At 43.2% G+C, this 144,179-nt stretch overlaps 6 protein-coding genes across 8 annotated transcripts in view; 5 read left to right on the top strand and 1 right to left on the bottom strand.

Moving 5' to 3' along the window:
* The window catches only part of nup58 (nucleoporin 58), an 11,315-nt gene extending 1,064 nt beyond the window's left edge, over positions 1-10,251 (top strand). Inside the window, exons 3-14 of one of the 3 annotated variants that reach the window (XM_080854950.1) lie at positions 231-263; positions 354-608; positions 705-879; positions 956-1,021; positions 1,199-1,373; positions 1,472-1,551; positions 2,122-2,240; positions 2,602-2,684; positions 3,563-3,764; positions 8,274-8,357; positions 8,835-8,930; positions 9,461-10,251. In XM_080854950.1, the coding sequence (XP_080711076.1) occupies positions 231-263; positions 354-608; positions 705-879; positions 956-1,021; positions 1,199-1,373; positions 1,472-1,551; positions 2,122-2,240; positions 2,602-2,684; positions 3,563-3,764; positions 8,274-8,357; positions 8,835-8,930; positions 9,461-9,633 (1,541 nt within the window). In that variant the 3' untranslated portion in view covers positions 9,634-10,251. Of the gene's footprint in view, positions 1-230; positions 264-353; positions 609-704; positions 880-955; positions 1,022-1,198; positions 1,374-1,471; positions 1,552-2,121; positions 2,241-2,601; positions 2,685-3,562; positions 3,765-8,273; positions 8,358-8,831; positions 8,931-9,460 lie in introns of all 3 variants that reach the window. The other 2 variants (XM_080854952.1, XM_080854951.1) reach the window with 2 other exon arrangements.
* Positions 10,252-10,667: 416 nt separating this feature from the next.
* zdhhc20b (zDHHC palmitoyltransferase 20b) lies at positions 10,668-20,307 on the top strand (the record flags this gene model as incomplete). The annotated part of the gene is made up of 13 exons (XM_080854668.1): positions 10,668-10,785; positions 11,399-11,425; positions 11,910-12,004; positions 12,329-12,449; positions 13,358-13,427; positions 14,368-14,400; positions 14,743-14,863; positions 15,668-15,800; positions 16,087-16,213; positions 16,358-16,447; positions 16,810-16,922; positions 17,270-17,317; positions 17,626-20,307. 12 exons carry the CDS (start codon positions 10,668-10,670, stop codon positions 17,311-17,313), a joined length of 1,092 nt encoding a protein of 363 aa, XP_080710794.1. The 3' UTR covers positions 17,314-17,317; positions 17,626-20,307.
* A 3,022-nt stretch (positions 20,308-23,329) lies between these two features.
* slc51a (solute carrier family 51 member A) lies at positions 23,330-43,972 on the top strand (the record flags this gene model as incomplete). Its single annotated transcript, XM_080855433.1, has 8 exons — positions 23,330-23,402; positions 36,014-36,165; positions 36,319-36,392; positions 40,424-40,582; positions 41,204-41,315; positions 41,822-41,968; positions 43,259-43,364; positions 43,812-43,972. The coding sequence occupies 8 exons, from the start codon at positions 23,330-23,332 to the stop codon at positions 43,970-43,972; spliced, it is 984 nt and encodes a 327-aa protein (XP_080711559.1).
* A 1,372-nt stretch (positions 43,973-45,344) lies between these two features.
* pdk3a (pyruvate dehydrogenase kinase, isozyme 3a) lies at positions 45,345-53,620 on the top strand. Its single transcript, XM_080855608.1, has 11 exons — positions 45,345-45,658; positions 46,980-47,121; positions 47,373-47,444; positions 48,228-48,412; positions 48,617-48,706; positions 48,847-48,924; positions 49,117-49,193; positions 49,428-49,529; positions 50,410-50,523; positions 50,684-50,797; positions 51,269-53,620. The coding sequence occupies exons 1-11, from the start codon at positions 45,556-45,558 to the stop codon at positions 51,410-51,412; spliced, it is 1,221 nt and encodes a 406-aa protein (XP_080711734.1). The 5' UTR covers positions 45,345-45,555; the 3' UTR covers positions 51,413-53,620.
* Positions 53,621-55,629: 2,009 nt separating this feature from the next.
* Positions 55,630-60,873, bottom strand: pcyt1ba (phosphate cytidylyltransferase 1B, choline a; the record flags this gene model as incomplete). Its single annotated transcript, XM_080855618.1, has 8 exons — positions 60,814-60,873; positions 59,053-59,152; positions 58,220-58,336; positions 57,681-57,832; positions 57,305-57,383; positions 56,568-56,710; positions 56,002-56,190; positions 55,630-55,872 (listed from the first exon to the last, which is right to left on the bottom strand). The coding sequence occupies exons 1-8, from the start codon at positions 60,850-60,852 to the stop codon at positions 55,630-55,632; spliced, it is 1,062 nt and encodes a 353-aa protein (XP_080711744.1). The 5' UTR covers positions 60,853-60,873.
* Positions 60,874-62,975: 2,102 nt separating this feature from the next.
* On the top strand, positions 62,976-140,348 carry pola1 (polymerase (DNA directed), alpha 1; the record flags this gene model as incomplete). Its single annotated transcript, XM_080855488.1, has 37 exons — positions 62,976-63,024; positions 63,596-63,723; positions 64,058-64,154; positions 64,264-64,344; positions 65,359-65,480; positions 65,593-65,655; positions 66,428-66,529; positions 66,724-66,829; positions 68,716-68,875; positions 69,694-69,866; positions 70,108-70,220; positions 70,564-70,677; positions 70,795-70,869; positions 71,125-71,263; positions 71,471-71,625; positions 72,194-72,278; positions 72,422-72,483; positions 72,606-72,695; positions 72,968-73,084; positions 73,185-73,360; positions 73,904-74,033; positions 74,277-74,396; positions 74,638-74,737; positions 74,971-75,092; positions 75,467-75,616; positions 75,934-76,056; positions 102,661-102,693; positions 103,094-103,186; positions 104,046-104,251; positions 106,535-106,667; positions 106,852-106,983; positions 110,053-110,227; positions 111,680-111,861; positions 115,382-115,513; positions 125,818-125,934; positions 133,420-133,516; positions 140,209-140,348. 37 exons carry the CDS (start codon positions 62,976-62,978, stop codon positions 140,346-140,348), a joined length of 4,392 nt encoding a protein of 1,463 aa, XP_080711614.1.
* Positions 140,349-144,179: the final 3,831 nt, after the last annotated feature.

Raw genomic sequence — 144,179 nt, 5'->3', positions numbered from 1 at the left:
GGTTGATGTGCTTTGATACTCGTGTACTAATACATTAAGATGATGTGACCTCTTGTTTGCAATCCTTCACCTATGTATTCTTTGTTTGTTGAGGTTAAATTAGCACTCTGCTAATTTAGTTTGTATTGGGTGTTCGTTCAGTAAACATTTTCAGTTAGTCATATTTTGTGTTTAGTCAAATTACTTGTTTGGTGACGAGGTAAATACATGTCTTCTCTCTCTCTCTCTAGGGGCTGCTGCACCAACTACTGGACTCACACTTGGTAGGGCTTCATTAAGCTTGTGGTGTGTTTCCACTTGATGAATAAAAACACTGAGCGGGTTCATGACCATTTCTGTGCTTACTTTCACAGGAGCTCCAGCAGCATCCACTGCTCCTGCCACAGGTTTCGGCGGCTTCGGGAAACCAGCTGCCTCAGCCACACCTTTTTCCCTGACCACCACCCCTGCCCCAGCTCCAGCCACTGGTCTTAACTTTGGCTCAACCCTCACATCCACAGCCCCACAGACTAGCCTGCCAGGGTTCTCCCTCACAGCCACCAGCTCTGCAGCCCCCACCGCTGGACTCTCGCTCGGCTCCAGCCTCTTCTCCAGCATAGCCCCCCTTGGTCAGCCTCACTCACTTACCCATGTGTTAATGTGTTTGCATTTCTATATATTGACACAGCCAACATTGATCTGAATGTTGCACCAATGTGTTCCAGGTTTGGGGCAGCCTACCCTGGGTCTAGGTCTGTCTCTGGGAGGCTTGGGGGGTTTGGCATCTTCCGCTGCCACCACCATTACTGCTGCGCCTGCAGCCACCGTCGGACTGGGTGGGGTGGACTTCAGCACGTCCTCAGAGAAGAAGAGTGATAAATCATCTGGTGTCAGTCCACAGTGAGTAGTTCAGTCTTTAACTGGGGTTGTCATATTTAAACGACAGCGGTTGATTTTTTTAAATCTGTTTCTACAGGGACAGCAAGGCTCTTAAGGATGAGAATCTACCTCCAATCATCTGCCAGGATGTGGAGAACTTTCAGTAAGTGTTTTTTTTTTTTTTTTTTTTTTTTACAAATGTCTCACTTTTATCATCTCATTATTCTTCTCTGGCATGACAACAGACTTTATGCACTATACACTGTTGGTAAAAGCCTGTTAAAGTAAAGAAAGCAGATCCGGTTACGTTTAATTGTTTTAATTTTACTCTGTCAATCAGGAAATTTGTGAAGGAACAGAAGCAGGTGCAGGAGGATATCAGTAGGATGTCCTCCAAAGCCATGCTGAAGGTGCAGGACGACATCAAGAACCTGAAGCAGCTGCTGTCAGTCAGTGCCAGTGGGCTGCAGAGAAATGCCCTGGCTATCGACAAACTCAAGATGGAGACGGCGCAGGTATGGCCTTTCAGTTTGGCTATTAGGGAAGAGTCAGGATTTTTAATTGATTAAAACTATAAAATTTGTTTCATGATATCCTTTTACATTTTTCATAGGAGTTAAAGAATGCTGACATTGCCTTGAGAACTCAGAAAACCCCGCCTGGTCTCCAACACGAGAACACCGCCCCATCTGAGTGAGTTAGACCCCTCCTCAGAGGCACCCTCTCTGGGTGTAATTAAAAACTTTAATGGTGTCAACATGAATCGTTTTTTACAAGAAAGCTTAATTCATCACCACATTAGGAAACTTAACAAGCTGTCATATTAAACCACACAGAGAAATGTACAGCTCAGTTACAGCTGTTGCCGTAATTGCTTTTGAGAGTTGTTGTCTTTAAAGCCTTTCTTCATATGTCTTGTATTCCAGTATGCTATAAAAGGATTAGTGATATGTAGCCCTTGGGTGGCTCTTGGCAAATTTGACCCGGTTTGATGTTGTAGAAATGTAATGCTGCCTACGTGCATTAAAATCTCTGGTATATTGTTCCCCCCAATCTTCCATTTCTATCACACCTACGGCCTTTTTTCCCCTTGAAGCCAGCACTGCTGTTGAGCATTGTAATGTCCACTGCTCCTAAGACAACAGTGTGAATGCACACTATGCCATGTGCCTGGCTTGTGGATATCCATGACAATTATGGGGGACCACATAGCATGTTAATCAGCGTAGTATGCTTTTAATTAGCAACTCCTTCTGTTTTCAGTTATTTCCGAGGCCTGGTGGAGCAGTTTGAGGTGCAGCTACAGCAGTACCGCCAGCAGATTGAGGAGCTGGAGAACCATCTCACCACACAGGGCAGCGGTTCTCACATCACACCTCAAGGTACCGAGCTCCCTCCTCTCAGAGCCATAAAAACAGATGCGTATCCATCATCAATCTATTATATATTATCAATCTGTTACTATGAAAAACATAAATTCATGGCTCAACTGCTAAATAAAAACCAAGGTCATATGTTCAAACATCTTTCCCATACTGAAAATACATGTACCTTGTACGCCTGAGAGACTGCATAATAACTTGTAAAATTAAGGGAAGTAAATCTTGTACGCGTTGACAATTTCTTGGATGACACATCCTAGCATGTTTTTGGTCTTGTGGATATAAAATCCAAATTCCAAGCATTGTTCTCATTTTAGTTTGGTTTAGTTTTCTGCTTTCTTACTTTGTGTTTTGTGCTCAGATCTTTCCTTAGCCATGCAGAAACTCTACCAGACGTTTGTGGCCCTAGCTGCTCAACTACAGACGGTGCATGAGAATGTGAAGGTGAGTTGGATGTTCTGCTTGTGGTGTGTGTGTCCAAACTAAGTGAAAGATTATACGCCTGTAGTAGTAAGTAAGTTCATGAATAGGGTCTGGCCACGTGGCAGATGGTTTCCAGACGTTGCATGCTAATGGGTATACACTTCAGGTTAATTCAGAAACTATTTGGCCGACCTTTAACCAACATTTACATTTACAACTTTTGGATCACTAAACTTCCTATTTTGCCAACAACAGTGCAAGCTAAGATATAAGGCTTTTCCCAAACCCCACTGGCAGTAAAGCAAGTCTTTGCCGTCATTGAATCATTTTACACATTCCTCTTGCTCCAGCTTCAATTTTTCAACGTTTGTTAGCGTTGCTACTGCTGTTTGTATCACTTTGTCTGGCTCCAGTATTGCAGCCATTGTAAGAACATTTCAAACTATTGCTTTATTTCAGTCATTGCACTTAGCTACTTCAGCTAGTCACTGATTGGAGGGCCCTCTCAGAATGGTCCGGAATTGTGATCTTGTGAAAAGCAGTTCCAGACTATAATCCCAGCAAAAATTAAGCTGGGAGCAATTGGTGGGGCGAGCGATAGGCAGGGGAGACAGGCTAATGATGTCCTGCTCTGTGGGAGAAAGACACGTGTTAAGTGTTTGTCAGCTCCATTTATTAACGGAATTTGGCAACACATTTCAAGAGCTGGCAGTAAGAACAAAACCATTAAAAATGTATAGTTCCTGTCCGTTGAGGTGTATGTATTAAGCATTAATTAGAAACCTTGCTAATTCCACAAATGGGGTAGACACGTCATCTTCAGTACTTTCTGTTGCACAATCCATATCACTATTTTATATTTTAGCTGATGTTGTCCTCTCATCTCACCTCATCTCCAGATCTTGAAGCATCAGTACCTGAACTACAGGAGGGCCTTTCTGGAGGACTCCACTGACGTGTTTGAGTCCAAGCGTGCCGCCACCAAGAAGTATCTGAGCGCCCCGCGCGTCACCACCGGCCCTGCCCCCTTCAGCAGCGTCCCCAATGCCACAGCCGTTGCCATGGCTGCCACACTGACGCAGCAACAGCAGCCTGCTCCAGGTCTGACCGCCTTCAAGTTCTAGAACCCTTCTTGTTCTGAAACCTGACAGACAGAGAGTGCAAGTGATTGAACGAGAGTGAAAGAGAGAGAAAAAGCAGGCAGGGGGATGAAGGAGAGACAGAGAAATAAATAAAAGTGGTAGATATATAAAGGGTAACCCAGTTAGTCTTTGTTCTTGTTTTCTCATCCTTCGTTGTCTTGGTGACACTGGCTCTCCGGAGCAGTAGAGTGGGGTTTTTTGGGGGGTGTTTTTTTTTTCTTTTCTTTTTCTCTAACATGTCCCATCACTGTCAGCCATTCTGCATCCCTGAATTGAAATGCCCTGCTTTTCGATTGATGGACAGCGAGTGTGCTGACAGATCCTCTGCTCAGCCTTTCTTTTCTGAGGTAAAAAAAAAGAAAAAGCTCTTAAGATGATCAATCCAATGATTCAGGAGTTTTCAGTTAGCCACACCAAGCTCTGTAGAAATGGCCATGCAATTTCTGAAAGGGCTTGAGTGGTTGGTCGGATTAAAGAGACGCTAGTTTGTTGAGCCATTTTTTTTTTTTTTTGCAAACACTGAATGGACTATGGCGTCCTTAAGAATTTAGGGTCTCATCAAAATGTTGTGCTCTTTGCGTAGTGTTGTGTTAGGGGTGCTGTGTGTGATTGCTGAGCCTAAGTATCTTAAAGAGGTAGTGAAATGAAGTTGTGGGAACTCCACTTGGGGGGACTTGTATGCAGAGTTGGAAGTTTTTGTTTCATTATCAGTGCACTGTGTGGTCTTTTGGAGTGGGTGTTGAGCCTGGATATCTTAATTGCAAATTGTGTAGAGGGTGAAAATCTTGTTGTTTTTATTTTTAATAGTCTTTTTTTGCACGTTCTTTCAGAACAGCACTAATGTAGCAGTTTGTCAATGAACCCTCATACTGCCTCGTGGCCGTACACACACTTAAAAATACAATTAAAGAATATCTACGCTGCACGCACCTTTGACCACCAGTCCTGCCTTGAAACATCCTCTCTGCTCCCTTACGCCTTTGCCTTGTGTATCTATTCCCCTATTGCTATTAGAGTAGACCAAATATGTGCTTGATCCTGTGTCTCTGTAGGTGTGTGTGTGTGTGTGTGTGTGTGTATATGTATAAATCATTACATTTGGAGATTGAGAAGATGCTGGGAATCATCCTTAGCAATAAGCTTTGCAAGCACAACCCGGAGATTTTTTAGTAAACATAGCCAAGTGCAGTTTTATTCATTTAATTATTAACAGATCAGACAGACAGTTAACTATATCCCATAATGTCTACAATGCACTAGAAAGCCCCCCCTTCTATTCCCACCCCAGTTGTATTAGACTATAATGTAGCACATCATAGAGATGAAGAGATCAATCAACATTTGAACCAAATTTGAGATTCCAATGATTTAAGCGCTTTCGCCATAACCATGTATTTGGCATATTAACACTTGAGTGGAAGTGCCATGGTATTGTGGTTCCTGTTTGCCAATGGAAATTCAAGTATATGGGGAAAAGTTAGACCTTTGCAAAAAAAACAAAAAAAAAGCCAAATTTTTCTGGCTTTTGAAAAATCTCAGCCATTAGGCCTATGTGTGCACGTGTGCTTATGTATTGGCTGAGATATTCTATTGAAACATTTATTTTGTTTGTTTAAATCTAAGAATGCATATCACATTGTCTTTGACTGTTTTGCATTGGTTTGCCTCTTGAGAAAACAGTCAAATGCAAGGACATAACTGTTACAGGTCTGGAGATCCAGGGTGTGCAGTTAAAGTGCCAGACTCTTAAAGCCGTAGTGTTTATATCTGAGCTTGGTTGCGAGCCAGTTTCATCATTTTCATCAAAGGCTTGACTCCGTTATGAATCATCCTTCAGTCTTTGTAATTCAGTTTGAGGGCTGAAGATAAGTGTGAGGTTTGTGCATTTCTATTTTTGATTATGGGTGCCAATTTAAAATATATATTTATTTATTTTGTTTTGTTGAGATAGCATGTTTGCAACAGTGGATGGTGATTTGATTGTGTTATACACACATTTGTAAGGACCTTTTGTGTGAAGCAATTAGTATTTCATGCTATCTTTTAATAATTTGAATAAACCATTCCTTATTCAGTAACCGTGGCAGCCCTTCAGGTTTCCATGGAGACCAAATGAAAGTAATTACATATCACAATTGATCTTGTAGATGGGTTTGCACAGCCCATAGCAAGAATAGGCACAGTACTGGCAGCCACTGGTTCACATGCTGGCATGGTACCATTTTTGAAGTTGATATGAAAAATTTAAATTAAACACAGGTAGATAGTTTCTCCATAGAGGAAAACTACTTGAAAGCAACATAATTATCATATAGGGTTAACATCTTTATGTGCCTCAGATCCAACCGAAAAACCTTGAAAAGCTGCTTAATGTTCAGTGCCATAATACTAACATTTTACCCCTAACATACGTAGGAGAACCCACCATTTATACTAACCTACATCCCATCACATGTGGGCTTTCTTGTGTAGTTTATCTTGACCTTCTTAAATAACTTTAGGATTACACAGTTTTCACAGTAAAGGATCCTGAGGTAATTAGGAAGAGACTTGAGTTGGCTATTCAAGAAAACTCGAGACATTAGTCTGTAACTATACAGCGGAGAAATGTGAAATGAAGTTGTGTCTATTTTGGATTCCACTTTATAAAAGGGCTACAGTGATCTATCACTTGTCTATTTGCAGTAGGTGTGGACAGACTGTTTGTAGGGTTTTCAAAAGTTAGTTCAATGCCAAAAGCAGTATTCAACACCATTTGGCCATGTTTGGCCATCAACATAGCAAAAATAAGCTGCTACTCTGGACGTCTGTCCAGATTCATGCTAAACTGGAGTTACTGGCCTCTGACTTACTCTTTTTGGTGCTTTGTTGGGTGGGTGGATTGAGGATGACACTAGAATGTTGGTGACTGCCAGTAAAATGAAGATGACGTAGATCAGATGATTTGCAGTGGTTTCTCTTCGGTTTTGGTGAAAGCACGGTAGCTTCAGTCTGCCAACTTATTTATGCACTTGCACAGTTGTATGCGAGTCAAACAGTATGGTAATTTATTTGAAGGGGGTTCTCCTTTAGGGATTCTGAAGACTGGGATTGTGTGTCTTGTGTTGTCGTAGATGTGGTGCTTTTGTTTAAAAGTCAGGGTGCTGAGTCCTGAGGCTTCTGCTGGTGGTTGCCCTCATTAGTAGAGTGTGGCAAGTCAAAGGGTTCTGCCTTGTGCTTTTGCAGTTCGAGTAAGAGACAGGGTTAGTTCACGTCATGGAATGTCGTTTTAACATCTCTCAGTACTTTACAAAATTATGTTCCCAGGCATTTTTGTTTGTCTGTGTTGTTTGTTTGGTTGTTTTTTTTATTTAAAGATTTGATACGTCACGATCTGTATCATGTCATATTTGGAGGTACAGGCAGTCAGCTTTTATCCCAGGTGTGTTATCAGTGATTATTATTATTATTATTTTTTTCCCCTTTCTGGTCAGGTTCCATGGTTATGTTTGGATGAAACTAATGGGGCTTTGGATCAGGGAGTTTACAGAGAGACAGATGTCAGGTCTTTAAATTCATTTTATTTGAGGGCTTTTTGTTTTAGGTGAGTGCGGTGTACGTTTGCTTGTTGATTGCATATTATATGGTGTGCCTTTTTAAAACCTAGATACAATATATATATATATATATACATAACACTTTTGAAATGCATTTTTGGCACATATTAGCCTTTGATCTTTGAGACAATTTTGACACTTGTAAATGCAATATAGCAAGAAATTAACAATCAGTTTTGTCTTCAACTGTTTGTCATGTTTTATGTAAGTGAATTGTTTACTGGACAATAAATGCGTTTCTAAAGGAAAAAAGCCCTTGTCTTTGTTTCTTTTTGACTGATAAGTAACTCCTCAACAATAAATTGGATTGCTAACGGGATGCATACGTTCATTTCTCTTCTGCATCTCTAAATTATATAAGCCTATCAAATCAACCTTGACAGTTACACCAGCTAAAAGGAAACGAGACAGGAGCACGAGTATACACACTGAAAAAAAGGTGTAAAGGGAGCTGAACTTTGATAGCCCTATTTCATCCGTACTCTAGTAATCCAAAGCAGACTTTGTCTCAGGTAAGTAGGGTATAGTATGGTTTCAGAGGTGAGTGGATGTTGGGTGGTGAGGAGATGTAGGGTAGAGACAGGCTGGTACTCGGTACCCTGGTAAGATTCCATCAGAAGTGTCTGCACTGGCCATTTGGACCTCTTGTCATTTACACTGGCTGATTTTTTTTTTTTTGTTTTTGTTTTTGTTTTTACAACAGGTACTAGGCTTGGGAACTTTCATTTTATTTTTTGCTGTAGCAACAATTCTGATCCCTTTTTTGAACCTCTTTGATTATGTCTTTGTGAGTGTTGCACAGTGGTAGATAAAGGGTCAGCGATGACTTAATTTGGGAGTAAGTTCCTGTGCTTTCTCTCTCTCTGTCCCAGGGACACAGCCAGCCCTGGGGGCAGGTTTTGGGATTCCCTTCGCTTCAGGCATGGGCGCTAGCTTGGGCTCTTCCGGCCTCGGAGGTACCTCCTCTCCTGTATCGTCATCTCAGCTTTGCCACTTGCATAGCTTCTTGCCTCTGCCTATTTTCCCCTCAAACCTAAACATGTGGACAAAAGCTCATTGAGTATGACTAGAGGGAACCAGTATTGTATCTTTAGGTGTATCCTTCCCTCACCCTCTGTGTTTTGGTAGACTATAGTATGATAGATTATCTCAGATTATATAGGTTTTCCCTTCTGTGGCAGACCACACAGACTGGCTGCATTCCATTTCTCCTCTTGTCTGATCCTCTGTGGCTGTGACTTTCATTTCCATTGTGTTTCCTCATGAGGGAAGTGAAAGTGAGGTAGTGAGTGAGTTCTCGATTGGCTGCTAGTCAGTAAGTGTTTGTATTTGTGTGTGTGTGTGTGTGTGTGTCTGCAATTGGATGTGTGAAGAAATGAGCAGTGTAACTGGATGCGCTGATCAGAAGTGTCCTGCACTCTTGTGTTCAGCAGCGTTTGGAAGCGGGCCTGGATTCGGGAGTGTAGCCACAGGAGGCTCTTCATTTGGGTTCTCCTCCAGCAAGCCTTCAGGAGGAAGCCTGAGCGCAGGTGCGTTACATCCCCTGCTCTCTGATATCACATCCATTAATGGAGTTCCCTTGCGATGTCGTGTTGAAATGACAAGCCTCTGATGTATGCCTGAACTATGTTTATTAAAGCTCTCAGGATGCAAAAAACAAGCTGAGGCCTTGCTTTTCTCACAAAAGATCCCTTAAAGATCGTCCCTTAAAGATACAGTCCAGGATTGTAATCCTTTACACATTTTGTCATTCAGAGAATTGCTCATCTTGGACCTCTAGCTGTGTGTGTGTGTGTGTGTGTGTGTGTGTGTGTGTGTGTGTGTGTGTGCTCAAAAGTCCAGTGTCCATACAGTCCTGGCTGTATACATTGGAAACAAACATAGTAGCTTGGACTGAGCCATTAACCGTTGCAACCAATAACATGTTTATTGGCCTTTAAGCTCAAATATCAACAACCTTTCGCCAGAATCCTGGGCCGTACCTCTAGGAGTTTTTGGTGTGTTGTGTTGCCTTGACTGTACTTGCCATTCCCAACTTCTTCCTTTTTTTTCTTCTCAGGCTTTGGCAGCTCCAGCACTTCAGGATTTAACTTCAGCAGCAACCCTGGTATCAACGCATCTGCGGGACTGACATTCGGTGTGTCAAACGCCCCCGCAGCAGGATTCGGTGTGGCTGCTCCCCTCTTGCAGCTGAAGAAGCCCCCTGCAGGAAACAAGCGGGGCAAAAGATAAACCCACTGGTGGAGTGGGGGTCTTAAAGGCTAGCGTCTGTGCAGCAGAGGGGGTAGTATGAAATGTATCTGTGTAAAATGTCTATTTTTATATCAGGCAGGGGTGTAAGGGATGATAAGTCATTAGCACATTTAAAAAAAATGAGTTCTTTCTGTATTTGTCTTTGTTTTTTATCTGTTTCATTTTTTCCTGCCCTCTTGATTATGATGCACTTCTTCGTCCTGTGCCTGATGGACAGATGGACAGAGAAAGAGTGTGCTGATGTTGGCATATGTAGATGTTGTGGATGAACTTTGTGTTTGCGAAGAACCTCTAAAGTGACTGATGAAAGTTTTGCGCACACTTGCAAACCTGTTGCTTTGTGTTGTTGATGCATTCAAATGCATGTGCACTGTGTGTGTGTGTGAGGGAGTGTGTGAAGTGAACCTCTTATGGCGTCTTGGTTCTCAGTGTCTTAGTCCTTTGCTGTATTTGTTTAAATCTGTAAGCCTGGTTTGCCTGTGTGAAGAGCCAGTCAATGCTCTATGTTTCTTTGGACTTCCTTTGTTTCCTTTACCAAATAGTGCAAAAGGTGTTTTGTACAAGTACGCAGAATTTATGTGTATATGTGTATTTTCCAATTTTGAAAGAGCGGTTTAATAATAAAAAATAATGAACAACATTATTTTTGAGCATTGTCATTTGCATGCTATATATATATATATATATATACATATTTCCAATGGTGGTGTGATGATGGGGGGGGGGGGGGGGGGAGGAGGAGAGACAGACATATCTGGGGGACAAATAAAAACCTCTGACTGCAAAATTATTTTAATATAAGTACTAAGAAAACCGCAAACAGAATTTACATCATGTTATTTTAACAGAACATAATTGTGAAGTCAAAGAGAGCAAATGTGCTATGCTCGATTTCATTTAGGGGTATTTCTCCTTCGATGTGTAGTTGCCACCCATTATCGTAAGTGACGGTCCCAAGGAGCCGACAAAGTGACGATAGATATACCATTGCCTTTTGTCGGAAGGAAGTAAAGATGGCGCCCACGCATGTATTAAGATGCTGCCAACGGGGATTAGCTTGGATTCCAGTTATTTTTATTGCCTTAGTGGTGTGTTGGTCGTATTACGCGTATGTTGTGGAACTGTGCATAAGTAAGTGTCATGCTTTCATTCATTTTACATTGGTTGATATTAATGTAATTATTTGATTTGGCAGTTTCCAAGAGGCCAGCTAGCGAATGTATTAGCTAATATTCCGCTAACCAGTTGGAAGCCGAGTGACTTCTCAACTAGTCGTGAGAAGCAGGAAGTGATTGGAAAGGGTGCGAACATATATGATACTGTGGCTTATGTCACGATATATGTTAAAATTGGGAAATGTTGCTGTATGGTATTGGCAAAGCTAGTGTCAAGGTTAGGTTTAGCCAAAGGGCTCCGCAACACCACCATCAGACAGTGAAAGCTATGGGTTGTGACTGAACAGTGCAACTTCAAAAGATTGAATTTCTGTAAATTAGCCATTGTATGAATATATAGCTAATTAATGCTGAATACATCTTGGCGCTCACCTGTTCCCTTAAGTAGCATGCATACATTAAATGTAAAACGTTAACGTTGAATTAAATGGATAAAATCAGACTCCTGTGAGGGGCTTTCGATATCTTTAGCGTCTATTGTTCTTCGCATAACAACTTAAGTTATACCTGTGCCGCTGACAAAACACCTGATTGTTATTCTGTTGTCTCTTTTGTGCTTGTCTTTACAGTCACCATTCCGAGCACAGGGGAAAAGAGTAAGTCCAGTTGCCTCTCCCTAGTTTTCAATTATGAAATTGAGTTAGGAGTTTTTTACGATGGAGGAAAAACTGGAAGATATTGACTCAAGGACTACTTAACTATCATTCCATCATAAAAATAGTCCAACTGTGGTCTGCTGGTGTCTGACTCTCATGAAATGTGGCTATTTAAACTGGCCTCTTGTCAGATTGGCACCAGCCTCCACGCCGCAGGTTTCAGGCGAAACTCAAGGCTTCATTTGCTCTGTTTGTGCTGAGTGCAGCTGGCCAGACAGCCCAGGAATACTGCATCAGTTATCAAAAAATAACACATGTGAATGAACAGTTTAGTCAGCTATACACCAGTGGATCATGCAGTGTGACTTACTTGTGGAATGTAAAGAGGCCCTTCTCTTTAGCTCTTAGCAATAGGGGCATTCACACTGTAATTGCCTGTCTTGTTGTTTATTGTCAGTGTTTCCTAACGGGTTGTTTCTTGCAGTTGTCTACCTGGTGCTCTTTCATCTCTCATTCATCATGTTTGTTTGGTCCTATTGGATGACCATTTTCACTCGACCAGCAAACCCCTCTAAAGAGGTAAATGGCTCACAATCTTCTGCTCTGCATGGATACTGTCTTTGTGAAACTGTCAGATGAGTCATGCTGAAAAGTGTGGTGTTTGATCATGTTCTGGATTAGGAATTGAGTTCCTTGCACTATTATTGACCAGCCTGAGGTATTAGGGCCCTCGATAGAGCTACTGCCTGTCTGGGAACTGTGTAGCCCTCTTGTTTATATTTTTCGGAATGTGTCTGTTGTCTGTTTCTATAATGTGGCTCATGTTTGGTTTTAAGTTTTAGTCTATGAGAGTATGGTGATCCTGAGAGTTCCGTGTGTTGGCCTTGTGTGTGTTTCCCTCAGTTCTGTTTGCCAAAAGTGGAGAAGGAGCAGTATGAGAAGGAGGAGCGACCGGAGAACCAGCAAGAGATCCTGAAGAGGGTGGCCAGTAGTCTGCCTCTTTATACCCGCACTGGGGCAGGCGGTGAGTGCTTAGTGAATTTTAACTCAAACCCACAGCAAAAAATGATGTTCCTCAAAGCTTTATGTGCCCCATTGTCAAAATGTTCAGTTTTCATGATACATGGTACATGGTACATTTTCACTGTTACTTGAACTGGTCACCAGCTTACCCCCATCTTGATCCTTAACTTATAGTCAGAGACACCCATTCCCCAGTCCTGTGTGTTAGCACAGGAGTTTCTAAAGTTATGAAAATTAACCATTTACTGTAATATAAACTCGGGGGGAAAAAGTTTGGTGTTTGGTTGATTGTTTCTCTGTTGTTACAATGCTGATTGGCTTTTTATTTTGTATAGTTGGAAAGCCTGTGTATTTACAAAGATGTCCAACTTTTAAGGATCATACATTTGTGGGATGAGCAGCACAGCTGATTATGTGGGTGGCGCCAAAGGAAAATTAGCCATAATTCTTTGCCAATGCTAAACAGTGCATCCTCCTGTTGGTATTGCCTCTTATTTTGAGTTGTTTTATGGATCGGATGATTGTTTCATTTTATAATAAAATTAATAATTATATTAATAATATAATTGCTCTTTTGGAAATATACATCAGATTTGCATTATTGGTTGTGTTTTTACAACGAAGACCAAAACATGGAAAGAGTTTTAAGGTTTTGGGTGGATCTCACTTTGATCTCCTGAACTGACGACCAAGCAGCAAATCTCATTATAACCTACGCCTCTAATGGGACAAATTGTTAATTGAAGAGGTGAGGTTTGAGCATCTTGGTGGCCTATAGAACCAGTACTTCTCCTCACCACACTGACAGTAATAAGATCATCACATGTCATCACACACTCCCCCTCTGGTGAGGAGCTTCCCCTGTTCTCCAACCTCTCTGTGTCTGATTGCTTTGTTTTCCCCCCTCAGCCATCCGGTACTGTGACCGCTGTCAGGTGATCAAACCTGACCGATGTCATCACTGTTCCGCCTGTGACATGTGAGTGTTCCCTCTCCTCTCCTGTCCCAAGTGCTCTCCCACATTCACTCTCCATTCTCTGCCTGTTCTACAGGAATGCACTTTGCCAAAAGACACAATACAATGGTTTTGAGTCTAAGGTACACCGGCCCTGAAGGGTTCAGTTAGATAGTTGTTATTAATAACACTCCTGATTCAGCTATGTCCTCCAGGTGCACTGAGGTATTTCTGTCAGGTTCGTTCAAGTTCCTTTAACTAGAGAGTACTTTCGCCCCATGCTCAATCAGCAAAAAAAAATGCAGACAGGGATCCTACTACTGCACACACCGCAAAAACTGATGATCAACGAAGGCCAACCTGGTGTGTCATGGGTTTAAAGTTGTGCACTAGAAACCTTTGGGGTACTCAGACATAGTATTCGATCCATGTTATATCCTACAGTGCAAATTGGAAAGTTTGAGTGCCATTATCAACAGAGCTTTGAGTAAAATTTGATTACATGTTTTTCTGAAACCGGCCCAAGTTATCTGCTTCTAAAGGCATAAGGTGCAATGCATGGTCTTGGTTGTGAGGTCAATCACCATGAGGATGTTTGTCATTTCCTGCTATGGATGTGGTGTTCTATTTATTTCAGTGGCTATACATTCCCTGTGGCCCATTTTGTACACACAAACACACAAACATATTATATTGTACATACAGTAACAAGAATATAGTTAAAGCATACATGGAGAGATAAGTAAACAGGAAGAAATAAAGAAAAAAATATGGGGGGGGTGGGGGGGGGGGCTATAACAGGAGGATACTTTACAGGGGCCATATTATGATTATATGGGCCCTTTAATGTAGAATATCATTTTTATTTTATTATACAGTCATACAATCCAATCTAAATATGTTTAATTTTGAAGCCATTTTCCCCAGTTCCTAGCAAATAACTCCTGTGTCCCATTTTTTACAGGTGTGTCCTGAAGATGGACCATCACTGTCCTTGGTATGTAAAATGTTCATTTCTCATGTATTTTCACAGTGGTTACATGGAGGTTTTTTTGTCAGTTTTTACAGCTAGCACTATAGTTGCAAGCTAATTTCAATTAGTCCTATACAACTCTTTTCATACTTTTAAGTCCAAAGGTATTGCAGCAGTTGAGGAACACATCAGCTGCTTGTCAGCTTGATACATTTCAGAGATGGTTCAAAATGTCTCCCCAAGTGTGCTGGCATGGCAGTGGCATTGTTTTACCAACAGGTCTGGCGCGCTGCCCTGCCTCTAGGCAGTATTAAATCTGCCATTGTTGAATTGTGCGTCTGAACAAATGATGAAATGTGTTAACAGGGTGAACAATTGCGTGGGGTTCTCCAACTACAAATACTTCATCCTGTTCCTGGCCTACTCGCTGGTCTACTGTCTTTTCATCGCAGCCACAGTCCTCCAGTACTTCATTAAGTTTTGGACAGTGAGTGAATTTCAAAGAATCTCTGCCTTGGTTTTTTTTTCTCTTTTGCATCATATCTTTTTCTTTTGCATCACATCTTGCACTTATTATTGTTCACCGATTTTGTTTTTGTTATTGTTATTTAACTTTTATTTAAGTTATTGTTTTAAGGAAGTGTTGATCTTTAATTGATATTATAATTGTAGCTCATCCCGCAGCTTTTGGTTGTAGGGCCCGTTTGTCTGTCAAGCTGTCCTCGTCTCATCCTCCAGCTGTTCTGTTTTGTTTCCCCTTCCTGTCCCCATAAGCTCCTCGGTTCCCCCACGCCGCCTCCCTCTCGCAGCCCTCTTCCTTGTCCACCTGTTCTCTATACCTTGTCCACTCTGTTGATACTAAGAGCCCTCTCAGGCTAGCTAATGCTCCGTGTGTTAACCCACTTAACTATCCCGTTTGCTTGAGTTCCTGCTGTCCTCTCCTCATGTCTAACAGTCTGTCTCTGTCTCTGCGCTAAGCTATGCCGGAGGAAATCGGCTGAGAATTGTCCACAGGTAATCAGTGTGTGAGTGTGGCTGTGTGTGGAACCTGTGTGTGTGTGTGTGTGTGTGTGTGTGTGTGTGTGTGTGTGTGTGTGTGTGTGTGTGTGTGTGTGTGTGTGTGTTTGGTCGTGTGTGCATATGTGTGTTTTAACGTGTTTGTTTGGACGTCTGTGTCTTTAGTGTAATGTGTACTCCCTTTGTTTGTCTCTCCTCTCCTTCATTCCTCTTTCTCTGACACTCCCTTGCTTTCCCTTCTATCTCTCTCTCTCCCTCTCTATCCCTTTCTCAGAATGAGCTGCCAGATACTCACGCCAAATTCCATGTTTTATTTTTATTTTTTGTGGCGGCCATGTTCTGCATCAGCATCTTGTCACTCTTCAGTTATCACCTGTGGCTAGTGGGAAAGAACAGATCCACCATAGGTAATGCACTCCTACCTACATCTGACCAGGGAGCCCATGACATGTAAGGGTTAGGTTCACGTGGTTTTGTCCCACTAAGCACTATGCACTAAGCTGGTGCTGCTTTACCTACCAAAGAAAATTAGCTTTGGCAGTTTTGCTGCGAAATAACAATAAGGAATTTAGTTTACTGACCCCAGTAGGTCCACATGTCAACGGAGCCCCCATGACTATACGTATGGCTAAGAAATATGAAGCGAAGTGTTGGTGTTGGGCTGGCTTTGTAGTCCCTCCTCTCTTTCCACAGAGGCTTTCAGGGCCCCCGTCTTCAGAAACGGCCCTGACAAGAACGGCTTCTCTCTGGGCTTCACCAAGAACGTTGCTCAGGTGTTTGGTGACGAGAAGAAGTACTGGCTGTGTCCTATCTTCACAAGGTATTTCTCGGATTCTTTGTTTTGTTCTTCACAGTGCGTCATAGTGTCATTTGATTGTGGAGAATGTGATATCTGGTTGCCACCTTTTTGTGGAGGCGTTGTGTGCATGTAGTTGATGCAAAAAAAATGTGTTCACTGTGGTAGTCAAGGAGATGGGCTCACGTTCCCAACACGTCTGGTGAACATTGACCCGGAGCAGCCAACAGTAATTATACAACCGGACAGCAGTAAAAGGTAAACGGGGTTTTAAAAGGTCTTTAGAAAATGTTGTTGACAGGAAGGTTTTTCTCCTCTACTAATTTGAATGGGTTTCAACTTATATGTTTTAAAAAATGAAATAAATTCATGTTTTAAAAACACTTATAAGTGTATGTGATCTCCCCAGTCATCAAACTTACAAACCACTAAGTCGTTTTGGATTTTCAAAGAACAACCACAATTCCATTAATTTCCAATGCTGTGAAGGTCCTTATTCAAAGTGTCCAGCTCGTTCTCTCGATCCCATCGATGATGAAGTACAATCTCTATTAGACACTGGCCTGGTATATAGAGGAAGCTGGTGATTAATGGCGTGGTGACTCATCCCTTGCCCACAGTGTTGAAGATGGGTCTGTCCCCCAGAGTCCAATGAGTGATTCTCAGAACCGCCTCCTAGGCAGCGACCATCACATCAGCAATGATCACTTGAGCATCGACCCACTCAAGTCAGGTCAGTCCACAGCAGATTAATGGCACGTCTAATTGAGATTGTTCGGTTGGTTTGTAAGAGGGACTGCATGAATCACTGAAATGAGGTATAGATGGTCTATACTTCAAGACCATCTGTAAGGTTCTGTTCTCACCAATGTCCAAGTGCGTGTGGTGCTGTGAATGATTGTTTTAAATATATTTTGATTGCCATATTATTAATTTTTATAATAAATATTATTTTCTTATTTTCAGGCTGGCTCTGTTGGAAATGTAAAATGTTTAAACAGCTCAAAGGTGCGGGCGACAGTAAAGATTGCTGCGGTCATTTCTGTGTTATTGAAATTTTAACTTGAGTGTTCATTTCAGATGGAACCGATGTCATCACAGTTTACTTGGAGAGTGAATCATAGCCAGGTAAGCTGGCTCAGAATGCTCTGCATGTGAAGTACTAAGACTATAGGTTATAATAGGTAAGGGCATTTAAAACCACTAATTACACAGTAAATCACTTAAGCCATTAGTGTTCATAATCTCCGTTATGATGTGACATGGGGTGTGTGAGTCTGTGTGTGTCTGTCTCTCTGTGCATGCGCGTGTGGAGGGGAGTGGGTAGGTGTTAGTGTGACTGTTTGCTTAAACTTCCTGGCTGACTCGATGTTGAAGAAATGTTATTCTCCGGACCTGAGTCATTTGTTCATTTTGTCTGTGCTCTTGTCTGGCAGGGCGGGTTTGACAGGGGGCTGCAATGTTCCTCTGCTCTTCGGACTCCCAGGTTTGGAGACTCCCAAGGGAAAAAACAGCCATCAAATCGGATGCCTTAAACAGACTCCATCCTATTGCTTCATCCATACGGGGAAGACACATCAGCACACATTGAGTTTGGCACATGGACGCTGTCGTCTCAGCTGTCATGTTAACGTCCTCATTTCACTCAGTGCTCTTTTTCTCTCTTGGTTTTTTTTTTTTTGCTCTTCACCCTCTCTCCCTTTCTTGCTACAGCTTAGTTTGTGTAAGTACATTCACACACCTAACACGCATGCCATCACATCTAACCACACACCACATCAAAGCCCTTTATACAGGTACCTAAAACTACTCCATCCAGGGTGTTCACTTTAGAAAAGAATGCACACTGAGAGTTCATTTGAACAATAATGTATGGTTTTTGGCACTCAGAATCAGATACTTGTGCAATTCTAAGTGTTGAAATTTCTGTTGGTTAAGGCATCACAGGATGAAGGGCATTATGAGATCCATGTGGCTGTGTGAAGCAATCCCACAATGCATTGTTCACGGTTTTAAAAGACCGTGTTTGTTTACTGTACTGTTTAGATGTCTGTAGGTTGTGGCAAAGCTGCTGTCAAACAACATTCATCATTTGGCTAGAATTTTAATGGTATTAACTTCTCATAAGGCTGTCCCAACGTTCCAATTCTTTTGTTGTTGTTTAAAGAACACCTGGTAGATATCAGCATAAGAAATACCCACATTTGGCTTAAATTTAACTCAAAACGTCAAAGCAGTTTGAGTCACCTGCTAGTAGTTAAGTGTTTTTTTGTTCTCTCCTCTAATGAAGAAATGCTGCTTTCTGATTTAGCCCAACTGCTTTTGTCTCATAAAACCATCTGCAGTGGATGGAACTTGAGACCCAGACCTAAACTGTTCCACCGCCTTTGTTCAAAGGAGTGCTTTAAGGGACAAAGCAACTGGGATAATGTGTGCCTTATTTCAATTGATTTATTTTACTTGAACGGCATTTCAGCCTATTTGTCACAACCCTCTGCAGGTAGGATCAGGCTTGCTACACTACACAGAATATGCAGCTTATGTATCAGTGGCAATCTCTAACCTGTTGGTTCAGACATTGAAAACGTCTCCCTAAGAGTAATGTTGACATCCTATTAGTTATTTGAGACTGAAAAAGGTTCTGGTTATTTTTACCATGAAGGGGACCAATAGCCATGGCCTTTTAAGTGTGCTGTGTTAAGCTATGTTGGGAAAAGGCCTTTATCCAAAACTGCTTCTGAAAGGAGGGACAGTTGGATCCTCACACAGACAACAGGGGAACCAGGAGCTTGGACAGGCTTGTGTTGTGTGTTTGTTCTTTTTATTTGTTTATTTTGTATTGTTTGTTCCATTGTTTTCCATACTGATGTTTACACTACATAAAAAAATAAACAAAAAAGGGGGGGCTGTGACAACAAACCTCTATATCAGATTAGATAGCCATTGCTGGCCTTCAGATATGGCCTGGAGACTTCTAAGGGACTGCTCTCTGTGGCTCTGAATAGAACCTCAGCCAAAGCCTTACAAACAGAATCATGAAAGGGACGTGTGCTTTGGTTAAGGATAAGTACGGAAAAGAGCACAAGATGGAGCATTTGCACTTTTTTAGACTTAAGATGTACATACAGATTTTGTTTATTTAGTTTTTGTTTCTGTGCACACTATGTCATTATTTCCAAAGTACTCCCAGATTGCACACTGGGCTTGGCATTTGGTAGTTTTGAGTTTGATTCATTTTAGAAAAACAAAATTGCCAGACCAAATTCAGTCCCTTTAAGGGATGGAGAGGGAAGAGTTGTTGTAAAAGTGAGTCAGTCAGTGACTTGATTAGGATGTACAAATCACATGCTGCTTGGCTTCCTGTGTAAGATCTTTCTGTCAGTGTAACAGGATGCGTATGTCTGTGTGTATGTCAGCGACTTCTCCGCAAGCCTCAGCCAATGCGCACTTGGCTCAAACTGTTGTCATGAGGATTTTCTCTGAAATACAGTTTGTGGTCGAGTTGTTGTAGAGTTTTACCTCTGCCAACCTCATGATTCTTAGGTGTGAGGTCACCCACGTTTTTTAGCCAATCAAATCAATGGGCAACCAAAGCTCTGAACATCTGTGGATTGTTTACAGTTTTGTGTGTGTGATACCTCTCTGTGTCCATAGCATGGCCAGTGCTGTCAAGCTAACCAAATGAAACCATGTGTAACCATGTGTTTGTGCTGGTGATTTCAACGGTTTACCTGCCCTTTCACAAGGGACTGCTTAAGTACCAGTGCAGACCAGCAGGTGGCAGCATTCGTTCAGCATGCATATCTGGCCCCACGCTTGGGTCAATTCACTTTTAATGTCTGAGAAATGTATTCTTCAGGTGATGCAGTAAAATGACTAATTGCCTCCAATATTTTGTTGTTTGCATATTTTTAGATTTCATTTTTAAGAAAATGTCGTTTGGTATATTCCCTGTGAAATCCAAAGGTGACTCACGGCTTCTTTGCTGTTATCGTGACTAGTGTGTTGGTGGTTCAGCCCCTGTAATTGACTCTGTGAATGATGAATACGTTTACATATCCGCTGTGAGTGTGTTGACTCTTGTGGCTGTTGTTGAATGTACATGAGGTGTGGTGGTGGTGGTTGCAGTTGTGGTGGTGGTAGGGAAACATCAGAGTGTGCTATTCTGGTAGTATACCTACTTTGCCATGTGGTAATTTCTCGTGCCATGCATTTGAAGGCCAGTCCAGGACGCTACAGCAGTACCCACTGGATTCTTCCGAACTTGGTATCTAATGCAGCTGGAGTGATGCCTGGATGTGTCTGCTTATCCCTGACTTGTAGTGGCCTAAAACCCCCAAGAGCTGCTGTCATCGATAAAAGTCCTTAAAACACAAATGGCAGTGGTCTCTGGCATGCGCCAATCCATGTTGTGTTTACATAAACTAAAGATTTGCCCCTCATTTCTCATTCAACAGCAAGAAAATGAAATGTAAAAGTCAATGGTTTTATAAGGTGTAAGACATCCTGAACATGTCAGTTGTAGATGCAACTGGCATAAGAGCATGCAGAAATACATATAATTTTTAGTTTTTAACCATTTCGTATTGTCTTTTTTTAAACAAAAGCATTTTATATTTGTCTTTTTGTTACTTGTCATTCAACGTTTAAAAAGTAGTTTGGAAGCCATAATCACTTCTGATAGGAAGGAATATCTTGGACCATTTTAAAGTCTTATTTTGGTGGTTATCAGAGAACTGTTTTACTGCATGAAAAGTACAAATATATTTGTACTCTGCTTATAGTGCAAGCTTGGGTTCCTTTATTTTTTATGTCATATTTTAAAATATATATATATATATATATATCCATATATGTATTTATATATAAAATGTAAAAACAACCTTGTATTTTATTTTTCTCACCTGATTTACTTTATCGTTGAATATTATGTAAAGTACTTGCATATAAATATAATGCAATTATTTGAAGAAACAATAAATGTACTTTTTGTAAACCTCCAGGATGGTTTCTGGCTTTGGTATGCCCTCTGTGTTCTCTGTTTGCCTGGAAGTTTAAAGCATGAGGTCAGTGCCCTGCTCCTTTGGTTAAGTTTTCAGGTTTTTTTTTGTTACTCTCACTCTGAACTTTGATCTCCATTTGCCAGTGTTTTCCAGGCAGCTCTCTGATCCTTCAGCCTTTCCCAAGATGTCATGTTTCATTTTTAAGCAGGAGGCCTACACTTCTAAAGTGTGACGTCCACGTTTTAAACAAGAACATTTGTTGTTGTACATTTATTGTGTGAGTGAGTGGTGTCTGCGTGTGTGCATTTGTGTGGTGGTGTTCGTTTGAACGTTAGGGTTAATGACCGGGGTGTTTTGGACCCATACCGATTTGGACAAAAATCCCTACCCTCCCCCAGTTGGTAAAGGCAAGCAAATATACACAGGCCTTCTAAAGGCACATTAGGAAAGTGAAACTTCTATTGGGTAAATGGTCCGTGGCATGTCTTCATTTGCCTCAACATGAGCATTAACGATTGAGCATTGAATCTTCCTTATATGGGGAAGAGCAGGGTACTCATTCTTTGTGTTGCACTGAGATGTGTTACTACATGAAACATTTATCTCTAATACAGGGTGTGTCACATTCTACTCCTTTTTGATGCATCATAAATGTAACACGAAGTCCTACCCACTCAATGGACAACTGAGACCCATTTAAACAATAGAAATGATTATAAGTGAAGTTGGAAAAACTAATGTCAATGTATTATTTCATTCTGGCTTGTGTCTGTGATAGTTGAAGCAGCATGAGTCAGCCTCGCCATCTTGGGCAAAGAGCAGCAGTGTAGGCTTAGATGCCCCCTTGGGAGGGACACTTAGAATGTGAAGTTAGAAATAAATAAATAAAAGTGCCCCACTTTGCGGCGAGTTAGTAGGATAAAAGGATGGTTCCATAAAAGTTAAAACTGACAAAAATGTTGAGACATGATACATAATATATATGTGTCGTTTATGTTATCTGTTAGGGAGACCAGGTAGCTTTTACCTTCTTTTTTGTATTTTTTTTGTCTTGTAACAATAATTCGGCATAGATGACTCATTTTATAGCCTATGCAACATACGTCTTTCGTCTCTGTGCTTACCTAATTCATTTACGTAAATGTGCTTTTTACTTCTCTTATTTTCTTATCACACTTCACTTGTTAGCTTGCTGGTCGAAGCCGATTGTAATGCGTGTTACAATTGTCCCCATCTGACCTACTAATATTTGATAAGACAATTTGAATATAACACATTGTTTGTAGGCCTAGCTGATAATTAGCTATACTTGCATCCAGTTCGGAAATCACTGATCACAACCACCTGTTCGCCTACTTTGTGTTCCAGTCAAAACGCATCAATTAGCCTATGCAGTGAACATATTGCGCCAAACCTAAAGTTAAACATTTGTCCCACAAAAACGACGTGGCATGCTGATGCCATCACACATGTTGTCTTTGAGTATTATCCAATTAAGTTCGACACGGGCTGAGACGTTCAGCAAATTGCAGTTGTCCCTGTGTAACAGCATCTTGTTTCCCCTCAAGGGACTAAACAATTCTTAGGGAAAGATTTCATCACATGACATGGTTTCTGCGCGTTTCCATGGGAGCGTGAGGGCATGTGATGTGGAGCTCTTGAATGCCCTCCTCGAGGGCTAGTCTCAAAGTGTAGGGTCCCAAGATCTTCAGTCGCACCCCACGTATATCCACATTTGCAAAGGCTCCGTTAGTAGCCTAGTTGTGATGTAGCTTTTTCGATGTAAACCTTAATTGGCACAGGCGTGTTTAAATCCGTGTCATGACGCCATCACTGATAATTGCGCAATTGACATAATCGCTTGTTTGAATGAAAATCATCCGATTTATGTAGCTCGCAGCGTTGTTTGGGGCAGGGGCGGGTTTACTTCTACAAGTAGCTGAAGCTCTGTCTGCTTTCTCATAACGGAGACAGCTTCGGAAGAAGTTGTACTTTAGCGCCTTTTTGCATAGTCGTGAAGAGAAAAACAATAACAGTTGATACTAGATACACTATTTAATTAAAGTAATATTACACTCGTAAAGTATTTAAGGTTACCTATTAGTCATCCTAAGGATACCCAAATAGCCAACACAGAATGGATGTAACAAACCAAACATTTGACCCACGGTGCAGGCAGCAGCCACCCGTTGCAATCGACATCATTTTACGTGAGTACAAATACGTGAAAGGAAAAGGATCTATAACTAGGCGTACATTAATACGTGTGTTGAGTTGGACCTGTCAGACTCGCGACTTCTCATAGCACAGGGTTTTGTACATTGGCAGGTGCTGTGGATGCCTGCAATGTTGAATGTTGGTTGAGGCATTGGCCGAACTAGATAGGCAGAGATGCATGATATGTTAGGGTTTGTTAGCTGGACTAAAAACATTTTCTTGGCTACAAGAAAACAACCGTCCACCAATCTGAACAGTGCCTCTTATTTCCATCATTTAGATTCATATGTACCGATTCGGTTTCTTGGTTGTTAATACCAAGCAAATTACAACTTTTCGTTCCGTGCTGATTGGCCGGGATGGTTTGTGGCTCGATCCGAGCCGCTGTTTGTTTCCCATTTACAGAGCTAGGGTTGTTTACGAACACCAGAGGTTTTGTGGTGCTCAAACACTGAACGGACAGCTAGGGGACAATTCGCTGAATTCAACAAAAAGTGTATGGATTAAAACCTTTAAGTTAGAATGCCTTCCTGTCATTGAACTTCAAAGTTCTTGACAGTTATTTGTCTGAGGGCAATATATAGTATAACATCACCTGTTCATTTTTGTATTAGGGGGGTGGAGTAGTTCCTTTGGGGCATATTTTGAGGCAAGCGTCTATTTGTTAATGCACTCATCAAATCAGTCTTTGTGATAAGTCGATGAACTTTTGCCTTTTACGGTTAAGGATTAGCATACCAGTGGTATTGAGATATAGGAGGTTAAAAAACAACAAAAGCCTACTTCAACTTCAAGACAGAATCATCTGTAGGCAGCCTACAGACAATTAGCTTGTTTTACATTTTTGTGCATTGATTGGCCATTGATTGCCTTCTTGTGGTATCATCCCATATGCAGTCATCTGTTGGTAGAATATCAGAATTTTGAGCAGGGCAGCATAAAATTAAAGTGTAACTGCACTCCTAGCTCTGAATATCATGATGTAGATAGGTACCAACAAGTTGAATCTATGTCAGCATTGGTCTTGAATGATTTTTAACAGTGGATTGTATGTAAGGCCATTTTCAAACCATACAATTTCGATTTTTATAAAAATGCCAATTTTGTTGATATTAGCACCAGCATTGATGTGTTTCATCACACTACATCCACATTGATGTAGTTAACAGCTCAAAAAACATTAAAGTCCTTCTCCTTACATTAAACCAATAACAGCTCATCTCTTCCTCAGAATTACATATCTATATGTTTGTTTGATGATAAAAATCACTTCATTGCCTTACAATAGGTTGGATGTAGCTTTGCACCTTTGCCTCATTAAGTACGTGCGTATCTATGGATATGCAAATTAGCTCTGCCTTTGGGGTGGCCATGTTATCAAACAGCTTATAATGTGTTGCTACTGTTAGATCAATTTTGATTCCAACCACCAGCTCTGACTTTGCCAGATTGAAATGATAAAAATCCAAGTAATATCGCACTATATTTAAACTGACGTTACCCCACCCTCCTGACAGGCAAGTTGGCAGGACAGGTTCCTTAGGTTTGTGCCATATGAAACCCAGGCTGTCTGATTCCGTGTTTATGAGATTGTCCCTGCACTGCAGTTCCGAGGTGGAAACACTTAGGCTGCTTATTTCCCTAATGATATGTTGTGTATTAAAAACACCATATGGACATGTTAACAAGGTTTAAAACGCGATTTTTCACCCGAGGGAGTCTTTAAGGGTGCCGTTGCTTTTTAAAAGGCTGAAACATTTATGAAGTGATGAGCTGATTCCATGTGGATAAAAAAAGCTAAGATTGCAGAGAAATCCTAGGTCTGTAGTCCCAGATTAATGACTGCCAGTATCTGCCTATTATTAGATTTATGAGTAGACTTCTCATCATTTGTCATAATATTTTAGATGTTTGAGGCTGCCACCGCACATCGGTTGGTGCAACAGCGTGGTGATTCAGCAACAGAAATGGGTGTTCTTTTGGCTCATCTGGATTCACTTTGGGAGATGACTATTGGGACAGTCATGATAGTTCAGGGAATCGAATGCATTGCAGTAAGTACTTTTCCTCTCGGAAATGTGTCTCCGGTTATGTTCCTCTCGTAAAACCACTTCTGTGGAAGTCAGAGAAGGTTGAATGTAGTCATTAATTAAAAATCCTTCACAATGCCAGGGAATGCAGACCGATGCAGAAATCTGTTTTTAATGCAGCTACCCCTTTGCCCCATACACTGCATGACCCGGAGAGTGTCAATTACTGGCCGAAGGACACTTGCAGAACCTGGAAACGGGAGGCAGTGCTTTATGACATAACACAGACACTGATGGTGGACCGATACATCAACATAAAACAGGGCTGAGCTAAGGCATCTAACAACACTGAAACAGAGACAAAATGATAAGTTACTCAAACCAACACCAGATAAAAGGGAATCATAATCACTTTATTCTAAGATCTGTAAGGAACCACTTTTCCAAACCAATGTCGGAATTTGGGAGTGGCCAAAGGTTTCTGCGTGTTCGTTTTTCTGCACTTTTCTTAAATATAATATTTATTAAAGTCTTGGTAAAACTTAATTAATCAGACTCCACTCAATTATGAACTCAGTCTTAGTTCCTGGTTTTTCAATGTTGTAATGCTACCCGTTAGGTAGGCTGACCTAGGGTTATTTCTTTGGATGCCTACAATCTGTTTTGACGAATACCCCTCTTACTTTTCAATAACTGGTTTCTTCTTGGAATAGTGTTGCACAGGTTTGCTTACCTTTGGGCGATTTCTATCCTTTGACATATTCCACGGTCACAACCTGTTTCTAGTTCTGGAGACTAAAGCCTCATTCATGGTCATCCGTTTAGGCAGACACGCAGACCCCTCTCCGTCGCTGCAAACCCTCTCCAAGCACTTCGTAGCCAGAGGCCCACTCAGACTGAGACCATTCAAATGAACCCAAATATGACTAAAAAATAATCTTCTAACAGCGACCCGACGGAAGCGAAATTCCTGTTACTTTCTGTTGTGACGTAGTCAAGTGACTTTGGTGAAGCGAGCGAAAAAAGTTGGGGAAAGTTTAATCCTATGCAAATGGGGAGCGAATTTCGCTGGCAGCGGCCAATCAGATTGTTTGGTGTTGTTTCTGACGGTTGGAAAATTCCAGGACTATGGCGTTTTTCGGACGTTTAATTTGCTAAAAAGAAAGGCTTGGATGGCCTTGTAAGGGGTTGTTGTTGTTCCTGGTATGTTAGATATTTAGTCCTGGGCTTACTTTAACAGAATGACAGTTTTGATGTAAAGAGTGACTAGATAGCCTACTAGCTGGCTAGCCTGGTAACTAACTCGCAAGTCCATTCTGTTTTGCTATTTCTACACGCTACGCCATGCCCCCTGAAAGCGATGGAAGCACTTTGCGTCACTTGCGTGTGTGCGTACCGTTAGTTTAACCCTTGCCTGGAAAAGCACAGGGGGTTAACCAGAGAGAGGTGGTACAGATAAGAACACCAGCAGGTGTGGGAAAGTCAACCAAATGGATTTGCAGTTCTCAAATATTGTTAGAGGCATAATCTAACAACCACTGACCCACGCCTAATAAGTAATTGCAACTAGTGTTTTTAAAATCCAAGGACTCCCGTCCTGCCCTACAGATAGAACCCTGAATCACAGAGCATTCTGTTATTCATTTGTAGGGCCTGCTGGGAGCTGTCTCACCCACACCCCAAAACAAAACCTGTCTGGACATAATACTTTACTTGCTGGTTGTTCTAGTCATCAATAAGAAAAAGGTGGTTTATTTTGTGGTTGATGCAGCAATCTGTCTTTATTCCAGTAAAGTGCAGTATCGGAGCACTTGGAAAATATCCAGATGCAGATCTGAACCACAAGCATTTCCAACACTAGCCATATGTACCACAAGCATCTCCAACACTAGCCATATATACTGTTTTCGCGTGTCCAGCTTAGGCTCCCAGAGGTCGCCCCCGCAGGCACTCTCCTCCCACCCTGATCACTCACTGCTTGTTCCAGTCACTCCTGAAATCCATCCTCATTAAATCAAGATTTCCGGCACATTGCTACTCAGCCCATTCTTTTAGAATAAGAGCTGCAACTACAGCAAGAAACAACAGCCTATCAGAGCAGCAAATCAAAATGCTTGGCCCTTTGTCCTCAGATGCCTACCAATCATACATCCGTTCCAATCTGACAGATCTGAGACATGCCCATTTCATTAGCATTCCAAGCTCTGATTCCTTTAACGGCCTCAGACACAAGCTCTCTTGGGGTGTCAGTGGACATGTTCTCAGCTATAGGCACTCCACAAAGCCACAGCAAGCTATCAAGCCAAACATGCTTCTTATCAAGTGCTTTAAATCAAGCACTCAGGTGGGCAAACTAGTGAATTTCACAATAGCGACTACTTTAGCGACTACTTTAGTTCTGGAGACTAAAGCCTCATTCATGGTCGTCCGTTAAGGCAGACACGCAGACCCCTCTCCGTCGCTGCAAACCCTCTCCAAGCACTTCGTAGCCAGAGGCCCACTCAGACTGAGACCATTCAAATGAACCCAAATATGAATAAAAAATTATCTTCTAACAGCGACACGACGGAAGCGAAATTCCTGTTAATTTCTGTTGTGACGTAGTCAAGTGACTTGGGTGAAGCGAGCGAAAAAAGTTGGGGAAAGTTTAATCCTATGCAAATAGGGAGCGAATTTCGCTGGCAGCGGCCAATCAGATTGTTTGGTGTTGTCTCTGACGGTTGGAAAATTCCAGGACTATGGCGTTTTTCGGACGTTTAATTTGCTAAAAAGAAAGGCTTGGATGGCCTTGTAAGGGGTTGTTGTTGTTGTTCCTGGTATGTTAGATATTTAGTCCTGGGCTTACTTTAACAGAATGACAGTTTTGATGTAAAGAGTGACTTGATAGCCTACTAGCTGGCTAGCCTGGTAACTAACTCGCAAGTCCATTCTGTTTTGCTATTTCCACACGCTACGCCATGCCCCCTGAAAGCGATGGAAGCGATTTGCGTCACTTGTGTGTGTGCGTACCTTTAGTTTAACCCTTACCTGGAAAAGCACAGGGGGTTAACCAGAGAGAGGTGGTACAGATAAGACCACCAGCAGGTGTGGGAAAGTCAACCAAATGGATTTGCAGTTCTCAAATATTGTTAGAGGCATAATCTAACAACCACTGACCCATGCCTAATAAGTAATTGCAACTAGTGTTTTTAAAATCCAAGGACTCCCGTCCTGCCCTACAGATAGAACCCTGAATCACAGAGCATTCTGTTACTCATTTGTAGGGCCTGCTGGGAGCTGTCTCACCCACACCCCAAAACAAATCCTTCAGTGAACTCATTCAGGTACAGGAAACTACCTGTCTGGACATAATACTTTACTTGCTGGTTGTTCTAGTCATCAATAAGAAAAAGGTGGTTTATTTTGTGGTTGATGCAGCAATCTGTCTTTATTCCAGTAAAGTGTAGTATCGGAGCACTTGGAAAATATCCAGATGCAGATCTGAACCACAAGCATTTCCAACACTAGCCATATATACCACAAGCATCTCCAACACTCAGGTAGGCAAACTAGTGAATTTGACAATAGCGACTACAGCGTCGGTAGCCAGATGAAGCTTACTGAAACTAAGGCATTAAGCCAGACAATAATAGACAAACAGTTCAATATTTCACGCAGTATCATTGGGCACAAAAGAGGGGCATAAAACACAAGATTCTAATTCAGAACACATAAACAGCTCTACATTCACTTTTCCACTGCATAGCATGATTGGAATAACTCAAAGTTTATTTTTTACATAAAACGGAAGCTTTGCTACCTCTTGCATGTTACAGTGATTTGCTGTTTGACTAGGGGATTTTAAATAACCTCACTGTTTGACAGTGTAAAATGATACAACACAGTTTATAGCATGTGGCTGCTGCTAGGATTACCTAGGCCTACTTCGTTTCAAACTTACTTCTTTTGACACGGGAGGACAGCAAAAAGAAAACAATTATTGGATAGGACTGGACAACTTCTGAAATTTCAATTTGGCCAGATTTCAACAAAGCATCTCTGTGGTCTAGTTCCTACATAAGAAAATGTCCCCTTCACATCACTTAAATTTTAAGAACCCTGATACGTTACATTCCCTGGCTGACTCGGATGACCACAAATTTACATTAATGTTAATATAATATTGATTTCAAAAGTGACCTATAACACAGCACATTTAGCACGGCACACACAGCAGTATTTAATCAGCATCTGTATTCCCTGACCTTTAAACCTATGACCTTGCTGTTGTTGTTTCAAGAACACCTATTTCCAGTATCTGGAAAGGTAGACATTTTATTATTTTATTTTGTAAAGATTATCTATATACAATTTATGAGGGAGATATGAAATCACGTCTCATCATTTGTTAATAAAATGGAGAGCAGCACATTGCAAACAAACTTTTTTTTTTTGTGATCAAATGTTTTTTATTTTTTATAACAATGAATTCATACAGGAAGAGCAAAAAAGCAAAACATACATATTAAATGTAAATAAGTCCATATAAGTGGCCAGAAAATCAAGGAGACAAGAAAATAAAAACAACATAATAAAAATACACATACACCAATATATGGAGGACAGAAAAGAGACAAGAGACAGACATACATGACATACAGACATAGGGACATAGACAAATGGATGGGACTTAACTAAAATATCTTTGGATTAAGGCTTAGGTTTACACCCTTTCTTTCAAAGAAACAGCAATACTGTGCCAAGTAGCTAAAGTTTTCTCTGAAGCACCATTAATTCGAGCTGTTGACAGCTCCAGGTATATAACGTCCAAAAAGTAAAGGGACCAGGCTTTGATTGACATAGAGTGAGGCGGTTTCCAACGTGTTGCAATCATTTTCTTGGCAGCAGTCAGTCCAGCAAAAATTACACGCTTTTGGGTTTTAGACAGTTTTAAGCTAGACAAGTCATTCAAAATCAACATCTTCACAGTAGGAGGCACAGTAACATTAGTCAAGGTAGATAATTTGGATGCAACTTGGTTCCAAAATAACCTGGCCGGAGGGCAGTCCCATATCATATGAAGATATGTGCCCTGCACCTTCAGTGGACATAAGGTACACAGGGGGTCATTGACAAACTTCATGTGGTGCAATCTGACAGGGGTGAGATACGTCCTATGTATAAAGTTGTAATGAATTTGCTGGTGATCTGGATTGCGTGACACTTGAGAGATGTCAGACCACACATCGTGCCAATCAAATTCTTCATCTAATTCTGGGCAGTCTCTTTCCCAGACCCGTTCCACAGGAAGTGTAAAGCGGTCAGGTATCACCAAAAACTGATAGAGTTTGGAGACCATACCTTTGGTTTTAGTCTGTAATGTAAAAAGTTGCCGAACAGGGTGAGTGGGTAAACGGTCCTGCCAAGGGACACCGTACGCTTTGAGCGCTGATCTTAACTGTAGGTAAAAGAAAAAAGAAGAACCTGGCAGATTGAATGCATTTTTTATATCAGAGAAAGAGAGTAGTCCATAATTATTAAAAATATCTTTTAGATAGCGAACACCCCCTTGTTCCCACTGTGGAGAAGACATAGGTCTCCCACCAATAAGAAGTGCTTTATTTTTGAATATCGGAGAAAGGGTATGCCAAATGTTTGAAATATGACAGTGTTTCTCAACCATTCTCCAGGTTCCAATTAGATGAGAAATTACGGGGCCAAAGCGCAGTTGGCATTGTTTATTAGAAATATTGACAAAAAGCACATCATGGAGATTCCATGGCTCTATCATGCTGCTCTCTAAAGAGCGCCAGGAAACTGAGATGGATGGGTTAAACCAGGTGAGCAGAGGCCTTAGGACGAATGACCAGAAATACAATTTGAAATCGGGAACAGAGAGACCACCGTCCTCCCTCCTCCTCTGCAGAATGGACATCTTCAAGCGTGGCCGCTTTCTTTTCCATATAAATTTAGAGACGGCAGATTGAAGCTTACTCCAATAATCAGATGGAGGGGGAAGAGGGACCATGGAACTGACAAAATTTATCCTAGGCAAAACATTCATTTTTATGATAGAAATACGGGCTTGAATAGACATGGGAAGACTAATCCATCTGTCCATATCCTTCAAAACATTAGTAAATGCCAATGAATAATTGTGCTTGACAATCTGGTTTAAGGATGGAAAGACCTCAATTCCTAAATATTTTAACTGCCCTACTAGTGGTATATTAACAGGGGTGACTGATTTCCTGGCACTATCGTTTAAGTGCATAAGCGCAGACTTTGACCAGTTAATTTTGAACCCTGATAACTTCCCAAACTCCTCACAGATGGATAAAAGGTGGGGTAGAGACTGGTTGGGATGTTCAAGAAACACCATCACATCATCTGCAAATAATGAAAGCTTGTGCTGTGTATCACGAATACATATAGGTGAGACCATGTTGGACAGACGAACAGCCTGGGCCAGAGGCTCAAGAGAGAGGACAAACAGTGCAGGGCTCAATGGACATCCCTGGCGGGAGGACCTACTGACTGGAAACAAAGAGGAGAAAGTTTGACCTGTTAACACTTGTGCTGAGGGGTTTGAGTATAGAACTTTCACCATTCCAATGAAAGTGGAGCCAAAGCCCATTGCCTCGAGGACAGACCATAAAAATGACCATTCTAATCTGTCAAAAGCTTTCATTGCGTCAAGTGATAGAAGTGACATTGGTGTCTCACAGCCTGGTGCAGCATCAATGATATGCAAGAGACGCCTGATATTATCTGATGCCATCCTTGATTTTATAAAGCCTGTTTGATCAGAACTGACTAATTCCGGCATGTGGGGCTCAAGACGAAGAGCAAGGAGCTTTGCAAAAATCTTTACGTCAGAGTTTAAAAGACTAAGAGGACGGTAGCTAGAACATTCAGTGGGGTTCTTGTCTTTTTTCATAAGTAAAGAAATCAAGGCAGTGTTAACATCCCTTGAGAATCCACCCTTTTCAATAGAAAAATTGATCATATGAAGAAAGAAAGGACTCAATTGTTCCCAAAAAAACACATAAAACTCCGGCGGGACCCCGTCCAAGCCTGGAGAACGGTTTCTGTTCATGCTTTGCACCGCCCCTCTCAACTCCTCTACGGAGATTGATTTATCAAGGCTAGTTGAGTCCCATTCAGAAAGCTGGGGCAGGTCTAGTTGGTTCAACCATGCATCAGATACATTTTTGCCTTGAGTGACTTCAGATTGATACAGGTCAGAATAAAAGGTTTGAAATGTTTTGTTTATTTCAATAGGCTCAGTAGTGATATCACCGTCCTCAGTTTTAATGGCAGGTATATCTGAGAAAAACTCACTTGTTCTAATTTTCATGGCAAGCAGATGACTAGGTCTAGCGCCATGGAAATAATATCGCTGTCTTGTCCTGTGGATTTGAAATTCAGATTTTTGCTTTAAAATATTATTAATTTCTTTTCGGACCAATGAACGCTCTAAAGCCACTTGATCTGAGAATTTGAGCTGCAGAATAGAATCGAGCCTGGTGAATTCTGCTTCCAGGTTCTCTAGCTGTAGAGACCTGGCTTTCCGCATATTAGAGGAGAAAAACACTGTATTACTCCTAATGAAACCCTTTATCGCGTCCCATAAAACTCTGGGGTCATCTACTGAACCAGCATTTAGGTCTGTAAAAAACTTTAATTCTGAAATGAACTGAGCTGTAAAGGATTCATTTTTTAATAAAGATGTATTAAAGCGCCATCTAGCTGCACGCTTGGATAGACTGCCCAGTGTGGTGGAGCAAAAGATGCCTTTGTGGTCAGATAAAGCAATTGGGAGTAACACTGCCTTATCGATACTATGAAAAAGTTGAGGGGATGCAAAAAGAAAGTCAATTCTGGAAAATGATTTGTGTCTTCCTGAGAAAAAGGTATAGTCTTTAGAGGATGGATTAACTGTCCGCCAGATGTCTTTAAGGCCCAAACTATCAGCCCATGATTTAAGAGCGTTAGTGGCGTGGCCCTGCTCCCTTGAGGCTGTTGCGTTAGATCTATCAACAACTGGGTCCCACACGGCATTGAAATCTGCGCCAACAACGAAAGGATAATCAGTCAATTCTAACATTTCAGTTGTGAGGGTATTGTAGAAAGCACTGTCAAAAATATTTGGAGCATACGCGGAGATAAGTGCAATTTTTCTAGCATGGAATTCTACTTTAGTGATTACAATCCTGCCTGCATCGTCTGCCCAAGATGATAGCACCTTAAGGGGGAGATTCCGTTTAGCTACTATGGCCACACCCTTCGTCTTAGAGGTTGAAGCAGAAAATGCTATGGTACGATAAAATCTATTTGCCAGACGCCCGGCATCTGCGCGTAGTAGGTGTGTTTCCTGTAGCAAGGCTATGTCAACTTTCTTATTCTTCAGTACCCTCAAAGTGCTGGCACGTTTATGTGGAGCATTCAATCCGCCACAGTTCCAAACCAAAAACGTTAGTTCACCCATTATCAAAAATGGATAGCTCAGAGTGTTGATACGTTACTGAACACATATCACGATCGCCTTCAATTTCCTTAAAAAACAATAACATTGCATCCAAAGTTAAGTCCCTAGTTACACAAAACATATACGACGTAGACAAACAGTAACACATATTAAAATAAATGAGGGGGGGCGCGAGGGGAAATAACATTAATCTTAGCATAGGTCTGTGATCAAGGTTGGATATGGGGCAGCTAAAGGGCTAAAGGCACCAGCCCAAAATAGCACTACTAGCAAACACAGTAACTAGTTTCGATTCACAACGGATCAGATAACAAAAGTATTGAGAGCAGAACACAATGACTATAACACATAGTCCTAAATATTAAGCAAACCACAAACAAACATACCATGAACATTCAATAGCTGAACAGCACCGTAAATGTTGAAACAAGCTTACCGCCTTATTTTGATCAAACGGATTAGCCGTCTAGTTTAGCAGGTCCAAGCAAGAAGAAAATGATTCCGATAGAAAGCAGGTAAATACAGAAGAAGAAAAACACAGTGTGGAAGTTCATTGCAGAGTAAACCATTGGGTCACATTTGCAGAGGATCCAAGCTCCACAGGTAGTTATTGCGGGAAAGCGATGTCATCATGCTCCCAACGGTCTCCGACTTTGATCCACTTAATGGCCACTGTAGGGGTTATCCGTCGTGTTGGCGGGGTCTGGCTGTGGTCGCAGCATTGATGGAAGCAGCAGAATTCACGTAGTCTTCAGCCTCCCTTGGTGAGGTGAATGATCTGTACTGTGCACCCTCCTTGATTTTCAGCGTTGCTGGATAAAGTAGGAAAAAGTCCAGACACTTGTTCCGAGCTGTATCCATAGCTTGATGGAATGCTTGACGGCGCTTGACAGTGAAGTTGCTGTAGTCCGGAGAGAAACGGACTTTCCGGCCATCAACCATAAGCGGGTCTTTTTTAGCAGCACGCAAAATGGCCTGTCTTGTAGTATAGCGGAGAACATTGAAAATCAGAGTACGACTGTCACCCCGTTTAGCGTCACCGTAGATTCGATGAGCGCTCATTACTTCAACAGGCACGTCTGCAAGAGCAGGGAACCATTTATGGAGGGAGTGTGTGAGGTAGTGGATAGCATTAGAGCCCTCCAGTCTCTCTTTCAGCCCAATGACCCGAATGTTGCATCTTCGACTTCTATCCTCCATATCTGCCATCTTCAGCTCTAGTTCCCCAAAAGCTTGGTCATGGCCATCAAGAGCGCTGCAGTTGTTCTCCACCTTACATTTGAGTTTATCCACATCTGATTTCACGTTGCTTATGCTAGCAGTTAGCGATGCTAGTTCAGTATGGATAGCACTTAGCTTCTGGACATTCTCCATTCCCACCTGTTGGATCTGGGCAAGGCGAGGCTCGAAGTAGCTTTTTTGCTTCTCCATTAAAGATTCGACGATGGAATCAATGTCCTGTTTAGAAACTTTGTTCTTCGAAGCCATAGTGGATAAATTAACTTTGGTAAGCACGAATGAGTGCAATTCTGATACTAGTTACTATAATAAATTCAACAATTCGGCAAGGCTGGGCTAGGAGCTAAGGACTTAGGCTGCCATCTTGTCCAGCTGATCACGTGACACCCCTGCAAACAAACTTGAATAACCTCTTGTGCCTCCCCTTAAGAACCTTTATCAAATGACCAACCATGCCGTGGTGTGTTTTTTAAATAAAGTCACTAGTGTGTGTGTGTGTGTGTGTGTGTGTGTGTGTGTGTGTGTGTGTGTGTGTGTGTGTGTGTGTGTGTGTGTGTGTGTGTTTAAATAGTCACTATTACACTTAAGTCTGTGTTGGTTTGTGTGCGTGTGCGTTTTAAAATAAAGTCGCTTTCAACTTAAGTGTGTGTGTTTAAATAAAGTCACTATTATACTTAAGTCTGTGTTTGTTTGTGTGCGTGTGTGTTTTAAAATAAAGTCGCTTTCAACTTAAGTGTGTGTGTGGGTGTGTTTTTAAAAAACTCACTATTATACTTAAGTCTGTGTTTGTTTGTGTGTGTGTGTATTTTAAAATAAATTTGCTTCAATCTGTTGTTTAAGTTTGTTCTACTACTTCCTCCCACAGAATTAGACATTTTTGGAATCATCCTGTACTCAGTTCTCACATTCATGGCGGCCGTGTCCATGTTGGTTTACATCGAGGAGTGCATTTACATCTACAAAAAAGTCCCCGCCAAGAAGAAGAGCATCATCATCTGGGTGAACGGAGCGGCTCCGGTCAGTTTCCCCACATCATCCCTCCCTTTGTCCCTCAGAGATATGGAAATATTTTATGCAGCCTGTGCCAAGACAATTAGTCAAGTCAAGACATGTCATCATTGATAACTAAACTCCATTCCACTCCATTAACATGAAACTGTTATTCTCCAGATAATTGGCACCATGTCTTGTTTGGGCATGTGGATCCCAAGGGCCACGATGTTTACTGACATGACATCCGCAACGTGAGTTACACCACAGATAATGATCTGCCCACAAGTGTTTTTGTGTTGATGCCTATGAAAAACATCAGACTTCATCAGTGTAATTGCTCTGAACTCTCTGTAGAAAGAGGGCTCAGACAGCTGGAATCGCTGAAGCATTTTATTACTGTGCATGAAATGCCCTGTATTGTTATTCCTAGGCATTTTCTTCTTCTTATTACAGTGCATGAAATGCCCTGTATTGTTATTCCTAGGCTTCTTCTTCTTCTTCTTCTTCTTCTCACCTTTTTCTGCGATTAATTCAGCCCGAACCGCTTAACGTAGAAACTTCATTCAAACTTTGTCGCGTAGGTCTTGTAAAGGACACTTATGCTATGTATTTTTCACTTTTCTAAACTTTATACTTTTTAAGATATTAAATAAAAACGAATCTAAATTTTCCCATTGACTTACATTGGGCCATTATGACATCATAATAGGGTCTTTAAACTGGCTTGCACCTGTGCTTCACTGACACCTGCGCAAAATCAAAGGAACCTCTTCTCTGTCCCTCTCAATTTAACTGTAACTAGGAACATTAAGACACCTTCCATTCTCTACTTTTTTTTCTCTCCATCTCTATCCCTCTCAGTCTACTTTCTCTCACACTCAATCTCTCTTCTTCACTCCATTTTTATCTCCTTTTTTCAATATTTTCACTCTCTTTTTCTCTTTCACTCTTGTTCACTCTTCTTTCCTTCTTCCACTCTTCTTTCCTTCTTCCACTCTTCTTTCCTTCTTTCACTTTTCTTTCCTTTCTTCACTCTCCTTTCTTATTTCCTTCTTTCACTCTTCTTTCCTTTCTTCTTTCCTTCTTCAACTATTATTTCCTTCTTTCACTTTTCTTTCCTTTCTTCACTCTTCTTTCTTATCTTCTTCCACTCTTCTTTCCTTTCTTCACTCTTCTTTCTTTTCTTCTTTCCTTCTTTCACTCTTCTTTCCTTCATCCTCTCTTCTCTCCTTTCTTCACTCTTCTTTCATTTCTTCTTTCCTTCTTCCACTCTTCTTTCCTTTCTTCTTTCCTTCTTTCACTCTTCTTTCTTTTCTTCTTCCTTTCCTAACTTTTGCATTTCATGCACTGGTATTTCCTTCAGGAAATGCATTTTCTAGTTACAGTGCATGAAATGCCCTGTATTGTTATTCCTAGGCATTTTCTTCTTATTATTCTTCTTACCTTTTTCTGCGATTAATTCAGCTCGAACCGCTTAACGTAGAAACTTCATTCAAACTTTGTCGCGTAGGTCTTGCTATGTATTTTTCACTTTTCTAAACTTTATACTTTTTAAGTTATTAAAGAAAAACGAATCTAAATGTTCCCATTGACTTACATTGGGCCATTATGACATCATAATAGGGTAATTAAACTGGCTTGCACCTGTGCTTCACTGACACCTGCGGCAAGCCTCCAAGGGTCCTCTTCTCTCTGTACCTCTCCATTCAACTGTATAACTAGGAATATTAAGAGACACCTTACATACTCTACTTTTTTCTCTCTCTCCTTCTTTCTCTCTATCACTCTCACTCTACTTTCTCTCACACTCCATCTCTCTCACTCTTTTTTTTCTCCTTCTTTCAACATTTTCACTCTCTCTTTACTGTTTTTATCCAGAGCCACTCTTGTTCACTCTTCTTTCCTTACTTTGTTTCTTCCTCTCTTCTTTCCTTTCTTCTTTCCTTCTTTCTACTCTTCTTTACTTTCTTCTTTCCTTCTTCCACTCTTCTTTCCTTTCTTCTTCCCTTCTTCCACTCTTCTTACTTTTTTCCTTCCTTCTTTCACTCTTCTTTCTTTTCTTATCTTCTTCGGCTCTTCTTCCCTTCTTCCACTCTTCTTCTCTTTCTTCACTCTTCTTTCCTTCTTCCACTCTAAATTTCTTTCTTCACTCTTCTTTCCTTTCTTCTTCCTTTCTTCCACTCTTCTTTCTTTCTTCCACTCTTCTTTCCTTTCTTCACTCTTCTTTCCTTTCTTCTTTCCTTCTTCCACTCTTCTTTCCTTCTTTTACAGTTCTTTCCTTTCTTCCTTCCTTCTTTCACTTTTCTTTTCTTTTATTCGTTCTTTCTTAACTTCTGCATTTCATGCACTGGTATTTCCTTCAGGAAATGCATTTTCTAGTTACAGTGCATGAAATGCCCTGTATTGTTATTCCTAGGCTTCTTCTTCTTATTCTTGTTACCTTTTTCTGCGATTAATTCAGCCCGAACCGCTTAACGTAGAAACTTCATTCAAACTTTGTCGCGTAGGTCTTGTAAAGGACACTTATGCTATGTATTTTTCACTTTTCTAAACTTTATACTTTTTAAGATATTAAATAAAAACTAATCTAAATTTTCCCATTGACTTACATTGGGCCATTATGACATCATAATAGGGTCTTTAAACTGGCTTGCACCTGTGCTTCACTGACAGCTGCACCAAATCAAAGGAACCTCTTCTCTGTCCCTCTCAATTTAACTGTAACTAGGAACATTAAGACACCTTCCATTCTCTACTTTTTTTTATCTCCATCTCTCCATCTTTCTCTCTATCCCTCTAAGTCTACTTTCTCTCACACTCAATCTCTCTTCTTCACTCCATTTTTATCTCCTTTTTTCAATATTTTCACTCTCTTTCTCTCTTCCACTCTTCTTTCCTTCTTTCACTCTTCTTTCCTTTCTTCACTCTTCTTTCTTTTCTTCTTCCACTCTTCTTTCCTTTCTTCACTCTTCTTTCTTTTCTTCTTTCATTCTTTCACTCTTCTTTCCTTCATCCTCTCTTCTCTCCTTTCTTCACTCTTCTTTCCTTTCTTCTTTCCTTCTCCCACTCTTCTTTCCTTTCTTATTTCCTTCTTTCACTCTTCTTTCTTTTCTTCTTCCTTTCCTAACTTTTGCATTTCATGCACTGGTATTTCCTTCAGGAAATGCATTTTCTAGTTATTCTTCTTACCTTTTTCTGCGATTAATTCAGCTCGAACCGCTTAACTTACAAACTTCGTTCAAACTTTGTCGCGTAGGTCTTGTAAAGGACACTTATGCTATGTATTTTTCACTTTACATAGCATAAGATATTAAATAAAAACTAATACAAAATTTCCCATTGACTTACATTGGGCCATTATGACATCATAATTAAACTGGCTTGCACCTGTGCTTCACTGACACCTGCGCCAAATCAAAGGAACCTCTTCTCTCTGTCCCTCTCAATTTAACTGTAACTAGGAACATTCATTCTCTACTTTTTTTTCTCTCCATCTCTCCATCTTTCTCTCTATCCCTCTCAGTCTACTTTCTCTCACACTCAATCTCTCTTCTTCACTCCATTTTTATCATCTTTTTTCAATATTTTCACTCTCTCTTTATATCCAGAGCCACTCTTGTTCACTCTTCTTTCCTTCTTCCACTCTTCTTTCCTTTCTTCTTTCCTTCTTCCATTTTTCTTTCCTTCTTCCACTCTTCTTGCCTTTCTTTTTTCCTTCTTCCACTCTACTTTCCTTCTTCCACTTTTCTTTCCTTTCTTCACTCTTCTTTCCTTTCTTCTTTCCTTCTTTCACTCTCCTTTCTTTTCTTCTTTCCTTCTTCAACTCTTCTTTCCTTCTTTCACTCTTCTTTCCTTTCTTCTTTCATTATTCACTCTTATTTCTTTTCTTCTTTCCTTCTTCCACTCTTCTTTCTTTTCTTCTTTCCTTCTTTCACTCTTCTTTCCTTTCTTCTTTCCTTCTTCCTCTCTTCTCTCCTTTCTTCACTCTTCTTTACTTTCTTATTTCCTTCTTTCACTTTTCTTTCTTTTATTCTTCCAATCTTAACTTTTGCATTTCATGCACTGGTATTTCCTTCAGGAAATGCATTTTCTAGTTTAGTTTGTTTCTGTGGAATTTGTCACAGTTTTGGATCTGGATGGTTGACAGTATCAGGGGAATCTTCCTGTTTTTCTCTCTATCCTTTCTACATTGTCTTCTGTAATCTCAGTCATCAGTCTCACAAGTAATCTGATGTGGGTTGGTAGGTGGGTATGTGAATGAAACCTCTCGTCCTCTCTGCAGATACTTCGCTATTGTTGTCTTCAAGTTCTTGGTTCTGATGATAGAGGAGTGTGGGGGGGATGAGGCCTTTGTGAAGCAGTCAGCGAAGAAGACCTTCAGGATAAGCACAGGACCATGCTGCTGCTGCTGTCCATGCCTTCCAAGGGTCCCTATCACCAGGTACACACAGACTTGTGCTTCTGAACCACAACATCTGAAGAAAATCAATGCTCCAAATTTGAGTTAATTCCAATGAATTTTTATTAACAGTGTGTTCCTATGTTGGATCCCCCCATCACACGCACCCGCCACACTCACGCTCTCACCCACACAACGAGAAATGTTTGGCAAATCCTTGGTAATTTTCTGAGAAACTGGGGAAAGAGGGTTGTGCAAAAAATCTGCAGAAAATCTATAATTTTACTCTTTAGGCATATTGTGTGCATGTTAGCCAGCTTGTTAGCCAGGATTAATGAACCTCTGGTCACTCAACTTTTCTTAAACATGGCCTGTCTATGCTCTTGTTTTGCAAGTTTGTTCAGTAGCACTGTCACCAAAATCAGCAACTTAAGGTCATTGCCCCCTCTAAGGGCAGAGGGGTCACAGAGTTCCCAGATCGATGTACCTTTCAATTTAATTTTGTTCCAACTGGACATTTACAGCTAAACATTTACATTGTTTATACAGATTTATAAAGTTTTTTTTATTTCTAAACAATGATGCATTTACTGACTTTACTGCAGTGAAAACTCTGACATGGTAGTCTGTGAGAGCTGTGATTTTCTTTCCTCGTGAAATCAGGCGGAGTCTTTTCCTCCTTAAGTTGGGCTCCTTCCAGTTTGCTTTGATGAAGATGGTCTTCACTATTCTCTCCATTATCCTGTGGACCAATGGGAACTTTGATCTCACTGACGTGAGTCCTGCCAAAAAGACTACCTTCATGGCACCAGCTCACAGAATGAAAAAAAGTAGACAAGCACACTTATGTGGCCTTGTTCATTTTAAATGTGCAGTTTGTTGTTTCTGATTTTTTAATTAAAATCTGTCCTGAAGTATCAAAATAATGCAACTCTCAAAGAATAGCGAGAAGATGATTCTTTGATGTTATGTGTTTGGATACCTTTTTAGTGGTCCTAGTTTTGACACTAACTCTAAAGGAACTTCACAGATGTAGTTATACAAATGTTACATTGAGATCCCTCAAAACAAAGTGTGCAACATACAAAGCTTAAGAACAAGATCTGGGAAAAGGTTACATTGGGGAACAGACATTTAAAAAAAATTCTAAAAAGGAACCAAGAAAGGGCCTTATGGGATTTAGTAAATGCTTTGTTCAATTTGGAGATTCATTGGACTATTCGGTTTATTGTATGAGCTAACGCAGAAAAGATGATGAGCGCATTATTTTTTTGTTTGTAGCTGAATATCACTGGGGCTGCTATTTGGATTAATCCTTTTGTGGGTATCCTGACCATCATCGCTCTCTGGCCTGTTGCCATCATGTTTATGCACGTACGCATCACCCTGCGGAGCCTCAAGATCATCCCCAAATACGCCATGTACCAGGTATTCGATGAGGGCAAACTGCACTATCGTTGTATCAGTCAGTAATGTTTTCACTGTAAATTTCATACACTTTATCCTTTGAGTTTGTTTGATAGGTATGTATGATTGTTTGTATAATGTTTGAATTGCCCTAACAATTTGTTTCCAAAACAAAACTTTGACCATGTTCCTGCTTGCCTCTACAAGGCCTTAAAGGTACAGCGTATAGAATTTAGGGGCACTAAGAGCAGAAATGGAATGTAGTGTATGTTTTCATGTATTATCACCTGTAATTACAAATCATTGTGTTTTTGTTAGCTTCATAATTACATAGGGGGCAGGTCCTCCACAGAGTCCACCATGTTGCACTGCCATGTTTCTACAGTAGCCTAGAAAGGACAAACTAGAACACTGGCTCTAGAGAGGGCCTTTCACATTGTTATGGCAACTATTGGCTCAGGCTATCCTACACGCTTGGAAAGGGAGGGGTGAGGGAGGTGTATTCAGTTGGTTGCAATCTGCAACCTTGTTGCTAGATGTCACTAAATCCTACACAATGCACCTTTTTAAGTTACAATAAAACCTAAGACGATTCATTGTCAATTAAGCTTTTTACCTGTTGTCCTGAAATTGGTCTGGACACAGACCCATCATTTGTGTTAACGTATCTGATGCACAGCTGAAATGAAGCACTTGTAATAGGATTTGGAATGTTACACTTACACTCATTGCAGTATTTGTAAAACCAAAGTGTTTGTTAAAAAGAGTGATGGCATAACTACCGTGGTAGTGGAAATCGTATTTGAAATGTATTTGAAGACATAGTTAATGCGTTCATTCAGAAAATGACCTTTACAGAAAACCATCAACCGGTAATAAGTAAGTAAGGGTCACATTCCAGTTCACCCGAATTAGGATAGTTTTAGAAATGTATGTTTAAAATCCTAAGCCTTAGTGTGAAATTTGTCTAGGAGTGCCAATCCTGGAGATGTACTGTATGGCTAGTATTTGTACTTAGTATATGTGCCGTTCTCCAGAATTCAATACAATTTCAGCTTTGAGTTGGAACAGGAAACTGATTCAACCCGAAACAGGTGGAACAGCTTTCAGCCAGCTAGTAGTGGCTTACTCCAGTTTCCACATGAGGAAAAAGCAGTAGGTTGCCAGATGTAGGATGCTTTTTAAAACCTCTTCTTTTAAAACCTCCTCTACCATTCTTTCGCTTCTGTTTTACTGTCACTACTCCTCATTCCTGGAAGACTCAAAATGTGATTTTCTCTTTAACTCACAACGTCACGTGTGTCCCTGCAGCTGGTGCTGGTGCTGAGTCAGCTGCAGTCAGCCATCATTAACATCCTGGCCATGAACGGCACTATCGCCTGCGCACCTCCCTATTCCTCTCAGGCCCGTGGATACCGTAAGTATCTTTCTGGTGAACTGGAAACAACAGACAAGTATACTGTAACTATACCGATTTTACCAATTGTTAATTTCCCTGTCGGTCATTACTAATTGATGCACTTTCACATCACTTTGATGTAATTGAAGGTTTTTTCTTCCTGACTCTTTCACTTCCCCCTTTTCCCCAATGTCCAGTGAAAACTATAAAACAGACACTCCTCATTTTGAAAGGTTATTGAAGAGAATCTTTAGAAGATTTGTGCATGGGTACAGAGATCATTCAGGGATTGGCCTCTTGACCCCTGACCTGGTGATTTATTTATGTTTTGAAATGTCGGTGCCCTTACAACACATGAAGAAAGGCTGAGTGGTTTCAGGGAGATTTAAGATGAATAGACCTATATTGGGAGGTTTTTGTTTCCCACTTGTAACACCTGTCTCAACCCTCCTCATATCTCCACAGTGATGAGTCAACAGCTGCTGATTCTGGAGATGTTCATAATCACACTGGTGACACGGCTGCTCTATCGACGTCAGTATGACCCTTTACCCATCACTGTGGACAGTGACGAGGAGAAGGAGAAGATGGTCTTGCCCTCGGAGACCACTGAAAATGTGGCGTGATACTGGGGGACTTTTGCTTGTGTGAGCTTTCCAACTTAACTGGTGAAACACCAACTGGCATCACAGGAAGGTGACCAGCTCTGCTTGAAGCAGATAGAGAGAGAGGGAAGGACTCCTATAATCGCTGACGACATCCTTCTGTCTTTCTACTTTCAGAAGCGTGCTGTCCTTGTGCTTTTCTAGGGTTTTGATGCTTTCAGTTTCACCAAGGCAAGTCATCAAATCAACTTTGATGACTCCAGACATTAAGACTGCAAACATATTTTCATGTGGATAAATATAGTACAATAACTTTACATTGAACTGCACAGTATTTGCACTTTTTTGTGCAAAATCACAGCGGATCCTATGCATCAGATTCAAATGAATAGACGTATACATGTAATTCTGGTGAAGACTTTAAAAAGGAAGTAATACAATTAATTATAATGTTATTTTGATTCTATACCCAAGTATAAAACCGTGGTATCCCCATGTCACATACATGATAATGTACTGTATTGAATCTGCTGCCTCTACAACTACCATTGTACAGATGCTTTTAGTACTGATCGTACCTGGACTGGGAGGCAATGTTGTGCATAATAAAAACTGTGTTTTTAATCTCACTTCAAATTATGACTACCACTAAACCAAACAAACAGTCTGCTGTTTTTTTATCTACATCATACCATTTCTTTACTTAAATATATTGTCCACTTTTGCTGTGACAACAGCAAGGTTCTTTACCATGCTGTTAAGGAGTACACTGTCACATGAACACTTTGTTACTAAGGGCTGATCTGTAATTGTGAGCATCGCAACATAAATACATAGAGAAATGTCATAATCTGAAATCTGCAACATATTTATAGTAGTATACCATAATTCCCATAATAAAATATCCACCTTTTCTTAATGGGCTGAAAATGCAAATGATTAATAGGACTATTGGACTTTTTCTAAAGACTGAGAATCTTTATATGTGCAGAGAGCTTTCTTGCATAATCCATCTATCTAAAAGCTATAAAAAAAGAGTCTGTACTAAGTAGGTTTTGAAAGAAAAGCGGTTTTTAAAGAAGAGCATGTGATCAATCACATGAAGAGTGGTCCTTCTTGAAACCACACTTTAAAACCTGGCCATTTTGTGAGAATACAATCCAATGTAGACTGTAATTCCAGAACCTTGTGAATCAACCTAAACCGTAAGTCAAAAGAGGCTTTTTTATTTTGACAGACAATCCTGCTGGCCAATGAAAATGCTGCCTATTCCAGTTCCGCATTGAAACCAGGGTGACTGTGAACCAATCGCTTTCGAGAGCGGCTTGGTAATCAAGGGTGGTTGGTGAGACTCTTGTGTACGTGCTGTACAGTGCAACAATGTTGCACTAGAGCTATTATGGAAACAAGTTGTATTTAACGTGTTAATATTTCATTATTCACTCATATCTGGATTCTAACACGTGCATGTTATTGGATGAAAAGAAAATGCTTCTCACCGATGCATCCAGTCCGTAAATTGCTTTCACAAACTGGTTTGTTTTTCGTCTGGTTGTAAATCTATCATCGATTGACCATTCTTAGACACTTTTCAGCATTTTACAATGAGGTTATTCACGTTTCTTTTGAAAAACACAACGACAAAAATTGAGTTTTATTCAAGATTTTCACCGTCCCCCCTTTCGATCAAACAGTTTCTGGAATTTGGTGAGTAAAAACAGATGTCTTCCAACCTAAGTGCTGTTGCTCTACCGTTGATAGCCTATGTTTGGGACAGGATGGCTAGTTCTCTAGGCTGTTTTTGACAGTCCAGGGACTATTGCATCATCAACAATTGTAACTGATCAATGTAATTTACAATGTATTGTTTGGTCAGTATGTTTTAAAACACAAGTAAATGAATAAACTATTTGAGGAAGATAAAGTCGCTTTTTTGATAAGCCGTGTTAAACCTTTTCGTTAGCTAAAATGTTTGTTGTGTTTTAACGTTTAATATCTTAAGGCAAAGAAACAAAGTATCTTGTGTATATACCGTTATACTTCACCATTTATTCATCTTCTAAAATGACATAGTTAACAAATCTATAAAATACATAATTACTTTCCAAAACCTATCCAATATCCTATCTATGAGCCTGGAAATGTCGATGTCATTTACCAGCACACAGTGAGATTAGGGAGAGTGTGACCGTGACTTGGTACAGTTTTGTGTCTTTTATATGTTCTACAAGACAGTTGTCATTGGTTGTTGGATCAGTCAATGTCACTTGTGAAGGAGAGGCACATTTTTTATGGGTAATCATTGATTCAGTCTTTGATAAGCCACTTGAAGAGAATGTGGAAGGATTGACCATAGACAACAAAGAAACCCACTCAGACACAGAATCATTTTGTTAAAATGGAACGAGACTCCTATCTTCTTAAGTGCCTCATGTATTTCAGATATCCGCCATTAGTCAAACATCCATTCAACCTATTTTAACACTAAGGACATCAATTCATACTTTCCTTGTGCACTGCTCAAACTTTGTAGAATTTCCCTGTGCATTCTCTTCATGTTTTTAGTGAAGCGACTTTGATGGTTGTTTTAATCAGCCTTCCTTGCATGACTTTCTTTCGTATTGCTTGATAAATAAATAGAACGAGAAGCTGTCAGGAAAGGCAGTGTGTGAAAAGGATCAATGAATTTGTTGGTCTTGGTCGTGCTCCAAGTTAATCCAACACCGGCCTAATCCCCTTATTCCCACCTAGGTTTGTAAACGGACGTGCCAGTTGTCACACGCATCTCACACTGATTGATCAATGAGTACATGTATCACATTCTCCACCCAACCACACCCCTTCCACAGAGCTGGGTTGTACACATTGTGCCCATCTAGGCCTGTGTCGGTTGGTCACTGAGTGAGTGAGGAGTGAGTCACTGAGTAAGTGGGGAAAGGAACTGTTCGGTGTGGCTGTTATCTGCTGTCAAAGCGTCTCTCACCCGCTTTTGTATTTGTTTGTTTGTTTGTTTTTTATTGCCTCGCAGGGAGGGATAATGCCTGTGAGAAAACCTCGTATATGTTCCTGCGGAAGGAGCTGCCAGTCCGACTGGCCAACACCATGAGAGAGGTCAACCTGCTGCCTGACAAGTTGCTCAGCCAGCCGTCAGTCAAACTGGTGCAGAAGTGGTGAGTGTGGTCAGCCGGCCAGCCGGGCAACGCCACGCTATGCAGGACATTTTTCTTTACCCTTTTACCTAAAGCAATTTGTATCGATGTGAAACCAGCTAGCGCCTGCTAATGCTTTTCATCACTGGGCTTTAAACCAATGACTGCTCCACCTGAGGTAGAGGAGGAAACGCTATTGCTTCAGACAGAGATTCTGTTCTGACCTCTATGTCTTTGACATGGAGATGGTTGTGGTGTGACTGTCCCTGCAGGTACATGCAAAGCTTTTTCGATCTGCTGGAGTATGAGAACAGGAAGCCAGAGGATCCACAAGCCCTGCATGAGTGAGTGAACTTAGCTAAAGTCAGTGACATGTGTAATGAGTACTAAAGAGCAACTATTTCACCGAAGACTATGTACATATCTAGCTCTAAACAGTTCAGACTGGTGGAGACTCAACGTGGTCCAAATAAGAGCAAGCATGCCAACTCCAGTATTTTGACAAGGTACAAGTGTGACAAATGCTCATACACTTTCTTCTGTTCAGAAGTTAGCTGTTACCCTGGCACATGGTGCCTTGTGATTCCATAACAGGAGGCTTGTGGCGGCTAATGATGGAATGACCCACAGTTTATGTGATAACTACCAATCACTTAATATTTTTTCCGTATTCATTAAATAACATACCTATAATGTAATATTAATGGCTGAACCAATAGCGTAATAACTTTTTGTGCATAAAGTAATAAGTTATTAGATTGTTGACTGGTTATTAGCTGGGTTTTAAAAAAAGAAAGATGATATAGTTTGAGCTGGTAATGTAATAATATACTTATATCACTGTTTTTGAGTTTGATTTCTTATCAGGTGTCAGACTGTTTCTTTCATGTAGCTTCTGAAATATCTGACCAATCTGACCCCTGACACACACACACACACACACACACACACACACACACACACACATACACACACACACACACACACACACACACACACACAAGGGAATAGTATAAAACAGATTTTGTCATGGATCACCACTGTGTGGAAAATTCCTCACACATTGACAGTTGTTTTGTTATTGTTGAGTTCTGAACTGTTATTTCAGCTTGTTTTGTTTATTCTAGCTTCTTGGAGATTCTCATCGAGATCCGGAACCGACACAATGACGTGGTTCCCACCATGGCCCAGGGGGTGATTGAGTACAAGGAGAAGTTTGGGTTTGATCCTTTTGTCAGCAGCAACATTCAGTACTTCCTGGATCGGTTCTATACTAACCGAATCTCCTTTCGCATGCTCATCAACCAACACAGTAAGTCAATGAAAATGTTAAACACTGTCATAAAACAGTAAATGTACAATATTACGGCAAATTGGCTAATGTCTAAGAATGCAAATGACTCATTCCGCAGGGGAAGTAAACCTCTGCTGTTCCATTTATCATAAAAGGAATGCTGTAGTCATGTGTCTAAAATCAGTCACTTGAGAGAACTTGCTCTGTGTGACATTTTCACAGCTCTCCTGTTTGGGAACGACACCAACCCTGCTCACCCCAAACACATTGGCAGCATCGACCCTACTTGCAATGTAGCTGATGTAGTAAAAGGTAAAGCAGGTCAAACCTGTTTTCCTTTATATGGAAAGAGTGCATTCAGCGTAGTGAAATGTCAAAACAAGTTGTGCAATATGCAATGTTGTTAGCATACCATAAATAATATAAGTTATGTCATGTTTTATTTATATCAGATGCCTATGAAACTGCCAAGATGCTATGCGAAAAATACTATCTAGCGGCCCCTGGACTTAAAATAGAAGAATTTAATGGTAAGTTGTAGTTTTCCCTCACTGCCTTGCCAACATTTTCTTTTAAACTATCCTTGAAAGTCCATGCTCAGCAACAGGACTGTGTGGTGTACTTAATTTGAGGTTCGGGATAGGCTCGTTCTTCACTGAGTTGTAGTTGCAAATCCAGGGAATCTTTGCCCAGCAAACACTGTGCCCTGTTCGTCTCTGCAGCCAAGGCCCCAGGGACGTCCATTCACGCGGTGTACGTGCCATCTCATCTGTTCCACATGCTCTTCGAACTGTTTAAGGTAGGTGACTCAGAGCAGGCAGATTACCCAACCTGCAGTCACGAAAACACTCTGTATCGATCAACACAAAACAGCACATGAGTGTCCCTTGGTCACCCCAGGAAATGTAAAAACACAAGGGGTGTAACCAGCAGAATCACAGTTAGCAGAACTTAAGCTCTCCTTTATATGCTTGAGTGAGAATCCACATTACCATCAACTGTTTCCTTTGGGACCTGACACTTATTTTCCCAGAACTCCATGAGGGCCACAGTGGAGACGCACGAGGACAGTAAGGAAGGACTCCCTCCTGTGAAGGCCAAAGTTACACTGGGGAATGAGGACCTCTCCATCAAGGTGAGGATGCTGTTCAAGTGCTAAAGGAACAGAGATTCATTGGTAATGCCCTACTTTTATGTGGATACCTTGATGCTTGGCATGTGTTTGTACCAAAAGTATACATTTACATTTAATCATTTAGCAAACGCTTGTCCAAAGCGACATACAAGGGACGTACAACAGTCAAGCTAAGAGCGATACAAAAAACCTTTTGTAACAATGACTTAAGTAATAGAAAAAACGACATAGAAAAGAAAAAGAAGTGCTATAAGTGCAAGTTAAGCACGAGTCAAGGTGCCAGTTAGGAAGGGAGGTGCTCTCTGTAGAGTTGGACCTTCAAAAGCTTCTTGAAGGTAGAGAGGGACGCCCCTGCTCTGGTAGTACTAGGCAGTTTGTTCCACCAAAGTGGAACTACAAATGAGAATAGTCTGGATTGCCGTGCCTGCACAGACGGCAGTGCCAAACGCCGCTCACTAGACGAGCCCGTATAGGAAAGACGTCCAGGTTTTGTTTTGTTTTTGTTGTTGAGGGTTTATGCATTTTAATTACCAGTACAGCATAATTGCAGACATTTAAGGTTTCAGTATTGTAGGACAACACTATACTGTTACACTTTACTCACAATCACAGAGGATTTATGATAGTTGTTGGTCCCTGGCTATCAGGCTCCTAGTGATGTTTCTTGATATATTCTTAAAATGTTATCATCAGGTGTGGAATCATAGGAATGATGCCGTTCCAAGGACATAACTTGATTGATTTAAACGTCCTTGTTCATATTAGTCCTATATCCAGGCCAAGGTCATTGAGGTACAGGATCACCACTCATAACTTCTGTATTTTCACCACCTGTACCAAGACTTTAAAACCTGAATAAATATCCAACTGAACTCCATAGATCAGTGACCGCGGTGGAGGCGTCCCACTGAGGAAGATCGACCGCCTTTTCAACTACATGTACTCCACAGCGCCTACCCCCAGCCTGGACCCCGGAGCCCGTGTTGTGCCACTGGTAACAGCCAACTTCCAAAACATTTAGCTAATGCTAACAATACCTTATCGAATACTAACAAAAGCCCTGCCTAATATGGAGTCCTTATCTAAAGGCATTTCTAAAGCTGTTGTCGTAGCTAGAGAGAGATCTGTGTTGACACTGGACTGTTTCTTCTTAGGCTGGCTTTGGCTACGGCTTACCTATATCCAGACTGTATGCACGCTATTTTCAAGGGGACCTGAAGCTGTACTCCATGGAGGGAGTGGGAACAGATGCTGTCATTTACCTGAAGGTAGGAATCGTCTCTCATGGAACACCTGTAGATCTCACTGGTAGTGGATGGCATTTTCACCTGGGATCCATGGCATGGTGGATCAAAGGCATATCTAGATCTCAAGACTATATCAGACAAGGGTTTTGTTATAAACACAAATTCAGTATCTGAAGACACAAGGGGCAAGTATTGGAAGAAAATGGAATGGAGTGGTTCAACATGCTGTATTTTGGGCATTTATTTTTGACATATTTAGATGACACCTTAGTCTAAAGTAGAACCCAGTAAGAACATTTATTTGGTCACAGGATACCATAGTCTTTGATGGTTCTAGGGTATATGTGAAGACTACAAGACGCATATGTGTAGGTTGGTCACATGATGTAACATGGGCCAATTAGAATAGCAGCTAGTATTGCTATTAGTATTAGTATTATTTATTCAGGTTCTCATTCCTAATAGACTGTCCTGATTGGTCCCTCTTTCCAGGCCCTGTCCAGTGAGTCATTCGAGCGCCTGCCTGTCTTCAACAAATCCGCCTGGCGACACTACCAAACTGGCCCCGGGGCGGACGACTGGAGCAACCCCAGCAGAGAACCACGTGATACCTCCAAGTTCAAGGCCAAAAGATAACTTCAAACTTATCACAAACACTCCCATCACCTTCTCACTTCCTGTTAGATTAACTTTAGCTGCTATAGCAACTCCACATCAACCAACGAAACAAGCAAACCGTCAGTCCTGATGTAAATGCGAGTTGTATCGGTTGCCAGATCTCACATACCCACTTCAGTTGTATCCTGATGATGTAGACATTACATCAGTTTCCTTAGACCTCATTGTCCAGCATGAGACAATGGCTACGTCTCCCCCTAGTGGTGTCCTCCCGTTAAAGCAAAAGGGAAAGCTGCCATTGTGCGCCAGAGATGTGAGTGGTGCCACATAATGGGGCCCCTGTTTGACTACCCCCCCTCTGAGAAAGAAGTAGGTTGGTGTTTCAGCTGAATACAACAAAAGGGCATTTCACTGGCAGTTGAAATATCCAGTCACCCGTTACCTTGACGACCAAACCTTGGCCCAGCGACTGTAGCTCACAGTTGGGGGAACCCAAATGAATGCAAGACAGAAAACATACCTTAAAGTGTACTTATGTACCATGGGAACAAAAATTCTGAAACAAAACTACATAACTTTAATAATATATATATATAGAAATGCACTTTTTATATTTAAAAAGAGGTCTGGTTTGTTAGAGAATATGTATATATTTATTTTAAAGTGATTTCAATTTGAAATTTGAAAGGTCATCAAATGTCTAAACCTTAAATGTGGTCATAGAGGATTGCACTGGATGGAGTTAGAGGTCATTTTAAAAATGAGGGAGCAGATTTTTTTTTAAAGTGCAGGAAAGAAAAGGAGTTTCTTTGAATGCAGAAAATCAGGACAGGTACGCACCCTCATCAGCAATACTGACCCTGCTACGCTGGTAAAGGTGGGGATGCAACAAGAGCGAAAACAAAGGACCTAGGGAACAATGCAAGTCATGCTTTCTACATATTCCACTCCACTCACCCCATTGCCCATGGGCTGGGTCTCTTAGCACTGGACAGACCTGTAAAGGTCCTCTGTATTCAAGGACCGATTCATCAATTCATCTCAATCGCTCAATGCGGTTTTCAGTCGTTAAGGTTTTTTTCAGTGGTCAGATTTGATAGGAATCTCCTTTTCATTATTTTTATATACTGCAGATTGGTTTGGCTCTTTTTTTTCCTTTTTTGCGTTTGTAACTGGATCAATTCCTGTTTTTACTCACCTCAAGGTGTTCTCTTTTTCCCTGTCATATACGTTTTGCCCCTTCGTCTTACGCACAGTCTCTGTTTTCTTTTCTGTAAAATATTTTTTTTATAGAGGGGATAGATTTATTCAATTGTGTCTTATTTTGTCATGTGCAGGCCACTGTTTGCTTAATTGGAAAACTACAGAGTGGACCTGTAAAAATAAGTCAGAATTCGTATGGCAAAGTTACTTTTGTACCCACGAAGCACCACTGCCAAGGGTTGTGCGTGCCTGATGCATGCAATACTTTGAAACGGATCTCTGACGTAGTCCGAGAAATAGACTCCATTCGCTAGTCATTCCAGTCATTTCCCCATCTTAAGTGTTCTGTGTATTTCAACAGGCGGTGCCTTCCCCTTCAAAGCCCAACTCTGGAACGGCTCTGGCCCCGAGTTGGCATTGGACCGGCCCAGAATTAACTGCCGTCTGGGTTACTGCCCTCCCGTATGCAGCCTCCTTAGCAAGAAGGCTTTAACTTTGCAGTCTGAAGACCACAGAGCTCCTGCCTGTATATTCCAAGATCATGTTGTCCAGAGAGAACAATAGGTGGAGGTTAGTATATCTGAAAAATATTTGAAGAAGGAAATATATATAGCAGATTTGTTTATTGTAAATTGTCATCTCTGACTAGTAGAGATGGCAATCAAGCACTTTGTTTGCTTTAGATCTTGTTATGTGTAGAGAGACTGTTAAGGGAGAATTTTTCACACACACACACACACACACACACACACACAAAGGGTACAATATGAATCTATGAAAGAGTGTGTTCCCACTAAGGCTTCTGTTTTCATTGTTATTGTAGGCTTGGCTGCAGGCATGGCCAAAATTTCAGTTATACCTTATCTATGTGTGTGTGTGCCGTAGACCTGGACATACCTGTACCTCTATATAACCTTGTGGTTTAGACATGGCATAACGTCTGGCCAATATTCCATATAAACACACACAGTTCAAAACCTTTGTTGTATTGAATGGTTTAGTGACAAGACCATTGTAGTGAATTTAGCAGTCATTAAATCAACCTCTGTAATAAATAAATATTCCACTATTGAAACCATAATCTCTGTGTGTGGGTTTGTTATTTGACAAATAATTGATTCATTCATTCAATACTCTGACCATTAAGGCCGGCCTTTGTTATTCAACATTACTACCTCTATGATTCATTCATTCAATACTCTGACCATTAAGGCCGGCCTTTGTTATTCAACATTACTACCTCTCTGAACAGTTCCAAAAAGATTCAAACAGGCTGCATCCATTGAATATTGTTTGTCTTTGAACTATTTATTTACATTTAAGCCATATCAAATCATACATAAAAATAAGATAATAAAACAAAAACTGAATTAAACACATTTGTACAGAGTGCAAGGTTACATACATTGCATACACAACATCTCTAGGTGGAAATGGCTTTGTGTATGTTTGTGTTTGTGTGTACAGTATGTGTGGTGTGTGTGTACATTTGATCTGATTGACATCATATTTTTTTTTAATGTGTGTTAAGAAGTATTGAAATAGTACAGCAGGTGGCCTATTCTGTAGTCAGACCTAAAGAGGATAGGATGAGCCACTATCCTGAGATCTCACCCCAGTGTGATCACACAGTCTGAAATCATTCAAACACAATCAGTCCCTCATTCAGAGTGTGCCTGATTGGATGGATATATACAACAGCATGGACACACTGCATGGTTATAATGCTTTCAAATGAAGGATACTACTTGATACGAAACTGATAACAACACACAAAAAAACAAGTTGGAATAAAGAACCTAAAATGGACTTGACGCAAATAATGTTTCAACCAACTCAATGACACCCCTAAAAAGGTTCTAAGTAAGCTCTTTAAAAAGATAAAGACTGTACATAGAACCTTGGCCACAAAGAACCTGTTTCTAAAACAGGCTCAGTTTCCCTCTTAGCTAATGGTTACTCACTGCTGTAATAGTAAGTTGTTACACAAATAGCCCTCAAAGAGTTCCACAAAGAACCTTTCTTAAGAGGGTTCTAATTAAAACAATTCAAGATTGCACCCTTATTGTGGAGTGTGTGTGACAAATAATTAATGGCTGAAGAGTGCTGCACCAAACTGCTCCATTTCAAGTGAACTGGGATCTCCTTGTTATAATGAGCCAGACTGCATCTTTGATGCATTGCCCATAATAGGAGGTCTCTCACAGTATTTTTCTATGCAAAATTCAAAAATGAAGGCAAGCAGCAGGGGTCATCTTACAGCTGCATACAAATCTATCTAGATCTCAACCCCTCATTCTCCCCCTTTCCTTCCCCTAACTCGTTCGTAGTCACTCTCCCTCCCTGCATCCATCTCAACTAGAGGCAGAAAGAGTTGTAATGGCTTTCAGTGTGATAACAGTACTGCATGTTCAGTTATTCCATTTCAGTCCACATGATCCGCCTTACGTTTTACTGTAGTCCTTTGATGTTTTATGGTTTAGCATTAGATGTAGCATTCAGTCATTGCTGCCGGTATATGTGTGTGTGTGTGTGTAAATGTGTGAAAGCGTGTTTGTGCTGACATTTGTGGAGGAGAGTTGATGGGCGCCACAGGCATGTCAGATGAAACAGGTGTGTGTGTTTGTGTGTGTGTGTGTGTGTGTGTGTGTGTGTGTGTGTGTGTGTGTGTGTGTGTGTGTGTGTGTGTGTTGGTGTGTGCATGTGAGGTGAGGTGTTCAGGCAAGTGTTTGTGTGTGTTGGTGTGGAGAGGAAGAGTTGATGGGCTCAACAGGCATGTGTGGTTTGTGTGTGTGTGCATGAGATGAGATGTCTGGGTTTTGGTTAGCATTTCTGTATATTTCTGTGTGTGGGGAGGGGATTTTGATAAGCTCTACAGGTAAGTCTGACTGAGTTTATATATAAATGTGTGTGTGTGTGTGTGTGTGTGTGTATGCCTGTGTGTGTGTGTGTGTGTGTGTGTGTGTACGTGTGTGTGTGTGTGCGTGTATGTGTGTGTGTGTGTGTGTGTGTGTGTGTGTGTGTGTGATCGCTCACTTCTCGTCCTCGTCGCCCTCACTCATGCTGCTGATGGAGGCAGAGGCTGCTTTAGGGGAGGGGGGCGAGGAGGCCCGGGCGTGAGAGTGGGCCCAGTGGGACGGGGGAGAGGGGGAGCGGAGCGGGGACAGCTCCCGGGGCGGGCTGCTGCTGGGGGAACCACTTGGGGAACCATTTGGGGAACCGCCTGGGGACAGCGCCTGGATCATCCGGCCACTCCGCTCCGCGAACATCTGCTTCTGTGAGGAGGAAAGAGAGATAAAAAGAAAAGAAGGAGGAAAAGGTGACGTGAAGCAATGCTGTTTCCACACAGGCCTGCCTATCCGTCATCATGGAAAAAACCTGAAACATTTTTCTTTTTGTCTTACCCATGTTCCATCTGGGCCGAACAGCTCCAGGAAGTTGCCAATGAATTCCCGCGACTTTTCCTCCCACTTCTGGATGAGGTCGGCACTCTTCTCCTCCACCTTGTAGACGAAGTGCTTGGACTTCTCCTCCACTGTGCGAACCTTCTCCTTCATACGGTCTACCTGGTTCTGCAGGCGGTACTTCTTCTCCTGAAAAAGACATCATGTTCTAACAGAAGGGAACTGCACTGTTTTTGATTGCGGGTAACAAAAAAACACTCTGCTAATGCAAATATAATTAGTCAAAATAAACATCCCGTAACATTTCACTACATTGAATTGAATCAGTAAACAAGCTATAAAAGAACTAGTTTAGACCAAAACAGTTTACATATATATTCTGTAGTCTAACCTCTCCAAATGGCACAACCGTAATTGGATTTTGGCTTATTTTATTAATCTGGGGGATTCATGAGTAATCCAAAGATCAAGGCTGGGATGTGGACGTGAGTTGGTTAAATAAACAGACACAATAAATAAACCACCAGTCTCAGGTCACAACATAGAGTACACAGAGTAGCTCTCACGTTGATATAGCTGACGTTCAGCTCCTTGGCTGTGTAGCCCCTTTGCAGGTTTCTCCTGGCATAGACATCATAGTCCCGCACAATACGCGTGATCAAGTCGGAGGTGGAAATGCCTTCTGTCCTCTGGGTGGGCACAAACATACCTGCAAACAGGCAGTTAGCGGATAATTATGTTCAGTTAGCAAACATCTACTTGCTTTTGGGAGGCCAATGACCAGCATTAATAAATTCTGTTTGCCATGTTGTCATAGCATGTGGTATTGCTGATAACTGATTACCGTCTCAGTTGTCTGATTAGTGAATGATAGTCTCATTCAAGAATCTACAGTATGGTGAATATTCAGCTAAACGTAATTACAATTACATGTATGTACACATGCGTATGTGTGTTATATGAATACATCATAGTCTAGTTCAAAAGTGCATCTTTCTCTACAATATCACAGCATTAATAGCATATGAGCACATCCCAAATCAATGTTACTCAGGCATTTAAAAGGTCTAGCCTTCAGCTTCGTTAATATTTCATGAGGTAAACCAAACCACCGACAACCAGAGGATATGGAGGCTGCACATGCCTCTTCTGACTATGCCGAACGGTGGTACTTGTGGCACAAGGCCATTTTTGAGTAATCCACCTGCAAATATGCTTTTCTGTCATTATGCCATAAGGTAGTTGAAATGCAATGAAATATTTATTTATGTACTGATGTGGGATTTCTAACTGCCCTTCTTACCGGCCTCTTTGATGTGCTTGTACACATCCTCACTTCCTGCTGAAGAGTATGGGATGTCATCATGAGCCACAAAGTCAATCTGAGACCACAAAATAACAGTTAAATTAAGTATCAAACACACACACACACACACAAACATACACACAGACACACATACACACACACACACACACACACACAGCTGTACGACTATAGTTATGCTCTCTAGGACTTGAAGACCAAGGTGTGTCACACAGACTATACCAAATCTAGGGTGTTTCATAGAGACTATTCACCCACAGAGACTATTCACTCAAAGAGACTATTCACTCATAGAGACTATTCACTCATAGGGACTATTCACACACGACTATTCATACACAGCTGGCATCCTTACCTTGTGTTTCTCCAGGAACTCTGGGCTGAGGCTCCACGGAGCGTCTCGCACCACCTCGTCCACATAGCGGCAGTGCCTCAGCGCCTCGTAGCGTTCGTCCTCCGTCATCACCGTGAAGCCCTTATACTTATGAGTGAGCTCATCACTGCACACTGAAACACGCAGACACATCTCCGTTTAAACAATCAGAGGAACAGATTTACAGAACAGAACAGTTTCCAGTTTAAAATGGAGTAATGCTAATGATAGACAAGACAATATAAAACACTACAACACCATCAGTCCCCCCACTCCAAACTGCTTTGTTTTGAAACAGTTAATCTTCAGAACGAACTGCAGAAAACATAATCAAAAACACAGAGACTATGAAGTCGTTTTTGGCAGTAATTAAATTATGTTCTTCAAAATTAAACTGATGTAAAATGTACGGTAGCCATTATGGGACACGTGATGTACACAGATCCAGTGAAATAATATATTAAATAAAATAAATAAAAAATGGGTTCCCATGTATGTGATTGCATGTAGCTATATCCTACCTCCTACTATTAGGTATGAGTTAGGGAAGAGGTTCTTGGCCTGCATAAGAGCACGAGCGTGACCGGAGTGGAACAGGTCAAAGATGCCATCTGCATAGACCCGCACCGGACGGTCCACTAAAATGGTAAGGGACAACAATGTGGAAAATGAATCAGTCATTCTGTATAAATAAAACTCAATTGAGATGCATAATAAGTATTTTCTCTTTATATTTTCATGCTTTATTTAATTTGTAGAGATCGTTTGTCTTACTAAAATGGCTGCTCCATACTTTAGCAAGAGACTCCTGTTTTAAGAGAATTAAACCCCTAATGTCTTCAAACCTCTGCTTTTCAAATACTCCAGAAAACGGCAGTTCTGTAGCTTTGCCACATCCCCTAGCTGCAGAGTTGATCCATCTTGTCTAATTGTCTCCATTGTGGGTCAACTCTGTTGAAATCCAAGCTGAATTGGGGAATCTGGGTCACTGGCTGAAAAAGAGGGAACCCCGAAACTGCCATCTCAAACCTAAAATGCTGGGAAGGCCTCAAGTACCGAGCCATTCCTCCTCTAACCAGCCAATTGGTACAGAAGAGATTTCGGCCGAACACAGGCACAATAACAACTAGCACAAAATGCATTATGCTACTAGTTAAGGGGCTTCACTCAGTGGGCATCTCCCTCTACCTCGTATGTTTAAACCTGGGCTTGAGAAGGGGATGACATAGATGTGGGTTTTGAGAAAGGCAATGAAAGCAGAGAAGAGGGGAGGAAAAGAAAACAAAGATAAGGAGAGGAGAGGAGAAGAATGGAGAGGAAAAAAGTGAAGAGAGACCAGAAGAGCTTTACTGACCAGGTGTGGCATGCCTGGCCTGCTTGGTGGTCAGTCTCTCGTGAGGAGCACGACACTCACAGCTCGTCTCCTTTGCGAATATAGCTGGCTCTGTGAGAGTCTGACAGGGAGAGAAGAGCAAAGGAGAAAGACAGAATGTGTGAGAGCAAATAGTCAGTAAGAAAAGAAAGGAAGTAAGATGATCTGAAGCACTGCATTATAACACTAATTTTCATTTTCCAGATTTTCATTTTTCATTAAATGTGTTCTATATAATTTAGTATGCAGGTGATGTTATTCAGCAGAGTGGATGAATTAACAGCAAGCCAAAAATGACTCACGATATGCAATTGCTCAGACTGTAAATTATATACCGAGAAAATCTACTGTGATATATATGTAGCCTCTGAGGCAGCTGGGTTCAGCCATGTCATCCTTATTCCGAATGTACAGTATATGTATCTGTTCTCAATCTTTAGAAAACGAATGTTCAATCCACATTTCCACTATTGATTCCTCTAACAGGACATGTGACAGGAGATCTCTACACAGGCTATCGATCTGCTGTCAAATTGCTTTCTGGAGGTCCTCGTGCTTCATGAGAGACTGTCTGACCCCTCTGGAGCAGAACTAAGGTACCAGAGAACTACCTTGCATAAAACGGACTACCTAGCACGTCCTAACATGCTAACATACTTATGCCAAAGCCTTAGACAGAGCAGAAACATCCGGAGATGCTAAATTTTGCATCACATGGGTAACTGATGGAGCATCTGACTGCATCGTCAGAGCAAGGCAAAAAATAGAAACATAAATATTTCATACTAAGAAAATGTCACTGCTTCCAAGCAATACGACTGTGCCAAATACAGTATATTTCCACCACAAAACAAGAGCTATATTGTGTCAAGAGAGCACAGCTTGACACCCGCACTGACACCAGACTGCTCACTTGTGTGGCCATCTGTCTGCACAGGATATGCCACACCAGATACCCTTCCTATTCTGCCGGGGAGCCTTTGTCCTTCATTGCTGCATATGAATGAATCACCACAATAGCATACAAATACCATAATATTGATGCCAACACATGAACACACATGCCCTGGTTTTTTAAAATGGAATTAAAAAACCTGCTCTGAAAACAGCTTGCCATGACAGCGCTGGAAGTAAAACAAAAAACAAACATACAAACAAACAAATACGCACACTCTCACTCTCATGGCAACAGAGACAGAAGCACCAGGAGGATGAGGTAGGAGACCTTTCCCAGAATTCAACACAAGGTGAAGAGGAGGAGCTTCAAATGGCACAAGGGCAGAAGATGAATAACCAGATGTCTGCATGCTTTCTGGGCGTACTCAACAGAAGCTGCAACCTCTGGGACATGCAGAGGGATTAAAAAGCCACCAGCAACTACACTAAAAGCACGACAACAACAACCACAGACAAACATGCCTAGACACGGAAGCATCACCATTCACTAGTCGCATCCCTGCACTGGCAGTCTCTTTGTCCGGATATCCGACACAAGGAGACTGTGCTAAGCTGTTTTGCAATCAGTATCGACACCTCTCTCTGGTCATGCTAACGTTATGTAGAGAACACACAGACAACACTAGGGACGCACAAATACAGAGCGCTGTTTCATAATAGGCACCTCATCCGGCATCCTTCTCTCTCTCTCTCTCTCTCTCTCCCATGGATCTAAACAAAAACACTCTCCCTGCCTGTTTCCCTGTCTCCCTCACACACAGACAGAGAAAAAGCAGCCCGGCTCACCGTGCGTGGCTGGGGGCAGGTGTGTTCCAGTTCCTCCATGTTTTTCCCGGGAGGCTCATGGGAGAGGGCCGCTCAGTCAGTCCGTTAGTCAGTCCACCTATCTGTGACTCAGCATCAGTATGTCTGTGTGTGTGTATGTGTGTGGAGCAGCTGCTTCGCTTATCCCTGGGTGCTTTGTGGAGCTGCCGTCAGCCTCCCGCACTCTGCCCAGCCCAGACGTGCCCCCTCCCACAGCCCCCTCATCTCATCCCCCTCCCACCCCAACCAGCAACCCCCCTCCTCCCCATTGCCTACCCGCCCCATGTCCCTCCCCACATACCCCTCTCTCCCAATCCCTGCATCACAACGACAGAGGGGCTGACTTCCGTACACATGCCTCGGACGCTCCTCATGATGACAACAATGGTACACAGCGTTCCGATACGATGAGAGATAGGCTGCTGGCATCCAATAAGAGCCCTGAGCCCTCAACTCTGATTTGCATGATGTGTGGTGATTGGCTGATGCAACTGTAGCACCATCACACAACAGTCTTCACTGAGCATCCCTAAGTGCATCTCATCACCCACAATAGAAGGGAAAGGGTTTACTGTACTTTCTTTTTGTACAGTTAAGTGTTATCAAGGAGGCAAATACAAACTCTATGTGTGGATATATGTTTACAGATAAGTAGCAGAACAGATACGTTGATTAAAGGTCAATGTCAGGGGAACATCATTGTTGGCTTATCAGAATAATGCATGATGTTACTTTCAATTGGCAACTGCAGAAGTGTCCATGTCAGCTACAGAAAAAAGACAAAAATTAAACACTTCAAGTTGTAAGTCCATTTATGTCTATTTTGTTCCTCAAATAGGCTCTGTTACTGTACTTTTTTAGTGCCACACAAAAGAGACCGTAAACCACTGCTGGAGAGATTATAATATGAACCAGCAACAGCCTATTTCATTTGACATTTTAAAACGTCTATAACCTATTGAGTTAAAACGTGCACCTGCATTTATGTCATATCAAAATGATTTAATTATATGCAAAAGTAGCCAAATAAACTGCTCTACCTTGCTCGATGTTTTTTGGCGTCTTCTTCCCACCATGATGTGAGCTGTAGCTGGACTCTCCTCAACTTTGTGCGAGTCTAAGGCTGCTTGCCCCTCTTAAACTGTTGGACACGACTGACGGCATGCCAACTGTTCCGTGTCTCCAAATGCCCATTGTTCTTCACTGACTGAAAATCATTGTGTATGCCACAGGCTAGTAATGGCTAGACTACTCCTGGAGAGGGCACCGTTGTCATTCATACCTCGACAGCAGATTAGCAATGGTTGGATCTGTTTTTATATCGTGCACAGAATATTTAAAAGTGAGCTATCTGCATTCTGTTTATTATCAAGAGCATAGTGAAAGTGGATATCGATTTAATCGATCCACCAGCTGTTCGATATTACCTACGTTCTTTAACTCGTGTGGCGTTGAAACTGTTAATAGAACTCACCTTTAACTGTCCATAGACCCTTCAGGCTAAAAGCTTTATCAGATCCAGGTCATACTGTGGTCCATTTCAACGACCCTACCTTAATTTCTCACCTGATACTGTTAGAAGGTAAGCCCAGGCTTATTATAAAAAAAATATCTTTGTTTCTCATTCTTTCTGTCTATATATGCCTGTGACACCTTAAAGCAGCATTGTGAGGGTTTATTCTAACTTGCTGCCACTGATAAAAGCTGGCTTATGATAGCCGGTGCCTTTTAACCATATGGTTAGGGATGTCATGATTTATCTATATTAATTGCATCCACCATAGAAATTCATTTCTTCAAGCCAGCTCCACAAAATTCAACTACTTCATGAATTTGGCTGTAAATTGTGCATTTATCATGACTAATGAATACGATTTGTGCGTATGGATACATTAGATTAAAGTATCTTATATTTTAGTTCACGGAAGGAACACATGGCTAAATCTCAATATATTGCGTATATATTTTTGTTCAGACACTTCACAGAGGAGAACAGCGCACTCTGTGGAAAGTGTTCCTATTGGCTTTCGCTTGGTGACGCCATTTCCGCCATACGACTTTCCCCGGGAAGACGCTTTGGCGCGGAATCTGTTATTGTGACCGAAGAATTCGTGCAAATATCGAGAGTCTGAACAGGTGGACCAATGGCCCCGGTTTCAAATCCTGATAAAGACATGGACAACCCAGACACTGGTGAGTCGTATTAATGAGATCAAACACAGGGAATACACATTTATTTTATCATGCAGAAAGGCCAAGTAACTATGTGGTGGCAGTGTCCCCCTCTGCCATTGTCGATAAGCTGGCAGGCGTATAGCGTTACACCTCACCGAGGTAAAGTAGCTGTGCTATGTAACTGTTGCTTGTTTATTAGACGAACTCCGCAATAGCATAGTTGTAGGGATATTCATGCTCTCTTTTTAATTCGGCAAAGAAAACGTTTGGTAAAAAGTGTTTCAGGTAAAGGGAACTATGTTAGCTAGTTAGCTAACACGAGATGTTCAGAGACTCTAGTTAACGTCAATTACTTCGCCAAAGTTGGCTACCTAGCTGATATGTCAGGTAATTAAACGTTCTACTCTATGTTCGGAAAAAGTCCACCAGTCTAAAGTATGTTGTCATAGGAACGCAAGTGGTAACTACCGGTAATCCGTTCAGTTGCTCACGTCACCTGTCTTCTGTCACCTGACAGCTGTCCGCCGTGCGCTTCAGGCCGTCCTGGCAGTGATAAGCGCCCACTGATTAAAATGTGTTGTGTCATTAGATGCTGCTGGGGATGCATGTGGCCTCGCTGCTACCCGCTCCAGGAGGGAGAAGAAGGAGAAGGTTGGACGCAAATCAGCCCTGGAGCAACTGAAAAGGGCCAAGAAGGGAGAAAAAGTGAAATATGAGGTGATTGATGTAGCACCCCGCCTTGTTTGCACTATTCCATGTTTGATGTGAACTTGCACCTGCCCAAGACTTTTACCAAATGTCTTCATGGACCAAGATGACAACTGTGAAATCTTTGTGTAAATGTATGACTAAATTGATACCTAAATGTGATGTTGAGAACAGTTCTGAGGTTATGCATTTTATCAATTTGGACTTAATCTAAAGCATCACTTACTGAGCAGACAAAGTTATTTACATTAACTCCTTCTGGATGTAACACTTTTATTTTGGTTCAGGACTTTGTTTTTCTAGTATAAAAACATCTGTGTGCTAATGGAGATTGTTTCATCAGGTGGAGGAGTTTGAGAATGTGTATGAAGAGGTGGACGAGGACCAGTATTCACGCATGGTCAGAGACCGACAAGACGACGACTGGATCATTGATGATGGTGAGCCATAACTAAAGCTGTTAATCAGTCACATTTGTGCCAACTATTGCCCTCCTCTTATATCTCCATAGTTACATGTTTTTACTAATGGTGTTATGTCTTTGAACAGATGGGATGGGTTACGTAGAAGACGGGAGAGAGATATTTGATGAAGAGCTGGATGATGATGCACTGAATAAAGGTGCTAAAGGTAGGGAGACCATGTGTTACCCTTAGGTGATAGATTTCATATTCAAGCCATGTCATTGCTTTATGCTCTCAATCAGTTGTGTCTGGCTGGGGTCTCTTCTTCAGATTCAGTCTTCCTTTGAGAGTGTGCCTAACAGGGATGTGAAATTGTGCACCTGCTACCCACCAAATGCGGGTGAATTTGTGAAGTGGCGAGTGAATTTGAACAATCCACCTGCCATGCTGGCGGGTAGACAAAGGGGGCATTTAACAAACATAATTCACGTGATTCAATTTTTCCGTGAAAAAAGTCCACTTAATTGTCAGGCAGTTTACCTAAATAGTTTTATTACTTACTAGCTGTCAGGTAAAAGTTAGTTATGTTTCCTTCTGTATGTCGCCCAATCAGAGTAAGGTTTGGGCCAATGAACAGCAACTTGGCTGGACGTGAAACTCAAAGCAGGAGAGCATTTTCTTCTTACTCTATCGTTGATTTATTTACAAAGTTGAGCAGGCTAATCTAGACAGCTGCTGCTGATGTTAGTACACCTACACAAGAGGAGACCACTCAAGTTCGTTAATCAAAAGTTGGTAAAAAGGTGTTTTTTTTTTTGTTTTTTTAATGAGAAGTGGAGAAAGTCCAACAGTGGGGAATGGCTAGTTTTCCATGAGTAGGCAAGTCAGTCATTGTTTTGCTACCACTGTCGGCAAATGCTTTGGCCAGTAGCAAGGCAGACAATTTATTGTGGGCACCAAAAGTGTTAATTTCTATTTATGTGCATTTTAAGTGTGTGTGTGTCTGGTGTGAGGGAGATAAATATTAAATGAATAATGTTTATGGGAAAGTGTGTACCAGGATTTTTTTTTTTTTTCCATCAAGACAAACTTTATAGACAAATTAGTAACCCAGGAACGTGTGCACACTCAAAAGTGTGATTTACAAAATGGTGGCTGGTAAAGAATACGTGGCTGGTGTATTTGAAAATGAATTTCCATCCCTGGTGCCCAAGCTCATGTGGTGTCTTGATTTGACCAGGCAAAGCGGGGAGAAAAGCTGGAGATGCCAGGGACAAAAAGAACATGAAGAAAGTGTCCCTGGCCAAACCCAACAGTATCAAAAGTCTGTTCATGAACAGCAATGTGAAGAAGCCAGCCGAGGTCAGTAAGACCAGCCTTCATATTGGGTCTAAAGTTACCCTGTGCCTGTGAGTTAAGTGTAGAATTCTTGAGCTGCATTTTATAAGACGTTTGTTTTCCCCGTGCCCTGTAGAAAGATGTTGATCTCTCCAAAGATGACTTATTGGGTGACATTTTGCAAGACCTGCATTCAGAGGTGAGTTTTAAGTCCACAGTCGCCATTTGACCAAAAATGTAATTTGCCCTGTGCATTATCCTCTGCGTATAGTTCAACGACTAATGCAATTATGGCAATGATAAAGTTTAAGTTTTTTCTTTTGTGTAAGGACAAGGGGGACCCCTAGCCTGATGATGTCATTCTCATAATTCTAGTCAGAATATGAGTCTGATACTGCTCCATTGGGCTGGGATTAGGGGCGTGTTTCAACCGAACCAGGGAAAAAATGCCTCTTCGCTCAATTGGATAGACCTCAAACCAATCAGAGCAATGTAGTATGTTACCAGGGCCAGCTGATGAATTAAACTTTTACCGAATCCCGTAGGAAGGACGGCAAAAACATATTTTTGATCAACAAATGCATTGATCACGTTTCTCTGTTCCTCTTTCGGAATTAATGCGCTGTCGATGTCTTCTTAAACAGATTTGATGGCAGAATCTAGCCTACACATCTCAGCTCTCCAGCGGCAGCCGTCTTTGTTGAGAACAAATTCAAACCAAGCGGTCTTTGGAGACGTGGTTAATAACGTTACTGTTTTTCATCTGTCGATCCTCGTATAAAGCCCACCCTGACAATTTGATTGGTTAGGTCACTTTCTGATCTTTGATAATTTCTCCCCAACGGAGCAGTGCCAGACCACACTTCCAGACCTCAAATGTTGTGGGCGGGGCTAAGTTCAGTCTGGTATCCAGGCTAGAGGACCCCTGTTACCCATATCAAATTAACGTCTTACATCTCTCCCTCCACCAGAAACCTTCTATCCTTACCCCCCCGCCTGTTGTCACACTGAAGAAGAAGAGAGCTGTGGGATCCCCCATGAATCCTTTCTCAGTTAAGCCTCAGACACCAAAGGTATTTGCTGTGTGCACTGATTTGACACAAGTGGCAGAAGTACTGCAAATATAAGTCAGGTCAAAGTTGTTATTAGGACATTTTATTGACCTTATGCATTTTCCCTTTAGACAGCTTTGTGTATTGATATATTTGCATTAACATTGGCACATTGTACAATCTAAACAGTGATTGTAATGCTCTGGCTATTGCAGGAGGTGTTGCCAGCCAAATCGTCCTCTGTGGCAAAAAAACCCAGACCCCAGGCCCCCAAACCAGCTCCTGTCCCCAAAGCCATCAAAGTGGAGGAGCCAGAGGAAGGTAATGACTAGGGATGCACCGATACCACTTTTTTACAAACCGATACGAGTACGAGTATTTTTATTTGTGTACTTGCCGATACCGAGTACCGATACCGATACTTCCAAGATTTGGTTTCCATGAAAGATTTTATTTTATCCTCTGCAGGTTATGTCAAGCCTATAGTACAACATTAACAGAAGGCTATCCCAAGCCAAAAATAAACAGCTTTCTGGTTTAAAAAAAAAAAAAAAAAAAAAGAGTCAATATCATCACATTAGACAAAATTTAAATATAGACAGATGGCAATTTAATTTGCTGCATAGTTAACAACACAGTCTGCTTAACAAAAAGTGAACAGAACTATCCTGGATGATAAGAACATGAGCACAGTTCAGTTACAAAAGGATCAACAACTCTCTTCCTCCCCTTCTCTCTCTGTCTGTGTGCGTGCGCGTTTGGTTGCTTGGTCTCTTAAGCCACTGGCATGAGTGAACTTTGTGTGCTTGGCACTATGGTGCGTCTTCAGATGTTTAATCAAATTGCTTGTGTCAAACGAAGTACTTTCCTTTCTGCCCCTCGACACTGTAACAGTGCAGATCTTACACTGTGCCTTACTCCTGTCATCATTTATCTTAAAATGAGTCCAAATCGCAGTTAAGGCAGCACAACGGTATAGCGATTTCTTACTAGAGTTTAATGTTGACAATGAACTTGGCTACGTTCTTGCAGCCAAATTGACACTTGCCTGAAGTTTGACTGCATTAGGGAAGTTGTTTGCAACCTAGCCAACATAGCTATCACAATAACATTGCAAAGAAGTTAACGCAAAAGCACTTAATATCAGGCGGAAAAACGAAAGAAAAAACGTAATACTAGCATCAATGTCCAAGAGTGTTAAAACAACCTCGCTAACCTCGCTAACGGGATGTCTTGCTAGCGGCTACTTGCTAGCGGGTGTTTATGACAAACTCAAGCCAACAAGATTCCTGAAACACAAGACAAGACAGACGTCCTCTTTTACCCTCACATGTCCTCCTTTCAAGACCTAAATGCGTCCGGGTAAAAGAGGAGAAAACAAATACATTCCCGTCCCCGTCAATCAACCGTAGCAAATGGCAATAATATGTTCTAGGCGCAGCGTCGCTAAAGACAGTAGGCTAGCCCCTACACTTTGCCTATGTAACAGCAGTTCTAAGTTAACTGCAAAACATAAAATAGCCGAAGATAGCACTTACCTTTACTGGAGGTCGTACGTGTTAAGTTTAAAATCTCTAGCGAAACCGTTAGCTTACGCAAGCCACCTCCACACATCGTATCCAAGCTGTTATTGAATTAATTTAAACTGCAAGTTCAACCTCAACTTATCTGTCTGCAATACCGCTTTCGGCCTCTATGCAACTCGCCGCTCTCACACCTGGCAGGCATAGACAGTAGAGGAGAAGAAAACACACGCGTTAAGACGCAACACTGGGTATCGGTTTTTGGTATCGGTAATTTAAAACGAGTACGAGTATTTTAACGAAGTATCGACCCGATACCCGATACTGGTATCGGTATCGGTGCATCCCTAGTAATGACACTTGATTTGTCCTCAGAAAAATGTATTGCAATCGTTTTCTCAAACTCAACTTGAACAACTAGAAACATATGCAATTACAAAACTAAAAAGAACACATTTGGATAATTAATATGAGTTTAAGTAACGTTAACAAGAAGGTGTACTATGTTATGCGTTAGACATGCAGTTTTCAGTCTACAGAATTCAGCTTGTTCGTCAAACCACAGAAGCTACCCCTGTTCAGGGTAGTCACTTGCTTTGTCTGTGACGTGTAGTTTTGTGTGTGCATCTTTGTGTCAATATCTTGATTACCCATCATGAAAACACTTTGTACTTGTTTATTTAGAGCAAGAGTCTCTGCTGTTTGACGAGGTAGACTTTGACGAGCCGATGGAGGTGGGCAATGAGAACAACGCGGAAGTGGTGGAGAAGGCAGAGGCTGAGTTAGAGATCAAACCCATTGTGAAGGAGGAGCCCAAGGATGAACCACAGGATGCTATGCTCATGTAAGTGCCAGGGCAGTGGTTCTCCACAAGGGGGCCTCAGGGACCTGGGGGTTGGGCTGAGATGATATTTATCAAGTGAAACACACAAGCATTTGTACGGACAGCTTTAAATTGAAAATGAGATTAGAAATTAGCCATGAAACATTTGGTATTTATATTTTTTGTTTTCAGTGAATTGTGGTGCCTATCAACTCCCTTTTTTCTATCTGTGGATGTATGTGAAAAAAAGGGGAAATGGACATGAAGGATTCCCCTTGGTATTTGAGGATTACTGGAATATCAAAAGTAGTTTTTGAAAGTTTTTATGAGGCCAGGTGGAATATGCTTGACTTACTGCATTGGACTGTGGAGCGTGTCCAGATGGAGTCGCAATAATGACAGGTTATCACGTCTCCTATGGGAGGGGGGCTTGAAATAGTTCCTTTGACACAGGGGGGGCCTTGGGAGCCAAAAGGTTGAGGATCCACGTCAGTCTGTCGGGTTAAATGTTAGAGAAATGTGTCCAAAGTTTATCTCTGCTCTTTCTATTTACCTGGCCGGCCAGCGTGATTTTTGTTGTAAATATGGGCCAACAAAATCAGGTATTATCACTCCCTCTGCATTGGGCAGGTTCTTGGAACAGTACAGTAGTTCTGCACAGGCAGTGTCTGTATGTAGGACACCACCTATATGCCTTCAAAATCCAACCAATTCAGAAAGCACTTTGATGTCTCTCAACCACAAATAATGTACTGGCTGACGGCTGAAGCACTTTGTTAAATAGTTATAAAGCCTGGAATTATGAATGCAGATTCATTGTTTTTTTGTTGTCCCTCCAGATCGGGCCTGAAGGGAGGCTGGGAGAAGATGGAGGAGGATGACGAGACCAGTGAGGCCCCTGTGGAGGTGCAGGTGGACTCCAGTCAGCTGCCCATGGTGGAGGGCCCAGACGGGGAGATGGCGTTCCGCTTCTACTGGCTGGATGCCTTTGAGGATCATTACAGCCAACCAGGTGCGTGTCTACCACTTTTGGCGAAGATAGAATTGCTTTAGGCCATGTGAGGAGACCAGGTTTTTTTTTTCTGAAATGAGAGGTTACCACATTTCAACTTTTCGGTAGTGCTTTTATGTGAGTGTTTGCCTCTTACCCTGAAGCTACCTCAAACATTTGTATCCACTGTAACCACACTAAAGTGTTGAATGACTCCATGTGAATGTATGTTGATTGAGTTTGTGCATGGCGTCTTCTGCAGGTGTGGTGTTCATGTTTGGTAAAGTGTGGATAGAGTCAGCCAAAGCGCATGTGAGCTGCTGTGTGGCTGTTAGGAACATTGAGAGGACCATGTACCTGCTTCCAAGAGAACATGTGAGTTCCTGATCTGGTCACCAGCTCGATTTACAGGACTGTATGTTTAGCTCAAAAGAATGTGCTTGTCGAATTAATGAATAATATTTCCTGGGAAAATGACCTCCTCAGTTCCCACATTTGTTAACTTATTGTTTAAGGAATGTCAGGGCTGTGACTTCACAAGCACTCAAGACATAAGAAAATATGCATCTATTTTGTCATGGTGTTTTATTGAAGCATCTACAAAATTGTGGAAATATGTACATATTTCTTTCTGTTTGTTTTGTATTAGTAATGCCAGACAGGCTGGAAGAACATTAGGTCCGTTGTTTACACTTTAAATTGTGTGTCTGACTGACAGAAAGTTAATTTGGCAACTGGGGAGTCGACTGACCAGCCAGTGGGCATGATGGATGTCTATCACGAGTTCAACAGCCTCTCGGAGAAGTTGAGGATCATGAAGTTCAAATCTAAAGTTTGTGAACTCTCTTGATTGTTGTATTTATTTGATCACATTTGGCACTGATTATCCAGTGTATACTTTATTATATTATTCCAACTACTCTGTAATCATCTCTGTTTGACATGGTAGAAAGTGGAGAAGAATTACGCCTTTGAGATCCCAGACGTTCCCACACAAAGTGAATACCTGGAAGTGAGGTACTCGGTGAGTATTGATGTCTTTCAAGAGTTTAAACTACTTTTAGTCTTGAGCGGTTGATCCATATAAACGTATTCTGTCAGTAGGCGAGCAGACATTAGCTTTGGAAGGTTTCATCGTGGTGAAGATGAAATACTTGTCAAGGTCATTCTTGTAAATGAACACCTAAATGTCAGGTAACCTAATGGTTAGCTGATGCTAACAGAAAACCATGGATGGTACATGTGTTAACGTGTGGAATCTGTGTTGGATCTGATCTAGGCTGAGATGCCCCCGCTGCCCTCTGACCTGAAGGGCTCCACGTTCTCCCATGTGTTTGGCTCCAACACATCAAGCCTCGAGCACTTCCTCCTCAGCAGGAAGATCCGTGGGCCCTGCTGGCTCGACATCAAAACCCCACGTATGTCTAACATACACATGCACACACTGTTAGTCCTTCTTGCTGTTTCATGCTATTTTCCTTTCTATTTATGATTGCAACCCATATATTTACAGCTGTAATGTGTTGTGTTCTTCTTCTGTAGCACATCAGCACATGTGGAAGCTTCTGCGATATGATCGATCCATAGTAGGAAATGTTGTGGTTGTTTTCCCCTTTGTCCTGCAGAACTGACCAACCAGTCCCTGAGCTGGTGTAAGGTGGAGGCTGTGGCCCTGAAGAGTGAGCTGGTGTCTGTGGTGAAGGACCTGCCTCCTCCCCCTCTGGTCGTCATGTCACTCAGTCTGAAAACTGTGCAGAACCCCAAGACCCATCACAATGAGGTGAGCTTCCCTCTGCCCCGTTCTCCACCTCCTCCTCCACTTCTTCTCTTATTTATTTATGCTTCTTCTATCTTCTTTGGTTCACCTCAGGAAGTTTGGTCAAAGGCCTTATAGGCGAGTAGTCCTGGCAACGTCTTTGGGCAGCTATTTTGGGCAACCGAGATCAGACTTCTACCGCAGATAATGGGGAGAGATTTGAATCTACGTTTAAATCTGCCAAACAACATGATTATCTTTTCTGTAAACGCTCAGATTAGGCTGAAAAAGACATGATTGTCTGTGCGACTTGCTCACTGTGCATGCACTAAATTTCGCAGTACAGCTATGGTACAGTGGAAATAAACAATACATTCAGGTAAGGCGAAACGTCAGTTATGCCTTGTCCAATGTGATTGACTGGACTTCCAGTTACAGACAGGTTATTATTCTGTTATTCATATTCCTTGCAGTGATTTTGTCCCTCATAATGTCTCTGGTCTGGTTTCCCATCAGAAATTGATATCTCTCAGGGTTTCTCCCTTTACATATTTTTCTTAACGTTTTCCACCCCCACCTTGTTCACATCCAGATTGTGTCACTGGGTGCTCTTGTCCATCACAACTTCCGCCTGGATAAGGCGCCGCCCCGACCGCCTTTTCAGACCCACTTCTGTGGTGAGTGGCCACACCCTCCTCCTCACTTCCTTCTCCCCCTGTCGGAGGGTGGCAAACATTGTGTACACCTGTTTGGGGGGGGGAAAGGTTTTGTATATTTTAATTATTTAACTTAGTTAACTTCATTTGTATTCCATTCACAGTGGTGAGCAAACCGAATGACTGCATCTTCCCGTATGACTTCAAAGAGGCTGTAAGAAAGAAGGTGTGTTGAACAACAGATTGCTGAAATGCAACCTTTTGCTGAAATGGATCTATTGTGTATGCAGTGCTGTCTGTGAGAGGATTTTTTTTGAAAGACTGCTGTGTTTTCTGCCCTTCTCTCAGAATGCCAAAGTGGAGATTGCAGGAACAGAGCGTGCATTGTTAGGTTTTTTCTTGGCTAAGATGCACAAGATTGATCCAGATGTTTTAGTGGTATGTGTTTTTATTTCTTTTTGACCAGTCCATGTTTCTACCTGTCTAACATATTATGAAAATCTATATTTTGAATGTGAACATATCACTTAATTAATTGCACTGAAATTGTATAATTGCAGTGCCACTGACTTTGATGTCTTTGTCATGTCATTGGTAGAAACTTCAAACAGTGCACCATACTGAAACAGACTGTCCACTTCTAGCATGGGAATGTAACTTAGTACTTGAAGTGCTCTCGTTTGTTTGGTAATTTGGTATTCCTTCCTTAGGGTCATGACATCTTGGGGTTTGACTTGGAAGTACTTCTGCAGAGGATCAGCGTCTGCAAGGTGCCTCACTGGTCGAAGATCGGACGTCTGCGTCGAGCCAACATGCCTAAACTAGGGGTTGGTACCTTCCCACTTGTTGTTGCGTCAACCCCTTTTTATGGCTGCTGTTGGTGTTTTAGGTTTTACATGGTCTGTATGTCTCACTCTATATCCTCAGGGTCGAGGTGGCTATGCGGAGAAGACCGCCACCTGTGGCCGTTTGGTATGTGACGTACAGATCTCTGCCAAGGAACTGATTCGCTGTAAGAGCTACCACCTGACTGAGCTGGCTTCCCAAGTGCTGAAGACGGAACGTGCCGTCATTCCTCAGGAGAACATCAGGAACTTCTACAGGTGAGGAACTGTGGGCGTTCAAACCCTTTCACAGTAGAGTTTGCAGACCATGTATTGGGTCCTGAGATTACTGCAGAAAGATGTGTTTTGGAGGTTGACAAGCGTAGCTATGTCAGTTATCGGACAGTGTCAACTATCGGTTATTCTGTTAAACAATTAAAATGCTAAATTTGATAATGGATTAACAATCGATATGCTTAGTTTAATAATGGGTTAACATGACAACGCAAACGTTTGCCGATTACACGCGCCGTTAGATAATTAACACCGTTGCGATAGATGCTTTTATAGAATTACAGTGTAATCATTATAAAAACTGAGTACATTACTGTATCATATTTATTTTCTTGCCAAAGACAGAATGAGAAAATACCTTTTCTTTTGAGAAAAAGGTGTCACCTAGAACGTCAAGGTTCTTCGGAATCTTTTCACCTCAAGGAGTTCTCTGAGACTACAGAGATTGCCATCAAACATTAGTAACTCTTCTCCCTACCACAGCTCCCCATTAAACCTCCATGTTGTTCATGTGTTTGTCTCCTGTAGTGATTCCCCACACCTGCTGTATGTGCTGGAGCTCACCTGGATGGATGCTAAGCTAATCCTGCAGATCATGTGTGAGCTCAACGTCCTGCCGCTCGCCCTGCAGATCACCAACATTGCCGGAAACGTGATGGTGAGCATTTCCAATATATGATAACCCATGACAGGTTCTGGTTAAAGACCAGACCCATCGACAGACTGTAACTGTAAGAGTTGATGTATTTTATATGCGCCACATGTGAAAGTGTAGGCATTATAAAATATGTGGGTGTAAAACATTACTAGTCACTTACGTAAGCCATGATAATGATGAAGTAATATTATGAGTTAGTGGACCTTCCACTACAGTACCAGTGTGTTCTTGCTTCTCCCGCAGTCTCGCACCCTGATGGGCGGTCGGGCGGAGAGGAACGAGTTTCTGCTGCTTCATGCCTTCCATGAGAAGAACTACATTGTTCCAGACAAGCAGATCTTCAAGAAGCCCCAGCACGACCTGGTATGTGGCGTGTGTGCTGTCGCTCTGAGGCATCACTCAACCTAGGTTGAATGCTCATATATTAGGTTTAATGCTCATTTATTTGGGATCTTCACTCAAGCAATTAGGTCGGCTTAGATATTGATAGGTTAAAAGACTAGATGAGAAGAGACTGCAGCCAACTTTGTGAAACAGGCTGGGACAAAAGGAAGTGAAAAAATAAAACAAAGGTAAATTAGTCAGAATGTGGCTTTGTTTGCAGGCTGAAGATGAAGATGAGGATGGTTCAGGTAAAGGGACTGCAAAGAAGACAAGGAGAAAGGCTGCATATGCTGGAGGTCTGGTGTTGGATCCTAAAGTGGGTACGTAAAAAGTGTGTGTGTGTGTGTATGTGTGTGTGTGTCAAGAGACAGTAATATGGATATATGAATATATACATTTCTTACAACAGTAGTTTTAAATTTGACACAAAAAAAAACCTTTATTTCCAAACGAGTAGTTGTACACCTAAATGTGCCAGTTTGCTCACCTTTCCTGAAACTGCTTTTGTGTACCTGGCTTCTCTATCTGGCTGATGGTGAATCTATTCCTCCAGGTTTCTATGACAAGTTCATCCTGCTGCTGGACTTCAACAGTCTGTACCCCTCCATCATCCAGGAGTTCAACATCTGCTTCACCACCATCCAGAGAGTGGCCTCAACCACACACAAGAAAACTGAGGTCTGTTTTGTGTCTGCGTGATATTTTGGTGTCTCTCACAAATGCTGTCTCAACAGAGCTATAGTGTTTTTTGTTTGTTCTTTAAAGTAGTTGAATAACCAGCCAGTCAGTCCTTCAGTGTCCTTAAAGATGCTGTTAGCCATATGGCCTTGGTTTGGCAAAGGGTTGTTGGCATTGTGCGCATCAGCCAGTGAAATTGAACCCCCTCTCTACCGTGTTTCTGAAGCACCATGTTGATTGGCTTGGATTTGTCATTTGTCATTGTATAACATATAATATATAATGTACTATATTGTAATGTACTATTTTATAATATGTCTATATAAACATATATGTATGTTGGGTTTACTATCTCCGTGACTGTGTAATAGGATGATGACCAAGATGAGATTCCTGAACTTCCGGACCCTGACCTGGAGATGGGAATTCTTCCCAAAGAGATCCGTAAGCTGGTGGAGCGCCGTCGGCAGGTCAAACAGCTGATGAAGCAGCCAGACCTCAACCCGGACCTTCACATGCAGGTAAACTCTCTCACAAGCAGGGGGAGCTATAGTCTTAGAGAAGAGCTACAACATGACTGAAAAGGCAAATATGGGTTGTGTTAAACTCACTTTTACCCCATGGTTCAGACAGGTCTAGTTTGGTGTGAATCACATTGAATTAGTGCCTATAAGGACCTATGTTAACCTGGGTATGTGGAGGGAAATGACTTGGTCTCACCGATGGATCCTACACAGTGGCTGCAGTGAAATAGAACATGTGCTAAGCTAAACTCATCGTAAGCAGTCAATCCCTGAGTCCTGACAGTCACAGTTATCTTTCTCTCCTCCTCCTGCAGTATGACATCAGACAGAAGGCCCTGAAGCTAACCGCTAACAGCATGTACGGCTGCCTGGGCTTCTCCTTCAGTCGCTTCTACGCTAAGCCCCTGGCCGCCATGGTCACTCACAAAGGCAGAGAGGTAAGACACACACCCACACACACACACACACACACTCACGTACACACACACAAACACACACACACTCACGTACACACGCACACGCGCACACACACGCACACACAGGTACAGGCATACAAGCATGTAGTCATGTCATTCTGTCAGCACTTTAGTACAACTACATCTTGCTAGGTGACACACTGAAGAGGCTTAAGATTTAGATGCATGTGCTGATGCATGTGCTGTTACTCAGGTGTGTTTCGCGGGCAATCGATGTGAATTTAACCACTAGATGTGTGCACCACCTTTGTAAAGTCACCTTTTGGGTGTAGCAAAAGGGCTACATAACGCATGTGTGTCTGTTCCTACCAGGCTAGGATCGTTCCGTTGGCTAACACAATATAAATATTTATATAGTGATAGTGTGGTATTTGAAATTCTCTCTTTTTAATTCATGAATCGCATGTTTTACTCCTAGTGTATTAGCACTTCTCTTCAGTTCAGTGCATAGTCAGTGAGAAGTTTAAGTATTTACTGACAGCCACAAGAGGGCAGTGTGAGACTATCACCCCTGTTCTCTTTCTCCACACAAATTGTAGCCAGTGATTTCCACCTAATGAATGAGGGGAGGGGAAGGGGAAAAAAATCCCCCTCTCTATTGTGTGTCAGTTGTTAACCAACAGCTCTCGGTTCACCTGTGTGCATCGTGCCTTTCTTCTGCTAAAACGCAGTCTCATTGACTTGATTGCCGGCTTGTCGCTCTTGCCCCAACCCCCCCCCCCCAAACGAGGCTGTGCTTTGAGGGCCTGCAGGGCCACCGTAACACAACACCAGCACACAGTCATGTTCGTTTAATCACCCTCTCTTCTCCTGCAACAATGCGGGCACACCGGAGCATGCCATTATGCTGCTGGGAGCCAGCCATTAATTACACTCCCTTTACACCCCCACCCCCCCTCCCGAAATATATGTGTGTGTGTGTGTGTGTGTGTGTGTGTGTGTGTGTGTGTGTGAGAGAGGCCATAGCAGCACACAAGCAGCCAGAGCCCAGGTCCCTTTGTATTGTTGTGTGAATGAAAATTATGTGAGCACACTCTGGTGGAATCCTAGAGGGACCTGCCTCCGCACTTACCTTAACCTTTATACCCCTGCTGAGGATTGCACACTCATATACACACTCATATACACACTCACACACACATTTATACACTCACTTACACACACACACACACACACACACACACACACACACACATGCATACACACACGCACACACGCAAAAACATCTAACACTCTAGTTGCTTTAATTGGGGTTGTTCCATTTCCCCCTCAGCATGTTCTAGTTACACTGATATCCAGTGTGACCTGCTCAGGCCAATAAAAGAGTTGCCAGAGGCGGGAGAGAAAACCCCAGAGAGCGGAGCGGCACGTAACTCACACCCTGCTGCCCTCCCTCCTTCCCTCTCCTCCCTGCCTCCTCCCCTTCCATCTCCTCCTTGGGGTTTTAATCATCGCCTGCAACGTTGCCATTTATATTTTGATTTAGTGGCTTTATTTATAAGTGCCAGATACATGAATGCACCGCCCGCACAGAATGCTTTTGGTTGCGGCGTGTATCATGTTTGCCATGGCGATAAAGATGCTTGCCTTGGCCCCGGCGGCCATCTCGTCTTACCCTCACCCTTGGTGGTGCAGCGCGGCCTAGCTGCCAAGAGGAAGCGGATCCTGCACTGGGACCCCTGGTGATGACCAGCCCGCTGAGAGATGAGCGGTAGCGGGGGTGACGGAGGAGATGACGGCTGCTTGGCACAGGCAGTGGAGGATTCAGGGTGAGAGAGAGAGGTGCCAAAATGAGGGGGGGGGGGGGGGAGAATATGATCAACTTTGGACCAAAAAAAAGTAATAAACAAAAAGGCCAAAGAGATAGATCCTAACAGATAGATGAGTGACTGAAGCTTAGATGGAAGGTTACACCAGGAAGGAGGGAAAGATGGACTGTGAATGTGTCATGGTACGTGTAAATGTGTGTCTGTTTGTGGGTGAGATGGTTGGATGCAGAGTGATGCAGAGTAAGAGTGATGGGGGAGTCATAGGAGGAAACAAAAGGAAAGCTCAAACGGGGGGTCGGGGGTACAACAGTTTATGGTGACATGACAAGAGGTGTTTCCCTCCTAATCATTGTGCTTTAACAGGCTTTTCCCCAGCTCAGACTGAAGGAAAGACTCAGGCTTGTGGATATAATGTGGTGGGGAGGGAGGCGGTAGTTTGAAAATTGTGCATTCAGTTTGGGTGGCAATCAAATGTGCAAAATTTACATATGTGAACTCTGCGCAAAGATAAAGCATTTGAGGCAGCACAATAGCCAAAATGACTGCAATACCTCCACAGAAAAGGAGGGCATGCAGATTTTAGAGTCTCTTTAGAGCCTTTAAATTTGCCATGCAGGTAAAAACCCTGTTTGTGTTCCCAATTTACCCAACAGACTCAGTGACTGAAGATTCTATTACCCGGTCTCGCTCTCCCCTGTGTGGGTGTCTGTGTCTGTGTCTGTGTCTGTGTGTGTGTGTGTGTGTCTCTGTGTGTGTCTGTGTCTGTGTGTGTCTGCGTGTGCGTGTGTGTGTGTCTGTGTCTGTCTGTGTGTGTGTGTGTGTGTGTGTACAGTGACGTCAGGTTGTGATTGATGGGTGAGCATCGGGCCGTTGCATTGTTTCTGGTTGGGCATGTCAGCAGAAGGCAGTAAAGGGAAACTTTATTAATAGAGGTACGCCGTGCTTTCTGAGAAGCAGCGTTATCTTAATGCGGCCCTGCCACCAGCGTGTAAATTCAGGCGGTCCATTCGGAGGGCCTGTTTTACGGGGCGCGAGGTGTGAGATAGTCGTGATTGGCGAGAGGAGGGTTAAGTGTCTGAGAACCCCTGTGCGGCCCACCAGCCTTACGCGGCAGTGTTTTCAGTTTTTAAAGGAGGTGGAAGCCAGACGCCAACTGAAAGAAGTCCCTAACGTTGGAGATAACTCCCAAGAGTTTGGGTCGAGGTAAACTCCTGGCACCAGTTCCCAACAAAAGGTGACAATCACTCACCTGGCTGTAGGATCCAGAGGGTTGTCAGCCTGCAGAGAAGGTTTTGGCTGGTGATCTGATCAGTTCTTTCACACTGTGAATGCTCTACCCTATGATTGTTTTGGATTGGAGGCTTGCATGGCCCTGTCAACATTCCCAGTGGCATCAGATGAACCTGATGTTGACATAGAAGACTCCTTTTTGGGGTGTTTTGCTCAGTGAAGTGGAGGTTGAGCAATGTTCGAAGGATGCCATTAGAGATTCTGAGATTAAGGCGTCAAAGCTGAGCCTGTGTGGAGACATGGACCTCCTGTTGGAGGGTCAGGGGTACTGTCTCTCTGAAGGTATAAAAGCCTTGCCCTGAAGCCGAGGCACCTGGTGTTACAGCTTTAGATGGTAATTCAGAGATGCCACCCACCTCTTTGCCAGTGTGGCCCACAAGAGGATCATTGGGCTCAGAATACTACTTATGTAGAGGTTCTGCAAATGAGCAGGAATGTGACGTACAGCAGGGCCACAGTTCTTTGGTCCATCAGCTCGATGTGAACCCCTTTGAGGAGCCTGGGATAGGGTCCTATACCAGGTTTTGATGAATATCCCTTGGGTAAGAAATTGGGCAGTGGAGCCAGCTTCCTGTTGGTGGTCCCCTGTCTGTCAACAGAAACATTCTTAAAAGACAAAGTTTCTTCTATTGATCACATGCTATAACAAGGCTGCATATAGCAGATCCATAGAAATCCCAATAGAATAGAATAGTTTGACACGAGTAACATGTTAGTACATGCTGGGGCCTCCACAGATACCCACTCTAGTATATTTGGGTTGAATTTGGTTACTGAACCATATAGGAATATCACAAGACTTATAACACGCCACAATATGAAGATTATGTACATAAGACATGCCTGTCCCCTTTGATGAACATGCTCACAACTTCAAGAGTGCATTGATATTCTATATGGGAACTGTTCTCCCAGGCTTACTGGGTGTATCACACTGTTGGGAGCCAGGGGAAGTCCCAGACCTGAGCTTCCAGCGAAGGCCAACAGAACTCAGCCCTTAACTAGCACAGGCGGGGAGCGTGCCCCCCTCTCCTGCTCTTTCTCCTGATCGCCCGCACTTTGACCTTTTCAGGGAAACATTTGTTCATGTGCAAACCCGGGGCGTCCCTGGCATGCCAGGCACGGAGTGGAATGGAAGGGTTAGTGTTACTCGCTGAGCAGTCTGGCCTGATTGATGTCGTCCTCGTTGTCGACCACTCCTCCCTTTTTATTTTCGGTCCCTTTGTGTGGCGACCAGTGTGAAGAATTGTCCCCTCAGCTGTGGAGTGTGTGTGTGTGTGTGTGTGTGTGTGTGTGTGTGTGTGTGTGTGTGTGTGTGTGTGTGTGTGTGTGTGTGTGTGTGCGCGCGCGCGCTGGGAGTGGAAGGGGGGCACCATGGGTACGGGAGGTTAATCGAGTGATGTTTACGACTCCTGTTTGCCTGGGCCTGCTGATGGTCCTGGAATGCTAGTGAGCTTCACCTCTGACCCCTGCTATGCCGCCATCCTTTGCCCCTCAGCTGGGATGTGTTAAGGGACGGGGACGAAACAAAAGCCATTATCCCGTCACTGGCTGGCAATCCTTATGCAGAAAGAAAAAAAAAAAGAGGCGCATGCCTGTGGTTGTAGACTAATAGGCGTGTGTGTGTGTTGTGAGGGGATCTGAGTAAACATTGCCCTTCCATCACACTCAAGTTCTGTACTCACAGTTGTCAGAACCACAAAGGTCATTTATAAACTTCCAGGAAGAAGACGCCACACTGTAATAACGCCACACTGTGTGTGTGTCTGTATGTGTGGGTGTGTAGGGTAGTCAACATTGTTGCACGTACCATCCGACCCCCTCGATCTTTAGGACTGGGATTTACTCCTGATATTGCTGGACTTAACAAATAGTCACGGGGACTGGAGAATATTTTTGGATTTGAGCGTGTGATCAAGTTAGCCCCTTTTGAGCGGTACAGGGGAGGGTGGCAGCAGCTTTCGCTGTCTCCCACAATCCTCTGCTCCACATTTTATTATGCTCCCTTTCTCCAGTAACTTAATTACTGGCTCTGAAATGGCCAGAGTGTTGAAGTGGCGCTGCTTCTGCAATCCTTGTATCCTGCTATTGGAGCCAAAATGGCGTCTTGAAATCCACATGTCAGAGCCAGCATCTCATTTGAGCACTAAACCCCCCCCCCCCCAGACCGGTGTCAGCTGAGAGACATGAGGCAGTAACGTAATGCCTCCTGTCTCCTGAGGCTCATTGCTGTCCCTTATGGCTTCTTAATGAGGTCACACTTAAGACCTGGCCTTGAATGTGTGTGTGTGTGTGGGGGGGGGGGGGGGGGGGGGGGGGAGGTTGTGAGCGAGCGAGAGAGAGACTGAAAAAGAGAGGGCATGTAGACTCCTCATGCCTTGACATGGATACTCAGCCCGTCTGTGAGAAGGTGGAGCGGGATCACATCACCCTATGTGTGTTGTAGGTGTCAATCTCTATTGTGTGGATAATGGAGCCTATTATGGGCTGCTGTGTAACGTGGATCTGACACTCAGGGCGTGGGGGGAGTAGTGTCCCTTAGCCCCACAGGGAAGAAGTGAGACTGGGCAGGGCTCAACCACTTCAGTCATGGGTGTGGGGATAGCGTGAGGTGCTTATAGCCTTCATGAGTCAGGACACAAACATTCATACTCATGCATCATGTAGGTCTGTGTGTGCCTGTGTGTGTGTGTTGAAAGGGGACTGCATACAAAGACAATTATCAACTCAAATCAAAGTTGGACACTTGCCCTGTAACTGAGCCAGCTTTACGTTGAACTGCGGTGTGTCAAGGGTTCCACTGACGTGTGTGTGTGTGTGTGTGTGTGTGTGTGTGTGTGTGTGTGTTTATGTGTGTGTGTGTACGCACGCCTTGTGCACACGAACACACAAGGCCACTGAGAGAATAGGATCTGATTAATATATTTGCGCTCCGATGCCCTTGCTGTAGGGTATTTATACTGTGGATCCGTGGAGACGGGCACTCGTGCCCAGGATGCCTGCCGGCCGCTCAAGTGATTCCAGGCGCTCGTGTCCAATCAGGGGGGGATTGGCAGGGATATTTTCCCACTCAGGCCCAGCCTAGTGTGAGAGTAGCGCTGTGGAATCTGCCATGGCAGGCCTCAGAGACCACTGTTTGGGCCAGCTGAGTTTCCAGCATTGAACTGAAGGGAACCAGTGAGTCTTAATACATAGACCTATATATTTGTTAGCTTCAGGTTGCCAGGTTTGATTAAACGTTGTGGTTTGCAGCTCCAGTGTCCCACTTGATTAGCATAGTGCAGTATTGAATATGAGTGACAATCAGTCAGTGTGTGTGTGTGTGTGTGTGTGTGTGTGTGTGTGTGTGTGTGTGTGTGTGTGTGTGTGTGTGTGTGTGAGTGAATGTGAACCTGTTGGAATAATAATGCCATTTAATAGTTTAGAGCAATGCTTTGTGTGCTTGAGTACAATAGTGAACATTTATGAACAGATTTGATCCAATATGAGTGTAGCATCATGCTGAAATGGAAGTACTGTCACTTGCACACAAGTATAGGTGTTCACACATAGCTAGATATCAAGGCATGCTGCTGCTTTTTCCATTACCTTGCTCTGGTGAAAATTGCTTAAAATACCCTAAGCACAGCTCTGTGTTCACTCTTCTCAAACTCCCTTCGTCTTTCCCATTCAGACAGTCTTGCAGCCTACAATTTGTCGAGAACAAAAAGGATACGAATAATAGGGTCTAATATAATACAAAGAAATGAAATGAAATGAAATTCAAGGAAACTGGCAGAACTGATCAGTGTTATGGTATTCTCTGATTTCATTTCTGCTCATACCACACACAATAGGCTTGTAGGTCTATTTGAATGGTATCTCAAGTCAACCCTTTGTACAGTAGTACCTCAAGTCTTGGTCACTGACATGACACTAACCTTTCCTGGATAGCACTTATTTTCTGAATCTGTGCCAGTAGAACCAACAGAAATAGAATCCAAGTTCTATTTACTCTGCTGTTGATTTTATTGGTAGCAGTCTTCGTTATACATTTGATAGATTTCATCGTTATTTTATAGCTTAAGGTTAACTTGATGTGAGCAATGAAATGAATGATGAGGAAGTAAGTGCAGTTATAACATTATATGTGTGTTCACACAGATATAAGCTTTTTGTAGCTGTTCAGCTTACATTAAACACAAACTGACTGAATGGACGTGAATGTTTACAACATTCGAGCACTAACACTCAAGCCAGAATTGACAGCACTCTCTCTCTCTCCATCTCTTTTACTTCTTTTTCCTTCCGCCCTTTACACTCTCTTGTTGTCATTTCCTTAGCTCCCTCTTCCATTCAAATGTTGTCTCTCCCTCACACTCAGTAAAAAAAAAAAAAAACAATATTCATCTAGTGAAGTGAATTTTAAAATAGCCTAAAAAAGCTTCAGGTTTATGGTAAATTTAGGGCTGCCGCGATTAGACGATGTGGTCGACGGCAAAAATGCGTCGGCATCAATAATTTAAGTCGATGCATCTTTTTTTTATTTTCTGAATTTACCTTTTCAATTTCTTAAACGCTTCAGTTCAGTATAACGAATGTGCGTCTTCCGTATCACTACGTGCTGCGTGCCTGATGTCAGTCTTTTTTTGCACCAGTCATTGGTCGCCTTCAGTCAACGCTTCAGTTTAAAAAAATCATGGCGGCAGCAGCAGTCGAGTCCGACTTGGTGGGGAAAGAGACGGCGTCAAGACCAAAGGCGTCAAAAGTATGGGAGTTTTTTTAAACTAGCGCGTGGTTTGTGGACTCTGCAAAGTAGTGTTGATGTCCTATCATAGCAGCACCACCGCTATGCACGAACACCTCAAAAGAAAGCATACAGGCGCCGTTGTGGACGATGGACCGCCAGAAAAGCCACCGTAAGTATTGTCTATTCATGTTTATTAAATTGCCGTAAGTTTAAATATCTTTTGTCATTGTAGCTGCTAAATACACGCATTATTAAAGACATAAAGTTGTCTACCTGCGACCTTAGAATAGTTTAGAATAGCTATAGTTTGACTACTATGCCTCTTGAAGAGCGACACACTGCAGTGAATATTGCATCCTGGATTGAGACGGCAATTGAGAGGTTTGGGATTCCTACAAGCAGGATCAAGGCTGTGGTGCATGACAATGCAGCTAATGTTGTAGCAGCCCTCAAGTTGTTGGAAGATATCTTCAATCCGCTGTGCTGGCCACACATTGCAACTAGTGGTGAATCAAGCACTGAAGAATCCACAAATTAACAGAGCAATTGGAGCGGCAAGATGCTTGGTGGAACATTTCAAAAAGAGTGAAATGGCCAGTTCCAAACCTGAACACAAGCTGATTCAAGACGTTAGTGTAAGATGGAACAGCTCGTACTATATGATCAGCCGCCTGCTAGAGCAGAGGTGGCCTGTTACAGCAACTCTGTCAGACCCAGAGGTTACACACAGAGCAAAACATTTCCTTGACCTCAAAGCTGAACAGTGGAGCCTGCTGGAAGAGCTAGAACAAGCTCTCAAGCCATTTGAGTGTGCAACTGTTTATCTTAGTGGGGGGTCATATGTGACCCTCTCCTCTCTACCTGCACTCATTAAAGGACTGCTGAAGTCTACACAGAATGCAGCCTTTGACAACACCCATGTGCTGGCATTTCAGGCTGTTGCAGCGAACGAAATCTCAACAAGATGGGAGGTTGAGATGGCCTACAAAGATGCTGGTATCAATACAAACACCTCTGTAATCGCAGCTGCCTTGGATCCCAGGTTTTGCAGACTGAAGTTCCTGTCCCCAGATGAAAGCCTGCAACTGCAGGTGAAAGTGCAAACCCTTGCACTAGAAGCAAAGAGGAGGGTGATGGAGAGTCAGCAACCACAGCATACCATAGAGGGCCAAACATCAGCAGGTGTTACAGAGAAGAGGTCTGTGTCTTTGCTGGACACATTGCTTGGGTCGGACTCTGAGGAAACATCCAGCCAGAATGACAGTGGGGACGAGGCAGATGTCATCAGTCATTCTGTGAGAGAAGAGATTCTCAAGTATTTTGGGGAACAGCCTCTGCCTAAAAGTTCAGATCCTCTGCAGTGTGTCAGGGAAAAATCCTAAACACTTGCTAAGTTTAGTTAGAATTACTTAGAAATAATGACACCATATAACCAGAGCAAAGTTGAACAGATCTATTACGCTCTCGGCCGTAGAGCGGAGAGCAACGTGTGTTACCACCTCGTGTGAACTCTCTCTCTCCGCTGGATACATAGATCTTTTATTTAGGGTCCAGTACATAGATTTACAAAACACATTTTAACCCCTCCCAGACCCAAAAGTCGCCATCTGGCCTCTGTCCTTTGAAGATAAGAAACCTTGCTTAACAATAGAAACACAATCACGAAAAGTTTAACATAACACCTGGCCTCATCAATCGCCATTGCAATCTCAATGTAACCATTCATGACATTAGTTTTACAATACATCAATTGGTTTTCCTAGAGCTGAAGACGAAGTTGTAAATACCTTAACTAACAATGCCTTTCTAAGATAACTTCAAACAACCCCCTCTCTCAAGAGACAGCATCACACCTCTCTCAAGAGACAGCATTCCATTCAACAGGACAGAGAAACAGGGCACATAACCAACAGCACAGAACGCTTTAGAAATTAGCAGTTATAAGAATTTCCTTTAAGTCTAAAACTTAATGATAATATTTAATAATCTTTCACATTTCCCTCCTTTTTATCATTAAAGATAACATTTAGCATCGACATCAACCTAAACATCTCCAATGGTTTTCTGCATAGGCATCATTACACTTAAACATCATCCTGACATTTCAAGAGGGCATCAAATTCATGTGACAGCATTACACTCTGCACAGAATTACGTACTAGACTAGAAATCAGAACTTTAATGCATGTAGAAATACACATCATAAAGATACAAAAAAGTAAAAAAATTGCAATAACAGGTAACAGACTTTTCAACACTACTTGCCACCATGTACCAGAAGTAAGCCAAGCGAATGGATTCCACCAATGCACATCCAATACTTTATCATGCGCTATAGCATCTCGAACAGCCTTCATTTGCTGTAAGGCTCTAGACACAGAGACACTTTGCACATTGTCCGGTATCCAGGTACAGCAGGTATCATTCAGCATAACACAGACCCCTCCGCTAGCAGCAGTAAGCAGATCTAAACATAATCTATTCTGCAGAACCATTAATCTGATTTGTTTCACTTCATCATTAAGGCCTTCCATGCTGGTTAAGGTTGCATTAACAAACAGTCCTAACCTATAGTTAAGCGTTTCCATTCTTAACATAAGTTTACCTACTCCTACCCACGGAAACAGAGCCAAAGTAACCTTGGTTCCTTCAGTCCATATTTTCTGGTCATCAGGTACATCCGTCCCCCAAACACTGTCGTGATCCTTAACAGCCAATCGCTTCTTACGAGAGGACTCTGGCTGTGATGTAGTACTTACTACATAAGTGTGGTCCGTGACCTGAGCGGGGGCACATATGCCCCCCCAGTGTGGAGGGAGGTGACTGTATAACCTACTTCCGCACACCCACATTACCCCTTCCAACGCAGGGGTACCCTTGTCTGAGGGGCAGTGCCTGGCATTCCAACCCCAACATAAGGAAAAGCTTCCCCATGGACATGGCACCAAATAAACCCACTTACTGACGTTGGCTGAGGAAGTGGTGCTTGAGGACAAAGTAGTCGTAGGAATGACAGTTTCCTTACACTGTCTCTGCATCAGGGAGCCTAATCTAATGGTTCCATTATTTGCAAAACATAATGGGAATACAGAATGGACTAACACATAAGGTGAAAGCAAAGATGTAGTATTTATCTCTACTAGGGGGTGGGTGGTGCTACACGCATCCTGTACCTGGGTACCGTTTGTGTCATAAGATGGAGAATTGTAGCCCCAGCTGTCTGGGCCACACCTCTCTCCAACACAGATCGTGGCTTGGTATGAAAGTGGTCTAGCTTCAAGCCTAGGGTGTGAAGAAGACGCTGGCATTAAGGTACATACATAACAATTAGTCTTGTTCAGTCTGCTTGCTTGCATAGATGCATATCTATACCATGAATTAGTAGAATACAGGTGAGTAACATTCCCCATGGCCTCATGTTCCCCATATGAAATCCATCTCTTTTGGATTCTCTCAATTACATTTGTGGAGGACCATAAACCCAAAAGTACACCTGTAATAATCACTAACAGCAACAGTCTAGACATTTTTGTAACAGAATTACACTATTTATGCAATTTACAGAAAAACAATAAACACATATAAACAAGAAACACAGTAAAACAAAAAATGGATACACCAATACTATATTGAGCAAAATTTCGAATTCGGCACTAATCGGGCACAAATTCGGTGACTATCAGACGGTCAAGAGCTAAATATCTCAACCCCCGGGAGGGAACCACGGAACCTTACTCAAAGCTAGTGGTGCATCCTAATAATGATCTCAATTTGCAGTGTGAAAGGTGGATCCAGGTGGAGCGCTCAGCAATCTTTACAGCAGTAGGAGTGGACAGTAGCACTTGGTACGGTCCCTCCCACCGATCATCAGACCAAGATTTTCTCTTGATGACTTTGATGAACACCCAATCTCCCACCTTCACCTGGCCTTGTTCCTGTGGGGACACAGAAAAAACTGGAACAGTATTCGGCACTTTGCATTCTCTAGTCAGTAAAGTTCTTTTCATGTAATCTGCTAGTGTGGGAATGTCATCTGGGTTAGGTCTTACAGTTGGAGTGAGATCTGGTATTCTGTATGTTCTACCATAAAGTATTTCAAAAGGTGACAATGATTGGCCTTGAGCAGGGGTTATGTGCATGCTTAAAGTAACTAAATCTACACAATCAGGCCATTGTCTACCTGTTTCTGCCATAGCCTTTCGAAGTTTAGATTTTACAGTACCATTCGTTCGTTCCACAAGACCAGCACTCTGGGGATGATAGGCACAATGCCTTTTCAAATCAATTTTTAATTGTTGTCCAACTCTGTCCAACACATCATTCACAAAATGTGAGCCATTATCAGATCTTATTATTTGTGGCACACCAAAAGTTGGTATTATTCTTTTACACAATGCTTTTGCTACTGTGAGTGCGTCAGGTGTCGAACTAGGGAATACCTCTACCCATTTAGAAAACACATCAATTATAACCAAACAGTACTCCAGCCCTCTGGATTTGCTCAATTGGATATAATCCATGTGTATTACCTGAAACGGATAGTCAGGCTTGGGGAAAACGCCCCTCTTAGGCCTGAGGTTCCCTTGTGAATTATGCCGAATACATATCACACATTGCAAACAAAAATTTTTTGAATAGGTTATGAATCCATATGTTGTATAGTGCCTATCTACCAGACTAACCATCCCTCCGCTTGATACATGAGTATCACCATGACTCAAAATTGCTGCCCATTTATACAAAGATCGTGGCAAGATGGGTTTTTTGTCTGGACTGACATATAACTTATCTTCCAGTGTCGCCCCTTGTTTTACCCAATTTTCCTGTTCAGTTTTGGATGCTTGTTGTTGCATGTTAATCAAAAAGTCATCCTCTGTGTCTTGTGTCAGATACAGACCCGCTGCCTGCTTGGCGGCCTTATCTGCCAAAGCATTTCCTTTTGAGATATTATCAATTTTATTGGTGTGTGCTTCACATTTACATATAGCTAATTTACTAGGCAATTGTATTGCTTCAAGTAGCTCTTGTAGTAACTTTTTATGTTTAACTTCTTTGCCTACAGAAGTTTTGTAACCTCTCCTTTTCCAGTGTGTACAGAAAATGTGTGAAGCAGCAAAAGCATATTGGCTGTCAGTGTATACTGTCATTTGCTGTCCACTGTATAACTGACATGCCCTGGTTAATGCAATTATTTCTGCTGCTTGTGCAGATAAGTTAGAAGGTAATTTCTTTGCTTCAACTATGTCAGTGAGGCTAGTGACTGCATAAGCTACTAAATTCCTTCCTGTCTTATCTTTACCTGCAGACCCATCGACATAAATGACATGTCCTCCCACTAAGGGAGTGTCTTGCAGGTCTATTCTTGGTTTTAACACCTGTTGTGTTTCTTCCTCACATCTGTGTGGAGTGCCATCAATAGGCAATGGCAACAGAGTAGATGGATTCAGTGTATTACACCGTTCCAATGTAATGTGTGGTTGTGAGAGAAGAAGAGTCATACATGATAAATGTCGAGCAGGGGAGAGGAAAGTCATGTTTGTTTGTAATAATAGCATTGACACTGCATGGGGTACCTTAACGACGAGTTCATGAAACAGAACGATTTCTGCAGAAGCCTTTACGGCAAGTGCAGCGGCAAGAACTGCCTGAACACATACGGGTGTTGCGCGAGCTACTGGATCTAGCTGAGTTGAGTAAAAAGCTATTGGTCTCATTTTGCTTCCCCATACTTGAAGCAAAACAGATGACATGAATCCATGTCTGGAATCGACCATGAGAACGAAAGATTTGGCATAATTTGGAAGAGCCAGTACTGCCGAGCTGGCTATTTTCTCTTTTGTTAATTGAAAAGCGTCTGAACCCTCCTTAGTCCACGTCACTTTATCGTGGGGTGCCATTGGTTCAGAGAAAATCATATCATGCATAGGCCTTACCAATTCTGCATAATTGGATACCCACTGTCGACAATAATTACACAATCCTAAAAATGACATCATTTGCTTTTTAGTCATAGGTTTAGGAGCTTCCAATATAGCTTTCTTTCTCTCCGTATTCACAGTTCTTCCATTCGCAGACAATGTGTGACCAAGATATCTTACTTCAGTTGCCCATAATTGTAATTTATTTTTGCTGACTTTATTTCCTGTTTTTGCCAAATAATGTAAAAGAGATAAAGTATCTATTTTGCACTGTTCTTGTGTTTTAGAACTTACTAATAAATCATCTACATAGGATAATACTTGACTACCTTGTGGTGGATTAAAATCTGCTAAACAGTTACGTATGGCATCAGCAAATATTGTAGGTGACTCGCAATATCCTTGAGTTAACCGATTGAACGTATATCTTTTGCCCTTAAAGGTAAACGCAAACCAAAACTGACTTGCTTCGTCTACTGGTATTGACCAAAATGCATTGCTTAAATCGATTACAGAAAAATATTTTGCTTCAGGGTCTAATTGGTTTAAAAGTGTGTGTGGGTCCGGAACGTTAGGAGAACGAGATATGACAGATTTATTAACCTCCCTCAAGTCCTGCACAACGCGCCAGCCTGTAGAGGGCGCTGCCTTCTTAACTGGAAATATAGGCGTATTGCACGGTGAATCAGCGCACTCTCGAATAATGTTGGCTTTTAACAACTCCGCTATGACTGGTTCGATGCCTGCCTGAGCATCTGGTTTTAAAGGATATTGTTTTACACGAGGATAGTATTCCGTTTTTCCCTTGATTTTTACGGGTTCAACACCAATCATTTTTCCCACATCAGCTCCATGCTTAGACCATAATTTATCAGTAATCTCACTAAGCGCCTCTTCTTCTTCCGAAGTTAACATTATGTCTCATTTAATTTCATTCGGATCACTCATTCTTGTTACTGGTGTAGTAATAACAACGAAATTCAACATTCTCCTCCACCAGCCGGTACTAGGACTATGTTGACTGTAACCCATGTTTTTCCAATCTCGAGCTCTTTTCAATTCACGTATGTGTTGCGTGTTATCTTGCCATCTCTCGTCAGGGGCTTTAGATAAGGGTATGTGTGGTGTGACAGAACAAACCAGGTTTTCGGCCTGTGGTGAGAGTGTTACGGTACACAAACACGTATTCTCTCTCCAACAGAGTGAATTAACAATTATTTTCTGCGGGCCCAAATTATGAACTGATTCGTCATATTGAGGGTCTGGGCCAGGTCTCCCGTCGTTTGAATAACGTAGTGTGACCTGTAAGTCATTTTTGTCTTGAAAATCTGATTCAGGCGAAACTACTTTGTGTGCTTCTTGCATCAAGGCACTTGCTGTTTTGCCCGGGGACGTATTTGGCACATGTAACGCCCAATAGTAGAACGGTACTCCTCTCCCTTCCACTACCAAGATATCAGCCTGATTGCATCTCCGTGCTACCATCCCCCCCTCCTTTGTCGGGTATATGGCTAAGCCTAGTTTAGTCATTACATCTCGTCCCAACAGATTAAATGGACACGAGGGAGATACTATCACTGGAGCTTTCACAGATTCCCCTGTTAGAGGATTCTTTATCCAAATAGGTTTCGTTAATGATTGCCTCTGAGTTTGTCCATTCGCAGAGCGCACTAAAATTATTTCGCCCGATTCGTCAAAATGTTTCCCATTCATTACAGCAGTTCTACACGCCCCTGAATCACAGAGAAAGTTCACTGGCCTTCCATTAACCAACAATGTAATTTCAGGTTTACTACTTGTAGACAAGCAGATGTCCGCTAAATCTAAAAACTCATCGCATGTAATCTCATCATCATCTGCCTGTTCATTGCTGTTTAGTTCTGTGGCTAGTCATGCATCTTCATTATTAGGACACTGTCTCGCCCAATGTCCCTTTCCTCCGCATGCATAGCACTTATCACTGTCGTATTCTTCTTCTTCTTCTTCTCCTTCATTTTCATCTCTCCTGTTTCTAGGTGCATATTCACCTCTGTCCCTACTTACATTTTTCCCTCTTCCTCCAGGCGCATAGCCGCCTCTGCCCTGTCCTCGTCCGCGGCCACGCCCTCTACTACCTCTACCTCTGCCCCTTCCTTTCTGTCCACTTTCCATAACTTTCTGTACAGCAACAACGAAGACCTCCGCTGACTTTAATTCATTGCGCGCCTTCTTCCTTGCCTCTGTCACTTTTTCAGCATGCCTAGCCTGTGTCATAAAAGCCGGAAGGGCACATGTAGGCAATTCAACAAAGTTTTTATTCAGCCATTCTCTGATTTCAACTCTAAACCCTCCCAATAGGGCTTGTTTTAAATGCTGTTCGAATACTACGCGTTGCGCTTCAACTGCGTCTTCTAACCCACTGTGGTTCCTAAAAGCTCGTTCGAACCTTTCTCTGAATTCAAAGACTGTTTCACTGTCGTTTTGCTTTATTTCCCCCAATTTGTTATAATTCGGACGAGCTGCAAACGTATTGCGAATCCTGTCTTGCAACGCAGTGACTTGATTAGTCAGACCATCACTTCTAGCAGGACGTGGTCTCCCCCCTTCGTTTGCATCGAATCCGTTTTTTACTCGCCCCCAATCGATCTTCATCTTTGAACGATACATCCATTCTACTTCCCGACCATCTAAGATATACATATCTCGCAGTGCCTCCATGCCTTGGAGGAACTCCACTAGTCTTTCTTTGTGTTCGGGAACACTTTTGATTGCATTATCGACCTCTTTTTGGTTCCATGGGCGATATACTAACGTTGTTCGCGTATTTCCTTGTACAGCAGCGTGAGCGGGGTCAGGATCATAAGCGGGGTTTGGTAACTCTATCATTGGGTATTGATGAGCTACTAATGATGAGTCTCCCTGCGCAAGTGTATTAAATGTACTTATCTCTCCGTCACTATATCTCCTAGGAGCTTTACGGAACCGTATGGGTCTATCATTGTGATATGGCGGGGGTAAATTATCTCTACTCACTGGCAATTGTGGATAGAGTGGTGGGGGAGGAGATGGCGGAGGTGGAGGTGGCGGTGGCGATGGTGGCGGCTGTGGCTGTATTTGAGCATTAACCTGCGGTGGCGCAGGTTGCTGGACAGGCCTACACTTACTCACTACCATAGTGTCATCCTCTTTAGCTACGGCGGATACAGCAATAAATTCACTTCGCTTTCGAATACAGTCAAGTCTCTTTCTCGCCTCCGTCAACCAAACTCCAGCACATACTAGTTCGTCTTTATGTTGATCTTTTAACGCCTTCTTTCCCCTGTGATGTCTGTTTATGTCTTTGCATAATTTTTCGCAGTCTGCAACTACTAGTTTACCACTGAAACTATGTTTTTCAATCCAACGATCCAAATACTTCGTATGACTATCAGTATAGTTCTTTTCAATGTACCTCTTATCGCCAGTACAACCTTGCGGTTTTGACGCATTTGTACCCATAATTATTGCGAGTTTTTTGGATTAAACAGAATATCTCAAATGGATCAACGAAATCTCCAGGGACAGAATCTTCTAGGCCGGCAAAAGACACCGGTCCGCTGCCCCTCTGGGTGTTAACACAGAGGTTTTTCGCTGTTTTAATTCTGTTCAATCACTTACTCCATTTACACACAACATTCATACAGACGTCCATGCATTCCCGATGTAAATCGCTCTACACCCCCAAGTCCCAGACTTGGTAAAAAAACGTTTTTTTGAAGTCTTAAACTTCTTAAGATTCCCAGAATCTTTTAATAGCTATTGTCTGTTCTTTAAAGCAGGCCCCAGGCAACTACTCTTTTTAACGACTACTCTGTTTGTTGCAAATACTTACATATATATGGGTCAAAGCTGGTTCCGGGTCCCGTCAGGCCGACCTCTCTGGTGCAGAATCCGTCAACTGGCCTATGTAGAATTCACCACACAGGTCTTTTCTGCCCGAACGTAGTCGCGGCAGGCGGTACCGGCTTCAGCTTCCAGGGTCTGCTCCAGAGCGGAGGTCCGTTGGGAATCGGCGACGAAGGACCAATATGTCAGGGAAAAATCCTAAACACTTGCTAAGTTTAGTTAGAATTACTTAGAAATAATGACACCATATAACCAGAGCAAAGTTGAACAGATCTATTACGCTCTCGGCCGTAGAGCGGAGAGCAACGTGTGTTACCACCTCGTGTGAACTCTCTCTCTCCGCTGGATACATAGATCTTTTATTTAGGGTCCAGTACATAGATTTACAAAACACATTTTAACCCCTCCCAGACCCAAAAGTCGCCATCTGGCCTCTGTCCTTTGAAGATAAGAAACCTTGCTTAACAATAGAAACACAATCACGAAAAGTTTAACATAACACCTGGCCTCATCAATCGCCATTGCAATCTCAATGTAACCATTCATGACATTAGTTTTACAATACATCAATTGGTTTTCCTAGAGCTGAAGACGAAGTTGTAAATACCTTAACTAACAATGCCTTTCTAAGATAACTTCAAACAACCCCCTCTCTCAAGAGACAGCATCACACCTCTCTCAAGAGACAGCATTCCATTCAACAGGACAGAGAAACAGGGCACATAACCAACAGCACAGAACGCTTTAGAAATTAGCAGTTATAAGAATTTCCTTTAAGTCTAAAACTTAATGATAATATTTAATAATCTTTCACACAGTGGTGGAAAACAAATGAGGCAAGGTTTCCCTCTCTGGCTGTTCTGGCAAAGTCATATTTGTGTGTACCTGCAACATCAACCCCTTCAGAACGTCTTTTCTCCATAGCTGGTAACATAGCTTCCAAGAAAAGAGCTAGCCTGAGCCCAGAACATGTGGACATGTTGACGTTCTTACACTACAATACACATGTCTAACTGACATGATATTGATTAATATTTGAGTTGGATTTTGAGCTGGACACACTTACACTAACTTTAAACATGTTGCACTTTTACTTTAATGAGGGGTTTAATAGAAAGGAGTTTAATAGCAAGAACATTTATTTTGGAGTTGCAATACTGATTTATAACAAGTCCTCTTTTTTTTTCTTTTTTTTTTTTTATCATGTTGGGAGTTCCTAGTTTAAACCTGCAGTTTTGCACTTTAATATGTCAGCCTTTGTTTACATTTTGTTTTGTGCCGCATACACATCTCTAACTGACATGATATTAATATTTGAGTTAAATTTTGAGCTGGACACACTTACACTTTAAACATGTTGCACTTTTACTTTAAGGGGTTTAATAAAAAGAAAATTTCTTTTGGAGTTGCGCTGCTGACTTATAACAAGTCCTCTTTTTTATTTATTTTTTTTATCATGTTGGGAGTTGCTAGTTTAAGCTTGCAGTTTTGCACTTTAATATGTCAGCCTTTGTTTACATTTTGTTTTGTGCTGCAGTATGTAAAAATAAAATGAATTAACTGAGCTGAAATGGTGATTTTTTTTTTTGGGAGGAAAATTAATCGTTTAGATTAATTGACTAATCGATAAAATAGTCTATAGATTAATCCAGTGGTTCTTAACCTTTTTTCAGTGATGTACCCCCTGTCAAACTTTTTTTGAGCCAAGTACCCCCTAACCAGCGCAAAGCATTTTTGATTGAAAAAAATATGTAATACACAGCGCTATGCCATCATTGTCTGATTTATTAAACTGTCAACACTGAAGATTGAACATTGTTGCATTGAACTGAGTGCGTTTGCAATTACATTTTAGTAAGAAACTTGTGCTTGTGCTTCACTGAAAATCTTTGTCAGTCTTGGTGGCAGGGAGGCAACTGCTGTGAACAAGCTCTTCTGCACAGTCTGTTTCTCTGCTTTGTTTTGATCACAGTCATTGCAGAGAAAGAGGCCTCACGTAAATATGTGGAGGCAAAGGGTAGTAGCTGCTCCAAAGCGCTCTCTCCCAGGTCAGGGTGCTCCTGTGTGAGTGTGGATGTGGCAAACTTCATCTGGAGGCCACGGTCAGATGACACTTCCAGGAGTGTTTCCAGATTAGTGACAGGTAGCTTACTTCCACATACTTCGGACAAGAGAAATGGGGTTTTCACCAAATCCAGCTGTGTAGACTTATCCTCCATATCAGGAAGGAGGAAATTGAAAATTAAATGTTTTAACCAAATTGGTCAAATGTCCCACGATGTCCAACTTGACTGGAGCTCTGTCCACATCCTCACTAGAGAGAAAATCATCCATCTGAGGAAAGCAGGTAATATTCCCCTGTGCAGAGGCTCTTCTCCACAGCTCTGCTTTCTTCAGGAAGCCTCCCACCTTGTCATACAGTTTTAAAATGCTGGTGTCCTTTCCCTGCAGATATATTCAGTTCGTTCAGTTTGCTGAATATATCTGCCAGATAGCACATATTTGCAACTGTGTGGCATGGGGAGATCTGTGCTCAATCAGAAAGGTGTGTACTTCAGATCGTAATTCCAACAGCCGTTTGAGTATTCTCCCTCGAGAGAGCCAACGCACTTCTGTGTGCAGCAGGAGTTGTGTGTGTTCAGGTCCCATGTTTTCGGGAAAAAAATTGCGCTTATTATACAGTTACTTGCCAAAACGATAGAAGACATTCCTCCAGAATACCTCTTTTTAAAGAGTTTGTTGCCATTTCGTGATTTCCGCTAAGAAAAAAATAGTTTTTCACACAAATGCGTACCAACCCACCTTCTGACTTCAAGTTTCAATGACCTTCCGTTACGTCACTACTTGCGGAAGGATACTTGCGGAATGAATGAAAGATGTGAATTAGAAGCAAAATACCTGTTGCCAATGGCAGCGGTCATAAACTTTTCCCAGCAGTGAATATCAAGAAATTACAAACCTATGACATTTAGACATTTAACCCACATATGGATGCAAATCAACAGAACTTTTGGAACATTCTGAAGAGCCGTATAATAACTATTTTTAAAGGATTTTTGAATGGAGGCTAATTTTAATTATATCTTTGAAAAATCTCACGTACCCCCTGGACTACCATCACGTACCCCCGGTTGAGAACCACTGGATTAATCGATAGAAAAATAGTCGTTAGTGGCAGCCCTAGGTAAATTTGAACAAAAGTGAAGTTTCCTTTCAAAAGTGCAAGGTTGTTGTAAAGTTGATCAGTCGTAGTACAGAGTAGTAGTAATGACAGTGCCACCAACTTGTTCCTCTCCACCTCTGTGTTTGCTGCTGTGTGCAAGTCGGCACGGCTAAGGAGCTAAGTGTGCCACAGTGCGTGCCCTGTGTATGGATGTTAGAGTTAAATTGTTAATGCTTATGGCAGAGTATAGGTGTGTGTTTTGTTTGTGTGTGTTTGTGTTTGTTTGTTTGTTGGGGAGTTTGTGTTTGTTTGTTTGTGTGAGTGAGTGTGTGTGTGTGTGTGTGTGTGAGAGAGCAGGACTGGTGGGATAGAGAGATGACAGCAGACGTAGATCACCCTGACAGCGCTGCACAGCCCTGGCTATTTCAGGCAGCAGCCTGTCATCCTCAAAATGCTCTTCAGTGGGGGCGCTTTTCAAAACAATTGTCACCAGATACTCTCTTTTACAAGGTTTGTGTGCCGCTGCCCGGCTTAACATGGGCCCTCTGATCTAGAAACTGGGGCGGGGGACGAGTTTGGTAGGGGCTGGATGCCCATCCTCTGAGCACATGGATGAGGCTTAGGAGGAGAGGGGGGGTGGGGGGGGGGGGTTAGAAGCGTCTATTGCTCAAACTGTATTTCTTCCGGCATTAATTCACATTGGGTAAGAGCTAATGTGATCTGATCTGATTTGATCTGATCGCTTATCTGAAGTCGCTCATAGAGAGGTATTTGACCTGCATCCTTTTGGATACGCACGATATTTGGCTATCTATATTTAATTATCTATTAGTGCAGTCACTGGGCGCTGGGAAGTAAGTGACCAACACAGACGATTATTGGCAATCAGACCACAATTAGTGTGGCTAAGTGCTGTTCTAATGGATTACTGTAGAATTCTCCTTGTCTGTCTGTCTGTCTGTTTGTTTTCTCTCTCCCATGATGTATTTGACCATGGACTATATGCATGTTCCTTTCTCGATCCCCATCATGTTGTCAGTGCCCTGTCTGTATGTGTGTAAATGGTAGTCAGCTGTTGATACGGCGGCACCTCCAGTTGCCCTGTTCACGAGCATTACTCATTACGCCTGCATTTGTCAGCGAGGCCTCGGGCTGCACGGGCCCTCAGAGCACACAGGTGCAAATGTGGTAATCCAGGGCATTTTGTAATTGCACAACTGTGGCATTTTCAAGTCGAGTGTCTGTCTGTCTGCTCAATGTAACCCTTTTTTCAAGGCTCATTGTGGCCCACACAGTTTACAGCAACTGTATTTGTATGTGGATATATTGTCCGGGATGCTAGGAAGTCTTTCACTAAGGCCCTTCAATGGAAAACATGTATCGTTTCTAGCATTCATTAGGGTTATGGCATATAGGCTGTGGATAGCACTCATTCCAGTCACGTGTCTTTGAAGTACACTGTGTTCATGGAAAATCACACCCCCATGATTGACTTACAGTACCAGCTCAACAAAAGTCTGTCCAAATATAACAAAAAGGACATGAGTGGATTTTCCACAGATAGTCCCTGTGAGTGTAAATGGAAAAACAGGAAAACTGCCTTTAGCAAAGAGACCAAACAAAAGGTAACAATAAAAATCAGATCATGTTAGTCTTTGCGGTATAGCAGTATTTGCTCAGTAAGGGTTTCATGTTCTGCAGTGTTTTTTTTTTGTTTTTTTATTCAGTTTTTTTTTCCCGCTTTCTTTTCTTTTACTGCTAGCTGAAGCACTTCTACAAGGTATGTAGCTGTTCAAGCAGAGAGTTTAAATGGAAACTGATTATATTGGATAGATGCGCACTTTTTCTCACATTATCATGGTCAGGTCACATGTCACCAAAATCTCTTCATCCTGCCTGTGAATCAGTGGTTTGGTTTGGTTTGGTTTATCGTTAATTACCAAGGATGTTCAGATGGCATTGTTTAGGAGCGTATTAAGTTTGTTCAAGAAACCTTACTTTGGTTAACTTTTCTGTCATTTAGATTTCCACCTATAGAACGTAACTAGTTTGTATGCATGATGGCAGCATGTCAATGCTGCACTCACTCCAAATAAATTGGATTTCTCACTTAGATGTTAAACAGCTGTATGGACATTTTTCCGTAAAAAGATGGCAGTACTGATGACACCCTTTGCTGTTTTCCAACTGTGATGTCTCAAACTAAAGTGCTTTCACAACGTGACTGATCTGTATGCCAAAATGAAAGTGTGATATCAGAATTCTACCGGAATCATTTATGGATTTTGTCTTACTACACCGTCAAAGCTGGAGCTGAAATTGCACCCTTGCCAAGTCTAATCCCAATTTAATATTTCCATAATATAATAATATGATAGGTGTGTCAAATGTATGCGTTCTGGTCGTTGATTCCGAGTTTTAACTGCACCAGTTGGCAGTGCCAGTGGTGGTGGTGGTACAGCTGGTGTGGCCGCCTGGCCTCGGTGTTTAGATGTGTGCAGGGCGGCATGTGTTTAAAGATGAGCCCCCCTCCCGCCCGCCGCACCATTCCTGAACCAGGGTCAAACGGCTAGTCTTTCAGCTGCCTTCACCCCTGCCCGCCCTAGACCCCCGCTTATAGCTGTCTTTGCTGTCAAAACAGACTAACATACACAGGCCATGGAAACCCATCGACACATAACCCAACTCATCACCCCACAGGATCCGTCTCCTTCGCTCTCTCCTTCTCCCTCCCATTCTGTTCTCACTCGTGCTCTCTCTTTCTTGCTTTTTGTTCTGTCCTTCTCTCACACTTTTGACTCTTGCTCTCCATCCCCCCACCCCCCCTTTTTTTTGCTCTGCTCTTGTTAGCCACGCTAAAGTGAACCAGCTAATTCAGTGGCGGCGCTAAGTGACTGAACTTTATGGCCATGTGTGAAGTGAGCCAGCACCTGCTCAAGGTCGAGCACTAATGCGACCGGCCCTGGAGTTAGCACCGCCACAGCACCGTCGTTAGTGTGGCTCTGCAAATTAGCCTGCAGGGCTAGTTCCTCCCCCAGATACTAGCACCGTCCTCAGACAATTCAACATCACCAGTACATTGAGGTTAAAGTAATGGTTTTATAGGCAACTAGTTTTGGAGACAATCCACAAATTTTGATAGCATTTGGTCATGTGAAGGATAGATAAACACCTGTGTCTTCCCCACTAGCCATCCAGGATATGGATGTAGTTCTCTGTACCGGGCTGGAACACCTTGCAAAATTGGAAGAAAAGCTTTCACATGCATGACATTGGCAGCTATTCTGCCAAAACACACCAGTTAGTGTGCTTCTATCGGTGTCAGCTGGGCTGTTGGTGGTGTTTGCAAGGTTTTTGCATGCCTTTTAGGTAGAAAGCTTACTAGTTTTGGAACAGAACTCCGCTGCTTTTAGTCTTTTATGCTAATAGAAAGCCCGTTGGCTATTGTATTTTGCCACCGACTCCCAGTACCCAGTACTGATGCTCCCTGTGCTACCGTTTGGAGATCATTGCAAAACACAGATGGTTCACATCCATCTGTTCTTTTTGTTTGTGTGTGTATGTTTGTGCGTGCGCGTGTGTGTGTGTGACAATCGGCTCTTTCAGTTGCTGATTGCGGTGTGTTTTCGAGTGACCTTGGCCGTGCCGGCTAATTCAGAGGGCTGTGCTGTAATTACTCAAATGCGACCTCTTGCTTCCCCCTCACCGGAATGTGGCACCTCATAAAGCATGCTTAAGTCCCGCTCCAGTTTCAAGGAGTGGAGCCTCTGCCTCGGAAATAGCCGCGTCCTTGTCCCTGTGGGGAGCACAGGGTCTGGCCTGGCTTGGACTGCAACGCGTAACCCTCTGGGTGTGTGTTTGTAGGTGTGTGGATGGACCCGTGAGTGGAAGGGGGAAGAGTTTGTGTGTTTTCTGTTTCAGTGTGTGAGCATGACTGTGTCTCGTGTATGTGTTAGTGAGAGTTCATGAGTAAAAGGGGTGTGAGTTTCTGTGTATGTAATGATTGGCCTGTGTCTGGGGTGTGTGCGTGTGTGTGCGTACGTGTATCAGCATACACAAGAGACTGTGCGGTGTTTTTGGTTTGAGGGGTTGATGGTTTGTGTGTAGAACATAACTGTAGTGTGTTTGTGTGTTTACACCTAACACTCACCTCTGTGCTTGTGAGTTGGAGAGGGAACTCTGTGTGTGCGTATATGTGTGTGTTCCTATGCAAGTATGCGTGCTGGTCAGAGGTCCAGGGTGAGGTAGCTGCACAGATGACGAGGGTTTGCTCAATTGCTGCTGACAGGCTGCAGTGTGGCCCCGTTACTGTCGGGCCTCAGATTAGCGGCCTTAAAACCCTCGGTCCGCGCTGCCCAGCTGTCCGCATCCCTCTCTCTCAGAGGTCACACACACGCACACACACACACACACACACACACACAGCAGTGGAAACCCTAAGTAACCGTTTACTCTTCCATTAACTCTGCACTGCTGTTCTTCATCGTTCTTCCCCTCTGAGAATAAATGCATCACCAGTGTTTACTATGATGGGGTCAAACATGACAGTTTAGTGCTGTTAAACTACACGTTCTCTTTGTTACCTAAATATTGACTCTTTTAATCTCTCTCCATTTTTTTTTTCCATCTTTCTTTCCATCTTTCATTTTCTCTCTCTCTCTTTCCATCTTTCATTTTCTCTCTCTCTCTCTCTTGGCAGCTGTAGTTATGATGAATTTACCTCTGCAGCTGGACAGCCCCCCACCCCCAACACACACACACACACACACACATACACACACACACACACACACACTTACACTTCTCTCTCTCTACCCCTCTATCTCCCTCTTTCCACTATTCGTCCATCGCACAGGCCACTCGTGATTAAGGCTATTAGGCATTATTATGACTCGGCTGGTGTGTGGGTTTGGAGCGCCATTTCAGAGCCGCTAATAGCCCTCTTAGCCAATTATCCTCCATTTAAAAGCAAATCACCAAGGTGCTTTCATTCCCCCCATTGCTAAGTGTTGAATTACTGAATAGATTTGCTAATTAAATTCTTTGTGTATGTGTGTGCTTGCGTGCAAGCTAGCATGTGTGTGTACATGACTGCACAGCTCTTGTGCCACTGGCTGGTTGGCAGGTGTGTGTGTGTGTGTTAGTGTTTCAGTGTGTGTGTGTTGTACAAGCTGTATATGGGGGGAAAACTGCTATAAGCTTGTTCTGTTTCTGAAGTCAGCTGACTGATTGCAGTGTTTACTGAATTCGACCTGAGTGTTTCCGTACTTGTCCTTATTTGTAATTTGATTGTTTTGTTCTTGCCATGTATGGCATGTTGATTGGTCTCTAAAACTGTGTGGCTGTGGTAACCTATAAGGCATCTGTTGAGCTTCTGAAGGTATATAATTCCATAACCACTTTGGTGTCCAGTGGGGAGCAGCGTCTTAGCAAATGGTTGTGTACATGATGAATAGGAAAATCACATTTAGAAATGGGCCTTTCCCTATTGACAGGACATTTGTCACAAGAGTATTATTATGAGATCTGGCTGCTAACGGCATTATGATGTCCATAGCACACCAGGGTTGAGGAGAAGAGATTCTTATGGCCTCTTTACTTGGTTTTCAGCAAAATATTGACAAGTAAAGTGATTCCTCAAGCCGCTCCCCCCAACAGAGGCTCAGATGCAACTGAACGTTTTGTAACCTTAGTGCATTTCGTGTGTGTGTGTGTGTGTGTGTGTGTGTGTGTGTGTGTGTGTGTGTGTTATAGAGAGATGTCAGAAGGCCGTTATTTAAATGACACCCCGTTAACTTAAACTTCTGTGTTTTTTGCTTTTCTTTTCTCCAGATCCTGTTGCATACCAAAGACATGGTGCAGAGGGTGAGTTATGACTTGGTGGCAAGAACCGCAGTGCTCTTAAAAAGCCGCACGACCTTCACCGTTGTTTTGTTCCCTTTGCTGCCGTCTCTGCTGGACAGAGAAGCCGGCTTTGTGTTTGTCAGGGCCCTAAGCCCAAGGCTGACAGCTTTATTCATAGAGGACTGTAACTCAGGTGTGCCTTTCCCTGTCACTCTGATCCACTGTTGAAGCCAACTGACGGCAGTTACAGGCTTTTTTGCGCGCTCTTTTTTTTTTCACTCTCTCTTTCTCTCCCCCTGGATGTCTTTTGGTCTCTCACTTTCCCTCTCTCAAATACATATGTGTCCTCATTCTTTTTCTGTCTCTCTTTGAAATCCTCTCGTCCCCTCTCTCCTCTCTCTCCCACTCCCTGTCTGTCTAGATGAACCTGGATGTAATTTACGGAGACACAGATTCCATTATGATTAACACCAACAGCACCAACCTGGACGAGGTCTTCAAACTTGGCAACAAGGTAAACAACAGCTAAAAGCAAACCACTCCAGTGCTATGCAGTCACAGTGAAAGTCACCTGAACATGTATGCTCATTGTCAACACGGAGACATTTGAGTCCTCGTCGGTTGAATTCAATGAAACCTCATGGAAGCGATACATTCAATTTGTCCCAGTCTTTGTTAATCTGTGTGGGTCCGGTCACAGCTTCTTACATGGCTAGTGATGCCTAAAGAAGGTATTTCACGTCGCCTATTCAAAGCACTTCACATGCTACTTCTTTGTGTGGCGGAAACAAATACACGTCCTAATACACCGTTGTGATTTTAAAAGCCCCCTTTGAAGCGGTTAGTCACCAAGAATTACATTCCATTTAGCATAAATACCCCACCTCTTAGGCGCTAGCTGTGTAGCAGTGGTTGGTATTGAATGAGAGTCAATTTGGTGTTCAGCTTTGCTTTGTGGCTTACTTTGTTTAGATCCAGCCTATGGTGTTATAAAACTATGAAATGTTGTCAGATCAGTGCCAAACGTCTTTCACAGGCTAAATGTCTGGGAAAATAATGGTTACGATTGTTTTTACGGCATGAGCACTTTTCAGTACCGATATTTACTGAATAGAGTCCTGTATATAATTGCAAAACAATAACATTAATAACAATTATCTGGATGTACTAATAATGAAAAAAAAAAAATAATGGAACAGTAGGTGATAGTTTCTGCATATTCCTTTGCACAACAGGAATCTTAATTCTCTGTTTCAGTATATTTGCTGTATTGCTTTGTCATATGTGTGTTTGAAAAAAATTCAAACCAAAGCAGTACTAAACCTTAGAATGTGTGTGTCTGTGTCGTCTGTGTGTATGGGGGGCCTCTCCAGGTGAAGAGTGAGGTGAACAAGTTGTACAAGCTGCTGGAGATCGACATTGACGGCGTGTTCAAGTCGCTGCTGCTCCTGAAGAAGAAGAAGTATGCGGCGCTTATGGTGGAGCACCACGGCGAAGGCCGCTTCACCACCAAGCAGGAGCTCAAAGGCCTGGACATCGTGCGCAGGGACTGGTGCGACCTCGCCAAGGAGTGCGGCAAGTCAGTATACCACTCGATCAAAGCACCGCCACTTTAGAACTCTATGAAATGTGACATTATAGATTATATCAAAGCATATCATTGGAATGTGGAATTCCTGTAGTTCCATGGGTTATTGTGAAACTGAGGGCAATATTCCTCCTCTTGGATCCGGGAACTAGCTCAAAGTCAACCCACTGATATCACCGTCTGTATTGAAATGCAAATCCCCTGCGTGAGGTTTTGTTTTATTTCATGTTTGAAAAGATAATCAGGTCCAATCGACCATTGATGTTTTTGCAACATCTGGTTTAGGTAGAGGCTAATTTTGTATGACTCACATCTAGTTCAAAGAGGTTTCTCTTTATGATTGCCCAGGATGCCCTCTGTGCTTTATACTTTTACTGTAATATCTAGACACCTTACCTATTTATAAATCATTTGGCCTCTGGACTATCTACCGGCTATTGAAGATTGACATCTCAGATATTTTGTCTGTTTGTCACTGAAGGGTAAGCTAGTTATTTTCACGCCCTCAACTTTGCTCTAACAGTTGAGCAATCAATGAACACGTGACCCAGGCTGAACTTCGAAGAATAAACAATTTCAGAACCTGTGCCTCTGACATCCCCATCAAGCAGCCTTTCTTTGCCAGAATTCAGTGTCGCTACTAGCAGGGGTTAAGTGTGTGTGTGTGTGTGTGTGTGTGTGTGTGTGTGTGTGTGTGTGTGTGTGTGTGTGTGTGTGTGTGTGTGTGTGTGTGTGTGTGTGTGTGTGTGTGTGTGTGTGTGTGTGTGTGTGTGTGTGTGTGTGTGTGTGTGTGTGTGTGAGGCCGAATGTTCCCCACAACACAAAACACAGCGCCAGGCCTGACACCAAAAGTGTGAGTAAAATAACACTCTTGAATAGAAGTGACAGTAGAGCAATTTGGGCCTCAGGCAAGACTGCTCACAGCGAGCTTCCCTGTGCTGCGTTTTACAGGTCCGTCTGAATGAACTTCTACCCAGTAGGCTAACCTTTTTGTGATGTCTTAGGGCATTCAAAATCACTAACCCAACATACCAGGACAATCAAGTTTTCCCGTTGGCTACCAAAATATGACAATATCCTGTCCAACAGAAATATCAGAAATATTAACTAAGCAAAATTAAATACCCCTTTTTTTTCACAATATCTGCTTTTAAGAGGGAAAACTTTGACCATGGACCGTAGAAAGTTGTTGATCGTGGGGTAACCCGACTACCTTTGGATTTAGTTTGATGCCAGAGTCCTTTGTATTCCAATATTCCACACAAAATAGTGCACCAGAAAAACCCATTTATCATCTTGCTAAAATTAGCTTTAGTTGTTTTTAAAGTATGTTGTTTTTTTTAAGAGCAACTATTTTGTGTATAATCTTCACATTCATTTTAGTGAAATATGGTTATGGTTAAATCCACCTATCGTTCCAACTCAGGCCTGCGGGCCAATTCCGGCCGTCAAGCGATTTGATCTGGCCCGCCCCAACGTTTACCGTAAAAATCTGGCCCCCCAATGACCAGACTGGACGCTCATCGGCTCCCGGGTAATTTGAGTTTGAGACCCGTGCTATACACGATATAGTTCTGTGGTCGAATTGTAACACCCTGCAAAATGTTAGAACAGCCTTCACAGCACAGCATTGACAAAAGACGCCAGTTAACATGTGAGCAAGCTTTTATCAGCGCCAACCGGGCTATTGATGGTGTTTGCCAGGATTTGCATTTTTTTCTAGGTAGGTAGCTCGCTTGTTTTAGGCCAAACCTCTATAATGATTCTTTAAGTAGGCCAACATGAATACTCCATATTGAGGAGTTTTCTATGTTAAGAGAGTGCAGCATTTGGTGCACATTGTCTGGAGGGGGAAAAAAAAGATTGGCCACGTAGATTAAACTTGTTCAATTAAGTGGCTCTAATCACATTAATTGGTTAGACGGATAGCCTGCTGGTCAGCAAAGCTGGCGGTGTGTCGATTAAATACTGTCTGCAAACAGAGACAGGAGGGCAGGAAGAGACAGACTGTCCCCGTGTTTACTAAAGCTCTATTTGTTTCACCACATTCCTTGTAAGCCTTCCTCAGTCATTTCCATATTTTAAATGAATTATAAAATAAAGGAAAGTTTCATGATTCCCATGCGCTTGATGGAGAAGATGTGTGTAAAACATTTAATATGCATTGTACATATGAGCATGTAGATAAATATATGATGGATGGATACATAAGTAGATGAGCAGAACTAGAGAGCTAGTCTTGTTCCCCTGCTGAAGTTGACTTCTCCCCACCAGTTACGTGATTGGTCAGATTCTGTCTGACCAGAGCCGAGACACCATAGTGGAGAACATCCAGAAGCACCTGATGGAGGTGGGAGAGAAGGTGGCCAGTAGCGCTGTCCCTCTCAACATGTTTGAGATTCACAAGGTAAACGTCCTCTAAGGAGTGTTTGTGTGTCTGTCTGTCTGTTTGCGCATCCATGTTTAACAGAGAGACAACACTAGTACTGCAGCACAATGGATTGAAACACAGATTGTGTACAAACACATGGCATAATTTCTGTGTGTGTGTGTGTGTGTGTGTCTGTGTGTCTGTCTGTGTGATTCCCCAGGCTCTGACTAAAGACCCTCAGGACTACCCTGATAAGAAGAGTCTTCCCCATGTGCACGTGGCTCTGTGGATCAACTCGCAGGGGGGCAAGAAAGTCAAAGCTGGGGACACCGTGTCCTATGTCATCTGTCAGGTACTGTCTACCAAAGCCAGGGACATCGTGTCCTATGTTATCTGTCAGGTACTGTCTACCGCAGCTGCGTCCTGGTGCCAGCTCAGGCAAACATGTGAAGTTGTGTCTCTACGTGTGTACATCATGTGTGTGTGAGCGGGAGAGAATTTACGGCCGTTTCCCCCTTTAGTAACAGTATGATATTTTGGGGGTTGTTTGGTGTGCCAGCTGAAATATCACTCATTTGACCCTGAACACAATTCAAGTCCAAGCTGAACCTGATATGTTTACCTTCGCCAAGGAGGTTATGTTTTCGGTGCCGTTTGCCAGTTTTTCCATGAAACTGGCGTGTGGCATGGGCTAAAGAAGAACCCATTACATTTTGGAGCAGATTCCAATCACTGCGCAGTTGCACAAGTTATTTTGCACTTTCATTACCATTGTGAGATTGGGCATTTGGCCTTGGCAGAGCTCTCTGATGAGTGCCCTTCCAGTTTTTTAATGTAACCCTACTAGGGCTGGGCGGTATGACGGTATATACTGTGCAACGGTAGAAATGTGTCTACCGGGAGAGATTTGGCTATACCGTTTCAACCGAAGTATACTCTTATTTTGAAATCCAATCGATTTATTTTTAGATAATGACCTCTGAACTATACCGCTTATTAAACGGTTACTCGCCAAAACGATAGACATTCCTCCAAAATACCTCTTTCACGATTTTGTTGCCGTTTTGTGATTTCCGCTTAGAAAAATTGTTCTTCGGGCAAATAGAACTCTAAAGTTTCAGGAGTTGCGGAGCAACCAATTACTTGCTGACTTCGAGTTACAATGACTTTCCGTTACGTTTAATGACCGGTCTACTTGCGGAATGATATGAAAGATGTGAATAATAAGCACAAATCCCGTTGCCAATGACAGCGGCCATTACTTTTTTGCAGCAGTGAAAAAAAAAGAAATTACAGACCTGTGATCGTTGAAATTCAAATCAACAGAAAACGTTTTTGAACATTCTGAAAAGCTGTATAATACGATGAAAGATTCAATATACTGAAAAGTGTCTAGTGTAGCCATTTATTTGCCGATTCTGTTCCTTTTTTCTCAATGATGGTCAAATATTAGTAGTTAAACAGTTCACCATTTCGATAGTTTAGATTTCTTTTCAGAATTTCAAAGTGAATGAGCTGCGGATGTATGTATGTCTATGGCGATTATAGGCTTACTATTGAGATTCTAAGTAGCATGGAGACAACTTTTTTTGGTACTCCACGTAGATCATTAACCCTTGAATATAAATGTAAACACTATAGTTCTTTTGATCCAGTAAACCGTAGCTCCGTCATTTACTGGCGTCTGTTTACAGGCCAGTCTGCACCTCATCAATATGGTGGCGACGTAAGCACGTCGCAGCAACTGGCTGAAGTGGTCAATGACTCTATATGTCTATATGTAATGGCCAACTTCTTAAGTTTCGAAAAAGAAAATGTTTTCTCATCATTATTGCGTCTATATATGGACACACATTGAAAAGAAGGTTTTAACGCTTGAATTATCTTCTGAAACTAGATTAAAGAACCACTGAAAGCCATATAAGCACTGGACTAAATGCCACAGAAAGATTTTTCCTTTTTTTTTTTACATGCACTTTTTTTCAATGGAAAAGTTCAGTACAAAGTAGGCCTATAGACCTACTGTTCACCATTGCTTAGGCCAATAGCCTATTGAGGCAGTATTGTTTCTGCACCTTAGTGTTCTTAAGGGTCTATAAATAAATGACTGTGGACACATTTCGCCGCCGCCGCTGAAGTGTCCTCTTTTAAAAAAAAAAAAAACTCCAACCTGGTCACCCTACGTATAATAAACCGTGATATATACCGTAACGTGATATCAAATTACAAATACCGTGATGCAAGATTTTGGCCATATCGCCCACCCCTAAACCCTACTGTTGCTGGCTATTTTGCTACCAATGTGAGCATAGCCTGCTATTGACGTGTCAGAAGAGAACATGTCAGAGCTTTTTCAAAGCTTCACCCTTACTGAGCATTGTGCTACAACTGCACAAAGTGGTTCAAAAAAGCAGATTCAGAGAAATAGGTCCTGTCGTACTAGTTCAGCTCTTTTCACCAACACATCAAAAATCCAATTGCCCGAACCAGATGGGTGACTCGAAGAACACAAAGGACTTCAACCTGCAGTCACTTAACCATGTCTTTTTTTTTAGTCTTCCATGTCACCAAATAACTAGAGAACATTAGAGTACAGCTTCAAACATGGCTGTGTGCACAGTAGGGCATAATATTCGAATGTGAAAAAACACTCCCGTGGTACAAGTGCCTATCTGCTTTGTGAATGAGCCTCTGTCTGTTCGCGATGTCCCTCGTTTTAAAGTAAGGAAGCAGTGCTGCTTGCGATGATCGTTCTTATAGCCTAATGTTTTTTTTCCATTGAGAATAACCCAGCAGTTTAGCCACGGTTGCACTACATTACAAAATCATATAGCCTACGTTCATCATTTTTGTTCCTGGCGATTTCAATTGGTTGTCTGTGCAAGACAACAGACATGGACATTTATTCTTTCTTATTCACAACTGTTCTGAGCTGGACTTACACAGGCTATGCCATTCAATAAGCATCCGAAGTAGAGCAGCAGGTGAGCTAGTAGTCTGGTTGGTGAAAGCTGCTGTAACGCAATGTTCTCGGCAAAGTCCGAGACAGCTTTTTTTCGCATTATTGACGTATTGACGGCAACTGCGTAAAATAGGCAACCAGATATTCAAATAGTTCGAATTCGTGATTTTTTTTTTTCAAACGAACATTCAAATGTCATTTTTGAGCAATTTTGACAGCCCTAGTGCACAGGTTGGCCAAGAAGATGTGGCTGTCTTCGGTATTATGACTTATTGTTTGAAATACTCACTCAAACTTCTTTGGATTTTACATTGAGGTTAAAAAACAACCTGAGCTGATAATCACTCTGCCTTCTGTAACCTCTCACTACTTCCAACTCAGCGGTCAGATGTGATGTAATGTTTAAATCTGACCTCATGTTCATCCTCTGGCTCAATGACCTTTTGACCTCTCCTTCAGGACGGTTCCAACCTAGGGGCCAGCCAGCGGGCCTACGCCCTGGAGCAGCTCCAGAAGCAGCCCACCCTCAGCCTGGACACGCAGTACTACCTGGCCCAGCAGGTTCACCCTGTGGTGGGCAGGATCTGTGAACCCATTGAGGGCATCGACGGCGTACTCATCGCTTCCTGGCTAGGTATAGACTCTATGTTTGTTTCTCTCTCTCGCTCTCTCTGACTGGTAGCAGAAGATGCTTTAAGATGGCTCCTTTATCACAATGATGAGTGTGTTAAGATTGAGGTCTTTGCTCAAAGCCAACTCAAGCAGTGTGACTAATTCTAAGGAGTTGATTCAGAGCAAAACACCATATATGATGTACTGTTCTTGTTTTCTCACATTTATACAGCAGCCAGTTCATTCTAGGCAAGTGTGCAGCCTGTAACCTGATGAGGCGGCTCCTCATGTGCCCTGGCCTTCGCCGGCTTGTTTTCTTTTCCATGTAAATCAATGCTCATTTCTGCCTGTAGGTGGCAGCAGGTGGTGGGTGTATGTGTCTGCTCTTTAATCCCAGTAGTCCTGCAGTCAACACTATTTTATTTACTCACTTATTCACTTAGCCAAATGACTCTGGGGGGCAATTGTGCAGGGGAGGGGGGATGGGGTGGGGAGGTTATCCCTGCGCTAATAGTATTCTGTGTCACCTGGGAAGAAGAGTTGGGTATTCAGCTGCTGCTTCTTAATGATTTGATGATCTCAGCTGCCTGCTAAAAATCTGATAGCTGTGTGTGTTTTTATTTCCCCTCTCCCAGGGCTTATTATGTATCCAGCTTATTATTAATACCCCTATCGCTGTCCCTAACCATCTTTACTGTGTCGTCCCACATTCAACATGTGTTGTCCCGGCCTATACTACTGGAGTATTTTAGTACACTAGTTGCAGTTGTAATTGGACGATTTATTCAGCATGATATTGGGGTGTACATTCTTTCACTTAGTTTCTACTATTTTACTCAGTTAGCTGTAAAAGTGTAAATACGTTATTTTGGAGGGATTTGTGGGGCAACCAGCATCCCCAACCATGAATGGGCCTGAACGCCCACAGGGACATGGGTTCGAATCTGCCTCACAGTCATTACCTGATCCCACTCCCCATCTCTCTCCGGCTCATTTCCTGTCTACCTTCACTGTCCTGTCTGATAAAAAGCTAAAAAGCCCAAAAATATATATATTTTTAAAAAGTACGTTATTTCATTGGCATATCTTCAGGCAACCTTATGCTACTGTGAGGTTATTAGGTGTGATCCCTGAGCTCACCCTTCTCTTGCTGTCTCCAGAACACTAACAAGCTGGTACTTCAGCTGTGTTCACCTGACAAGCCTTAACGCTCATTTAGGAATTGCATCTCATATCACATACATTGTTTGGATAATATTTGTACGTGATGATGCCATTTTTAACCTTTGTTCCTTGTTAATTGGCTTTGTGTGAAACGCACACACAAAAAAAACACTGAATGGATCTCTGTCTCAGTGTATACCATGTTAATAATTATTATCTCAGAAACAGAAAATGGACCCTTGCAAAGTTCAAGTCTGTTATGTGAGCAAAGTCTTGTGGACTTAGCTGTCCTCTCCTGTGCCTGTTGCAGGGCTGGACCCCAGTCAGTTCCGGGCGCAGCAGCGGCAGCAGCGGGAGGAGGAGACTGACGGCCTGATGGGGGCGCCGGCGCAGCTGACAGACGAGGAGCGTTACCGTGACTGCGAGAGGTTCTCCTTCACCTGCCCTCAGTGTGGTACTGAGAACATCTACGACAACGTGTTCGAAGGAGCTGTGCGTAAACTAAACTACCTGACTCTGTTTGTTACATGATTTCACCTGTCTATTTATGCCACCATAGTTTGAACTGCACAAGTTCACAAGTTCTGCATCAAGCGAAACACGACTGGTTAGCACTACCTGGGTTCTGTGAAGCTCAAAGAAAGGTGACATAGACCAAGCAGTTGCCTTTCTTTCCTGATATGAATATTGTCCAGTTTATACCAAAATGGCACGGACAACACCAGTGTAATACTAACAAACACCAAAGCAGACACTGATCAGTTCAGTGTTGTATACTTCAAAATAGTACTAGCCTTTACCAAAGCTCTTAAAACAGAAATGCTCCAGTTGTATTTGAAGGTGTATAACCTTTATGTTTGCAGGCTCTAAGAGCATTTTGTGCTTCATGCTATTTAACTTTTTTGTCACAGTTGATGCAATGCTAACTGTTGGATTGTTTATGCTAAAGTGATTCTTTAAATTACACTCAATTTTGAAACGTGGAAATACCTCCCGCAACTTAAAGGGCAAGCATCTGAGGGAGCGCACACTTCCTTAGCGGAACCATGACGTAGTTTCCTTCCCAGTCACTCTGGGTGAGATTGGCCGCGTGTGTGCGTGTGTGCGTGTGTGCGTGTGTGCGTGTGTGCGTGTGTGTGTGTGTGTGTGCATTCCCGTGTGTGTGCGTATGTGTAAGTTCTAATGGAACGGAGTGGAGCAAAACTGGGGGTTGGACCCCAGGTGTTTATGTCCTGTTTTCCTGGCATGAGCAGCCCTGGGATGCAGAGCCTCCAGGGCTTTTATATTTAGCCGACAGTTTGTGTGTGTGTGTGTGTGTGTGTGTGTGTATGTGTGTGTGTGTGGTGTGTGTGTATATAAAGAGGCAGGACGGGGGCGTGTGTGTGTGTGGAGGCAGGTCCGGTGGGGGGATTTGGGCTCTGGCATGCCACTCATAAGCACTCTGTCCTGCTCCCAGCTCTGGCGGGCATCAGTCGTAGTGCGGGGCCGAGGTCAGTGGAAAGAGAGGGGGGTGTGGAGGGCTGGCCTTATCAGTCTCTAATTAAGAGCTTTAGACACAGCTTTCTCTTGTCTCGGAGAAACTCATAAAAAGTGACATCCACTCCCCCTCTGCCCCAAGGCCTGTCCTCCCCTCCGTCTGGAGAATTCACACTCTCTCAGGCACGGAAGAGGAACAGCCCATTCCAACACACACACATGGACATACACACACTCACTGAGAGTCTCCTACAAGAGTCACACACTACGGCAGGAAAGACATATCCATCTCACTTGAGTGTGGGTGCTTACACACACCCACACACACACACAAGACACTAACTGGAGTCGTAGAAGGCGTCATGAACTCACACAAGACTGTGACTCACAGTGAAGCACTGACTTCACTTGCTCTCACACACACACACACACCCACACACACACACACACACACACACACTCACATATATTCCTAGACATGTTTGCCAACCCCCATCTCTGTACATCCAACCCAACATTTGGTTTCTTAGGGAACACAGAAGTGAACGAGGAATCTTTTTTTCAATCACTTTTTCTCACACGCACACGCACACTCACACTCACACTTTTCCATATGCTGATAAGGTTGAGTATTAATTAGGAAGCGGAGTATGCCTGTACAGCGCGCACACACACACACACACATACACACACATACATACATACACACACACACACACGTGGGAGATGAAGGGAACGATGGATAAGGGCAGAGGAAAGCCTTGACTCTAGACGGGGGGGGGGGGGGGGGGGGGGGGGGGGCATAGAGCTCTTATCAGGACCAAAGAAGTGAGGGAGGAGAGGAGAGAGGAGGAATGCAAACACTTTGACGGGGGAAGAAATAGAACAGAGAGGATGAAACGGGAGAGAGGGAACAGGAAGTGTGTGTGTAAGGGGTGGTCTTCCGCTTCAGACGCCTAAAACATCTACATCCCCCAGTCAGAAAAACACACCCTTGGATCACCTTGGACTGGGTGGACTTGGGCCTTCACTTATTACTACCACCATTATTCTCTGTGCATTAATTAATAGGCCACAACAGATTCTTTGCCTGTCAACAACGATCACATGTCAAGTGTCCAGTGAAATGCCTTTCTTAGATGCACTGCAGTTTCCTGCACTGTAGTTTCCTGTTTGAATGCTATATGAGCGAGAGAGTGTGCGTGTTTTCATAAGCATAAACACCCTATGACCTTTTCTCTTCAATGGAGCATTTTAAATCTGTTAAATCTGACTTTGCCTTTGCCATCATAGTTGTGGTCCTCTAAGACAGTGGTCCCCAACCACCGGGCCGCGGCCCGGTACCGGTCCGTGAGGTATTTGTTACCGGGCCGCACAGAAAGAATAAATAATTTATATAATTTCCGCTGTATTAATTATTTGAGTCTGAAAGGTGTTTTATTTTGAAAAACTACCGGATTTTCCCGGACGTAACATTCGCCTGTGCCTCTTGTCACGTCAAGACGCTTGTCTCGTTCACGTGATATGTCACTTAAAAAAAAAAAGCCCGCATACTAGCGAAAATTAGTAATAAAACAAACATCTTTGGAGAGCTTCAAAGGTGAAACGGTCAATTAAGGAGCCAGAAGAGGAGCCTAGAACCTCAAAAAAAGAAAGCTTCTTTTAACAGACAATACCAGGAGTCATAGGCTACTTTAAAATACGGGTTTATTGCAACAGGTGATTCTCAAGCACCAAGTCCGCTCTGTTTAATATGTGGCGACAAGCTAACAAACGAGCCAATGAAGCCTTCAAAACTGCTTCGGCACATGGAGACCAAGCACTGATTCAGAGTTATGGTGAGTTGTATTTTTCATGCACTTAAAGTTCGTAATACCTAACGTTAATGTTAGCTGTTGTGTATATGAGCAGACCGGGCTTCATTGTATCAAACTCGCGCTTGCCTCACATCAATATGAATGGATGACGTGACTAATAAGTGGTGTAAAATGACACCTTGAAGCCGGTCCGTGAAAAAATTCCCTACATTAAACCGGTCCGTGATGCAAAAAAGGTTGGGGACCCCTGCTCTAAGAAACATGAAGCACCTTGAGGACAATGAAATGCATCATAGTTAACTAGTCGAAGTGGTCCTCAACAGCCCCCTCTGACCACTTAGCCCTGCCCACTGAAAGTACTCTCACCTGGGGTGGGTGCTGTGAAAGCTCCCCCCTCCAAAAAGAACCAGTCACTGAGCCAGCATGGAGGGTTTTCTTGTGCTGTCACAGGAGAGACAAGGCTGAAGGCTTAATGGTTCGACCCCACTGGGCTGTTTCCCTCTAGGTGTTTAAGTGGACTGAAGCACCCGGACTGGGTTATTAGTGTGGGGTAGAGTGGGAAGAGTGTTGCTGTGTAATGTACGGTGACCACGGAACAGTGTTCTGATGTTTGATTGGTCAATTCTAAGAATGCTTTTCATGCTTTGCTATCTTGTGGATAAATGTTTTAACTTGATGCCCTTTGTTGGTGTGTGTGTGTTTCTGGTTTGCTGTCACAGGGGTCAAAGATCGAGCCGAGTCTGCTGCGATGTTGCCAGGTGTCTTGTGAGGGGCGCCCTGTCGACCACCACAACCAGATCAGCAACAAGCTGCTGATGGACGTACGCCGCCACATCAGGAAATACTATAGTGTAAGTGACCTGAGCCTCAAAACATAGACAAAAGCTCAACCTCAGACTGGACTGAAATGCTTTTAAAAGAGCACATGCACTAAATTAAAATCAAGGGAATGAAACTGTGTAAAAGTATGTTTTTAGTCTAGATTTAAAAGTCTCAATAAAGGCAGCTAATCAGATATGTAATGGGAGACTATTCCATATTTTCTTGGTCCTTGTTAAAAGTCTAGCTCATGTGTTTTGGACGCCTTGCAGTTTATGAAGTGATACCTGGCTAATGCTATTAAAGAATGCATTACAATGGTTGATTCTGAAAGAATTTTAAGTTTGGACCACCTTCTCACAATCTTTTAGGCACAGAACATTTTACCTATTATCCTACAATGAACCACTAACCACAGATTGTATTTGTGCCAATGTCTGCACTGGTGGTAAGGGAACCAAAGATATGTTCTGTTTTGTTTTCATCAACTTTCAGGAAGCTATTTCCCCTCCATAACTTCATATTGCTTCATGCTTCCTGAATATCTGTCCAAAGGGTAATAAATAGAATGACAACAGATGGGCACCTAAAATCGAACCCTGGGGAACCCCACGCGAGTGGGGGGGGGTGTAACATTCGAGAGGACACCCTCAGCACTGACCACAAAGGTCCTATCAGATAAATAAGATGCAAACCACTCAAGTGCTTTTCCCCTCAATTATTTTCAGTCGAACCCAGATATGTTCACACAAACATTCTCCAACACATATTTGCCTACATGATGGAAGGTAGCTACATACACACATTCAATCTCTTTCTCTCTCCCGCACACACACACATTCACCCACACACAGGCGTGCGCGCACACGCATGTAATCACACACTCACGCTCTCCACTCATACAGACATACACACACACACACACACACACACACACAAACTGTTATTCACATACTCGCATTCACACACATGCACACCCGCAGCATTATATACACTTCTCTTTACCTCACTGCCTACTGGCTGGCTATCTGTTTGTTAATGAATATACAGACCTGCCAACATGTACGCATTTTGCGTACCTGGCGCGCATTTTGACATCAAAGTACGCTGGTACGAGTTGATGGTCTAAAAGTACGCAAAACCAAAAAAATATATATCTTTTTTTTTAAGAACGCATAACGCTCAATAATGCATTGCCGGTTTTCAATGGGTTCAAACTTCACAGTCTGTCTCGAGTCACTAATGCGTACATAGGCAGCTGCAGCAGAGTAAGAAGCAGAAGAGGAGTTTGACCAATCACAGACCCCCTGCCGTTACTATCCCCTGTATGACCATCGAAATCAGAGAATACTAGGTTACTCTGCGGTCAGAGGAATCAACCGCTGTTTAGGTGTCAGTTAGCGATTTTTCATTCATGAATACTTACCTAACTCTCCCTTCCCGACCACATCTGGCCAATTCTTCAAGTGAGGACATTAAAAAAAATCACTTAAAGGTAAACTAACGAGTAATGTAGAGATAAGACGTTAAAAATATATTTAATTTTAGCCCAACGATGTTAACCATGTGGTTTTCGTGTTCGCCATCGATTTAAAATGGCAAATACATCTAAGTGTCTTGGCTGTGTTATAAATGGTTTGACTTTTCGCTTTTGGGTTTTTTTCAAACTACTTATTTTAGACAAACTCTTGTAGTATGTTACCATGGCAGAACCACCGGATAAAATAAAAAGATCGCAAAAAATCATTGATAGTTACCGGGAGAGATGGCCATGCCTCCGTTCTTTTAGACATCCCCACCATGCTTTCTGCACAGTGTGCAATGTCATTATTGACATCAGTCACCAAGGAGCAACAGGTAACGAACACAGTGAGATGCATATTATCAGAAAATCATAGGCCTATCTGTCAAGTTCATGCTAGAGGTCCGCGGCAGCCTTCTACGTACAGTGTCCACACATGCTTACGCACAGCTGTTGTCATGTCACAGTGTAAAAGGCTATATGTTTCTAATAATAATACAAATAATAGGCTAATGATAATAGCAGACATCCAAAGTCTCCCGGAAGTTCCGGGAGTTTCCCGCATATTGATAACCACTCCCTGATGCCCTCAAATGACTTAAAATCTCCCGGAATCTAGAGCGAGCGACGTGCTCCAAACCGTGTTAGCATCTGTGTCACGCGCACACGACAGCGAGGGAGAGGGACCTGGAGACTGTGCGTGTGTGAGGCAGTGTGCGTGTGTGCCTCAGGAGCATCCTGATTGGCCTGTTTCGGTAAGTAGAATGATATTATGCTTTTATAACTTTTAGGGACCACAACAGTAATACATAGGCCTAGGGAGGGGAATACCTCCCTGAAATGACTTTTTGCAGGTTGGGATGTCTGTAATAGCCTAAAAAACTCTTCCACTGACTAGAATTTAATTAAATAATAAAGAAGCAAACACAGCGCCATCATTTGGTCTTAGCTGTTGTCTAGTCCTGGTATCACATGTAATTGGGCTTGCATTCAAACATCAGACGTGGGGAGAAAAAAGAATGATGAATCATGACACTTGATAGGTATGAGGTAGGGAAAAAATACAACATGACCATTGTGTGAGAAGTTCCTAAGGAGCCTAGAGTGAAATAACATCCCAGGCTACAAATTTGTTGTCACAGTTATCACTTATAACTGTTATCACAGTCTTTTTATTTTATTTCATTAGGCCTTCTAAAGTGGTTCAGAACTGCATTATGTATTAGCTCAGAATGTCGTTGATTGGTTCAATAATGCAACAACAGCATTATAACTAATAAAATGAAGGCCACAAAATCTTGCCGCGCCGGGGTGGTACTCAAACACATTTTCCAATGTTGGCAGGTCTGAATATATGGTATGGGAATCTCACTCCCCCATACCTGTGTGCATCACTGCTAAGAGATCTCGAAATTATGGCCCAGAAATCAGTGTGACGGCCAAATGCTTACAGTTGCAAATTTCAGATGCCGGAAAAGTAGCTGCAATGCTGAGTGAAACATTTAAAATCCCTGATTGACCTGAGACAGTCGCCACTCTCAAGTGATTGTGATTGGGTGGGCGAGGACTTGAAACCCTGTTTAATTTGCATGCACTGCTGTTTGTTTATTCTGGCTCCTTATTGAATATGAGATGCTAATTTTAGCCGCTAGCCTCCCAGCCTTCTCCGCTGTATCTCCTGAGCACTGGTTTTCTGCTGGGGTGCAAATGGCTTCCAGCCGCCCCACCTTCCTCACTCCCCAACCAACCACCCACTACCAAGCTCACACTTTGAGTCTTTCAGTCAGCACTTAATGTTTGTGGCTGGTTTGTGGTGCGTACCAGTTGTCCTCACAAGTTGGAAATTCCCAGTTCCAAGTCAAAAATGTCAACAGGAACGCCCCCTGTTATCGGAATTCCAACTCGGACAAAGTTCAGCAACACAGACTTCAGAATTTAAGATGGCTGCCCCCTCGAATGAACTTTATAGGCACTTCTGTCTTAGTTGTCTCATTAAATCAGTCGTACAAATAGTACTGTCCAACCTCTATCAGTGGACGTGTTGCTACTGTGTTTGTATGTGCAAAATATCTCGTAATGCATTGATATGAACTGGTATTGCCATTCCCAGCTCCGACGTCCCAAGTAAATGGAACACACCATTAGAGTTTGTGTCGCCAACTTGACTGGTGGGTCTGGGGTGATCAGCCCTGGCGTTTTTCCCCCTGCTCCAAATGTGTAAAGGCGTGTGCATTTCTGTCCCTTTACATCATAGGATCTTATTTCTGCCTTCGGGAAAGTAACAGGCAGGCTGTCATGGTGTGTTAAAGTGTTTCCTCACCTACGGGGGGGGGGGGTGGTGTGTTGGTTTAAGTGTGCTACCGCAGATCAACTGGTAGAGCAGGATGCTAATGTCACCAATGACATGGGTTCAATTCCCAGCGGAGTACACAGATAAGTGAGGTATGTATTCTCTAGACATGGTACATCACTTATGATGTAAAGAATACAGGATATACTGAGGACCACTTAAGGGTTATTTCGACTAAAGCTGTGTTTGCGAACACCTTTTATAAACAGTTACAATACAGAAAGCGAATGTCTTCCAGCAAAAAGAAGGTTCCAGAATAAGAATTTTCCTGATAATCTTGTGCCGTCGGTCAGGTTCTGGAACGCGGGCCGTATTCAGGCTGGAGTTAGGTAGGGGAAAAGGGAAGGAGGTGGGGGGGGGGGTGCAACTCTCCCACAGTGCTGTGCAGAAATCAATTAGCGGTGTGAATGTAGCCACCTCCCTCAGTAGTTCTGAGTCTCTCGCTCCCATTGTCACACCGAGTGAAACAGCTGCTGGCTTTGAATGCTAACACCCCCACTCTCTCTGCGCACACACACACACACACACACACACACACACACACTAGGCTTAGGCTGAGCAGATCCCCTCCCTCTGCCAGTGCAATGAAGAGGGGTAATATTGTGTAATTAAGGATTCCTTTCAGCGGAGGGGAGAGCTCAAATAGAGCTGTTTGTTCGGGGAGATAGAGGGAGAAAGCCAGCCTGTGCGACGGCGCGAGAGGGGAGGGGAGGAGATGGGAAGGAGGGCGAGCGAGAGAAAGGGGAGCGAATGAGTGGCTTACATGGTTACAGATTGGAAGTCGGCGTCTTGTTTGTGGAGTTTCCTGTCGAATAGCAGCAGCGAGGCATTAATCACCGGAGAAATTACAGCCACGTCCACCCTTCACCCCCACCCACCCAACTACCCCCATGCCATTATCAATAAGGCAGCCCTTCTGGACACAAAGCAAATACACACTTTCTTCTCACTCTCTCTCTCTCTCTCTCTCTCTCACTCCCTCTGTCTCTCTTTCCCTTGCACTCTCTCTTACACACACACACACACTTGCTCCCTTGCTTTTCTCTCTTCCTCATGCCTGTCATCCCTTCCCTTGACTCCCCTGCCGTCCTCAGTCAAATGAGTAGTGTGGCCCCCCTTGTATTCACCCCCATTCTAATGTGAGTTGCCATGGCGTTTAACAAATTATTGCAATTATGTTCGTCACGCGGGTCGCCCTTGGTAACTGGCTGGGGGAATAGAGGGATTGAAGGAGGGGGAAAAACCGAGAGAAAGAAGAAAAAAAAAAGGAGGCGATAATCCTGTTTTGAACAAAAGGTCAAATTGCTGAATAGAAAAGGCTTGATTAAGCCGAAGATGTACAAAGTGGACCCGGTTTCTGGCCCATTCAGCCTCTTGCTGGAGCCACGGCCGCCGGCCTGTAAGTACATCTGTTGATTACTGAAGTACAAAGCCGCCAGAGCCTGTTGTCTGGGGGCTTTTTTTTTTCACCCCGACCTGCTGTAATCGCAGCGGTTTTAAGTGAGTGAGAGAGTGTGAGCGGGCGAGCAAGCAAGGTTCAGCCACTGGAGGCGCTTAGAAAGAGAAGCAGCTGGATTGAGGGCACAGCCTGTGTGTGTGTGTGTGTGTGTGTGTGTGTGTGTGTGTGTGTGAGAGGGGGAGAGGGCAGGTGGATTTCTAGGGAGGATTTCTTTGTTGCATTCCTTCACGGTGAAATAAAAAAAAGAGTAAATCCTTGATGCGCTCTCCAGTCTGTAGACCTAGGGGTTATTGGTGCCTCGCCTTACCATTACTGTTAGCCGAACCACTTTGGCTTGATTTTGTTGATAGGAGGATTGCTGAGGTGGGGAACAGAAAAAACAGATTGGATAATTTTAGGAGGACTATGATGGGAAGAAATGGCTAAAGAGAGAAGAGGAGGAGGGAACAGGACACAGAAAATGGAAAGAAAGAATTAGTGAAGAAGAGAGGGGCAGGAGGAGAGAAAGGACAACATGAAGATGGTGGATAGCTTGGACAAAAAAAGGAGAAGAAACAAGATGGAATGGGCAATATCTGAAAGGAGGGAGAGAGAGGCAGGCATGGAGAGCTGAAGAGAGGAGAGATGGAGTGCTGTTTTCCAGTGCCTTGCTCTGATCCTTGGGCCTGGGGCTCAGCCTGGTGTTTGGTTAAATGATGTGGAACTCATTTGACGTGTGCAGAAGTGCCTGTGTTCACTGTGTCAGGTATCGACTGGTGTAATTATGCAATTATGCCCCTTTATCCTGGCACTCTCTCCCTCCCTGCCAGCGCTTAGTCGTTCAATTAGATGCTGTTTCTCTCTTGCTCCCTGTTTTTTCTTTTTTGCTCTTCTCCCCCCCCCAACCCTTTCCTCATCAGTTACACTGAGATGCCTGGATGAGTGTCTCCTAAATCAGTGTGTGTGTGTGTGTGTGTGTGTGTGTGTGTGTGTGTGTGTGTGTGTGTGTGTGTGTGTGTGTGTGTGTGTGTGTGTGTGTGTGTGTGTGTGTGTGTGTGTGTGTGTGTGTGTGTGTGTGTGTGTGTGTGTGTGTGTGTGAAACTTTTAATGAATAGCACTGGTGTGTTGAAATCAGAGAGACCAGTGCAGAATAGGATAAAGAGAATATGAATGACTGTGTGTGTGTATGTGTGTGTGTGTGTGTGTGTGTGTGTATATATATATTTATAAAATATGTATGTATTTTATATATTTCAATGTATGATTGGGTGATATAGTGGGTAGTGTATAGTAGAGTGTGTATATGGGGGTTTGTGAGTTGTGGGATTCTATCAGTATAATAGTATTTTTTAGCTGTGTGTGTGTTTGTGGGGTGGGGGGGGCTGAGGTGCAGGGTGTTTCTTCAGGGCTGTCTGCAGGTCTAGTCTGCACTATGAACCACTCTGTGTTAGCACTCATTCCAGAGGGCATGGTTGTGGGTCACTGGGCAGGTGCACCGGAGTAGAAGGGCATCCTGGGTCATTTCTTTTGACCATCTTTCCATAGTAACTTGTTACTGGAGTTCAGCTGAGCAGTCTCAGGTCATTGTGCGGTTTGTTTCTGCAACAGCTGTTCTCTCTTTCTCTCTGTGTGTGACTCTGTGTGTGTCTCTCTCTCCCTCTCAGTCCTGTTTCTCTCTTACTATTTTTGTATTTATCCCACTGTGCTTGCCTGAATCATTTGGCTTTCCTCATGTGTCTTTACATCTTGCCGTCTCCCTAACACAAACACACACACACTCTCTCTCTCTCGCTCTTTTGCTTGCTCGCTCTGTCCTGGCAAGCCCATGGGAACAGTCATGTTGGCTTAGTCCTGGGTCTCACACAGTAACAATGAAGGCCCAAGAGGCAAACAGCGATGTGATAACTTACACACACACAAACCACACACACACACTTTACAAAATGAAAATCAAACAGCACACATATGTCAAGATTCAATTACGCCTCCCGTCTCCCTTCCCATCTCTGAGATCCGCTGCTAATTATCCTCACAAGACCTCCGCTTCTCCTCACCAACCGACACCCACTGGATTAATTAGGAAATTAAAAGGAGCTGTTGATACTGATAGGGTTGTGCATCAGAACAATGGTGTTACCGCGCGCTTGTTTGTCCACGCAGGAAAGGTAGATAAGCCCAGGAGGCCGTCGGCTTTAACACGAACGGAACACACCACAGATAAGCTTCAAAGAGACCCACTACAGTTAATCAGATTGCAGGAAATGGGACCAAATTAAACCATCCACAACCGTGTGTGTGTGTGTGTGTGTGTGTGTGTGTGTGTGTGTGTGTGTGTGTGTGTGTGTGTGTGTGTGTGTGTGTGTGTGTGTGTGTGTGTGTGTGTGTGTGTGTGTGTGTACACAGTAGTGGGGTGTGAGCGAGATTCTGTACACCTGCATCTCTCTGTCTGCTGGCCTTATGTGTCCCTCTCTTTGCCTCACCTGTGTTCATCTCCCTCCATCCCTCTCTCAGCCTGTCCTGTGTTCATCTCCCTCCATCCCTCTCTCTGCCTGTCCTACATCCCTCTCTCAGCCTGTCCTGTGTTCATCTCCCTCCATCCCTCTCTCTGTCTGTCCTGTGTTCATCTCCCTCCATCCCTCTCTCTGTCTGTCCTGTGTTCATCTCCCTCCATCCCTCTCTCTGTCTGTCCTGTGTTCATCTCCCTCCATCCCTCTCTCTGCCTGTCCTACATCCCTCTCTCAGCCTGTCCTGTGTTCATCTCCCTCCATCCCTCTCTCTGCCTGTCCTACATCCCTCTCTCAGCCTGTCCTGTGTTCATCTCCCTCAATCCCTCTCTCTGTCTGTCCTGTGTTCATCTCCCTCAATCCCTCTCTCAGCCTGTCCTGTGTTCATCTCCCTGCCAGTAATATCTGTCACACTTCCTTTCTGTTCTTTATTTCGATCTCTATCCTTCTCTTTTTTTTTAGTGTAGTCGGTGTTGTTAAAGTTTTGTGTCTAATCCTAACTCATCCTAAAAGCTAAGCTTCTCTTCCACACCTCACCATGTACAGAATTACTTCAATGCAATTAGTGGTAGGTTAGTATCAGGGTGGTGATCACTTAAAAATCGCTGAGGAAAAGAGTGAAATTAAAGCTATTGTAATAAATCCAATGAAGCCAGTAAACTACTGTTGGATCTGTACATTGTGTGCCTGTGTCTTTGAAAGAAACTTTCTTTGCTCTGCCAAAGCCTTCTGTTGACATGAATTTTGTTATAACTTCCATAGTGTTTTTTGTCTGATGTGGACTTCAAATACCTTACACTGACCATGATGGTAATTCCACAGAAACTTATGTGTTTTTTTCAGCTTGTGCAATAAGTGACTGCTTAAATTTCGACTGCTTTGTCGTTAAAATAACTGACAGGGTTGCCATGAAAACGACAGCAGTTTTTTGGCAGTCATGCTCTTTTAAAATGGCTGGACACTGCACTTATTAGCGGAGTGACTGTTCAAGTCTGCCAGCTGCTTTTTAGTAGTGCATGAAGAATATAGGAATTTGCACTCAACTTGTTAAAAGTGCGTGGGAAGGTAGCCGCCAATATTGCCAATCACTATTTCAATTTAAAAAATTATATTTTCTGACAAGCCTACTTCTTGCAAGTTAGTTTTGTCCAAGCACTTGGTGCTCCCAAACCTTTGGTGTAAAGGAGATGAGAACTTTGTGTTAACGGGGAATAAGAGTTTTGTGGCTAAATCTAATTGGAGATATTGTAACATGGTAGCATGCTAAATGTTGGTGTGCTATGATGATCACTGTCCATCTGTAGCCAGTCAGATTGGTAATAGGCTTCTTCTGACGGAGAAGTTTGCCTTTTTTAATTTGTATTTATTTATTTTTGTATGGTGGTTCATAATGTTGGCTCGTGGTAGATCATGACCCGTTATTTTTAGCAGACCTCAGCAGGACCACTGTAAGCCTACAAACTGACCGTAACACTTTAGTGTGTTTCTAGTTTGCCTTGCGTTTGGTCCATGTATCTCTGTCTTTGTTGTCCCCGTCCGTCTGTCCGTCCTCTCTTTCACTCCTTATCCACATCTCACTGGGGGGGGTGTGTGTGTGTGTGTGGGCAGGTGGGAGAAGGGGAACATGGGGGTTTGTAGTAAGCTGTGTGTGTGTGTGTGTGTGTGTGTGTGTGTGTGTGTGGATGTTCATAAACGTTTAAAAAAGCTGCTTTGGTCTGTTTGTGCACCCCTTCATTGGGGGGTGTGTGTGTGCGGGTCTGTGTGTATCTGTGCTTGCATGGCAGTGTGGTCGTTTGTCACTGGGTGTGTGTGTGTGTGTGTGTGCGCGCAGTGGGCTCTGTCATTACAGGCAGACGGCAGGAGTAATGTGGGTAATACCCTGCTAATGACACAGCAGACTCAGTCAGGGGGCAGAGGGGGAGGAGTCTGCACCTGTCCTGGGCCACTGCCTCATTAATATATACACACACGCACAAACATACACACACGCACAAACATTCACACACACACACACACACACACACACACACACTCTCACACACACACACACACAAAAACACATGCACACACACTCATACAAAAACACATGCACTAACACACAGGTATACACACAAAGATAAACACGCAGAACACATCCAGTAGCGTAGAAAAAAAACACGTCACACATTTATCCACACTCATGAACACAACGACACACAAGTGCTCGCGCACTCACACACACATTCGCATATACACTTGTACACACAGTCCCATACTCACGGATATCAGTACACCCTAACTAAAGCTTTGATGCAAAAAACGTGGAACGTACTCAGACAACCACATATAGATGAATACACACACACACACTCATACACACACTCATACACGAACACATTCAATCACACACATGCTTAAGTATGCCATATGTCATCATATACCTACGTATAAGTAAATACACACGTGTGTAAACTAAGCACACATGACTCCATACTCAAATTTTTTCGTGTGTGTGTGTCTCTCTCTCTCTCTGTCTCTCTCAGGGCTGGCTACATTGTGAGGACCAGGCTTGTCCCCATCGCTCACGGCGGCTGCCCATTTTCTTCTCCCGCAGCGGCCCCGTCTGTCCCGGCTGCTCCAAGTACACGCTTAGGCCCGAGGTACGTGTCTGTGTGTGTGTGTGTTGTTTCTGGTGTGTGTGAACCACAGAAATATGAGAAGACGGTGAAGCAGGCTGTTGAAGAAAGCGATTTGAAAAAACAGTTTGTCAGACATCCTGCCAGACAGCCATACTGTTGTGCACTATGTGCATCCACCTTAACTCTACGCTTCTTCAGGCGTGTGTGTGTGTGTGTGTGTGTGTGTGTGTGTGAAGGAGAGTCACATGAGTCACAGACTAAGAGTTAGAGGGAATGATCAGAAGATGATTGAGATTAAGATGCTAAAAGCAGATGACAGAAGGGGACGCTAAAACATCCAGAGATGGCTGAGCTGTTGTGCAGCATCAGCTTACTGCTCTGCGTCTGCTGCTCTGTCCTGTGGTGAGTACTGGTCTGCCCAGGTGATGGCGCTGTGGAGCCAGCTAAATGCTCCAGTCACGGCTGCAGAAAAGCCTCTCTGATGAGGCGACACGCCTCTCCTCTCCTCTCCTTCGTTCTACTTCCACGTCTCTCACTGATCCCTCTCTTCTCTCCTTTCTACACTGCCCCTATCTTCATCCTGTCCTCATCTCTCTCCCTCACTTGTTTTCTCTCTCTCTCTCTCTCTCTCTCTCTCTCTCTTTCTCTTTCTCTCTCTCCTTGTATCTCTTTTTTTCCCTCTCGCTTTCACTCTGATTTGTCACCCCAGTCTGTGGTTTTGCCCTTAACACAATCCCCCCCCCCCCCCCCCCCCCCCCCTTCCATCTCTGTGTGTAGTGGGATTGCAGTTCTGGCCAGTAGCCTAAATGCCCCACTGGCCTGTTAAGCGTGTTGGTCAGTAGCAGGGCTGCTGTCAGTGGTGCTGTTAGCGTGTTGGTCAGTGGCAGGGCTGCTGTCAGTGGTGCTGTTAGCGTGTTGGTCAGTGGCAGGGCTGCTGTCAGTGGTGCTGTTAAGTGTGTTGGTCAGTGGCAGGGCTGCTGTCAGTGGTGCTGTTAAGTGTGTTGGTCAGTGGCAGGGCTGCTGTCAGTGGTGCTGTTAAGTGTGTTGGTCAGTGGCAGGGCTGCTGTCAGTGGTGCTGTTAAGCGTGTTGGTCAGTGGCAGGGCTGCTGTCAGTGGTGCTGTTAAGTGTGTTGGTCAGGGGCAGGGCTGCTGTCAGTGGTGCTGTTAAGCGTGTTGGTCAGTGGCAGGGCTGCTGTCAGTGGTGCTGTTAAGTGTGTTGGTCAGGGGCAGGGCTGCTGTCAGTGGTGCTGTTAAGTGTGTTGGTCAGTGGCAGGGCTGCTGTCAGTGGTGCTGTTAAGCGTGTTGGTCAGTGGCAGGGCTGCTGTCAGTGGTGCTGTTAAGTGTGTTGGTCAGGGGCAGGGCTGCTGTCAGTGGTGCTGTTAAGTGTGTTGGTCAGTGGCAGGGCTGCTGTCAGTGGTGCTGTTAAGTGTGTTGGTCAGTGGCAGGGCTGTGCTATTAGGCTAGAGGCCTTTGGCAGAGGGTCGGGATCAGATGTCATTCAAGGGGGCTGCTTGGGGAGTCCATCGTCATAAATTCTTTGACTGAGTTACGTGTAAAAATTAATAGCAATGTAAATAAATAATAAAATATCTGACCTTATCTTTTATTGTGTCCACCCCACACATGCTTAATCTTGGGTTCACTGAGTGAGTAGGTTACATGAGGCTGACCAACAGGTTTTTATTTTATTTATGATATCCTTCTGTCCTCATTTTTCCTTTTCTTTTCTGTCTGTCCTCTTTTCTCTTGTTCCTGTCCTCTGTTCAGTTCTTCCTCTCTTTACTCCCCTCTCTCCATCTCTCCATCTCTCGCCTTTTAGTCGTTGGTGTCGGGCTTCTTATGTGGTTGGCTGCAGCACGTGCTTCAGTGTGGCGACAGGTTGAAACCCAAAAGGACAATTTCTCTTGTCACCATAGCCACTTAGCATCCTCCTCTCTGCCTGCCGAGATGGCAGTTTAAACTGCCAGCTGAATAAAACATTAACTTCCTCACCCCTATCTCTCTCTCTCCCTCTATCTCTCTCTCTTTTTCTTTCTCTCTCTGTCTTTCTCCTCTGTCCCTTTCTGTGTCTTCGTTCGGCGGTCTGCAGCCGTGCTGACAGTGATGCGCCTCTCGCTTCGTCTCCACGGACACAGAGACATCGAGCGCCATTGTATTCAGATTAAATGGACGCGTAATGGCACCCTCGGTTGATTGGCCGGTAATTTGGAGGAGTTATATACAGGTGCAATTTGTAATATTTTCAGTAAATTATGTTTTTTTTTTTTTCTCCTCACACTCGTCATCTCCACCGCTCTCTCTCTCTCTCTTTCCGTCTCTCTGCCTCTCTTGCTCTCTCTCTCTCTCTCTCTCTCTCTCTCTCTCTCTCTCTCTCTCTCTCTCTCTCTCTCCCTCCCTTGCTCTAACTCTTGTGTATACCCTTTCCCTTTCCTTCTCCCACTCTCAACCACTTTCTTTTTCTCCCCCACCATCTCTCTCTCCCTCGCTCTCGCCGTCGCTCTCTCTACTTTCCGCTCTCGCTCTCTCTCGCTCTCTCTCTCTCTCCCCGTTTTATTGATGTACGTTCAGGCACCCATTAGGGCTTCCTTTTTTCCCTCTAGTGGAAATTGCAGCATGTTAATTTTCACACAAATTACAGCAATAGCAGGTATCTCTATTTGATACATTATAACGGGAGCAATCAGGGATAATTGAGTGCCTTTCAGACCGAGCCCGGCGCATTCGCTCCCATTCAAAGCCCGTCCATTTATCGCCTAATCGCTCTTTAAACACTGAATTTCTGGGAACAAAAATTCTTGTCATAATTTTGCTTAAGTGTATTTGGAAATCACAGTCCTTTGAGCAAGGATAATTGAAATCAAATCCCTTTCACGGTAGCTGACATTTCTACATTTCCCCCCAATTGAAATTAATTTCAAAAATTGAGCATGAATATCTTCAAATAGCAGGCAATTATACCTTTCAATGGGGAGAAATTATGTGCACAAAAAAGTGGAGACATCAACGGGCGCTTCAGTTAAATGTCTTTGTTTCCCACTGTGTTTGCCTTGTAAAGATTTACATATATTGACTCGTTATGAAACCTCGTGATGCCGATCGCCTGCCTTTCCCAGCTCAGCCCATCAGAATTAACTCAAATTGGAGCGTTTTGTGTTAAGCCTCATCAAAACTGTTTGGAGCTCCTCTCGCTCTTCTTTTTCTTTTTTTTTTTCTTCTCCCCTCCCTGTTCTTCTTCTCCTCCTCCATGCTGCAGCTGCAGAGGGGTCTTTGAATGGAGCGAGGAGCTGTGGCTTTATGTGACTCGGTGGAGCAGGGGAAGAACGCCTCCACAAGTTTCCCCTCTCTCTCTCTCTCTCTCTCTCTCCCTCTCTCCCTCTTTCTTTCTCTGAACACCCCCATGCTCCTTGATGCCACTCACACCCTATTCTGGGTTCCTTCATCAGGTCATTAATGTTGTCTCAGACCCTCAGGTGCAGGCGCACACTAGTGTGAATGCTGGTGTGATGCTCATGGGGTATGTTTGAAGTGTGTGTGTGTGGGGGGGGGGGGGGGTAATGAATATGGTACTGTTTATTTGGATGCAGTGTTTTAGTACCCCTACCCCACTGGTGTTTCCTAGGGATGTAGTAGTCTCTGTTTGTCTTTTGCTCTCACTTCTTCTTCTTCTTCCCTTCTCTCTCTCTCTCTCTCTCTCTCTCTCTCTCTCTCTCTCTCTCAATCTGTCTGATTTATGGCGACTGAGTTCTTGCCTATGTTTGCACAGGTTCAGTGGCATGGCAAAGGGAAGTTCTCCCGGGGACCATGTCTTTCTGCAGGGTCTGCAGCAGGAAGAGGGAGGGGGTGCGGAGTGATGGGAGCGGGGAAGTGAGGGGTTGGTGGAGGGCAGGGAGTCTGGGGTTTTCAGTGGGGTGGGGGGCAGGAGAGAGGCAATTTCACAGCTGGTTTGCTCCTTAGTCACTCAGGCCGAAAATGCTGCAGATTTGTGGCGAAAATTGAAATGGTGTCAGTACAGGAACAAAGCACTGAGGCGAATACTGGTGAGTTGGGCCACGACTCGGGTGGGGCTGGAGGAGATGCGGGCAGTGTGTGTGGGGGGGGGGGGGGGCTGGAGGGGATGAGGGCAGTGTGTGGGGGGTTGGGATGACTAAATGGGCGGTTGGGGTGGGGAGGCGAGTAGGCGCTAAATTGAATAACCAAAAGAACGCCTGCTCACGTCTCAGCCCGGCCCGCTTGACACCTGTCAGTGTTAGCATCAGTGCTACGTGAGCATTACCACATATTTTTTTAATACAGTTTACACGTGTGCTGGGTTGGGATGCTGGCTTGTGAGCGTTGGCAGCAGGGCTGTGGTAGGTCTTAGTAACAGGGGATTGGCCCTGACAGTGTTACAGTCCTGATGCAGGGCCTTCAGTTGTACTGACATTCACAGGGATTAACATCAAAATTGATTGACAAATAGTTAGCCTGATGGCATCTGTATGTATTTTAATGTAGTCTGCACTATATAAAAAGTAGTACATAGCCTTGTAACTGTAAGAATTATTGAAAGGTAACAGCAGCTTGCAAATCCCTTAGCCCATGATGTAAAACCATCGCCCCCTGGTTAGTCAATTTGAACACACTCCGAGGTGTAGTTGTCCGTCACATAAGGAGTGGAAGGACCGCAGTCCTGCTAAGGAGCCTGTGAGACTTACAGTTCACTCAGAACAAATAAGGAAAATGGCAAGGGTCCCCTGCCTCATACGCTGTGATTTGGCGGAAAGAAAAGCTGAAGTAAGTGGAATAAAATGATATGTAGCGAGTGTCACTTTGCGGATGAACGCCAGCAGGTGGAGGGGGGTTCTGTGATCTGATGAGACCATGATTGACTGTGATTGGGCCGCTCAGTGGTGTATTAGGCGTTAGGTGTCATACTGGGAATCCCCATATCTGCAGCAAAGCATGGTGCCAGCAGAAGTTCATAAGGGCGCTTCATGAAGGCATGGACTCTAAACCACACAAAGATGAGCGCAGCGCAGCGGAGTAAGGGAGGAGACCCGGAGTAGTACAATCTGATGCAGCCTGTGACGGATTCTCTGGTCTGAAAGGGGGGGGGGGGGTCGTCCTCCAACAGGATAACACCCAGAAACCCAGAAGAAGCCACAGCGGAGCGCCTGGGAACCACAAAGGTTAATTTCCCGGATAGGGCTACGGCCCGGCCACAGTGTAGCTGACATAAAAAGTGCCTTTAACTGGCCGTCCAATTTGATGAAGCTTAACCTTAAAAGGACAGCCATTTCCACTGTCTGAATGTGCAGTGTTGATGGAAACACTCCAAGGTGCTGAATCATTTGGATCATTTGTGGGGGAAACAGTCCCAAAAGTGGTCATATATGGTCAAGGTCTGGTATATATATATCAATGTTGGCATATATTCAGAATTCAAAACCAATATGTATATTGGATATGGTGAGTGTGGAGAGGTGGTGACCGTGTAGTGGTGTCTAGTAATATACTGCTGTGGTAAACAGAGTGCTGGTGAAATGTTTGGAGCAGAAGTGCGACCCGTTGTCCCCTTGGTAATACATTGTCATTGTTAATGTATTTTAACCAAAACAGTACATGCATTACCCCTTCACAAACCCATAGGTGTGTGTATGTGTGTCCGTCTGTGTGTGTCTGTCTGTGTGTGTGTGTGTGTGTGTGTGTGTGTGTGTGTGTGTGTGTGTGTGTGTGTCTGTCTGTTTGTGTGTGTCCGTGCCAGATATCTCTTGTATTGGCAATGGCAATTGTGCCTCCATTATAGGCACATTGCTGAATCGACAAGCAGGGTTGTTGACCAGCTAGTGTATTATGGGTCAACAGCTGCCTAGCTCAGCGGAAGCTGTGGAGGGCAATTAAAAGCCTGTCTGCTGAAGAGACCCGTACACACACACACACACACACACACACACACACACACACACACGCGTGCGCCTCCCCCACTCTGTGCGCACAGCATCGCCTCGCTTCTATGGTGACACGGGAGGAACTGCAGCCCAATAATGGCAATTAACATAAAAGTATAATAGCTAATCAAATTGACAGCAACTGTTGTTCATCAGCTCCACACACAAAGCCTTATCAAAACAAACCATTATGAAGGAGGTAATTTCAAAGCTGATCTCCCATCACTATGTCTGTCTTTTCTCTACCTCTCTCTTTCTTCCCTCTCTTTTCTCTAAAGCTCTCTCTCCCTTTCTCTCTCCCTCCCACCTTCTTCTCAATCTCTCCTCTCTATTCCCTTCTCCCACTCACTCTCTGTTTCTCTCGCACGACCTAGTCTCCTCTGGCAAGTCCAATGGTGACTACGGTAATTACCGCAGAATTTACAAACCAAACAGATTGTTTCTTGATCAAACTGCAGTAGGGGGAGATTTCTCGTGTGTGTGTGTGTGTGTGTGTGTGTGTGTGTGTGTGTGTGTGTGACAAGGGGTAAGTTCTCAGCCAACAAAGCAATTGTACAGGTTGTATGACTCCAAACTTGGGGCTGCCAGCCATGGCAGTGTTTGGCTCGGGCTGTGGCAGAGTTAAACTGGCGACGAGCGCTACCTGTCTGCAGCCCTGTAATTAACGCAGGTGATTCTCCTGTTTCCCTTGATTGAATTGCTGCAATCTCATTATGTTCCAGGCCCTCATTTTCCTGTGAGGGAGGAGAAAAAAATAAAACACACACACACACACACACACATCCACACAAGGCAAACAGCACCACAGTTATGGCTAATTGTTTTTGTTTTTTTGTTGTGGTGTGTTTTTTTTTTTTTTTTCTTTTGCATTGTTGTTTGGTTCTCATCTGTGTGACTACCACAGTTGGGCTACAATAAACAGTTTTTGTGTATTTGACTTCGAACTACTATTAGATTTCTGTCGTGGTGCTTGAGATCTTCCCCTGGTAAACCGGCTGACAGGAGATCTGGATTACACTGTAGGAACGTATCTCTTCTGCTCCTTCAGATTGCCTGCCTGGCCAAGTGTCTTCATCTCAGCATACAGGGAGTCTTGGACTTAACACCCCCACCCCCCCCCTAACAGAACCGCATTGTTTTCAAAGAGCACCTTAAAACATGTTGCCATTGCCAGGGGGGTCCAATGAATATGTGGAAATTGGGCCGAGCAGCTTACAAGGTGTAATTACAGACACTCCTTTTTCTGCTTTGCGAGCGACTTGGGGGTGAGTGCACGCTGAATGGGATTGTCATGTTAATGCCTTTGTATGACAAGAGTTCCCCAAGAGGCTTGATTCAGACAACCTTCAGTAGCTGGTCCCATTCACACCAAACTGCCCGAGAAATGAGGGCAATTACTATAATGGAGTAAGTCAATATTGGCCAAATTCTTACCCAACCAGCCATGTTCAGTGGCCGATGTTGCCTGTGAGAATTGGCGGTTGACGTTTTTGGCGTTGTAGTGTGTTGATGGAGATGTTTACTAATAGACTGCAAATACACAAATAGTGAGTGTATGTCTGTTTGCTTTTTTCTACAGTATTCTGAGAAGGCCCTGTACAACCAGCTGAGTTTCTACAGATTCATCTTTGACTGGGAATATGCCTTCAACAAGGTCCTGACACCAGAAGACAGAGGTAAGACAAGAACACAGACATACGCACACACGCACAGGCACAGGCACACGCACACGCACACGCACACGCACACGCACACACACACACACACACACTCTCTCTCTCTCTCTCTCTCTCTCTCTCTCTCTCTCTCTCTCTCTCTGTTGTTTCACATGAATGCAGACATATACATGCACGCTTGTGCACATGTGCAGCCCCACCCATTTTCTGACCAAAAAATATAAATTGAGACATTTTACTCACACTCTTACTCATCTACACGCACAAAAACAGACTCGCAACATCCATAAAGCTCACATCCGTCCTTTGCCATCAGACACACACACACACACAGACACAGACACACACAGACACGGTCACAGACACACACACACCAGCACAAACGCATGAGTTCTGAGTTGTGCTGTGCTGGTGGTGGTGGTGGTGGCAGTGGCGACATCGTCGATGGCAATGGTGGTGGGGGTTGGGTTAAGGATGTTCAGCTCCTCGAGTCGACAGCCCTAATTCAGGCGACGGATTCAATCACGGAACGGCGTTGAATGCAAAGCGCTCCAATCAGTTTGAGGGAGCCGAGGAGAGTGAGAGTGAGCGCAAGTGAGTGAGAGAGGAGCCTCCTCTTGGCCAGCGAGCACTCAGTAATAGCGTTGGCTGTGTTGATTGAAAACAGTTTTTAGATTTTGGAAAATGATAGGGCCAGTAATTGGCGAGAAGGCAAAAGGATAGCCCTTCATAAATAATGGGACATGGAGCATATATTTCGCCCTGGGCCCGGGCTGAAGGGGGATCCGGCCTGAACGCGCTCAAGCCTGAGCCATGCCGACTCCTTACCCACAATCCTCTTTGATTGATGTCACTTGATTAAAAAGGACCTCTTGGAATAGACTGATATATTTCTTTATTTTTTTCCCCTCCTAGCCCGTGCCAGTTTCGGCCACCGAGGCAGAAGGAGGCGTAGATATATAATGTGTAATCAATAGATGACCACTCAGAGCTAGAGGGATTGGAGGGGGGTTCGGGAGTTGGGGTGCTAACATGATTATAGACTTGGCTTTTCCTTCTGAATGTTTTATTTCTTTACTTTTTCTTTAGTTGATTCCGTCAGTAATTGTTTGCAGATTGTTTTTTTTTCTTTTTTTCTTGCTTTCCCCTCCTCCCTTCATCTGACATCTGATCAGTCTGGATTTAAAAAAAAATTAATTGTTATAAGGTTTATTTTTGTTAGTTTAGCCCAAAACATTTCCCAGTAGGGTGGTCTCACACTACAAAGCTCTAAAACAGAGTATCTTCATGGCTTGAATGGGGTTTTCTGACACAACCAACTTTAACATCAGACACACACACACACACACACACACACACACACACACACACACACACACACACTGCCAGTCCACCTGGTCCCAGACTGGGATAACTGCGTTGTAAGTTATTGGTGGGATTAGCAGCACTCTGATGGATGTGCATCCTACACAGAGCAGTAAAGTATAGCCTTTAGGTGGTTATCCCCCCACTCGCCCCCTTGTCTGCCGCAGTAATGCCACGCATTACTGCATTACAGACCGCAGGGACACAGGCTGTTCAGTGGGGAAATTGCTGGGGCCGGTTATCCTATACTATTTGTAGCTGCTCGTGCCCCCACCTTACAGGGGTTTATTTGAGTTGATTTAGACCCCAGGGCTGACCCCCACAGAGGTGGAGATCTGGCTAGGCTGAGGGTGCCTGTCATGTCTCTGCCTCCTTGGCCTTCTGTCTTCAGTTCTTCTGAGTCTCCACAACAAAGCCTGGTCAGCCTTCATGACTCGTGAGCGTTTTTATGCCGCAACACTCGGCCACTGAGTCTCTTACTTGACTGGCAGAGACTCAGGAGGTACTGTGGAGGATCAGATTTCTTGGTGTTTTTTTCTGGAAGGCTTTCTGCTTCCAAGCCCCGAGTCTGACTCCTCCTTATAACTGACGTTGATGTTTTTGAGGACACACATACTGGTACTCTCAGTGTCTTTGTTATAGCAGCCATCTCAGTACAGTTGCATAAATATTCAAAAGATCTGATTTTACCCGATTGAATCAATGTTTCCGGTCCTCAGACATTCAAGTCCTTTTTCCCTCACTTCTTTTTAGGATTGTGGTGTAGGTGGTTTGAGGTCTTCTAGCGTTGTACGACAGTACCGTTTCGCCCTCTGCCATGCTTAGTGTGCCAGCTAACCGTAAGAGCCTACAGGACAATGAGTGGCACAACAGTGAGGAGACAGACAATAAAACGTGTACAATAGACAACCGTACGGCTGAAATCTTGGAGTTTCAAACACACTCCCATGCACACCGACACACAATAACACATTCAAACGTATGTACACATACTCACACTTGTGCAGAGAGTGTGTGCAGAGACACAAACGGGTGCACCCCCCCCCACCCCCATAACTCTACCAAACTCGCTCCATACACCAAGCCCCCAACCCCACTCAGGGACGTTTAGTGTCGTATCTGGCAGATTTTCTGTCTGTCTGATGAGCGAGGAATTGCTTTTAAAGTGGGCATTATGCCAGGCCCAGCCACACAATAGAAAAACCAATCTCCCCACCACCACCCCTCTCCCTGCCCTATTCTGTCTGCTTCACTGTTATTGTGGCGCTTTAGATAACTGCGGAGCTGCAGCTCTGGAAGATGAGGCTAGAGTGGGCCACTGGACGGTCGGGCCATAAGGTTATGGGGTGGGAGGGGGGGTTGCTCCTACACCAGCAGTGGGTTAACCGGCCAACAGGAGATGGAAGGACGGAGGAGAGAACAATGGCTGTGGAAAATAAATGGTGGCCAGCCTGATGGAGTTAAGTCCGGAGAGGTGTTACGATTACTCAGCACAAGCTAGATTGACCACATCGAGATGTCTACTGTGCTTCTCCATGTTGACCACTAGGGGATGTTTTGAAGACCATGAGTGTCAGCAGAGGTTTGAAGTCTAAGGAGGTTGTGAAATGGTGTGTGGAGAGTGTATGGGTAACCTTGTGTGTCCAGTCACCGCCTAATGGTAAAATTGCCCCCAGACGGACGACGTAGCATCCATCTGGAGTATTCTCCCCCACTGGTGATTACTTCATTTTATCTCAACTTTCCTCAATCTACACAGGCAAGCAAATGCACATCCACCTCTCCTACGGGCTCCAAGGGGTTAGAACGCCCACCTTTCCCCTCTCTGTCTCCGTCGCTCGCTTGTTTTCTCGCACCCTCCCTCCCCTCGTCACGGCATCGCTGTACAGAGACCCCGGAAAGCAGCCATTCTCACCATTAGATGTTTCTGGAAGCAAGTCAAAGTGCTGAACTCCCTTCATCGCATCCATTTGTCTTCACCCACAGACGTCCAGAGCTGTGTTTGCATGTGTATGCATCGTATAGGCCCGCCCACTGGCAGGATGTGGAGCTGCATGATTGGCTCCCGGGCCTGCTCGTCTCTCTGCTCTCTGCCTCTGCTAGAAAGGACATCAGACCTCCTCCGCACAACTGGCCATCAAGAGTCACAGCTTCATATTTACTGCCCTCATCAACATTCACAGTGGGATTGTCTTTGTAAAAAAGAAAGAAAAAGAGCGAGAATCACCTTAACTCACTGTGTGAGTGTACCCACTGTATACGTGGGGTGCTCATTTGTGTGTGTGTGTGTGTGTGTGTGTGTGTGTGTGTGTGTGTGTGTGTGTGTGTGTGTGTGTGTGTGTAGTGAGAGATTAGATGCAGGCTGTGGATCTGATCTACATGTAGACTGCAGTCCGCCACCTGATTGCAGCTACTGAGTTAAATGTGGAGGCAATTTCAGCCCTGGCGGGAGTCCTTCCATAATAAAATATTTTCTCTCCCTTTGGAAAAATTAGATATCCCATATCAATGACGTCCAAATCATGTTGAACTCTGATTTCATTCTTTCATGAAGAGCAATTCATTGCTTTCTTTTTAGTCATCCCCTTTAACTCTTCCACTTTGCGCTCTCGCTCTTTCTTCCTCACACCCCCTCTGTCTCTCTCTGACTCTCTCAAGTGTGGGCAGTGTGATTACGCACACACCGTAATGTAATTTCCTTGCATTTATAAAATACAAATTGTCCTTTATCAGTGTACAGATAATGCTCAATTTGCCGGCTAGCTCCTCTACCACCTCTTCATGGTGAAATATGCTTGTCCTCCCTTTCCTGATCCCCACAGACACACACACACACACACACACATACACACTCTCTCTCTGACACGCACATATACCACCCCTCCTCCCCCCTGCACACTTCCAGCCTGGAGCTGGTGGAAAATCTGCGGGTACGATTGTCAAATCAATTATTCATTCTGTGCAATTACACTCGCACAAAGAACTTTTCTCCGCTCCGAGTGATGATTAAATTAACAGCTATTCCAGCTGCCTGATAACATCTAATAGAATATTCATAAGAAGCCCAAATGGAATGTATGATCTCCATTAACTTCATCATGCTCACTTAATTACATGCTTGTTATTGTATTTACACCTAGTTAGAGCGCATGGAGGCTGATCCACTCTCTCTAGCACTGGCTAAGCCCGGCCAGTGGGATGAGGCAAGGCACCGATGTTGTCGGTTACCTCCACTTGTCATTTTCTTTCTTGCTTTGTGGTCTTCTCTTCTTTTCGTTCTTTTTTTTTCTTCTTCTTTCGTTATGTCGTCTTCTGCCTACACTGTATCTCTTCGCGTCCAAGTCCACCAGCCCCCATACGCAGACACAGACCTCGTCTCATGTTCTCTTGCAGTTTAAGGAATGCTATTTATTTTAAATACGACCCCTGCAGGGCCACGAAGGGAACTGGGGTCTCTGACAACCTCCATGGCTTTTAAGTTGCTCTTTTATCCATTCCACACAGTGATTGAGGGAAGAAAAAAGAATGAAGAAAACTGGAAGAGAAGGAGGAGTGGGTTGGGGGAGAAGAATAATTTTCTCCCTCCTTTCAAAAATGATGACATGATTGCTTTCGCTTGATCATGCATCATCTTTTCTCTCCTTTCCTTCCCCCATCCACCCCTCCTCTCCTCCCCTCAGGTAAATAGTCTTCTCCCCCTCTCCCTCTGTATTTCATGTGGTACTGTTCAGTGTATTCTCTTTCTTTATTCCTTCCTTTTTCTAGCTCTCTTGCTACTCTTACCCGTCTCCCTTTCCCCGGCGGTGAAACACATGGTAATGGTTGCCGATGCTGCTGTGGATGGCTGTTAGTGTGCGGTCTCTCTTCCCCAGAGATCCGTCTGGTTTTCCCAGCGTATGTAGGATTAACCCTTGTTACCCACAGGGCAGTCAGCCTAACTGTACTTGAGCAGCATACCTGCTGTTGCATCCATTTGAAAAGAACTATTGAGATATAAAGGGAGAACAAAATTGGAGTAGTGTTGGAATGATGGGGTCAGGCAGGAAGATGAAACGTCGCCCTGTTGTAGAGAAAAGCAAAAGAGACTTGGAAGAGCTTAAGACATCCATCAAATCCTGCAAACCCTCAACACAGTGGGATCAGTGGTGATGCTCACGTGCAAACCACACACAAGTCTTGAGATGCAGTGGCTCACACAAACTCGTTTGTGGCCAAAATGTATTCCATACTAAAGAAGAAATCATCTTTCCCTTCACCTACTTTATGTTTACAAGCATTACCATGCCTTGTTTTTGCAGATCGATGCCATCAGGTAGAACACAGGTGCCGTCTAATGAAAATGTTTTGGTGGCATAGTCAGATCCCCAGTTATGGCTTTGGTTGACACGCTAGTGTTTAGTCACACAACCTTCTCAGGCCATGGTTGATGTCTGCAGCTGCATGCTCTGTTGCACCTTCTCTAAAATATTTCCATGAAGTTCCAGTTGTTGTGCTTTCCTGGGGGAGACAGAGGTTGCCTTGGCAACAATGTGAGGTCACAAGGTTGTAGTTGCAGGTGAATCTGTACCCATGCGTCCCGCTCGCCCTGTCTGTATGCGGCATTCGAAGTCGGGCTTAGTGATAGTAGTGGATGGCCTTAATGTGGACATCAGTGGCTTTAGCAAGATCACCACCAGTGCCTTCAGTGAACCAGCTTTGTAATGCTAGCCTAGGTCCTTTCTTCTGAGATAAACCAATGAAATAGGCAGAACTCTCGTAGAATGTGATGTGTGGCCATAGCACCAGCTGACTCCTGTGTGAGCCATCCCGTCGCTCCTGCATCAGCTCTACTCTAATTGAAGGTCCTTCCATGGGATGAAATGGCCCAGGTTATCGACCCGAAAGCCCTGCCCCACTGCCGCCCCCTCCCCACCAGGTGGTATCATATGTTCATCCGCAGGACTCTGTCTAGCCTCGTCTTCTCGGGTCTTTCTTTTCTGCGACCATCGCACTCCCCGGATCGCCAAATCTATATTGATTCCTGCACTCTCCACTCCATCTCGAGTCCTGATGAAATTGGCTACCTCTATCTCCATTACCATCAATTCTGGTGTGGCAGTCAGTGGACTTATTTAGATATGGCTCTACTGATCACCTTAATGTCACATTGAATATCACGGTGTGCTACTCCAATGAATGACTTTAGTGTTACCTCAAGTGTTACAAAATGTTAGGGTGGTTTTCATCCTGGTTTTCAAGAAACCTGTACTTTATTGACGTATGATCCCATTTTCCACACTCATCACAGACATGTATACATTAAACCCTCATGTCCTTGTCATCTTCAGGGATGGTTAAGAACCGCTGGGGTTCGGAGCGCCAGGCGTACAAGAAGCTGAAGGACGTGGTGGACCGCACTCTCACCTCCAGCAGCTACTCGGAGGTCAATCTGGCCAAACTCTTCCAGGCCTTCACGGCGCTCAAGTGAATCTCCACATCTGTCTCCGACGAGTGCACCAGGTTTGATGTGTGATTCTCAACTCGCCATCCTGCTTTTCCAAATGCCGATAAGACTTTAAACCAGAAGCTCATTCTCAGCTCTGTAACTTCAGGTTTAGGAATTGCTGTATGTATTTAACAAAATAACTTGCCATTCGATGGACTGGGTACCTTTTTTATTGACAAAACCTCCCACAATCCCTTCCTTGTTATAGCCCAACCTCATGACTTTTTTATTTTTTCTCCTGTTTGTGTAGGATGACTCAAGTTATCGGCCAGTATGTAATCTGATCTAGGTCAGTTTAGTGCCGCCCACAATTAAACAGCCATGGCATTACCCTCTCCTGTTGTCGCGACATTCGTATAGTTTGGCCTCATTTCGACGAGGCACATGTGAATACACAGGGGTCACAGGTCTTATTCTTACAGCGGTTCAGTGTGTAATGACCGCGTCTCCAGCCATCTAAGGGACCGTTTGAGCCGTTGTCAATCACCTTGACCCCCGTATTCTCCTGGTCTGTGCGGTCCTTTTCCCCTCATCTCTTTTAATCGTCATATGATTCCCTGGCGAAACTGACTCTCATGAGATGATAAAGACCCTCTCAGGTGGATCCCCTCTGCGCACTTGTGCCACAAAAGCATGCACTTTCCCCCCTAGGCACACACACACACACACACACACACACACACACACACACACACACACACACACTACACACCCCAGGACAGTCCAAGGGAATACCAATCATGGTTAAGTAACAGGCAGATTGGAGCACACACAGGCCTGCCTGATGGGATCTCTGGATCTCTGCCCTGTAATGACTTCTCTCATCACATACCCCCCCTACAACCCCAGCCACATTCACTGCACAGCAATTAGCCAATGATACATACAATACGTACAATGCCTTTGATTCTGGAGATGTTTCTCCCATTTTGCAGTGATTGGACACTTGTTTGAATGAGCCTCGTTTGGTGCCTTTTTGGCTGAAGGCAGAGCAGGTGACTGGAGAGGATTGAGGTGATGGCATTTGGGTGGTCTCTGTGTCCAGCAGGTGTCTCTAGCCATGTGTATGTCACTTATAAGTTTGTTAAGTTAGACCTTTGTTGCTTTTGTTGGAGAAAATGTTTTTAATGTTTTGTTTTTGCCAGTTCTGCATTTATGTTGCAGATGTGTATGTTGTTAATGTAACCAAATTGTGTCCATGATTGTGTGAAATATTTTGATATGAACTTTAATAAAAATGGTTAGTATTGTATCTCAGTTTTTCTGAATCTTCACACCTTTTTATTCTGCACTGAAAAGGTGCTGTTATAAATCTGGAGAGACACTTTGTAGCACTATTGGTGACACTGGTACATGTGCTAAATAGGTAGATTATAACAGAACTGTAAAAATATTGGCACGTTTTGTAAGAAATAAATAATAAAATCCTCAAGTAAAATATCTTCCATAAGGAGTTGCATAAGGTGACCGCGAATGCCGCACACCTGAAAGACTCCACAGTTCAAAGCCGCGAGGCCTATTTGTGTATTCAGAAATTGTATTTATGTATTTATTACTTGTGTAGGCCTTCCAAAAATCACATCGGTTGTGAACTGGTATTATACTTAACAGCAGCAAGAGTTCTAAATGCCTTTTTGCACTTTATAAGATTAAGTCATCAATTCATGTTCTAGGATTTCGGGTCCAACATTCCTCGAAATCGGCCCGCGCATTATCACGCCAGCGAGGCTGTTTCCAAACTACAGCACTCAATAGCAATAAGGCTTTGCATTCATTTCACCACTAAGCTAATAAGAACAAATCGTTTTTGTTATGCTAAGCTTTATTGCCTGTCTTTTTGACCAGAATAGTTGTGTTGAGCAAAGCGATGGACAAGGTAGGCTTTGATGAGGGAATTAGTGGCCCATTCTTTCCCCATTATTCAAAGCGTCGCGGAATATGTAAGTACCAGAGGTGTCAAAAGGAGAAGCGGTCCTATTGCAAAGTGCTCCCCTTGTTCGTCTGAATGGGGGGCTATGAGATGATAAACCGCTTAATACACCGAGCTAATTGGATGAGGGAAAAAGAGACGGGGGAATTACGGCCAGTCAAAGGAGGACAGAGTGCCAGCGGCCCACTATTCAGCCTTTTCACCGTGATTTCTCCTCTATGACTCCAAAGGGAGGCGAGGGGCTCATCAAAGCGCCTTTAGAGCTGGTGCTCCGCTTGCCTCGAGCCGTGTCCGAGAGGAACTGGGGTTTGATTACCCAGTGCGCTGAAGCACAAGCCGGAAGAATTTGAAATCAACATCGAAATCAAACATGGACTGAATGTGTGATGGAGTTGAAACTAACACGGGGCTTTTTGTATCATTTGAATGTGATTCTTGTTACCAAACATTTAATATGGAATGGCATTTAACTTAAATTTTGACTACCAATTGGTTATATTTGTTAGGCTACATCATTTAGAATGTTGCATTCCGTTTGTTGTAATTGCATTACTACGGTTATCGGATGCTCATTCGCTCCTTCACAGCAAGTCGAAATGGATTAAATCTCAAAGTTGGCCACTTTCTAAATTGGCCTGGTTTAGCGCTTAACCGACCCTCCACTTAGGCGAACATTCCCCAGATGCTATGAACAAATTGGGTTGCCATTCATTTAAAAAAAAGTTCACAATGAGATTAAGACATTCTGTGAAATCTCATAAAAGTCCAACAGGAACACGCACCAGTGGTCTCGGAAGAAACAGAATTGAGTCCCCAGCGCTCACCTACTGGGTAGCTGTGGCGCTGGGGAGAAAATTGCTTTCTGTAGGCTCTCCAAAGCCTACTGGTTTTAATGCCGGCCATGTGAGATGGTTAACATTGTCTCGCTGCAAGTCTGAAGGGTGTCCTTAACGAGCGATGTTTACGTGCTTAATGTGCAGATGTGTAATGTGTGCGCACCCCCACCCAAAGCTCAGTATTACTCTTCTACTCGCTTTATTTCCTTTCTCCTTGATCCTGCTTATGTGCTGCGTCAAAATGAGACGGATTAACTGTGTAAAACAAGGAAAGAGAAAAGCTTTTCATTGGACTAAGCAATAAAGAGGAAAATTAATCCTAGAGGTAATTTCACGCGGTTTGGTTCACTACCATGGACGGGTCAAATGGGGGAAAATGACGGTGTTGAAAAGAGCGCATTGATTGCGATAATGGCATCGCCTCTCCTGTGAGATCCAACGGAGAGGATTTGGGAATTAAATTGAGAATTTGAAAGAAAGACTTACTGATAAACTGGATGTTACTTCATTAATGAGAAAGAACTCTCAACGACTAAGTTGGCATCACAGCTGTTAAAACCAATTTAGTGCCTTGAAAAGTTTGAAAGCATGTTTTGTTAACCGTCAAATAAATGGTTGTATAATTGGAATTCGTCGCTTTTGTGTGGTATTCACACGTTCAGACTTTTTCATGAATATATCGTGTGTTATTTAGGCTATCGTTCAAAGTCATCAAAGAGCTCGGCTGTCTATTGATGTGAAATTCTTGTTTGTTTGCCAATATTTGTCTTGTATTCAGCTGCAGAATTTGCCCACGGACCTACTGATGTTGGTACTATAATGTGTCCCTTGCTAGTCACCTCACCGCAGTTATACGTATCTTTTGGTTGATGCACAACACAAACTGTAGGCCTACTTCATCGATCCTTACAAAGCCATCTTAAATGGTGTACACTCTTTCTAGATCGACTTGAGATTGCTTTGCATGACGAATGCCTTTTGTTAACCTTCTTTGAGTTGATCACCCTTAGGCTATATTTTCTTTTCATAAATGCGCAAATAGCCTAT

This window comes from Sprattus sprattus (genome assembly GCF_963457725.1).
Source record: "Sprattus sprattus genome assembly, chromosome: 17".
NCBI classification, from domain to species: domain Eukaryota; kingdom Metazoa; phylum Chordata; class Actinopteri; order Clupeiformes; family Clupeidae; genus Sprattus; species Sprattus sprattus.
The sequence above is the reverse complement of the archived record's forward strand: the minus strand, read 5'-3'. Positions and strand labels throughout refer to the sequence as shown.

Excerpts from the sequence above, each read along its gene's own strand:
- pdk3a (XM_080855608.1), top strand. The coding sequence starts at position 45,556 with ATGAGGTTATTCACGTTTCTTTTGAAAAACACAACGACAAAAATTGAG. Across the intron at positions 48,707-48,846 it reads TGTAGCTGATGTAGTAAAAG|ATGCCTATGAAACTGCCAAG; the intron begins GTAAAGCAGGTC and ends TATTTATATCAG. Across the intron at positions 49,194-49,427 it reads TGCTCTTCGAACTGTTTAAG|AACTCCATGAGGGCCACAGT; the intron begins GTAGGTGACTCA and ends TTATTTTCCCAG.